Here is a 142,549-nt window from a genome sequence, read left to right on the forward strand (position 1 = left end):
TTATTTGGTGTTGATTTTAAAATGTATGTCATGTATAGTGGTTATTTACACTTACACTTAAAATGTATGTCGAATGTAGTTTTTATTTACCTTGATCTTCATAATTAAAAGTTTGTTCGTGAATTTTTTGTTGAATTGAAAATGTATAGTGGTCATCTATTTATGAACATGATGGTGATGTTGATTTTGTATTGTGTTGTTGTAGAAATGGATTCATTTCGTGTGACTGTTTTATGCTTTTGGAATGGTTCAATTCGATCAACTAGTAACAATGTTAAGTATGTTGGGGGAAGACGTAAACTGTTTGAATGCAATTCATACATGGATTTGAATGAATTCAAACATTTTATATGCTCTAAGATTGGCATTGACACTACAAGAAGTACTGTTAATTTAAGTTTTAAGTACAATTTTAGTGGAGATTTGTTAGCTTTTCCGGTTGAGGATGAGGAGGCTATAGATGCAATGTGGGTATATTCAAGGTCTACCCCTAATCCTTCTTTAGAGTTATATGTAGAAGAGGTACTCCTAGAGAATGAAGATATCAATATTGTGAAAACAAATGCATTCATGAATATAACTTCTTCTGCTCCTTCTCATACGCCCTTCCCTACCCAAGAAACCCAAAATCCCTTTATGCCATCATCCTCTTATCCTTCTAATGAACTCAATCAACTTCAATTTCAAGTCTCAAATGATGATACTCTTAACTTAGAAGATACAAATGAGCCTTGGGTTGATGTTAATAGTGAGAGTAATGAATTCGTACAAGCTCCTTCTGAGGATGATGTGGGTGTTGACGAGGAGGCTCTAGCTAATGACATGAGCTTAGGCAACTTTCCAACAATCATTGCTCCTACACCTTATGCACTAGTTCCCCCTCTAGATGAACACGTTGAGGACAGCTCTTGGAGGTCTTGGGATTGTGATACAACCTACACCGACGAAGGAGAGTTTCAAAAGGATATGATGTTTGATAACAAGAATGCCTTGTTGGACGCTGTTAGATTGTATCATATTCGTAGGAATGTTGAGTACCGAATTGAGACTTCAAATCAAACCGTGCTCACCTTGAAGTGTAAGAGAGGGTGTGGTTGGAGGCTTAGGGCTAGGAAGAGCTCCTATTCACCATCATGGGAGATTGTTACATATAAGGGCAAGCATAGGGGTTGTGTATTAAGTACTGAAAATGTATCAACTGGACAAATTCATTTGACTTCTTCCGTGATTAACAATCTTATTAGAATTTGTGTTGCTCAAGACCCATCAATTAAGGTCTCTGTCGTGCGTCAAATGGTCAAAGACCAATTTGGTGTCGAAGTGACCTATAAGCGAGCATGGTGTGCTAAACAGCAAGCCCTTCTCTCCATCTATGGTACATGGGAAGATTCTTATCCTCTTCTTCCACGCTTCTTGAAGGCATTGCAAGTTTCAAACCCCGGGACTGTAGTTGAGTGGTTCTTTAAGGAAGATAATGATGTCGGTGTGTATGTCCGTCCTAGTATTAGAACTTTCCAATGCGTGTTCTGGGCTTTCCAACCTAGTATTGAGGGATTCAAGTATTGCAAACCCGTTATTGCCATTGGTGGAACACATTTGTATGGTAAGTATCGCCATACGTTGTTGACTGCGATTGCCCAAGATGGGAACAAGGGAATCTTCCCGCTTGCCTTTGCTTTGGTCGAAAAAGAATGCATAGCCACTTGGTCTTGGTTTATGGCGTGTGTTCATAAGCATGTGATGCATAGTCTAGGGTTATGCGTTATTTCCGATAGGCATGCGGGCATTCTAGCAACCATGGAGGAGCCGGAATGGCAACCTCCGAACGCCTATCATAGGTTTTGCTTGCGGCATTTGTTAAGTAACTTCAACCGTCAAATGGGTAATGTGAAGTTGAAGAAAATGTATGGAAGGACTGCATAGCAAAGACAACCAAATAAGGTCATCGAGGGATTGAAGGCCATTGGTGTTGCTAATCGAGAGGCTCTTTTTTGGATTGATCAAGTTGGTGATATGTGCAAATGGTCAATATGTCACGATGGAGGGTATAGGTATGGTGTTACTAATACCAACTTGGCCGAATTATTCAATAACGTGATGAAGGGTGTGCGTTTCTTGCCTATAACCACTCTTGTGGAGTTCACCTTCTATCGTGTTAATAATTATTTTGTTAAAAGACGCGAGAACGCAAACGCATGGCTAATTGGGGGAAATAAGTACACTTCACACGCCACTAGAATTATCACCCGTAACACCGAGAAGGCAAACTACCATGAGATCGTCGCATTTGACTACAGACGAGGCCTTTTCTAAGTTAAGACTAGACGTGGTAATAGAGGCTCCGCCAATGGTGGTAAAATACAAAGTGTGGATATGAGAGAGATGAAATGCACTTGTAACAAACCCTCCATATATCACTTACATTGTTCTCATGTTCTTGCCGTATGTATTAAACGACACTTATCCTACGAGCGTTTTGTGGACTCCTGCTACACGACCAGAGCTATGTCAACACATATGAATCCATATTCTTGCCGTTGATTAATAAGAGGTCATGGCCTCAATACACCGGTGTTGAGGTGCTACACGATCCAGATCACATGCGTGGATTAGGAAGACCTAAGTCCAGGAGGATCACGAACGAAATGGACGAAGGATCGCGTAGACGTAAAGCTTGTCGACGGTGTGGTAGCGACGGTCACAACACTAGAACTTGCACGTCAAGGTAAAAAGTACCTTTATTTGAGTATATAAACGTAAAGATTATCAAAAAAAATAAATAACATAAGTAAACAATTTGAGTACTTCTTAATTATTTTTACAATACATAACGCTTAGTTATTGTTGAATTGCAGCAGAGATGGATCCAGCAGCTCCAGCCCTTCTCGACCCTAGTGTCCTTACGATGCAGGCGAATCATAGGAGCAGTGTGCTATGGGATGTACAGGTTATTGAACTTACCCCTTTTGAATTTAGTACTTCATAATATTAACTTGAAGCTAACATAATATTTGGATTTAGGTGTCCGACACGGATACCATATACACCAGACATCCCGATTTAGCTCCGTGGGCGATTGACGCACGGATTGTCCCGTACCTTTAGCTTGCGAGGTTGCATGACTTCCACCTGATCGCTTACGGGAGAGTCGATCGGGCGCTAGTCACGGCTTTAGTCGAGCGGTGGCGCCAGGAGACTCATACCTTCCATCTACCTATAGGTAGGGGTATTCAAAACCGGATACCGGGTCGACCCGGTTCCGAAAAACCGGGTACCCGGTTTTCCGGATAGTTAAATTTGTATTCCGGATCCGACCCGGTTTAAACCGGGTACCCGGAATTCGGGTACCCGGTTTAAACCGGGTCGGATACCGGATACCCGGTTTTGTTTTGTTTTTTTTTTTCATTATTTCTTTTAAAATTTATGCTAACCTTCCTGACTTCCTCCATCTCTTCTAGTGCAATCAGTTCATAATAAATTTCAATCAGTTCATTCATCAGTTCATCTCCAAATGTAAAGAAAAAAACAAAAATACAGAATATCAGAATATCACAATCGGTTCATCATTAGTTGTACACAATCAATTCACAGACAGCAGTTTATCAAATTAAATGGCAAACAAAAATCAGAATATCACAACAAAAATACAGAATATCAGAACAAATATCAGAATTTTGAACAAATGATAAAGAACTACCGAAAATCTAGATGGTGGAACCGGTGGGTAAGAATCCATGTAGATCTTCAACTCATTACCGAAAAAGGCAGATTAAATCTGGTACACAATCGAAAATGGCAAAAAAAAAATTAAATAAGTACCGAAGAGTGAAGAGTGAAGATGTTCTGTGACAAAATCGTTTAATGCGAAAATGGTGATGAACTAAGATAAGTAGATAACGAAATCGAAAATGGCAAAAAAAAAATTAAAAAGGTACTGAAGAAGATGAAGCTGCACTGAAGAAGAAGAAGATGGCAAAAAAATTGAAACAAACTTACCCAATTAAAGACGACGTCGTGAATGGTGAAGGAGGAAGAAGGCAAGCAGCAGCCAGCAGCCCAGCAAACAAGAAGAACGAAGGAGGAAGAAGAAGCAATATCGAATGGCGAATACTGGAAGAGTGGAATAGAAAACGGCCCAAGGTAGAAGGAATCTGATAGATTTAGTCATTTAGGGTTTTACTTTTCAATTTCATTTTTGTCATTTAAAAAAAAAAATACTCAAACCGGATACCGGGTACCCGGTTTTCCAAAATTCGCGATCCGTATCCGACCCGAATACCCGGTTTTGAAACCGGGTACCCGACCCGAATTATCCGAATTTGGAAAACCGGGTAAATTACTCGGTTTTAAAAATCGGATAGCGGGTTTTTCGAATCGGGTTTTCGGATCCGGATATTTTTGAACACCCCTACCTATAGGTGAGGCTACCGTCACATTACTTGACGTAGCTGTGCTTACACGGCTTCCCATCGAGGGACATGCCGTGTGCATCGATGGACGCCAATTCGAAAGCTGGCAAGACAAAGTCCATAAACTATTAGGAGTCCGACCTCCGGCAGAGGTAACCAAAGGGAGTAGCCTGCGCGTAACATGACTTGCACAAAACTTCTCGCACCTCCCTGAAGGTGTTGATGACGCCACTGTTGAGAGTTACGCTAGGGCGTATCTCTTTTATCTGATTGGTGTTGTCTTGTTCTCCGACAAGACTGGCAACCGGGTACAACTATTGTACTTGACGTTGCTTGATGCGCCATAGGAGGTCATCTCCGGGTACAGCTGGGGTTCGGCAGCCCTAACGTATCTGTACAGGAGACTTTGTGAAGCTTCACGGAAGAACGTGAAGGAGATCGCTGGGCCCCTGATTATTCTGCAGGTAATACTAAGTTTACATGTTACCGTTTTGTTTCATTTATTATATATTTTTGTGTTTCTTTTACTTACTTACAATCGTAATTCATAGCTTTGGGCGTAGGAGCATGTTCTCATTGGTCAACCGATGAGGAGTGTGGGACGTGGTGCATTTGCGCCACCACTGCTTCCTCCCCCGCATGTGCCATATGGATCGCGGTGGTCCTTTGAAAGACGAACAAGGACCCACACTGGATCGGGCGTGGGGTTCTACCGCGATCAACTCGATCTACTACGAGCTGACCAGGTAACAACTTCACTACAACTTGTTTTGTAAGTATCACATTGCGTAATTTATTAATCGAATTTTCACGTTTAGTTTCGATGGGACCCTTACCCCGCTGAGGCATACGCTGCATTGCCTCAGCACTCGGGCATATTGTCAGGGGCGTGGAGAGCATCTGTACCTCTGATCTGCTTCGACATAGTCGAAGTGCATCTCCCTGAGCGCGTACTGCGCCAATTTGGGATGGTACAGGGCATCCCGCCGCCATGTGACACAGAGGCGGAGCTCCACCACTCTCGTAGGGGTCGGGATCCCAAGAACTGGTTGGAGGTCAACTGGCGCCATGTCGCTCGTTGGGAGCACAGGCTAGAGCTGCTGGCCCAAGGTGCGCCGATCGACGCTGCAGGCGCACTTACTACGGCGGATTACATGCCGTGGTTCCTCTCCATCACTCGTCGATGGATGACACCACGAGGTATCATGGCGACAGCCCAGTACGCTCCCGCAGCACCGACGATGACACACTTTGTAAGTATTCTTCAACATTGATTATTATCCATAGAACTTACACGTTATACATTTCATTAATACTTAAGTCTTACTGCAGGCACAAGGCATTGCATCAGTCATCAGCTCCTCCCAAGAGGAGCCCGTACGGGAGATTGCCCAAGGCATACTCCTAGGCACGCAGTTTCAACACTTCATTCCGGAAGTGACTGCGCCCCACACCATTGCGTACGAGTACAAGTCATCTCCTCATCACCCCGACGTTCATCTTGAGGAGGTTGACTTACCGTGCCCGGACTACGGTGCCGGGTCCTCACAGGGTGCTGGATCATCCCAGTATCAATCACCTCTCTTACCCGAGCGTCATGCGACGGCCTCTTACTATCGTAGGAGGCGTCGTAAACCGTCACAGTTAGACAGGGTACAGGAGGAGGATTAGCATTAGAATACTGTTTGTTTATATTGAACATTTGTACATATTGAATATATGTAACATTTGGACTTTTGTGTGTAATTTGTAATATATATGTAGATGTATATATTTTTATCGTATTATCACACGTTTATTATGAATGAAATGATGTTAAGTACTCAGACTTTTCGGCGATGAATCATTCCGCCAAGAATGCAGTATGAATTTAATCAAAAACAAACAGACAATCATATTCAAATAAGGATGTTGCTATCGAACATTCAACACAATTTCAATCATGTTCAACAAATCCATATCAAATTACATACTTCATTCGTTAAGTTAAACTACCGTCGCTAACTAAGAAGGCTTCTTAAACTTTCTCATAATCCTTTCAGTCTCTTCTTTTAAACTTAAAGAAGTTGAGCAGTCAACTCCTTAAGTCGCTGTTAGCAACAACGACTTAAGCCCTTTATTTTATTTTTTTTTCCTCTTTCGCTGTTAGTAACAGCGATTATACCCGAGGCTAGGCTTGGATGTACGGACGCTTGTTTTGGGAAATAAGTTTTCACGAAGCTTATTTTTGGAATTAAGTTGTTAAATAATCTTATTTTATTCAAATTTTTGATTTCAAGACTTGGCTATTATCGGTACACACATTGTTGTAGAAAATTTGAAAAAAATAAGATTATTTAACAACTTTATTCCAAAAACAAGCTTCGTGAAAACTTTATTCCCAAAATAAGCGTTCGTACATCCAAACCTAGGCTTGGTGTAATGTCGATATTACTAACAGCGAATTAAAAAATAAAAAAAATTAAAAAAATTAAAAAAAAATTAAAAAAATAATAAAAAAATTAGTAAAGCCTCAAGTCGCTGTTACTAACAGCGACTTAATGCGTTTTAAGTTTCCAGTTCTCCTTCTTCTTCGTCATTTCAATTACTTCCTCATTCCAACCTACGAGATTAAGGGGTTGACCAGTCAACCTTAAAGTCACTGTTACTAACAGCGACTTGAGGCTTTACTAATTTTTTTTTTTAGTTCGCTGTTAGTAACAGGGACATTACACCAAGCCTAGGTTTGGATGTACGGACGCTTATGTAACACCCCGAGATTTTAATAATGAAATTATTATTATTTTAATAGCTTTTAAAGATTTTTCAGTTATGTTAAATTATTCCTTAATTAGTTTTAATAAATTTCTTTCATATACGGATTTAAATGTTAACTTATATATATATTAAAAATATAGTTACGATATCTTAAATAAAGAGGTTCGAATCAAAATGATTATTTCACTAAAATGTGTGAGCCCACAAAGGCTCTTAGTTGGGTCTCGCAAGAAAAATAAACCGAGATAAAAAAATAATAACAATAATAATAAATAAACAAATAAACCTAATAATAATAATAATAATTTAAAAAAAAAAAAAGGAACGGTATATAAAAACCCACGAAACCCTAAACGCTCACAAGACCTAGCCGTCACTTCTCCTCCTTCTTTTTCTTTCTCTTCCTTCCTCCCTCACTCCCGCACCCTTCCCTTCCTGCACAGCAGCCCAGCCGCCCACGAAAACACCACCAAGCAGCACCGGAGCCTCGCCTCACTCCCACGGCAGCCCAGCAGCAGGCGGCTGCAAGCACGCCCAGTAGCAGGCGGCTGAAACACGCCCCAGCAGGCGGCTGCTCCTCTATGGATCCGTGCAGCCTTCCCCCTCCACCACCGTGTCTTGAGCCACGCCACCACAACAAGAACCACCAACCTCTTGACCCATTTCCTAGTCTCACCCATTGTAAGCCTCTCAAGCTCACTCTAAGTAATTTTCCTAGTATATAATTAGAATTTTACTAAGTTTATGAGTTGGGTGTTAATTTGTATGATTGTCATTGAATCTTGTTGTGGGTGAGAATTTGATTGATGATTTGAATGTACTTATGAATTGGGTTTTTGAAATGTGGATGAAAAGTGTTGAATTTTGTGTTATTTTTCATTGAATTCTTTTGTGGTTAAGAGTTTAATTGATGAATTGAACATATTCATAATTTAAGGTTTGAAGTGTGATTAGAAATTATGGGATTTGTGTTGATTGAATATTAGTTTGGTTTAATCCTATCATAGGTAATAGAAATAGTGTTATCTTTGAACATGAAATAATTAGAGTTTGATTTAGAAATGAGATTTCTAGTAGTGTGTGTGGTGTATGCTACTTTGGTGGTGTGGTGATTAATCGAATAGCCTTATAAATTATTTTAAGACTTGGTTGATTATCGTTGTGGTAATTAGTAATGATTTTGATTATAGTTGACTATAAAAATGGTCTTGGTTGTTAATTGAGAGTAGTAGTTGCTAATTATTAGTGACTTAATTGTTAGAGTTACTAATACCTCATTGGGTTGTTTTTGGAATCATAAACACATAATTGTAATGAGCCATGAACATAGCGTCAACTGTTAAGAATTATTGAAGTTACTTGTATGATGTCTTGATTTTAGCTCAACCTTGGAGAATATAATAAATGATATTGCTATGCGATAACCTTAAAAAGATTCGTTCTTGTCGTCATATTAGCACTACACTAACATTGTGAGACTTAATTCTGAATCGTCGTTTTATTTCAAGATAATGTGAATCGTTATAACTCAAAGTTAGCTGGTGTAATGAAACACTTGACATAATCCTTTTATTCTTTGTCGATGGAAAAACTTGTTATTGTCGAATTGACGATTATGCTTGGTGTTGAATGAGATGCGTATGTGTTAGAAGTAATTGAGATCTTGTCATGAATGGATGATTGTGGTTACTTTGGCTTTTAGCTGGTATGACAAAGTAGTTAAGGGAACTTATTAGTTCTACTCATAACTTATATAGGTGCCCATTTCGTAAGAGGAAAGTAGAGCCTTAGTTGGGTGATTTTGTGACTTTTGATCGTGCAGTAACGCTATAGGTACGTACACGCAGTAACGAACTCTTACATGCAATTCTTATTTAAGACATTATTGTTCATTGTAATAATATGCACTGCATCAAAACTGAGATACTAGCGAGTACGCTTTATACGAAACACAATCGACTATGCAATTCTTGCGCTTAGAATTGTTATAGAGAATGAAAGTGTTAGTAGGAGGCGGGGACCACTCCCCCTTATTTATTTAAGAATTAGATTATGCCTAATCGGAGTTAGAGTGACTCCTTTATAGGTGAATTTCATATTCTATTGAGTGGCTCAGTGGGTTTTGGCGCGCTGCTATCCCAGGGCGCTCATTAATAGTTAAGAGTGGAAGTTATTCCCATCTGATAAGGTACTATATTATGATTAGCTGGCGTGACTTAACTGGATTATGTCCGGTTGTTTTATTAGTCCCCTAGGTGAGGTTCGACGGGACCACCGTAAGGGGGGTATGAGCATGCTTGGGTCACTGGGCGCCGGATGGCCGATACCGCCCCTTGACCGAGGTGATACCATGCGGGCCTTGCAAACCCCAATATGGTGGCCTCTTCACTGGTTTAGTACCCCAGTGTGTTAGGTTTTTTCCCGAAGGTAGGACCCGAGAGGGTCAGCTGGAGGGGGCATGAGCTCATACTTTGCCAATGGGCGCCGGATGGCCGATAACGCCCTTGGCCGTGTCACTATGCCAAGAAGTAGAGAAAAATCCACTGATAGAAAACTATTCAGTGATAGAAAGTTTATTCACTGATCGAAAGTTATTTAATGATAGAAGGTTCATTCTTTGGTAGAAAGCTTACGCATTGATAGAACGTTTACTTTTTGATAGAATATTTACTCTTTGATAGGATATCTACTTATCGATGGAATAGTTATGCTATTGAGAAATGTGCCTAAGTTAAGTCACCTCAAGGGTATTACGGTCTATGATCACACTTACCTTAAGATAGACAAGCTCTATAAGGTTATGTGTTAGGTATTCTGTTAATGCCTTGATCGAGTTGAACTATGCGTGTTTTGCAAGAGTTTATGTTTGAAACGAGGAGCGTGAAGACCTACATTCTACCCAAGAGCACATGGTTCGGGTTGGAAAGCACGTAATGAAATTAAGAAGTATAAGTGGCCGATAAACGGTTACTATCCGTGCTTGCGTTTTATGAAATCATCTTATTTTGTTTTATGATATAATGCTATCTAGTAGTTGGCCTTATTCTATTTGATGTTAGTTACTGACGTGTACGTGTTTGTGTTTATGTTTGATTGTTGATGACTTTCTACGATTGTCCTGCTATGACACATTGGCCTTTGGTCTAATGTCGAGCAGTAGGAGGATCATAGACAGGCGTAGCAGGTACTGGAGCTTCTTATGCATTGCATTGCATTTGGGGAAAGTGATGAGGGCGAAGCATAACTTGTGTCATTACCCCTATCTTTCGATTTTGTATCTCTTGTTATCTTTTGTAAATTTTGGTTGTATATGTTTTGTTATGAGGCCTTGTGTCCTCCCACGTGTATTTGTATTTCCGCTGCGTAGTCTATAACTCTGTATGGTTTTAAGGAGTTAAGTCTTTTGAAAACGCAAACGTCGACACTGGAACCACGATTCATGCTTGGCATGTTGATTTGAGAAGCCGGCGACGAATCATTCCGCCGTGACATAGTTTTGATAGGCCGTTGGTGCCTTTACTTTATTAGCTTCTAAATAACTTTTGTTTTTCTATAAAGACACACAGTTTTAAGGCAGATGCTGCCGAAATTTTCACTCACCTTTTTAAAATTAATATTTAACGTTTATATAAATTCTTTTCCTTTTTCTTTTATGTAACACCCGAATTTCCAGTCGTCCCTTACGGTTTTGGTTTCGTTAAGGGGTCGGAAATTCAGGGGTGTTACAGGTATTTTGGGAATAAAGTTTTCACGAAGCTTGTTTTTGGAATAAAGTTGTTAAATAATCTTATTTTTTTCAAATTTTCCATTGTTGTATAAGACGATCTAATCTTGAGACATGTCTCATACTTGGATTAATAGTCCAATAATAGAAACTTTTAGCTTATGTATTTCTGATTTTGAGTTCGTCTCATCGTGAGACTTCATACAAGACGGGTTGCTATCAGTAAGGATTGACTAATTTTTCTCTATTAAAGCCGTCATATTCATATGTGTTTAATTTAGTTGAATTAATAGTCATTTTTCCCGTTTGATATTAAAGAGAAGTGTGAAGTTCATTATAAAAAAGAAAATGATACAAAGTACATGGAACAATCCTAAATAAATATTGTATTGTAACTTTTTATACATGTGTAAATAATAGTAACAAGTAAGGAAAAGAAATGAATTGAATGAAAATAAAAGTGATAATAAATTTGTGGTTGATATTAAAGAGAGTTGTGAAAAATGAAGATGACTGCCAAAGAGAAAATTATTCAAAATAACCGAGACAATTCAAAATAAAAAATATGTATAAATTAAATGGAACATAGATTATGAATAAAATACAAATTAATAATTGATAAATAGAGTAAAAATAAAAAAAAAGTCAATATTAATATAATTTATATTAAGATGGGTCAAATAAATTTCATTCAACCCTGTTTTTAATTTATAAATTAAAAATAAAATACAAATAAATAACTAATGAATAATATCAAATTTCAAACAAGACAATTAGTAGAAATAAGAGGGAATATTACAATACAACATCATCCATAAAGGCATATTTAATTGTATTAGTATAATGCAAATACAATACAAAATACAAAGAACAAATTTGTATTTTCCTTGTGTAGATGCCATTAAAACTCTTTGCTTTGTAAATCATTAAAATGGACAAAATTTGAAGATTAGATTGCAACGATGAACATCACTCGAAAACTTGATATATATAATAGGCGTGTAATTAGTTTTCTTTTGTGAAATTAAGGAGCTTAGGAATATTGTTGAAATTTACAAAGAGGCAAACTACAACACCACACTCTTAGCACCGGAAATGGAAAGAAATAGCAAGTGTTTATGTAGATTAAGAAGAAGAGATTATAACTCTTTTTATACACTTTATGCAACAAAGAGAAGAACATGAATGAAGAATTATTGTCGTCTTGCTAAGAGACAGTCTCTCACAAAAATATTTATTTTACAATTTATATTTTATTTTTAACAAATTTGAAAGTTCAATTAGCATTTGAATGAGTCTTGAGGTCGTATATAAGTCTCAATTGAGTCCTAAAGTTGCTTTTGTAATTGTCTCTTAATGAGTCAGACCTTCAAACATATTTTTATAATTTGTTTTGATTTGGCTATAAAACCTCCAAACATTTCTTTAATTCTAAAACTTCCACTTCATTTTCATTCATGATTGACCAATAGTAAAGGACATGAACCCCAAACCTCAGTCTCTTAGAATTTACTTCATTTAAATAGATGAATAAATGGGGCAAATTTAAAGAGATGCAATAGTAGTTTTCAGTTGAAAATTCCATGCACTTTCCACGAAATGTAAAAGGAAATTTTTTTCTTGAAAAAAGGAAAGTTGGTATGAACATCTAAAGAAGACTTGACTTATTCAAAACAAAGTAAACGCAATATATTACTCCTATTATTGTTATACTTACATGCTTCTATAGTTCTATGTAGTCCACTTAACAATTTTCAGTTTTCCCTCCTCCATAATCCACATCAATGGTCGAGAAGATTCAGATTATTTACAATGTTTGAATATCGTAAGTATCTTTTTTCATTTGTCTAGTTTTGCAATTTAAACATACTAGTACACTGAGAAAATAAGTGAGTTAGATGATAATGAAAGTCATAATATTTTCTGAAAATAAAAAAGTGATACTTGCTCTCCAATTGCGTCCAGATTCGATCCTCATTTTTTTTGAAAATTACATAATAAGCTGAAGGAAGAAGGGGAAGTGTAGGAGTGAATCGAGCAATGTTACATAATTCATTTCCTATCGAAACAAGCGAATTATGGCCCGAATTATGTAACACTCCGTCTGGAATCGAGCCTAGGGTCTTTCTTAGGATAAGTAGTACTTTCTCCAAAGTGTTCTTGATGACTTGCTTTAGTCATTTGGCTTCTTTTTGCTATTCATGATTTCTACATACTGCAAATGTTCAATATTGTAACACTTACTAGGTTAGTAAGTTAGGAGAATTCATTTGACCTTAGCCGTGATCACAAATAAGTTGTTTCCCGTTGGCCTTAGAATAAAACATCATATGCAACTTCACACGATAAACTGGACATACATATGATTATCATGATTTGTTGAATTCATAGTAGTAGATCTAAAAACTGATAATACTGCATTTTAACAGTGAGCTTCTTTTGTAGTTGATGCAATAGTGTCTGCACTGCCACTGCTGCTGTGTATTGCAGCGGTGAGTTTGTTTAGATCAGAATACTTGAACTACTTGAACTTGGAAAACTTCACAGATGGGATTAATTCCTTAAAGGATTTCTTGGGTTTCATCGAAGATTTTCCACGGTGGATTCACTTCTACAACAATCTGAACGCCAACCTGCAAAAACTCCGAGACAAAAACCATATGTTGCAGCAAAGACAACATGATCTGCGCGAGCAGGTTGAAGATGAGGAGTTTCAGACGGGTATGAGACGAAGGAGAGAAGTCGATAATTGGTTAACTTGTGCTGGAACTAAAGGCACAGAGGTGCAGAGGTTTCTAGAAGCAGTGACACCAATTGATCACTTTTGGAAGTTTTTGTATGTAGCATGGTTGGGAAACCTTGCTGAAAGAAAGATTGAAGAGGTGGATGAACTCTACAGTTCAGGAGTTTTCCCGGAGGTTCTGTTGCGGATTAGAGAAAGATATGATCTACCGGAAACGCCAATGGTGGGTGCTGCAGCAATGGAGAATATCAACAGAATTTTGGGGTGGTTGAGGAGCGGAGTCACTAGAATTGGGGTGCACGGAATCAGAGGGATCGGGAAAACTGCTGTTGTGACGCACATTTTTAATCTACTGTCCGAAAATGATGATGTTCGTGTTTATATGATCGTGGTAGGTGATGATTATGGGGAATATCGTTTGCAGGATGAAATTGCAAAAGAAGTTGGGATTAAATTGAGGGAAGAAGATGAACCGAAAAGGGCGGCTTTCTTGTACAGGGCGTTAAAGCAGAGAAACTTTGTGTTAATTTTAGATGGTCTGAAAAAACATGTATCAGAGTATAATATAGGCATACCTCTTGATGCTGCAAAAGGGAAGATGATTATCACTTCGAGATCTCGAGATGTGTGCCGAAAGACCGGTTGCCAGAACAACATGATTGCAATAGATCCACTTCCGGATGATGAAGCATTGAAACTCTTTAAACGAACAGGTGAGTTCATGTTCCAGCCCGAGTCTCCGATGGAGAGTGTAATGAGGAAAATCGTGGAGCTGTGCAGGGGTGTACCTGAGAAAATAATCGAGATGGGTGTACATCTGAGGGGAGTTGAGGACGATAGTGTCTGGCTCGAAACACTCATGGAAATGTCGGGATAATTCCAAACTCTAATCTGTAAACTAAGTGCCGGAGCTATTCTTAAGATCCTCTAATTCATCACTGTTCGACATTTAATGATGAATCAGACTATGTTTCCATAATAAGAGTTTTCGTATTGAATGTTTGCATCTGATACATCATCTAGCAGAAATAGTGTTGGTTTAGAATAGTTAACTACGAGAATGACCGTTAAACACACCATAATTTATTAAGACAATATTGCAAACTTTCTTAAATAATTTAAAAAAAAACGATTTAATATATATATTGTCGACTAATTGAATTAGCCTTTAGATATATAATTTTTTTTCTTTTATTTAAGTAGTCAATGATTATTATTATTGTAATTTTGATTATTAATATTATTATTAAAATAAATCAAAGTTAGTATGGGTTAGGGTTATTTTTGGGTCTTATAGTTAACATACACAAGTAGAATGAGTGGGGTTTTTAAAGTTAGTATGTATTACTTTTATGTATTTTAGTGATTTTGTGATATTGGGAAACATTTATAGAAGCTTTTGAGAAGTATTTTTTTTGATGAATAATGGTGGTCTTGATGATTAAAAATAGTTAGAATTGTTAGTCACTTTTAATAGTTGAAAATATAAATTAATCATGCCAATGGTGGTGAACGTGATTATTGTTGGTTTGGTAGTGATAAAATTACTATTAAAGAATTAGTGATAAAATTACTAATAAAGAGTTAGTAATAAAATTACTTATAAAGAATTATTGTATAAAATTAATAATAAGGAATTATTATATTATGTGTCGCTAGCAGTGATTAAGTGTCGTCATTGTAATTGTGAAAACATGGTTGAGCTTTAATTTATGTGGTTAGTATGCAATTGTCGCCAAACTAATTTCTTGTTATGGTTATGAGAAGCCTAAGCTACTAATTGCTTTGTTCTCTTGCTTTATCACTTCCAACCTTGAAGAATGTAACAAGTATATTTGAAAATCACTATCACCTTGAGTTGAATTATTGAAGTCATGATAATACACTATATTATACAATTTAAGCTCACATAGTCTTGTTTTATTGCAAAAGTGTGTGAATTAAATCTTTTCCCCTTGAACATGCCTTGTTTTAGAATTTTTAATGGAAACTAATGTTATAGTGAGATTGATTGATGGCAATGTTAAGAGTAAACATGTTGTGTGTATGATTAGATTGCATATTCATGAGTTGTGGCTTGTAAAAATAGAAGTAGGTATTTAGTAGAGCAAGTAGCTCCTAAAGGAAGTCAAGTAGACTTACTAGTCTTACTATAAACATGTACAGGTGCCCGGTTCATAAGAGGGGCGTAAGAACCTTTTTCGACGTGATTGTTGCGACTTGTTATCTTGCAGTTGCAGGTAAGTACACGCAGTAGCTAACTCTTACATGCATCTTGAATATGTTTTCTTTGCGTAACAATATTATATGGGTTATGTTGACTATGAATTTCTATTAAGCATTATTAAGTTAGTTTTTCAAGTGTGGATCAGTTTGAAGAGATGGTAGAGAATGGGTTTTGATATCGCGAGAGTGGAATGTTGGATTATATGAGATGGAATGGGAAGGATTCCTTATTAATAAGCTTTGAATTATGTTTTATGAAAATGGGAATGAGTCCCTTATTGACGAGATATTAAGTTGGTTGTTTACTGTGACTCCACTGGATTGGTACCCCAGTAGGTTTAGCTCTCAAAGGCATGGATCATCTGTATATGGTCGTTGTAGGGGGTATGATCATACTTTGCCATTGGGCGCCAGCATGGCCGTCACCGTCCTTGGCTGAGGTGTTACCATGTGGGTCTTACAAACCCCAATATGGTGGCCTCTTATCACATAAGAGAATATATGAAACCAAAGAAGAGATAGAAAATTGTGAAGGCATTCAGAAGTACATAGAAATGAGAAGTAGTTGGAGTTGATACTTACACATTGGAATGTCTCCCTCACCTTGATTGGTTGAAGTTGATTTATATATAACATGTTGTTAGTCACTGACGTGTACTGTTTGTTTCTTTGTTATGGCTCGTCTTTGATGGCCCTGCTATAACACGTTGGTCTATGACCTTACGTTGAGCAGCAGGGGTATCATAGATAGATCTTGCAGGTTTTGGAGATTCCTTGCATTGCATACGAGGGGTGAGTGAAAACCTTGAAGCGTGCAATGTTAAATCTGTTTTTGACGCTACACGTGGTTTCTTTGCATTTAAATTGTTTATGTTTTTGGGTTGAGGCACATGCCCTCTTTTTGATGTAATTCGTTCCGATGCAAAGGTTTATTTCGTACGACCTTTCATATTTCGTTATTTTAGCTTGAATAGCTTGTAAAGTTTGTCTGTGTTTTTGAAAACCCAAGTGTTTACATGGGAATCACAATTCATGTTTAGCATGTCGACAGAGGATTTGGCGATAATCATTCCGCCTTGATTTTTGTTACAAGGCAGTTGATGCCTCTTCTTTAGTATGTTTTATTGCTCGTTTAATTCTTTGGTGTGTCCAATTTTAGAGTACATGCTGCCGAAAATTTCCGTACGATTTTGTTTGGAAGTTTATCTATAATCCCTTTAATTAAAATAATCAAACTTTACCCTTTTTTTTTCTTCTTTTCCTTTCCTTTGTTTTATTCTCTATATTTTATTTTTAATGTAACACTCGAATTTCCTCCGTTCCCTTGCGGTTTTGGTTCCGTTTAGAGGGTAGGATATTCAGAGGTGTTACGGACCGATCCATGTATCAGTAGAGGGTTGTATTCTACAGGCCAAACTTAACGAGTGTATCAGGATGTCGAGAAGACAAATCTGCGCACTAGCTCAGAATTAGATTCTCGTATAGGATAAGAACCAGAAATTAAAAAACACCATAACTGCTGGGACAATCTTTCCTAGTTAGGTAGCTTTTTTCTTCTTAGGCATCCTCCCCGACTTCACTGGCTAGCACTGACCTATGTTACTTAGACTCAGGTCCTGATGTTGGTTTTGGTACATGTCCAAGTGTCGGATACGTCTTAATATTCAATTTTACGTCAAATGAAGTGTCCAAGTGCCATACCAATATCCGAGGATCAAGGATCAAACACGGATATGTGAAGCAAAATGAAGAGTCCGTGTAACATAGGCACTGGCTGACATCAATATCAATTATAGAGTGTCAGAACATCTAGAGACAAAAACGTGCAAAACTTAAGGACACATTCCTATTGCTACTTTCCCCCCTTCCGGTCAACGAAAGTTGTCACTCATCCATAAAAGGGCAAGTGAACCGATGTGTGGTTGTTATGCAAGAACAAAAGATGACACATAAAACTCGAGGAGCAAAACCTTCAGAATCCGACTATGTAACCACAACAACACCATGCACTTACCCAAATGTCAAGTGGCTCCTGCCTAGGCGGGGTTTAGGGGGTTGAATGTTAGCAACCTTACCCTTCAAATGACAAAGAGGTTGTTTCTAATCGACCCTTGATATGACACTAACATACTTGAAAATTAATTGTTAATCTTCTACCTTTTCCTCTTTTCTTACAAGAATCCGTATCGGTAAGGCTCAAGCCCACCCAATGCTGCAATGTCCACAAAACATCGTGTTTAACATTTTTACTCATAATCAACCATTGCTAAAATTTCGAAACAATAGGGAAAAATCGCTTGTTCATGCTAAAAGACGATTACAATCAGCTAAAAGCAAAGAGGTTGAATTTAATGTCATAATACCTTCTCAAAGGAAGCAATACTTCCAAGGGCCTTAGAGGAGAGAGCATTCCCAACTAACATCAACAGCTCCTATGATTTTCTCATGTAATACAGCTCCAGAACAAGCAATTATTCCACGATCGAGACCTTCCAAATATATTCCCCTTGAAAAGTCCAGTGGGCGTCCTCCTGCATCAGTCACTACACCACCTGCCTCTTGTACAATAAGCACACCCGCAGCATGATCCCATATCTTCTCTTTATAGCCAGCTCTTGCAAACCTCATATAAATTTCAGCATCCCCCCGAGCTATGGCAGCATACTTCACCATACTATATACCCGCAAAGGCTTCTTCCTGCCGAAAATAAAATTGATTAGTCATCATAAGTAACCCAGTCAGAGGCAAAGACAGGATTTTGAATTGGGGATAAATAGTCGATATACTAGTAAATTATTTACTATATCAAAACTAGTTAAATCATAAAAATTTTTAAATTATATAGACTGAAATGAACTTGAAACAATAAATATTATATTCAGCAAATAAAGTTGAAATTTCTCTATGATTATCCCTTTTGAAAAAATCAAGTATTTCTAACTCTATTTTTCGCCAAGTCTTCAAAAAAAATACTACTAAAATTAAATATAAACACACACAATTAAAAGGATGAATGTAAAATTACGAAAGATAAAGAGTAATTAAATTTATTAGTATTTTAAAAAATACTTGTTGAAATTAGGATTTGATCCCTTAACCTCAAGTAACAAATGTGTAACTCCAACTGTTTGAGTTATAATAATTTTTGTTATATTTTTATACTCTTTAAATTATATATTATATATTGGTAAGGGGACCAAGGTTAAAAATACAAAGAATCGCATTTTCGGCAAGGGGAACCGGGCCTCCCCCAACCATAATGTAGCTTTGCCCTTTGCTCCTGAACCCAATGAATAAAATGAAGACCATGAACTTCAAAAAAACCATGCACTTTTCAATGACCATACAAATTAGCTTAACCTCATAGGATTGGAAATATTACTAAATCTCTATAGTAGTCAAGTAAGGAAGTCAAACACAAACCTTAGTCCAACAGTGTGAGCAACACCCTCCGTGAAAGAGTGACTAGTGTTGGCTTTTTCCACTGGCTCACAGAATGTTGAAAGAGAAGGATCCTCAATGGTGGAAACTTGAATTGATCTCGCATGTTTGAACGAGTCAACCTTCAAATCACCATAAACCAATGGCTGCATCCATGCTTTCCCGGTGCCTCTCATTGCATACATCACACAGCCTTTCTCCCACATGTCAGGAGAGGCTGAAGAATTTTCTGATGTAACTTGGTGGTGATGGTTTACAAGACCCTTCTTCACAGGGTAGTTGGGGCACCCCAAAACTCCAAGAACTACTCTTCCCTCGTCAATCAATGCTAGTGCAACCGCATACTGATTGCCACGCACAAAGCCCAGGGTCCCATCAACAGGATCTAAAACCCAATGCCTTCCTTTAGGGCCACCGGAGGAGTTACATCGACCGATGGCTTCAATCACTTGGTTGAGCCCAAGAGGAATACCCAAAAGTTTAAGACCAAACCTTGGTGCTTCTAATAAGCTAGCATTAACTGTTTCCACCACGGGCTGCAATAATTCGGACTTTGCGAGCATTTGGGCATCTTCTTCTGCGACAATGGATACACTTTCGCTTCCGAAAGATTCTGACAATATCCAGCTAACAACAGCTTGAACACTATAATCTGTTCATGCAGTAATGCCGATCTGTCATCAAATTCAAGTGCACAAAGGATAGCAAAAATCCATAGTCAAATTGGAATGAATACAAAAGTCAAAAATGCAAATCATCAACTATCATCATTCACAAAACCAAAATAAGCTATAACTGCTGTGAATAGAAAAACAAGAAAATAAAACTTCTTCAACAAGGCCTCAATAGAGAGGTACTTTTAAGTGAGTGGGTGATCCTTACATACAAGGCATCCTTGGGCAGATAGCACTCCATATCTATTTTGATAAACTTAACTATTACACTAAATCATGCAAAACTAGTTGAAAAATCATAGCATTTGAACTTACAAAATACCCTTTGCTTTTCTCAACTTAGAACTAAAAATTCTAGAGGAAGTTGGAAAGTAACAAATTGAAATCCCCAACCTTCATAAAGGCATTCCTTAGTCATCAAAAATTTATGTCATACCAAATGAAAGTTCTTAATTTGCTTGCAAGCCAACTGCTGCCATTATTCCTTCTACAACTAGGTAGCCCCTTTTGAACAACAATATCATATGCATAATTTCACATATTTTTGAAGTAAACAGAAGTGTCCCTAATTTCGATGGGCCAAAGATCTATACTTGTTTGTTTTCGGATTATAACGGACTATAATAACATGGTTCATTAAATGATGTGGACTTTTTATTTATGTGAAGTCGCACATGATATTTGTGAATCGAAAACAACTTCTTTATCATCACTAACAAGGGTAAGGTGGCATATATCCGATCCTCAAACACCACCCTAGGTGAAAGTTTGGCGTAATGGCATTGGGTAATGAATAACCCGAACATAAACCTACCATTAAGGGTACCAAAAATTAGGATGAAAAGACCAATTGCATATATGATTTCAGAATCCACCTGCATTGTCATAAAATTCATGGAACAATCTCAACCACTGGCGGAGGCACGGAGCTATTAGTGGGCAAAAACCAACCACGGTTCACCCTCAAAAATCAATGAAAATGCATTATATACTACATAAATCATTGTATTTCTACTGTCTGTGTCATAGAATCCATGGTCCTGATTTGTAATTTTTCAGCATCCTTAAAGCCCCACAAAAACAAAGGCAACCCAGAAAAAAGTTTCATACTCTTCATGCATATTGAACACCCATTCGAGAGAAAAACACCCATATTCGTAGCAAGATTCAGAAAATGAAAATCGCACAAAATGAGAAATAATGGAGGAATGAATGAATTACCTGCAACAGTGACAAGAGAATCGTCATCTTTGGACTTGACCTGATCAGCATTAGTAGGTTTCAAGCTTCTTTGAACTCTTTGACATAGAGCACAAGCCAAGTGAACAATCCTAACAGCCACATCCAATTCCTTGGAGAAATCTCTTTCTACTTCCTCCATTTTCGTCCAGGTTCATTCGGGAAAAACCCAGATACGATTATAGGATTTTTAGACGGTGAGAGACAAACGAGTGTAGTGGTTTACATGATTTGGAGCATTTGGGATGGTGGGTGTTCCTGGTCCGTTAATCTTCCCCTAAAGTAAGGAATATGCAACTGTTTTGTGTTGGTTTTCTTTTGCAATGCAAACAACTATCAAATCAAAAAAATAATTTTTTTTTTGTGAGTTAAAACTTAAGCCAAAAATAAACACCTTCCAAGACTTTTAATTTGGAAAATTATTAATGGCTTTAAGTTTTCGCACTTTATAAATAATACTTTAAGATGCATAATAACAGAGGTTATTATAAATAATCAAAAAAGCTTAAAAGTAACATTAATAAAAATGCAAAAACTTTGAGATATCATTGATAATATCCTTTTAATTTTTATACATGTATAATTAGGAATATTATAACTTATAAATGTAGAGGAAATTACTTGATGGACATTAAAAATATTCAAAGTATGCATTTAAGAAATTGTAGGTACTACATGGTTACTCGATAGACATTAAGGTTATTGTAAATAGATATTTAAGATAATGTAAGCAGACATTACGAATACAGTAAATACACATTTAAAAATATTATTAGTAGACATTAAGGAAATCATAAGTAAACATTAAGGATATCATAAGTATTCCTAAACATTAAGGATATAGTAAGTAGACATTAATGGTGCTGTAAATAGGCATTAAGGATACAGTAAGTACTGAGTAGACATTAAGTTTTTATAGGCTCGCCTGAGAGACGATCTCTCATGAGACCGACTGTATTACGTAGATCTTGCTAAATTTATTTTAATACTCCAGCTTCAATAAAAATCTATAACTTTTACAAATATGAATAGAAAAGTTAAGATTTTGTGATTTGGATTCTAAGATGAGGGAGATATTACCTTTGAAAGTTCTGCCCAAAATTGTACTTTGCGTAAATATTCGTTTTAATTAATTGATTAATGAAAACCAATGAAGACTCACATAAATGTCGATTGATTTTTTTTTTTAATTACCTAAATAAAAAATATATTAATTTCATTTTAATGAATAAGTTAAGTACAACGTAGAAACAAATCTAAAATGTTGATCGAATTAATTTCGATTCAACTGTAAAAATATTTTAAAGGAAAAATTGTAGAACTTAAATCAACCTTTGCTCCATAGGCAAAAATAAACTAAATTATTGTTTATTTTTAAATAAACCTATCTATTCGGTATAATTGTTGAAAATAAACTAAACTATTATTTAGTTATAATTCTTGACCTCCAAAGAAGCTTTGTAGATTTTTATAAACAATAAGTCGATTTATTTTTGCAAATATAGCTAATAGGTGGGTTCATTTTAAAATAAATAATAGATGAGTTTATTTTCAGCGGATCAAGCAAAGATTAGTTTATTATCAACAATTTACCATATTTTAAAAATATAAATTTCGGTTAAATCAATGTAAGCACATTGTCGACAAAGCTAAAATCAATCGATTATTTTTGATTTGTTTTGAAAAGTAAATTTTGTTTTAATTAACATAATTACAATATAGGCACGACTCAAAAAAAATATCATCAATTCAATTTGAATTAATGTTGAAAATTTTCTAAAAAAAGTAAAATAGATATTCTAAAAAAAATTCAAAATTAGTTCAAAATTATATCGACTAACATTTTTAGAGTTGTGTATTACGTTAATTAAAATGAAATTAATTGTGTCGATTAATTTGATATTTGCTCATAGTTAACCAAAACTATTCAAAAATCGATCATAATTCACTTTTTGTGATTCGCGATTAGCGAAAAGATCATCAAATCACGTGATACAATGGCGACAAATGTTAAAAGGATTAAAAATAAAAATAAAAAAAAAAACTAAGAATAGATGCTAGTTGCTATGCATTTTGTTCATAGATGATGATGATTCTAAATCTCATTTCTTACACACTATGCTTTGTCCAATCCTTGTGCTGCCTGTGCAGTCTAAAATACCTAAATCCTTCATAAAATTGAGATCTCGTTGCGGCACTTGAACCGGAGAAAACAAGCAGGATTTACAATCTGCAGCCAAAAGTGTGGACGTTCTATATCTATCTTCTCCGCCAACTACAGGCATCGCAACACCTAGCTTTGCTGGGCTTTCAAAATCAGGTCGGTATGTCCTTCCGAGGACACCTTCAACATCCGATGAAAGCCCAAAGAATCGGAACTGCACATCCAGGTGCGCAAAACAGTCATCCGAAGGTATTTGATAGTTGTGTACCCTGTCTTCTTCCTTTGTGATTGGCACCACATTGACCGATATCTCAGCAATATCGCGTACAATCACAACGACACTGTTTTTTCTATCGGTTCGCTCAATTTTTAGGGTTTCGTTCGATGAACTCCAGCTTGAAGAGTATCCTTCGGGTAGATCTAACACCTGTCCGTCATATGAAAACTTCAAATGATCAATTTCTTCGTCCCATGTAGCAGCTCGTGTGGCTTCGAGCGAGAGCGTGTGAGAGGTGAACAAGATGCCGAGGGCTTGTATCCATGTGTAATCTCGTGATCTGCCTGATGGTCGGAGCCCAATGAAATGGGCGTTGATTTGTAGCTTGTGGTCTGATACTAAACTAAAGTGCTTATTGCTCTTGCCATGGAAATAAAAAACTACTCCGTCTCCACCTATGAACCGCGGGTCTAAGCATGCCGCTCCTCGCCCGCTGCAATTTGGTTTTCTACCTACGTTATCACCAAATTGTAATGTTAGTAATACCCAAGAGGCCAAGACATAAGACTAGAGATGACAATGGATCCTGGATCAGACTCGAATCTATGGATATGGATCCATTTGGCGAATTCGGGTTGAATTCGGACCATATAAATTGATAAATTCAGATTCGGGTTTCAGAAAAATACCCAGATTCAGATGCATGGATCTAAGAGATGCGTTTTTTTTTATTTATATAATACATAATATAGATAGTTTTTAAAAATATTAATGGTCTACTAATTTACTTTGTTAATTAAGTATCATTATTTTAAATGTTACATTAAGCTATAAAGAAACTTTTATTTATGAATGAAATTTTAATAGTTTGTATAATATATTGGATGTATTTTATTTTTTAATTAATAATTTTATGTATAATTATTATTAATTGAAGTTTAAAACTCAATTATTATCGCAATACGAAGCAAAAATCAATTAAAATGTGCAAAAATAAGCTTGGACTCGTTTTGTACCCAGACCCAATACTGGATGCATGAGATCCTAATCTGGGTCTTAAAAAATTAAACCCTGCGAATTCGAATCTGGATTCTCTTGAACGGATTTGGATCTGAATCCACTTGGATCCTGTCTAAATTCGACCCGATGCAATTTCTAGTGATAAGACAATATAAAATAAGTGAATAAACTTACTTCTGCATTCAGCCTTGCATATTGGTGAATAGCAATCGATGTGACAAACTTTAGCTTTAGGGCTTTTCGGGTGTGATGATGGACACTGGCTCGGACAGGTAATCCGTTTGAGGAAGCAAGGGCTTTTGCGACTAAAGCATGTCTTAGTCTCGGAGTGTATTGGTTTCACTTTTGTGGATGATTTGGAACGCCCTTGTGTTGAACTGGCCGGGTTGAAAACCAAAAAACATAACAATAAGCAGTTAAGAATGTTTGAGCCCTTCATGACTTTTTCCCGGATTGGCAGATCATGCACTACTTATTAGTTATTATCCTTCCTAAATCTGTTGGGTGTTCTGACTGTTCTCATAGAAACAAGCAAATGCGTCTGTTAATATAGACTAAAAGCTTCCTCTTTAATGATTTTGCACCAAAACTTTGTATTTTTGTTGGGGTTAAAGCCATTCAACAATAAAGTGGAGTTGTAACTGAAATAACAACATTCTTCTTTGGTATAGTCCCACTTAGAAACATAAGTTTTACAAACAAAAAACTTAGGTTTACAAGTTAATACTACAAGATATGCTAAATTCGGTTTAAAATAAAAAAAATTTAAAAATTTATTAAGGGTTATTAATTTCGGATAAGAACAATAAAAAAACAGCCTTTTAATATCACTAATAAGAATAAAGTTGCTTATATATGACCCTCAAATTCAGCCTAAATAGGAGTTATTAGAGTAACGAAATGCTTTTGTTAGTTCTTTAGGTAGTGTAAAAACAATGCGTTATTACCAATTGGCAACATGTTTTAAAATTCCTTTCTTCCTACCATTTTTTGTTCAACTTTCTAAATTCATATTATAGAATAAGACCCTTTTATGTACTAAATTGACATTCATGTATTTCGGTTGACTAATTTGAGTGAACATGTACCTAATAACCTTTGACATGGAAAAAGATGTATTGGATAGAGGTGATCAAACATCGGGCCGGGCCGGGCCGAGAGGCAAAATCTGCCCATTAATGCGGGCCGGGCCGAAGTGCGGGTCAAAAAGTTCTTGCCCAAACCCGTACTTTGCGGGCCTATGTTATATATTATTTATATATAATTAAAAACACAAATTACAAATAATTAAAATAAACAAATACAATTGTTGTATATTATACATAATTTAAAACACAAATTACAAATAATTGAAATAAACAAATAATTGTTACATATTACATATTATACAAATTACAATTAATTGGTTGTGCTTATGATATAATTCATATGATATGGCCATATGGGAAAATAAGCTTAATATTAGATGCTCAATGCTCAGAAGAGTAGTGCAGCTAAGAATTATGTGCCGAGAATTATGTAGGTGCAATATTAGATGTTGAGCTTAATATTCCTGGTGGGGTATTTGTTTATTGTTGACTTGCAAAGAAGAGAACAAATCATGAACACACACTTTTTTCGGGCCGGGCCGCGGGCCAAACACCAAATCCCAAACCCGTTCCAAAAATCGGGCCACTTATTTTCTACCCAAACCCGCCCATCGGGCCATATTTTGGTACCCAAACCCTCACTTTTTCGGGCCGGCGGGGCAGGCCACCCATGATCACCTCTAGTATTGGACTATTGGATGAAACCTTTCTTGTATACCCTTTGTTCTAACAATTTGCAAGTTAGTATCCTACATAAATGATGCCCTTACACAAAGTCATTCGTGGACTATTCTAAATATAAATGGCTTCATGACAATTGATACGATAGGCTACGAAAATGCTCATGTTTTTCGTGCAATCGCAAACATATTTTCCAATGAATTTATAGATAACCCAAAAAATGTACAAAGCTGAGTAATATAAATATTAGTGTGATTTGAGTTGAAAAAGAAACAATCTATAAGTCAAATTCCGCAATAAATGTACAAGAAAATGGTTAAATTTTAAATTCTAATGAGTAAACAAGAGAAGTTGAGGGAAAAGAAAAGAAAATGACATCAAATTGAAAGAGTGATAAGGCTCCTCCTAATCTAAACCGTATGTTTTTAATTTAATTTTTGTAATTTTTTTCTATATATTAAGCCGGCCCAAGATAAGTGGATTCTTTAACAGACCGTCTCAAAAATAAACTAGCGAAGAACTATAAGTCTTTAATTTCATCAAATATATATTATTAGAGAAAATTATAATAAACTACCTATTCTATACCCCTCTTTGCAAAAAACTACCTTATCTAAATTTTTTTGTAAAAAACTACCTTATATAATACATTTCTTTACAAAAGACTACCTTATAATGGTTTTTAGCATTTGACCGTTAAAATTAACCGTTGACTATCATGTGATAGTCACGTGACCTTAAAAAATTAAAAAAAAAAATAATGATAAAAATAAAAATAAAAATAATAAAAATAATAATAATAAAAATAATAATAATAATAATAAATATAATAATAATAATAATAATAATAATAATAATAATAATAATAATAATAAGTAAAAATAAAAAAAATAGAAATAAAAATAATAATAATAATAATAATAATAATAATAATAATAATAATAATAATAATAATTAAAAAAATTTGAAAAAATAAAAAAAATAATAATAATAAAAATTAAAAAAAAAAATAATAATAATAATAAAAATAATAAAAATAATAATAAAAATAATAAAAATAAAAATAAATATAAAAATAAAAACAAAAATAAAAATAATAATAATAATTTATAAAAAAAATTTTGAAAAAAAATTTATTTTTTCAATTTTTATATTTTTATTATCATTATTTATTTTTTTTATTTTTACTTTTTGTTTTTATTATTATTATTATTATTATTATTATTATTATTTTATTTTTATTATTATTATTATTATTTTATTTTTTTATTTTTTTATTTTTTAAGGTCACGTGACTATCACGTGATAGTCAACGGTTAATTTTAACGGTCAAATGCTAAAAACCGTTATAAGGTAGTCTTTTGCAAAGAAATGTATTATATAAGGTAGTTTTTTGCAAAAAATTTTAGATAAGGAAGTTTTTTGCAAAGAAAGGTATAGAATAGATAGTTTATTATAACTTTCTCATATTATTATCCATCTAATACATATCAAATTAATGCCTACAATCCAATTAAAAAACTATACGACACTGCTTATTTTCAAGTCGTCTCGACATACGTATATCGCTCAAATTTTAGACGTCTACCTAAGACAACAATCTTACCATATCCCTGAGATTAAAATCCGGAAGATGATGTTGGCATTGTCCGGAGCACCGTTAAATCCCATACAAAATTTGAAATCTATCAAACCCATTACTTCTAAATCTTCCAACTTATCTATTTCTTCTCATAATCTTCACAGTCCCTTTGTTCCTGAGGTATATTTTCCAACTTTTTTTTTCATTTGTTTGAATACTTGTGTTTTCATTTATATTCATGTTCTTGTTAGTTGTTCTTTAATCTTCTGAATTTTGGGTTTTGAAGGATTAAAGGGTTTGTCGGAAATGACCATTTTGTTATGTTGGTATGAGGGCGAATTGGTGTGTGTTCGACCCCTCAAATCTTGCTTAAGTGAGAGCTACTTAACGGTATTGGGTAATGGGATGTTGTTGTTTGAGGAATTGAAATGAATTTTATCAATGCATTGGAGCTTACTTGATGTATGATTGTTGAAGTATATAGGAAAAAACTTGGTATACCCATTTCATTTTTTATTTTTTTGGCTATGAAGTATTTGATTCCTTTCAGTTTGGCTAAAATGCTGGCTTTGTTTTTGTGTTGTAATGGTATTCAGTAGTAAGAATGTTTACTGTGTCTAGAAGATGCAAGTAATGTGGCTATGCACCCTAAAAATAGATAATTATTGTAGAATAAGCAGACAAATTTTCAGGGGCTTGTATATGTGGTCTTACAGGGGCGTTTAGCTACGGGTATTAAATGATAGAAGTGAGAATGGGTTTCAGTTTGAATTTTTCACAAAATGTGTTACGTCATCCCCATGGAAGTGAAGCTTTGACTCTCAAGCATGTGTTTTAGTATTGCCTTTTCAAGTGGTAATTAATGAGAGTGAATTTTGTGAAGACAAAGAATGATTGGAGTGGGATAAGCTTGATTGAAAACCTTGTCAAGTAGTTTTTATAGCCTAAGTTACATTTTGTATTACCATTACTACCATTTAATATGAATAACCAAACGAACCGTTTGTAGTTAATTGCAATGTTTCTCGATTCATTATTAAGGTAATATTATATATATCCAAAACTCAGACTACATCTAGGCTAGAATTGTGAGGTATTGGCATAATAGTAGGTTGTTATTTCTTGATTAATGTTTGAATTGAACAAAACCAACATGTCATTTTATCTTTGTTGGACTTTTCATGTTAATGCAATGAACACCAGTATGGCATTGAGATTCCTGTATATGGGTTCTGATTAGTTTGATCATTGGATCGAAATTTAGAATTTCGTTTGGTCCTAAGTTGGAGTAATTTGTATTTTTGTTTTGCACCAAAAAAAGGACTATGGTTTCTGTTACTAGATTCATCATCGTTTCGATAGTTTAAGCTTATGATATCATTAATTTGTCACATCTTTGCGATATTTTCCAACGGAAGTCTTTGCTTGGGACTTATTTATTTTTTTCCCAAAGGCTTTGGCAATTGATATTGGATTTGGAATGATAAGGCCTGTTAGTTAAGTTTTCTTCTTTTTTTTTCAATTCAAAAAATTGTTATGGACTTAATGGGCTACCTGTGTTCTTTTCCAACCGTTTATCTAAACATGGGAACTTTGTTCACTTCCCTTTCTCTTCATTTTCTCTTATCCAAGAAAGTGTTATGGACTTAATGGGCTACCCGTGTTCTCTTATTCTGCTTTTCCGTATTTTCCTAAAGAACAATGACTAGACAAAGTAATTACGTCCATTGATACCTCTTGCTAAGCAGCTTAGTCGTCTTAATTCAATCTTTGTGATATTTCCCTTCGCTTGTGTAAATTACATATGAAATTTTTTTGAGTCCGGCTGTATAAAGGCTCATGAAACCATTTTATTTCCTAGTAATAATGATTCTGAATATTCTTCTGACCACGATGCAGGTTGAGAATGCAGTGATATCACTGCAATCGGAATTCAGGAATATTGATAATTTGGTAGCACACAATACTTCTCGAGTTCTAAAAGCTTATCAAAATGCCCGTGTTGGATCTCATGTAAGTGGAACTGGAAACCCAATTTTATTTTATACTTCTATTGTGATAGGGATTAAGGATACTTTTTGTTATATTTAGCCAGTCGAGCTCATCTTGAAAATGTAGATTGCTCCTGAGCTCCTACTAGATGAAGTATTGGCAATGTAAGTCTAAAATACACAATGAGCTCTTGGAATTTTAGATTTTAACATCCACCTATTAGCTATTGGAAATATAATGCAAATACAAATAAACAAAACGATTTGTATTTCCCTTGTGTGGATGGCAATGGAACTTCTTGCTTTGTAAATCACCAAATGGACACCATGAAGATAAGGTTGCGACAATCAGAGAAGTCGCTCGGAAACTTGATATGAGTAGAAGGCGTTCATGCACTTTCCTATTGTGATATTTCTCCCACAAAGGTGCTTGGGATGATAAATGAAATTCACAATGAGATACAATCTACACAACAAAATCCTAGCACAAGGAAATTGCAATAGTAAATACAAGTGTTGTAGTGAATTATGAACTTTGATGATATTAAGAGTTAATTACTCTCTCAATATTATCTCATGAAAGGAAGAACAAGAATGGGAGTATTCTTAAGAGAGAAATCATAAATCATATGAAATTGGGATGGAATATCCCTTGGCATGCAACCTCTTTTTATAGAGCTATGCATCAAACAATACCTCATTTTGAAACAAAAGTGTTTCACCAAACAAAGCTTATGAAACAAAGTAATGTTTCACCAAGCAAAGCTTATGAAACAAAGTAATTTTTCACCAAGCAAAACTTATGAAACAAAGTAATGTTTCACCAAGCAAAGTGTATGAAACAAAGTAATGTTTCATCAAATTCTTTGAGGCATTTAATTTGGACTTATAATATATTTATTTAGTCCCACTACTATACTAGGTATGTAGTATATACAAATTTAGGTCTATATACTCTAAATGTTCAACATTAGCACTGTGATCGATATTGATATAATAAAATTGCAAGATTTCATTTAGCAGCTGAGAAGACTAAGGTGAAGGATGAAGTCTACTGAGTTTACGTTGGCAATTAATCGATAGAAGTCTAAGTTATTTTAATATCGATCTTGATCGGAAAGACTCAAAACTATTGTAATTTTGAAGCAGGCTGGTAGAAAGTTTATTTATTTATTTATTTATTTTGCTCAGCCAAATGAGAAGGAGACTGCTAATTGAAGTGATATCTTATGTTGTCTAGAAAAAACACATTTTATTATTATGAAGCTATTCATTTGAGATTTTGTGCTAATTATGTTATTACACTTACCATTTGTCTCTTTTGTTTTCTTGCCATTATGATATCGCATTGATAATTATGTACTTCTGTTGTTCTAACAAAAAGGTAAATGTCGATGCCTTGTCTAGTTTTTTGCTGGATGCACTGGCTATGGACATGATGAAGCTGGGGGGCGTGAAGGATTGGACCAAGCATTTGCTGAAATTTTCGGTGCTGAGTCCGCTATTGTTCGTTCGCATGTAATTTTATCTATTTCTCTCTTGCCTCTCTACAGATTTTGACGTTTGTTCCCGCTGGTTTTTCTCATTGTTTATTTAATCAGTTTTTTTCAGGCACTCATGCTATCACTTGTGCCTTGTTTGCTATGCTGAGGCCTGGTGATGAGGTTAGTTTTTTCTATAGTTTGCTTCGACTTTGAAGTTAGTGCCTTTTTTGATGTACTCTGTATTTGCAATAGGAAATTTATTGTATACGGTTTAAGCTAGTTCTCCTCTTAAAAAGAGTTCGTCCGCTCATCTTATCTACATTTTAGCTTTTGGCAGTTGCTGGTGCTCCATACGACACATTGGAGGAAGTCATTGGAAAGAGAGATTGTAATGGGCTTGGATCCCTAATAGATTTTGGAGTTAAATACCGAGAACTCGAAGTAATCAACCCCTGAAGTTCTTTTCTGGTCCTACTTCATTATATATTTTCTTTCATACTTACCTTGGGGATGAGGGTTAGAAATGTTCGTCTGACAAGTGACAGCACACTTAATGCTCTTTCAGCTTGCTAAGGATGGTGGACTTGACTGGGATGGATTGGCAAGTGCTGTGACTTCTAAAACAAGGTGTGCCCTCATACAAAGATCATGTGGTTACTCGTGGCGTTGTAGTCTAAGTGTGAATGAGATCGGGAGAACAATTGAAATGATAAAGGTATGTCTGAAGCACTAAGTATTCTAATTATCCCTTCTCCCTGCCTAAATTTCTTGGAAAAACCCTTATTCAAAAGGGAAAAGGGTCATATTGATCAGTGTTACATAATTCGCTTTTTAAATTCGCGATTCACTCAAAATGTCCCAAAAATAGCCTAAAACCGACCATAATTCGCCTTTTGCGATTTGTAATTCGCGAGAAGATTAACGAATCATGCGACAGATACTGATAATATTCAACGCAATCTTGACTGAGATTACAAAACTTTCACCTTGATGCTCTTGTTTTGGCTAAATCTGAATATTCAATATGAAAGAGATGGGGTCTCCAGTCCTGTTACCACAGTATTTACTGGATCATTATCCTGTTTCCTTAGTTTCTTATGCTCACAATTGGTGTATCTTGAGTTTGGCATAGCTGATACGACCTCTCTTCAAATTTCTTGATCTAGAAGACTTACCTACATTGGCTATGTAACATGCAGATGCAGAATCCAAACTGTCTGGTCATGGTGGATAACTGCTATGGTGAATTTGTGGACACCATTGACCCTCCAATGGTGGTATGTTGCAAACTCTGGCTCTTAATAGTAGTGGAATGGTGGTTATTGGGTTAAAATTCTGAGCTTTCTAGTTATTGACAGGGTGCAGATTTGATTGCTGGAAGTTTAATAAAGAATCCAGGAGGGACAATTGCACCATGTGGTGGTTATGTTGCTGGGAAGGAAAAGTGGGTGAAAGCTGCAGCGGCTCGTTTGTCAGCCCCTGGACTTGGAGTTGATTGTGGCTCAACTCCCAGTGATGTCATGCGAGCCTTCTTTCAAGGATTGTTTCTTTCACCTCAGATGGTTGGGGAAGCCATCAAGGTATCGTAAACTACATGCAAAACCCTTTTCTTATTGTTTCTTACATCTCTCTATTGATTCTCTATGTTTCCTTCTTAACAGGGTTCGCTTCTGATTGCCGAGGTTATGTCGATGAAAGGTTTCAAAGTTCAGCCCCTTCCCCGAGTTCCGAGGAATGACACAGTACAGGTCAAATATCAATCTGAGAAATAGTTATGCTCCATAAAAGTTTTGATTTGATGAGTAAGATGCAATTTTTGTCGCCTTATTGGCATCATATTCATATTTAGTCAAGTGTCTCTTTTTGTAAAGATATAATGTGGTAATTCTCTATTTCTCATCCTAAAAAAATTGGGTCTAAATGGAATTTTCCTCTGATTACATGTCTTAATTATGGTGGCTTAGAAGCTGGCAAAAAAAAAATGGTATCTTAGAGGTTAGAGCATCAACCAAGTTTTCATCTTAATATTCATGAATTCATTATTGCCTCAAATTACTAACAGTTGATAATTGATATAAACTATTCATGAGTCTCTAAACTAATGAGAAAGAACTGATCATTAATTGTATAAATGCAGGCGGTAGAGCTTGGAAATCGAGAACGTCTTATTGCCTTTTGTGAGGCTGTGCAGAGAAGCTCCCCCGTCAGTTCCTTCACTAGGCCTGTGCCTGGAGCAACCGCTGGATATGCATCAGAGGTGTGATTGATTATACGATTTTATTTCTCTTTAGTCGCAATTCTGGAGGGGGGTATTTTCTTGTTATTTATTCGACGCACAAGTGCTAAACTTTTGTTTTCAGTTTTTTCGTTATTGAAAAGTTGAACTTTCTAGTTACTAGTGAATGCAGTCTTAATTTATGATCGTTGCTCTCACTCTTCCCCAATCTACCTCTCATCTCTCCGCAGTTGAAGTAGGTCTATGTATACTTGGTATTTCAGATAACTACTTGGGGACATTTATTGTATGTGAACAGGGGCCGGTTCTTAGGCTATCCGGGGTAGCCGACCCCTTAGAAATAAGGGGTCTCAAATATTAAATGGTGTTATTCAGCCCGGTTCTTAGCAACACTTTTTAAGTGATTTGTTTGTGAACCTTTTGTATATTTGAAGTAATATCATCAATTCTCAATTGTTATTTCAAACGACAAATCATTTATCTGAAAAATACTACCTCCTATCCTTGCTAAACATCCCATTTGGGATTTGACACTATAGTCGAGTGGAATTTTGTTTGTTTTGTTTTAATCTAAATTTTATTAATATCAACTTTATAATTTTTTTATTATGCACTATTATGAATTCAAAAAATGTACAATTAGAGATACTACAGATTGAATTAGTGCATTAACATACATACAATCCCGATTCCCAAATGGGACATTTGACAAGGATAGGAAGGAGTATTTTCCCCTTTAGTTGGCAATGTAGAGACCTCACCAATATTTTTAAAAATAAGTAGGAAATTAGCTTGCTTTATGAATGAACTAATTCTAGTCCATGGTAGTTTAGGTGATTTTTGCTGATGGAACCTTCATTGATGGAAGTACCAGCGAGCTGTCGTGCGATGGACCGCTAAGGGAGCCATTTGCTGTGTTCTGTCAGGTCTTGGATTATTATTCATCTCTATATTTGTCTTACATTTCGCGTGTTTTTTGACCCCATTCAACAGAATGAGAGTTCTTTTTTTCGTTTTTCTGATAATTGTGTTTAGATGCAAGCTGAATGCCTTTGTACATCTGAATTTGATTCAGGGCGGTACACACTGGACGCAGTGGGGAATGGTCTTGGGAGAGGTTTTAAAATCCATATAGCAGGAGCGAAGATCGCCCAATATTACTAGTTTTTTTAGCCAAGGTGAGAAAATCTTGTTGCACTATGGATTTTTTAGCATTCTCTAAAGACGTTTCATTGAATTTTATTGGTATATAAGTGTATTATGGACAGTCATGAGTAGAGGTGTTCATTCAGGTTATCGGGTTGATTTCGAGTTATGTTTTACGGGTCGGTTTGAAATCGGTTTTTATGTCCTTGTTTTTTTTACATAATTGTAAATTGTTTTTGGAGTCAGGTCAAATTGGATTCAGTTACAAGGTCGTCGGGTAAATTTCAAATCATCGGGTCTGTTTTGGACACCTCTAACTGTTAAAATACTCAGATATTTGTACAATTGCAAATGAGCGAGGAAGAAGTACTCATGTAGTGAGAATGTGAATGAGTGATGGCCTGACTTTTTTCTATCCGAAGCCAGTTAAGCATGAAAACTGCATAGTCAAGAAATTGCTGAAGGTTAGTAGTTTATTGTATCATTTACGTAATTACGTTTCATTCATTCGTTTGGAAAGAGTTCTTTCTCTATCACACATGAATTATACGCTAAAGATGGGAAACGTGATGTCTCGAGTTCCAAAGACGCGACGATCCTTAATAAAGGATCATCCATCGTCCAGATCTTTGAATAAAATGTGAATGAGTGATTATCAAAGAATCGTCTGTTGGTTTCTGCTTCATTTATATATACGTGGTCGAACACGTTTATCAAACACACAAATCAATATCAGGTTCTTTTTTTCCGCAGGTGAACTTATATCATGTTTTCGTGTTGTTCATAGACGAAATGCCAGGATCATGTCGGATAAATTGTCGTTCTCAAACGAGGATCTTCATTCAAGGAAGAACTACAAGCTTCTCTCGGCATTGTTTATTAATACTCTTGTAATCAATAGTATTTTTATCCTATACATGTTTCTCATCAGAATTAGGATCCTGTACTTTTTGGCTTGTCAATACATATGGAAATTTTGATGGAGATTCTAGCTATTCATTTGTGGTTTATTAGGTTAAAAGGTTTCAAATACAGTATATTTTTGACAATCTTTTTCATAATAATTGTACTAGCTGCTAATTAGTGATCCAAATAAGTTGTTTTAAGAAGAGGGTAGATATTTGGTTATGAAGAGAAAATTTGAATTGTGTAGATGAAATTGAAAGAAAGTGATAATATATGGAGGAGATTAGCAAAAAAAGGGCAGGGTCTATTTTCAAATATGAAAAGCAAAATGAGTGTGAGAACTCGAAGTGACAAACGATGCAAATTGAATGAGATAAAATGATTACTTTGTTGTTCCTATTTTGGTGTTATAAAGTTTGATTGTGTTCTTCTCTTATATCAATATCTCGAGTATCTAAATAATAGGTCAAGGGTGAATGAACATATTTTAAAAATTAGAGTTAAACATGTTATTCTTTAAACAAGCTATTTTTATTTTAACTTGGGGTCTAAATTTCGATAGTTGCTATTGAATGAACTTGTAAGTTATATAACTATAGGAGAATCTAATCAATCTTATCTAAATTGAAAAGTAAATATTACTTTTTGGAGAAGATTTTGAATTTTGTATTTTCTTTTCTTAAATTAAAAAATTATATAGTTATACAAGTACTTAATCAAGAAAATAGTGATTATCATGGTTGACTGTGATAAAATTATTTTTAACAATATGACTTGTGAATAAGATAGGAGATCTATTGTTTACAATTTTTCAACGAGCTTGTTTGCATATCTCCATTAATTTTCTTTCAATGTATTAATTTAAGTTGAATTTCAATCGTATTCAAAATGAATTTAAATTTATGTAAAGAACATACAATCTAATTTTAAACCGATCGAAACATCTAATGTGATATCGACCGAACCAAATGAAAGCATTATTAACACCAGATAACGTACTTTATATATTGACTTAAATGACAAATCATATGTTTTCTTCCTTAATTACATTATCATCCACTTATCCCTTTTAAACCTATCACAATTCACAATTCCCCTTGGAAGAACTCCCTTTCTAGTCTCCGATTGTACTCTACAAAGGAGGGGACCATAATAGCGACTGGTGTATCCTAGAGAAACATATATGCTTTAACAAAAATCTTTACTTCCCCATATTTAATTTGTTTTTCCCAATTAATTACTACCTTCAAAATCCACAATCAAAACTAGTACTTTTGTTAATGATTTTTCAATGACAATATTTTCCCCTTTATCCATTGCCACCTCTACTTGTACTTGCAATAAAAACCCAATTCACATACCAAAATGTAATTTCCTTCCAAAATCACTTCTACCCATCAAAATTTACTACTTAAGATGCACAAAGATTGGTGCTTTTAGTCAAAATATGTTGAAAAAGAAGCTATATGCTTATAGAAATGGGTTTTTACATGGTGTAAGAACAAACAAAGATGGGATTTTAGGGGGAGAGAAGAAGAGATTTAGGGTTCAAAAGAGGGTAGTATTGGTTAAATTTAATCAAGGTTTTAATTTTAATGGTGGAGGTGGAGGTGATAGGAGAGGTGATGGTACAACTGCAAGGGTTTTGGGTAATCTTGCTTTAGCTGTGGGATTGACTTATCTTACTATGACTGGCCAACTTGGTTGGGTTCTTGACACTATTGTTTCCCTTTGGGTAATTTTCTTTCTTTCTCTAAATTTTGTAGTAGTAGTGGATATGCTATTCTTTAACTTTCTTGTTTTAATCTTGTATTTGTGTTTTGAGTATTCATGAAATGGGGTTTGAAAATACTCATCACATATTGATTAATTGGCTGGTAATATCAATTATCAAGTCCCATTTAGTTGAATCTTCAGTCTGTTGATTCTTTGTCTTTTGAATAACTTTTGAATGTTTCATAAGTTGCAAGTACTCTTAGCAAGCAATCTTTATATTTTGCCTTCATTGTGTTGCTGCCTTTCTTCCCTCTCCAGACCTGCTCATAGTTTAAACTATGAGTGGATGTAGCTGCAATGTATAGAGTTCTAGTGACGTGCCAAGTGTCTGAAAGTTGTTGATTCTATAGTTTATTGACATCTTGAATTCGAGACATGCTTGGACGGGCATAAGATTCATGAGGCAAGCAGTGTCTTGCAAGGTTTTCGTGCTCGGACGAGCACAAGAATGGCTTTGATGAACATATCCAGTGAAGGCTGGCAGAAAGTTGCTAGGTATCTTGCTCGGATGAGCAGATTAGAAGCTCGTACAAGCTTTATGGATGGGCGTTGACAGAATGTTGGAGAATGAATCAAGTTGCTAGGTTGTTTGAACTGTGTGAAGTGTGGCCAAGCATGATGCGTAGAGGTGCGCGGAGACTTTTCAATCTTGCTTGCACGAGTGGAGTGGGAGCTCAGATGAATGTTTATTATGACATGCATCTTTTATCAGAATATCGAGCTTTGCGTCTAGCATGCGCTTTTAATTTAAGGGGATGGTTCTTCTGAGCTTAGGGTTTTTAATAATTGTTGTAGCTGCAATGCATAGAGTTCTAGTGATGTGCCAAGTGTCTGAAAGTTGTTGATTCTATAGTGTATTGACATCTTGAATTCGAGACATACTTGGACGGGCATAAGATTGATGAGGCAAGCAGTGTTTTGCAAGGTTTTCGTGCTCGGACAAGCACAAGAATGGCTTTGATGAACATATCCAGTGAAGGCTGGCAGAAATTTGCTAGGTACCTTGCTCGGATGAGCAGATTAGAAGCTCGTACAAGCTTTATGGATGGGCGTTGACAGAATGTTGGAGTATGAATCAAGTTGCTAGGTTGTTTGAACAGTGTGCAGTGTGGCCAAGCACGGTGCGTAGAGGTGCGTGGAGACTTTTCAATCTTGCTCGCACGAGTGGAGTAGGTGCTCAGATGAATGTTTATTATGACATGCATCTTTTATCAGAATATCGAGCTTTGCGTCTAGCATACACTTTTACTTTAAGGGGATGGTTCTTCTGAGCTTAGGGTTTTTAATAATTGTTCTTGAAGTATGGTGAATTTTTTGAGCTTTTTTAATCTCTTCTCCAAGAGAAGCTCTTAGAGTGAAAAGAGAGCACCACCAAAGGGAAGGAGGAATGTTGTTGGGTTAGGGTAGCTCAAGATAGGAGTATGTTGGAGCTATGTTGCGTGTCCAAACAAGTTTGAGGGGATTACAAACACTAACACTATGTTTGGATATCAAATTATGAGAGAAAAGAAAGGAAGGGAAGGGAAAGGGAAAGAAAGGGGGAGGGGTAAGGAGGGAGAGTGCACCTTGTTTGTTTAGAAGGGAAGGGAAGGTAAAAGGAAGAAAAAAGAGTGTTTTTCCTTTAAATCTTTCCACTTTTAAAGAGATTGTATTCTTATCAAAGTTGTCCATATTTTCCCTCGAAATTTCCCAACTCTTTTTGTTATACATACAGGGGATCCTCCATCCTTCCAAATCCCTTCCCTCCCTTTCTTTCTATTTCTTTCTATACAAACACAACGTAAGAGAACTAGAGAATGTTTGAGAGATTTGTATTTAGTTGTAATTGTGTAGCTACAAATATTTGTGTTTGAAGGGGTATTGTAAGATAACCTATTGAATACTTGTCTTTCCCCTTCCATTTCCTATGTTTTTTCCTTTGTATTTTGCTCAAGGCACATTGTCACCTTGCTTACTTGCCTTTCAATGGCATGTCCAATTCTACAACACTATAAGCAAGACATTGTGCACACATTAAGCATTTTTTCATTATTGTCATTATACTTGGTATCTAATTTTGTTAAATATTATATAAACCCTGAATCTCTGATGCATATAGAAGCATGTATATATTGTTGACCCTCAAGCTTATTGTCTGCTACTGCTGTTAGATCTGACTTTGATTATGGTGCTGTTGTAGCTTCTGGCGATTATTTTACCTATTGTTGGCATAGGAGTATTCCTCTGGTGGGCGGGGAGAGACATAGTTCAAAGCACAGTGAGAGTCTATGAATATATCCTTACCACTAGCTAGACTATGTTCGCAATTCTTTTTTCTGTATAGTGTCTTGTATAAACATGTAGACTATGTTACTCGGACTCTTCATTTTGCTTCACATATCCGTATCTGATCCTTGATCCTCGGATATTGGTATGAAACTTGGACACTTCTTTTTAGACATAAAATTGAATATTTTAGACGTATCCGAACTTGGACACATACCAATATCCAACATCAGTACCCGAGTCCAAGTAACATAGCATGTAGATATAAGATATGAATTCCCGATGTTGAAATTTTGAGTATTCTTATATGCATTTTGTTGCTTCCTTTGACTAAAGTTCTTTTCTGTCTGATGTATATGCAGTGCCCAAACTGTGGTAATCCATTTCAGGTTTTCAAGTAAGCAAATGTTTTCTTTAATTTTATAGCGCGGAAAATATAAGTTTGACGAAAATTAAATATACCCGTCTTTTCTGGTTCTAACTTCTCTTATTGACATGTTTCAGGTCAACTCTACAGGATGAAGTTCAATTGTGCCCCTACTGCAGTCAACCCTTTTCAGGTGAACAAACTTAAGCTTTGATATTGGGCCGTTGTCACTTTATTCAGATCTATGTTATTCGACATTTATGAAAGTTTCCATGATATCGGCTAAAAATAAAGTGTTTAAGTTCGATACCCATATTTCATTGTCGGGGTTCTGGACACTGCTACTTGAGGGTAAATGAATAGGCCGGGTAAATGAAGAGGCCGTACAACGAATCTTCAAAAAAATGTAATTGTTGCCAATTAGATTATAATGGTTTCAATGAAGTTTTTTTTTTCCTTACCATCTTCATATTCTGTATTGTATTTTTTCACATTTGTATGGCATTATGCATCAATACAATCTTTATCGACTTAAGTCTTACCCACTAGACCAAAGAATGGGCCATATTATTCCTGAACTATGTTACTTGGACTCAGATAGTGATGTTGGATACTGGTATGTGTCCAAGTGTTGGATATGTCTAAATATATAATTTTACACCTAAAATGAAGTGTCTAAGTGCCATACAAATGTCCGAGCATCAAGGATCGAACACGGGTACGTAAAACAAATTGAAGAGTCCGAGTAACATAGCATGAAAGAATACATTTATTCGTGAATCAGTACATATAGCATTATGGATAGTGTAGCTGCTAGACGTGCAATCATTTGCGCGGGGTTGGGGTGGTGGTGGTGGTTGCCAACACTGCATAAGAGATCACTATCGTGAATGATTTAGTGACCACGAGCCTTTGAGTTTGGTTTTCATGATTTACCCGAGCATAATATTTGTTGATACGGTATAGAGGACGGCCCTCAAAATGTCGCACATAAGCTGTGAGCAAGCTCTGAACCGAAAGTTCCACAGGTTACTTTCTTTACAAGTGCATCACCAGGTTCCAATCGAATTCTGGCTTTGTTCGTCCTACCCTTCTTTCAATTCCAATCCAAGGGATCTTCTCTGACTTTAATAGACCAGAATCATCAAACGTTAATTGTGAACTGTATTTATGATTGATTGCTCTTGGAATCTTATGAATAAATCTATCCATTTGTCACATTTTTTCAGTGGAAGGAAATGAGTTTGTGAAAGAACCTATCCAATTCTCCAAGCGCTCTTCTCCGTTTGGGCAACCGTTTGACGACCTTTTGACTCAGTCTAAAACAGGTACGATCTTCGGCTTGATTTTCTAGCATCTTTTACTTCGAGGTCATATGATACGATCAAATTTTGCCGCAAATTTGTGTAATACAACTATTTGGGCTCTATTATTGACATTCACGGCTTGGCATCTAATAATCGCATTGCTGATTTTTGCGGGAACTTTTCCTAAAAATTTTAAGTACTTAATGTTTTAAAATCTTTCTTCCCTCGAAGATGACCGTAATTTTGTTTTATCACAGGAAAGAACGCTTCCAAATTTGTAGTAGATGTTGAAGCCGAAGTGAAAGATGCGGAATGAAAGACTTGGTTTGTCGCTGTGTCAAATTAATATTATGTTCTAGCATCTTATCCTTAACATCCATCTAGAGGTGTTCATTCGGGTCATCAAGTTGATTTCGGGCTGGGTGTTTTGGATCGGTTTAAAATCGAGTTGAGCTTACATAGATTGCGCTGCTGTGCAATCCAGGTTGGTGTTGTGAATCCCATTTTTAGAGTATAAACGTTTTAAGGATGTATATAATGTATACTGCATCGTCTGGTTACAGAAACTGAATTTGCTCGTCAAAAAGAAAACAGTTTACATGATTTGAACATGTATGATTACTTCATCATAAAATTGTAATTTGCATACTTGTAGAATGTATATGTAGTAAATTTTGTTATCTTGAATCTTCAATCCTTTTCGGTTGTTTTATGAAGTTGTGTTAAAGTTCAAATAAGCAAGAGAGGTGAACTTGAACTCTTTTCCGTTCTTTTGAATATTGGCATCTTCCTTGTGGGTGTAGGTTGCCATATTTCTTTCCTCTCTAGGCCTTGCCCATAATTTCTATGAGCGAAATAGATTGTTTATGATGATAATGACGACACATTGATTTATATTGGGAAAGAAATATGATTATATATCATTGGTTAAATATATATTCGATAACATATGCATTTTAAACTTTTCGACAGAATAGAGTAAAATGTCTTTAGACAATGATCGACTCTATATTATTAAGATCATTACGACAAAAATCAAGCGGTGTGATCTAACAAGTATCAATTCATTGCAAATGGTGAACTAACATATTTCCCATAGTATGACCCTTAAAAGGTCCTTAATCCTTTTATAATTATATACCATATCCAAGCTTCTCAAGATCACATACAAAATAAATAATATGGTGCATTAGAATTTCAAAGCCTTCAAATATAGAACAGGCCTTTTAGAATCGATACCACAACAGATACACATATATCATAGACGAGACCTAATCATAATCTTTTTTCGACTTGGCACCAGATCTTTTCGTTCCTTGAACTGCTTAGGCGGAAACTTGTCCGATGGGATTGGCTCCATGTTTAATTTAGATATCCTGTTTTTAAGCATCACATCATTCATCTCTTCAGACAACTTCTCCATCTTGCTCATCTCCTGATCGGATCTTGGCTCGCTGTCGAGTCTTTGTTTCTCCTGGTCATTACACATGTCAAAAGGTGGTCCACCCTTCAATTCTTCTTGAACTGTCTTGTGCAACTGCAGGTCTGGACAAGACAACAGAGAAATGAGTGAAGCATGCTTTAGAGAAAAGATATTAACAGCTGACCATTACAGCGACTAGAACATAGGAAACGTAGGGATAGGCTGAAGGTAAAGCAAGATGCTAAAGAAGATGAAGAAATTCCTTCATTTCCTACTTCCTCCGTTCCACTATACTTGCAACATTTGACTTTTACGCAATCTAATGTGTTATTTTGATCATTTATATATTGAATTACACGTATCTAAAAATTATAAAAACTTAATATTATGAAAGTATGCGATTAGACGATTCAATCAAAATCTCTTGACTATATTTTTTTCTTACAAATTATCCGTAATATATAAAATAAGCTTGAACGATGAATAATGTCAAAAACTCTTATGTAGCGAGTATTTCATAACGGAGAAAGTATATAGCAGTTAGAATTACTGAAATAAAAGTTTGACAATCATTAGTAGTTAATTTTCTTATTACCTGGTCTCCCGAATGCATGTTTAGATTTTTCCATCAGGAGTCGGGCTTAATAGGATAAAGTTGCGTATATCAAAACCCTTCAAATCCTATGTTGGGACTAAGTGGCAAATAATCTTAGGGTTTAGGTTACCCACAAGGCCAAAACATGTTTGCACATAAACAATCAAAGCTTGAACAATGGAGGATCATACATGAAACAAGAAACTATGAAATGGAAGGAGATAAGACTAGAGAAGAATACACCAATTTGAGAGGTGGGAAAAATACTTTCAAATAACTTGAAGACTATTAAACCAACCTAATAAGGGAAAACCAATTGTATTTAACAAGAGATTATAAGCAAGAGAGTCCCACTAATCTCAGTCACAAAATCCTAAGAATTTCAAGTCTTTGATTCTCTCAAATCCTTCCTAATGTGGCTCTCAATCCTCTCATACAATCGCTCTCAAAAGCCCTTTACTTCTTCTACGTCTAGGAAAGAACTTCGAAGTTTACTTCGAGATACAATGAATGCTGATAGGAGATTTGACATTATGCTCCTATTCAATGATCAGTTAACAATGGATGAATAAGATGATAGCTTATTGAGAAAATTTAGCTAATCTCTCCACAAAACAAGTGTTTTTCTTATAGGGTAGGTTAAGTGTTTTCACTTACAAATTCTTCATTAAAGCCTAAACCTAACTTCCCACTAACACAACATCATTAGGTCAGACAACCTATGGTTTACCGTTTCCAAAAGTGCTAATTTTGCAGGAATTGTGAATTCATATACAAATTGAGTAGTGAAAATGGGTGAATTAGGTTTAATCAATGCAGATTGTAAAGCAAATATTCAACCTAAGCTGGTGTAATCTGACTTATCCTATGTCGTACGGATTTTCCAAAGCAATTACTTCGAAAGAAGGCAACAATCAAATCTTTTAGAAGCAACAAAACATAGCAAATTTCAACAATTCAATCAATCATAGATTAAAAAAGAAGAGGAAAAATTACCCTTTTTGGAATTGGATTTTGATTTGGGTGAGAAATTGAGGGAAATATCGACTCCATATTTGCCTATACTTTCCAATAACCATCCTATCAACCTACGACCACCCAATTGTTCCTGCTTAAGTCCCACCCTGTTCGAAACGATATTATCCACTCTCGAATCGGTAGCCATAAGAAACGTTTTGAATTGATCTACAAATTCAAGTTTTTCGGTAGAGGGAGCCAACCCAAGAAGTCTACTTTAAAGTGAAACCTCTTTACACTGTGAGGGACAATAGAAAGGACAAGAAGACTAGCAACTGCTGATTGATTAAGATTTAACGATTTAAAAAAAGTTATCTTAGCAGAAAGCATCACATATTAGTTTAAAAAACATCACAATTTTAAGTGACACATATTTATACAAAAAGTATCACATATTAATTAAGAAAACATCACAATTTATTTTCTGTTTTTAACCGCGTGCAAGATGGACCATTGATCTAACATCTAACGGATGAAATTCCTTCCTATACTTCTTATTTTCAAACCCCTTTCTATTAGATCCTAAATCTATATATATATATATATATATATATATATATATATATATATATATGAGAGGGATTCAGTGAAAAGAGGTTGAAAATGAGAAGGGTAAGAAAGATTCTACATCCTTGATTTCTCTAAAATAAAAAAAAATTCATGGTCACGATTGAACCAAAAACACATAATTGTAAAAGTAACTATGAAATAATTTTTATATTGTTCTTAATCTATAACAAAGTATCGTTTTATATATATATATATAGTAACAAAACAAAATCAAATAAAATTCTTCTCATCCTTCTTATTTTAAAATCTTTCGTATTTGATCATATATATATATATATATATAGCCTAATTAATACAAAAAGAACACAAAATATATGGTCTTCTCATTTTGAGAAGACGGTTTCTCACAAAAGTAGCTGAAAATAAAAATAGATTATTTACACTATTTAAGGCTACTTAGAACGCTTCCTTTCAAAAGAAGCATACCTCGATGACAAAACTATCATGAGTCTCCTCTCCGATAAAAGTAGTTGTAATGATCGTAATTGGAAATTTGAACATAATTTGCTGTGAAAATGTAAGAACTAAAAAAATACTTTGATTTTAAAAAGCTACGAATCATAATGGTTACTTACACTTGGTTAGCATGTTACGTCGAACACAACATGCATTGATTAAAGTACAATACTTTTAGATAATATAATTGCTCCGTTTCATTATACTTTTTACGTAATTCAATATATTATTTTGATTATTTATATGTTGAAATATACACGTTTAAAAATTATAAAAAGTTAATATTATTAGAGTATACGATTAGATGATTTAAACAAGATCGTAATTGACTATAATTTTTCTTACACATTAAACGCAATATGTAAAATAAGCATGAACGATGAATAATATCAATAACCTCAATGTAGTGACTATTTCTGAACGAAGGAAGTATATTACTTGAATCAATATGAAACAAAATTAACTAACAAAAAGCCATTTTTCATCAAAGAAAAGCAATTTTATACGCCTAGTTCTTGAGAGACCGACTCTTTGAGAGACATATCTGAAGTCCAGTCCATTAAAGATTAATACCTACTTACCGTATCCATAATGTCTACTTATATAATCTCTAATGCTTACTTACCGTATCCTTAATGTCTATTTTCAATATCATATATGTTTATTTATATTATTCTTAATGTTTATGTACAACATTTTAAAAAATATATATAATGGGTCGGCCGTATTAAAAATGGTATTTCAAAGAGAAATTTGTGAATTTTATATTGATTAAATATGATTTTATTATTTTACAATTTACAGTAATAAGAATAAAATAAATTATAATAATAAATCTATATGAGGTTAAAACTTACTAATAAAGAGCAATGTACGGCTTCGTCGTATTATATTGTGTGGAACGACATCGTGCTGTATAGAGTTCAGAATCCAGAAATATTTTCTTCTTTCATCTTCATCTTAGCAAACAAGTACTCTCGAAAAGAAAAGATTTTGAATTCTTCGAATCTTCAGACAATATTCTGGTAATTCTGTTCATAATTTGGAGGAAATTGGATTTAACTTAATTCAGAGGTGTTTGCAATTTGTGTTGTTGGGGTGAAGCAAATTAAGGCCAATCACCCAAAACTTAAGGTATGTCTGATCATGAAAACTGGGTAAATTCTTGTTCTTTATAACTTGATTCCTAAGTTTTCTTTAATGGTAGAATTGATTATCATTTTCCAGATTTCTGGTATCAATATTCAGATTTCTGGTAGAATTGATCTCTCATTCCACTTTTCATCTGATGAACAAAATATTAAAAATGGCTCCCAATAATGCGCTACCTGATCTTGTAATGAAGATTCAGGCTTGATGATATCCTCTTTTAATTTGTATGTGATTATGGATGTTGAAAAGGCTCAATCTACAGAACTTATACATTGTTTTCCCCAAATTTTATGTAAGGAATTGCACGACTGGACTATTGACGACCCACACCACCCACCCCTCGCCGGCATCTCTCGCTAGTGGCCACCCCTCATTGCTGTCCACTGAGCGAACCCTAAAATTCAGTTCGTTGTTCGCCTATTCGCACTTCGCAAGGCCACTGCCGACTGCTACTGCTGCTGCCGTGAACCGGTGAACGTGAAATCAAGGCCACCAGGCCCATCAACGCCGACGGCCCACCACCAAACCAACCCACCACCTTCAATTCAATTTGGTATTATTTTGATTTTTGAAATCCCCAAAAGTTAGGGTTTTGATTTTATTTCAAGTTTCAAATCTCTTTCTCTGTTCCTTGTCTCATCGTCATAGCCTCAACCGAGCAGCCGCCGCCAGCACTGGCCAACCAATTTAACCGAACAGTCGCAGTAGCCTTAGCGGCTCCTGAAGCCAGCCACGCCCTCCTGAGCAACTACACGAAGCATCCATCCTTCACCATTATCTTCTTCCTCCTCCACATTAAGGTATACTCCCACCAATAATAAATTTCTGTTGTACTTATTCTAGATTTTAAATTCAAATGAGTTTTTAAATTTTTAACTTTTTTTTGTGATGATTTTCACAATTAGGTATGAAAATTTCAGTTTCTAATTTTGATGTTTTTGTTAATTTATATACAAGAAAATGATATTACTAATAAAAATAATAATAATGGAAGAGATCATAAAACCATTAAAATATTAATATATACTAAATTTGAACAATATAATAATAAAAGATTGCTCCTTTTCACCCAAATTTTTTTTCCAATTAGATGAAAATGAATAGTTTTTATGGGTTTTTTCATTTATGCTCATTATTTTACTATTTTGTTTGCTTCAAAATTTGTAAAAAATTTATTTCTTTATGGGTTTTCTCTTCTAAAAGCAATTATACACTTATTATCTAAAAATATGATGAAAATGCCATGATGAACATGAGTTAAAAATCAAAACTTTCCTGATTTACCCCATTTCTTTCTCCTTTCATTTTCTTTTTTTTTTTTTTTTGATTTTGATATTATATTAAATTTATTAATACAAAGTTAATTAAATGAGAAAATAAAAAATAAAAATTCAAACAGAAATTAATAAAATAAAGATCCAATTTTCATAAAATTTCTTCCATATATTGGTCCTCCTGGAGCGTTTGAAATCTGGATCCGCCCCTGTGTAGAGCAATGTTTCATATGGCTTGTTTTTGTATTCAATTGATTGGTTGTTTTTCTAATCATTTTTGTGTTGATGCAGTGAATAGTATTAGTATGGGGATCAGTAAAACTGAGATCAATTTGAGAAGGTTACTTGCCGCTGCACCTCAACAACAAAATCATACTAAGTTAATTCATGTATGCAAATCCTTTCAGTTTCTTGGGTTTTGAATTGCTTGAATTACCTCTTTTGTTTCATCTTCAAAATTTGAATGTGTTTAGGTTTTAGGAAAATTTTTGTAATCGGTAGAATGACTAGAATTAATTGGGAGATCAATAAGTTTTGTTCTTTCTTAAGAGTTGAACTTCTAAGGGGTTAAATTTGCCGCAGAATAAGTTATTGCAAGTCTGCATTACCTTAGACTTTCTGATTATAATCATGTGATTTTCCATGTTGATGAAAAGTAATAGATTTTAGTTTAATGTTGTGTTTTGATTTTGCGAATTTTGCTTCTTTTTTTTTTTTTTTTTTTTTTTTTAGGGAGTTTTTGGGGATTCGTGGTTTTACTATTGCCAAATTTTGGATTTCATTCTTCCATGATACGCTTTTGTTTTGGCATCTCATTGAAAGAACATTCAATTATGCAGTATGTGGCTACACTTCGCGAATTGTTGGAACAACTAACTGAAGAGATCACTCCAGAAGGCTTACCCAGGTCCGATTCCTTTTTTGTAATCGTTTTTAAATCTTTCCCAATTCTTTTAAATGACCAATGTTCTTGTTTATTGAATTTTCATGTCTGTCGAAAGCAAAAATGAAAACTGTTGATTTGATATGGTGAAAGTTTGCTGAACATCCCCCCTCCCCTCCCCCCACCTCACCCCCCTCCACCACACACACAAACCGCTCTTTTTTGTGTTAACTGTTGGAGATGTGCTACTTCCCATTATACATGATATTAGAGGAAAGGATTGGGTGAAGATCGAATGGAGAGGGAATAATTTGCTTTGGAAATGCCATTTGCTTCTGCTACTACCAATTATAGAATATCTGCAGCAATAGTACTATTCAAGAAACATGTACTCGGATTATAGAAATTTGATTTAGATTGCTGCTTATGATCTCCTTTACCTACATGAGAACAAATGCATTGGATCTTTACATTATGTGGAGACCGAGTTGATTTCTTGAATGACAAAATTCGTAACTAGCAAATCATCATATACTTACGCTTTAGGACATTGGTGTTATTATCTGTTGAGTTGCTTGCCGCAGGATGCAGGCCATCAAATTTCTCTATGAATTTTATGCATGGTTTTTTTCTTTTTTCCACTTTGTCTTTGATACCTTACTGTGCCTTTAGCCCGTCAGCATACTTGATACCGCCCTTTTCTTTTCTCAAGCTCCTAACTTCATATGATATTTACCAGTGATCAATCTTAATTGCACTTCACTCTTGGGTTGTGTTTGTAGGGTCTCAAAAGCCAAAGTGAATGATTACTCTGAGAAGATTGAATCTATTGCATCTAAATTAGTGTCATCTGAGGTGAGTTATGAAGACTTGATTGATCTGTACTGTTTTGATTCACTTAATTTTTGAAAGACCGTAGTGATAGAAAAAAATATGCTGTTATATTAACCTTTAGCGTGTAATACTTGTACTAGTTTCTTATTTCTGTAATGTTGTGATTTTGGTTGACAAGGTTGCTTGCTAGTTACATAGCATATACGGAAGCTGAGTTTTTTGGAACACTATAGGATTTTGGTTCATGCTATGCTTAAATCAAAGATGTTGAATAGTTGAAAACCAAAAATCTTCAAACTTCACATTTATGTGCAACTAATCCTTTTTGGAATGGCAGAGAAGAAATATAGGAAGGGGTTTGACCTTTTCTATAGATAGAAGTTCAGCTGTCAGTAGGTTATGCATATTGCATAACCTTTACTATTTTAGAACTCTCGTTCTATACTTCTATGTAGTATTCAGTCATCAGAGGCTCAGTGTAACATAGCTCGCCAACTAATTCACTTTTTGAGTTTGCAATTTGCAAATACAGCCCAAAAATTAAAACCGACCATGATTCGCGTTTTTCAATTCGCGATTTGTAAGAAGATTAACAAATCACGTGAGAGAAGTGCTTAATGTTAGTAATGTGCTTTCAGAGTTTTAATAACAAAAACATTTTCTGTTTGACCAACTTTGTCGAAGAAGGAGGTACATTGCTATGAGCATGACTATTTGGAAAATTTAAATGCAGGAAATTTTTGTAGAGACTTCCCCGGAGGAAATCCCTCTGAGAGTTGAAGAAGTAAAAGTTAATCCACTACCAGGACTTAGAAAGAGATCAGTGTATGTAAAACCTTCATTAATTTAAGTGCATTCTGTGTGCATAAATATTAACTTCCTTTATGGAAATTCCTAACTGAGTTGGAAAGGTTTCTACAAGTATAGGCCATCCTCTTATGTTGAAGAAAGATCACATGATAACAATCCTACTGATCCCTCATCACTTGTCAAATTAGACGCTGATAGTCATTCACATATCGATAAGCACAGGTATCTACATCCTGAACTTGGTTTACACTTTACAGTTTTGATTACTATGTTATCATTAATATTTTGTTCAAGGTCTGCCTGATAAGTGTTTCGCGACATTTGGGAATGGGTTTGAAGTGTTTGGCTCACAGATTACGGATCACAAAACCACGAGGGTTGATATCCACTTAACATCACCCGAAAAGAGAAGATTTGAAGGAAAGAAAAAGAAAAAGAAAAATATGCTGAAGTGATGGGTTTTGATAACTAGTCTAGGCTTTCCCTGATTTTGATGTATGTATGTATCGGTTTTTCTTTGGCAAATCATGCAGAAGACTATAGCATCATTCATCGAAAATGAACTGAATTCACCGTTTTGTGAGTTTATAGTTGTGTTATTGAACTTGTCATCCATCTTGCAGAAAGCTTCAAGAAGACTTGACTGATGAGATGGTAGGAATGGCACGACAACTAAAAGAGAGCAGTCTCTTGATTAGCCAATCTATTCAAAATGCTGAGAAGGTATGGAACATTTCTTTTCTACTCTATTTTAGCCCACACTAAAGCTGGGCCATACACATTCAGATATGAAGTTATGCTGATTGTGGATGGTCGAGATAAATTATTGTTTCTGGTTGTATGATCTAATGACTGATTGTTTCTTTCACATACTATGCCTATCTGGAAAGAAACTATAAGAAAATGAGAAATTAGAAAAAGCATTTATTTGAATTCTGTACCTTGTATATTCAGAAGGCCTAGTCATTAGGTGACGTTTTTCGACTTCGCTATTTATTGTTTGGGGATGTTTCCTGTTTTGCTTCTTGCTTGCCCATGAAAGGCAGAAGCCCTAGATACAAACAACATTCCATTACCCCGATGTTTTTAAGTTGCTCCTACCTAGACGGGTGTGGGGGTCAGATATATGGAACCTTATCTTTGTTAGAGATTAACAAAAAGGTTATTTTCGATTGACATTTGATTGCAAACATCGTCTGCAACTTCACATAAATATAACATGCACATGATTTAATATGTGATTTAATGTGGTCCATTATAATCCGAAACCAAAGAATTATAAACTATGGCCCCATTGAATAAGCCCTAGATAGATGGAAGAAATGGTTTTGTTTGGACTTCTTAAACCGGGGCTATGTATTTGAGATAAACAGTTCTATTTGGGAAAGGCATATAGAATATTTTATATATCATGACTTCTTTCAAGAGCTATTGTTCGAAAATTGTTGCAGAGGAAATTTTTTAGAACTATATTTGTTATATATTGTTGCTCGTGTTCAAGAGTTTCTTCTGCAGGAATATTAGTTTTTTAGTTTGTTTTGTTCTTCTGCTGAAAACAAGACATACTTCTAGCTTTTCCCCTCGCTATCAGCAACATCGTAACTCGTCTATATATACTTGTTCCTTCCGGTCTTTCTATCTATCATCTTAAAACCCGCTTGTTTATGACTTGGTCGTAAAGCTCATGGATTTAACTTTTTGCGGATTAAAAAGTGCCATTTATAATGGTTTTGTGATGCAACAGATACTTGATTCAACCGAGAAGGCGGTGGAGCATAGCTTGGCAAGCACTAACCACGCAAATGTTAGGGCGACGAATGTGTTTTCACGGAGTTCAAAAACGTCGTGCTTTACATGGCTTCTTATGTTTGTTATGCTAATGGTCTTTATGATGGTGATCTTCATCATTCGTATTACTTGAATTTCACTGAACCCGTCATAAGTAAGTTGGTCTGATACTCTGTAAACTGTAAAGATGTTAGCTACAACGTGATCGTGGAATTGCTTACCGTAGTCTGTACTCTAGTATGTCCTTCAATTATAGATATCGTAATTGTATCGACATTAGAACATCTTCTCACATACTTCAAATTTTGTTATACTAAAACGACTTCTTGAGCTTGTACATCAATCTTTTACCTAGTACATTTATATCGTGGAGCTATAACGAAACTCCAATTTTATAAGCAAGAGTTTTCGGTGATTCATTTGAATCCCTTACCTTTTATGAAGCGAGTTTGTTTGGTGCATGACTGCTTTCTGCAGTCTAACATGTTTCGAATCTTATTTAGACATTTTACGGTGCAAACATTTTAAATCAGACTATCAGAGTTGAAGTTTTAAACCCAAAAATTACCTACATTTTGTAAGTAACATTTTGTTACCTCAATGCAATATATTTTACATGTTACAAGTCTATAATTTCTTGGCTTCTCCAGCTAAATCGAACATCATCTGCTTTTGCCACTATATTACATTTACATATGTAAGAAGTAAACGAAATTCTCGAATGCTAAAAACTTTCGAACCCTATTTGACACCTCTGCTACAGCCTACAACCATTACGAATTACGATCCAAATCGCTTTCATCTGCAATCCTTAACTGTGCTTCTTTGCTCCGGCTGTTTTGACATGCTGAGGGATGCATTTCATTCAGGCTGCAGAAAATCATTCATGTTCTCTTAAGTAGACAACTGCAAGAACTTACATTAATTTCAGGGAAAAATTAGTATCTTTCAAAATTGAATTCATCTTTAGCTGATAATCATTTTAACTAAGCAGTTAAACCATTTCTTTTTTTTTTCCTTTTGCACTCAGTGTAAATAGATATATGAAGCTGCTAATAATTTTTACTATCAAGGATCAATCGAAAACAATCTTTTATTTTCACTAACAAGGGTAAAATTACGTATATGTGATCATCCTAAACCCCGCTTAGATGGGAGCTGCTTATGGACATTGAAGTATGAGCATTTGAGTAATTGAAATGTGAAAATCACTATGAAAACATACAAAATTTTGAATTTGAGCTGGCTTAATGGAAAAGACTAATGAATGAAACATACAGAGAAAACATACAAAATATTAAGGTTGCCAATTAAAAAATATACTTTCTCCGGTCCTTATTAAATGCAATGATTTCTATTTATAGGTGTTTTCAATTGCAACACATTCCAAAAATGGCAATGCCACAGAACAAGAACTGATTGTCTGTACACATTTTTCAGAGAAGAGGATTAATTCACTACAAATCACTAAAACTGAAAGGGAACAATGAATCTTGATTCCCTTTAGCCAAAAAAATCCTGTTCAATTCATCACAAAATGTCCCAAAACTTTTGAGTACAAATATTCTCATTTCTTACCTATGTTAAGCAGAGCATGTTAGAGTATATAACATATCTTGGAGCCTGTTCGGTTCAGTTCCTGTTCAGTCCCAAAAAAATCCTGTTCAGTTCGTTCTTTGACATGTTATATACTCTAACAATGTTAATAGACCTTAAAAATTGGCATCAAATATTACCAAAAATTATGGGGTACTACAAACTTTGGAGGTTCTCTATTCACACTGGCGTTTGAGGAATGAGCATACCGCCTATGTCGATTCAACTTCAGGTTTACTGCCGGTAGTTTGTTAGCTACACTCTTCCATATCATTTGTACTGCATCGTTATCCCCAGATGGATACCTATACTCGAAGTACTTCTCGACCTCTTGCAGTCTTAACCACATTCGAGTCCATTTTTCTTTGCTTATACCCCTGATGAGATTTATAAGAAACTTATCTTTGACAGCATCAGAAGTGCGCACGAAAATGCAGAATTCAGAGTAATCTAACATGTCTTCGTAAGGAAGCTCGATTTCATCGCTGACGATAACAGGGACACAATGGCTGGCAATTGTATCGAATAAGCGGTTTGAAGATGGTGTGTCGCCTGCTATGTTGAGGCAGAATTTTGAGGCCTGCATTCCTAGAGTAGCATTTGCGACACCACCTCGATTGATACTACCGAATGTGAAATGCACATCTTTTTCGTCTTTTAAAAGATAAAACAACTCTTGCCTTATGATTCCGCCCTGTAAAATAGCATGTCAACGATGCAACCCAAATGGAGTAATGGTAGACAGTAGCTACTAACTAAAGGAAATAAAAAGGGCTGCAAGATGCAGTATAAAGTATTGGGACAACCGAATTTCCAACTGATTAATGTAATACCTAATGCCGAACATATAAAGGAATAACAACGACAATGCCAAAGTGTTAAAGGGGTCGATAATCAACTATTTCTTCCAATGCTCCAAGAGATCTACAGAAAACTATCTATGAAGATTCAAATTGAGTGCTTGAGCAAGAATGGTGCCTATTGGTTTTAGTGGTTTAGTCTTTTTATTAGTTAAAAGGCAGTCCAGTGCACAAAACGTCCCCACATAGGGAGGGTCTACGAAATGATCTCGCCACAGGGGTGTAACGGAATAGGGTACTGAATGGGTACATCAGATCACAAAGATGAAAACTAAAGTAGCGGCCAGCAGGAAGCCCTTCATCCTCAAATCACACCAAATAGCATTTACCTGTTTTGCTAGAGAGATAATATTAACACTCAAAAAACGTAGTCCTATCGAAACAAGAAGGTAAAATAGTAAACTTAAGAACAATAGTTATGTGAGGATAAGCATGTACATAGAGGCGTTCATTCAGTTCATCGGGTCAATTTCGGGTTAGGTGTTTCAGGTCGGTTTAAAATCAGGTATTGTGTCGATATTGATTTTTACATTATTTTAAATTCATTTTGAAGTCAGGTTCAGTTTCAATGTCGGGTAAATATCAAGTTATCAGGTATGTATTGAACACCTTATGACATACACCACGTAGCAGAAAGTAGAACAGCACATAGTGCATGATAGCAACCAAGTAACCCACAAAAGTCAGCATAATATACCTCTTCAAGAAAGGACTAGGCAAGAAATAAACTTACATCTTTTCTGTAAATGGCACCTTGAAAATACAGTAGGATACGACGACTATCATACGTTGATGTATCATTCACGAACGACTTTACAATATGCCGGTAAGGAGCAATGATATCTTTCTGAACATTTGCTACATTTGGAGAATACCTCCCAAAATCTGAAAGTATGAACATTGCAGGCCAAAGTTGGTTCCTTGCAAATAATAGACTATTCGGATGATGAGCCATAACAATGTGATCAATACCACCCGATCTTTTCCACTCCTTTTGAGCTACTACATATTCAACCAACTTGTCCTGTGTATTCTTGTCATAAATGCTCTTTTCCTGCTTTTTTGATCTTGAAATACGATTGTACGATAAGGATGAGAAGAAAGGGACAAATATAACATCTGCCTCGCTAGAATTTCGAACTCTCAGTGCAATACGAGAGCTCGAAGACCCTGAATATTCCGAAAAGAGAAGATCAAGCGTAAGCCAATATTCTATACTGTGTTGTAAATTCAATCCACCAGGATAAGAAGGGACTTTCGTTCGAATATCTGGCCAAACATTTGATCCTTCGGGTTTCCATTCTAAAAGTCCAAAATGAAATTCAGCCGGTAAATCATACATAAAAACCTTCAGAACTGATTTGCTCACACTTTGTCCTGTTACAACCCTTTCACAAGATGATGGTGATCTTCTACCAGCATTTAGATTATCATATATGATGTTGGCATTTGAATTTCGAAAAATATGATGCGGCCATCTTGATGTCCGCAACATAAAGACAGAAGATAACAGAAAGAGGATACTCGTGACAGTAAGCCAATAAAACAAGGAATTCCGACAACAAAACCCCAATAAGAAGGAGCTCCTGTCTGCCATGGAAACAATTTTCGACAAAGATCACCAATAATTCTTATGTGGATATCATTCCTCGTCCAAACCCAAAAAACCTACGCAACTATATTGACTCGATCAAACTAGAATAAAAAGTAAATAAGAGAGTCGTTAAAAACAGTCGGTAAATCATACATAAATGATGAAATATCAGTATAATCTTTGAATTATACTTGATGAAAAATTGATTTTATACTAAATGGAGATGTTTAGTCACAAGAATAAGTAATCTCAAACTACAATGGACTTGAGTACAAAGATGAAGAGAGTAATCCATCCTCCCCTATGTGTTTAGCCGTTGGGAGGAAAAAGCTAACGCAAATTGCATCCCACAATGTGGGTGAGCAGACTCATAGAGTAGATGAGTATATATCAATAACGATCAACATCATCCGAGAACATCAAAGACCAAGTAATGTAATTCCTTATTTCTATACATTCTATCATAAGAGTGTGATGCAGAATTGACATACTACATACTAGAATGAATCATGGAAGAAAGCTCATGAGCACAGTACTTAAACCATCTAAAGCAGCACTTATCACTCATCAGCAGGGGTGGACTTAGAATTTTAGGAATGGGCTTGCACAATTTTTTAAATATGGATTTTGAAGGACAATTAAACAATTTTTTTTGCATTACATTGATAAATCATGACAATTGACATAAAAGAATGCATAAAAAACGCAATTAAGTAAGCTTTACTAATCCATAAGATGTTACAATGTATGAATTAAAGCAAGCATCTCGACTCTAACAAAATTTTACACTTGAGTGTGTTATTAATTAACCCGCAAAAGTTCAATTTTCATGTATTTTTTTACTTCATTCTAATTTTTTCTACCCTGCCTTTGAACGAGATATTGGGCATGATGATGATAAAATTATAACAATTAATTACAAAATGTCAATTAAAAACACAACATGTCAATACACATCATTATACAAATTACACAATTGAAACTACTATGTGCCGAATTCCGATTACTTTACACAAAATATGACACACAATTGAAACTACAATTGAAGAATATGGGTTGAATATATGATTTCCCATTTGAAATTACAGTGACTCAAAATGCTAGAAGATTGAACTATCACATTTTATGCAAACATTTGAATAGATTATACACAGCGACTGAAATTATGGGTAGAATATATGATATCACAATTGACATTACACAATTGAAACTAATATATAATAATGGGTTGAATTGGGATTGGAATGTGGGATTTGGATGTGCCGAAATATACAAATGAAAGAATTCTATACAATAATTTAGACCAGATGGGTGGTGCAAAAATCTGATACTAATCATAGTCAATGAAAAGATTTATTCAAGAATTAGAGATGCAATACCCAAAAGAAATTGATTAATGTTTCTCTTTTGTCATTAAAATGGAGATAGCGTGTGAAGAACACAAACATAATATTTTAAATCAAGGAAAAAATCATCATAATACTGAATAAAATACAACTAAAACACTGCATTGAATTACAAATCAATAGCAAAAACAAAGATCAACCCACATTTGACATTATATCCATTGAATTCAAAACTAAAAACCTCAAAAGGAAAATAAAATTACAAACAAATCCCAGTTCAAGAATGATAAAAGAAGATTAGAAGAAGAAGAAGAAGAAGAAGAAGAAGAAGAAGAAAGAGTACCTGAGTAGAATCCGGTAAACGGTATGGAAATAGGGAATTGGCAGCAATCACATTGATTAGGGATTGTTGATTGAAGAAGAAGATGATAACAGAGAGGAAAGAAAATGGGAAACTGAGAATTCTGTAAACTTGTTGAAGGTTGGCAGTTGATTATTACAAACTTACATGTCATTTGATGAGGAGATACCAATTTTATAATCTAATAATAGAAAGTCATGCTCTCTAAAGTTTCATCTTGTACCCGAATATTGCCCATTAAGCTATATTGCCACACACGATATATTTTATTATACTATTTTGTAATGAGTTTATTCGTTAATGACAAAATGAGTTTGTGGGTAAGATTAATAGAAACATTGTAGAATCACTATCAAAAATAAAATAAATTAAAATAAAAATTTGTTTTATTTTGCAAACTTAGTTATTTTGGAAAAAAATTTGAAAAGTTATATAAGAAGACAAATACTCCTATGGAGTAATATTTTGCAAAAAGTAAATACTAATAACATTAGTATATTGTCAAAAATTGTAAAAATATATATAAATATTTTTAGAATCTTTATTGTCATTTTTTCATTTGTAATATTTTTTTCCATTTGCATCTTTAAAAACAATTGGAAGAATCATTTTGTCTAAATTTACAGTAAATTATATTACTCCTATTAAAATAGCCAATTTGGTTGTTCCAACGTGCTCACTAGAAGGAATCTTGTCTATGATCCACCATTATTATTCAAATCATGTTACTGATGTTTTGTTGAATGTAATTGTCTTATCTCAAAATAATCCCCCCATTTTAATGACTTTGTCCTATTTAATTTGAGAACGTTTGCCAAAGTAATTATTAAAGTATTAGTATCTTTAATTGTGCATAATTAAAAAACACAAAAAGTTGATATTAATAATATTTTCATTGAGACAAATCAATCAAGATTCCACTTGATTATATTTTAACTTATAAATTAAGAATAAAATACAATTTAAGAATGAAATATGAATAGTGTCAAAAAATTAAATAGGAAAAAGTCACTAAAATGGAGGGAGTAATATATTAATCCCAAGAATTTTGAGAGATTTTATGCACATGTCTTTATATGTTTTCTTTAGTTATTAGTGATGCAAGTTCGTGATCTACTACATAATTTATTATTGGTTATGATACTTAAAAAATGCACTCTCCCACATTATTATACTTATAAAAATTCAAATAAGTATTATTGAAATGTAAATTTATTGCAAAAGATATAATCAATAATGAAAATATATTGAGATTGTTTGACTTTTAATTGAGCAAATAAAAGTGATAATTATAAGTTGATCTAGTGATTAAAGGTTTTTTTTCCACCCTTATAATGGAGATTTAACTATCACTCTTATTGACGGACCTTTTTTATGGCCTGTTAGCGTCGAGACCCTTAGTATATTTTTATGATTTAAAATTCTTATTTAGTCCCTTTAAATTTTAAATTATTCAGCTTTTTGTATTATTTATTTGCTCACACCAAAGAAATTGCTCAATATACGGCACTAATTAATGTTTACAGAAAAATTAAATTTACTCTCCAGTTGATTGTAAGGAGTTATTCTTACTTTGAAATTTAAAATAAATAAATTACGTAACGTGCATATTTTTTCGATCATAAAGATAAAATTAATTTATAATAATATATTTTCTCTTCGTATTTTCTGAATGGGCAACGTAAAAATATTGAAGTAACTAGTACTACTAAAGAATATACCTTAATTAAGGAAGAGTACGTATCGTTACTTATATTACAATTAAAGCATATATGCGTATTGGTCTCCTTATATATGTCAACAAATAGCCATCCAAACCAGGGGCCTTATCATCATCAATACTCCACGTAGCTTTCTTGATATCCTCAGCACTAAAAGCTAAATCAAGACTATCCCCCCTATTTACAGAATGGATTGGTCCAACATTAATAATATTCATATTTACTCTATGTCTGTTCGCCAGAGTAGTACATAAAAGATCAGAGTGATAAGAAACAAAAGTTTGTTTGATTAAAGTAGGATTACTCACAGTGTGCCCATTGATCTCCAGAGTATTGATTTTATTGTGGGAGGCCCTGTGTTTAATGCTATGATGAAAGAAAGCGGTGTTATCATCCCCATATTTCAATCACTTCACCTTAGCATTCTGTTGCATGAGAGAAGCATACTCCAGCCGGATTGTTTTCAGGGCATAGGCACAATCACTTCACCTTACCTAGTCGCTCATCAAGGTTAGTTAAGCAATTGAAGTCCCCTAACACAATCCAAGGGCCACTGCATGAGATGGGCGCAAGATGTTGGAATAAGTGCACTCTTTCATGCTTATCATTGAAGCCATAAACAAAGGAGCAGGAGAAAGGCTTCCTATTGTTAGGGGTACACGCCAGATGAATAAGTTGACTGGAACACAAAAGGATATCAACCTTCAACAAAGCAGGATCCCAACCCACAACAATTCTACCACCTTTATGATGGGAGAGATTATTAGTTAGACAACAATACGGACACAAGTTGTGATAGAGTTGACCAAGCCCAAAGCGCTTGACCTTCGTTTCAAGGAGACCAAACAGGCTAATGTTATTCTTAGAGATGAAGCGAGCCAACTCCTATTGTTTATTAGCCACATTTAGTCCCCTTACATTCCAGGATAGTATGTTACGCATAGGGTATATGGGTTGAAGCACCCGGCGCTGTGTAACACCCGAATTTCCTCCCTTCCTTCACGATTCTAGTTTCGTTTAATGAATTTTCCAACCCCTTAAACGTAACCAGAGTCATGAAGGAAGGGAGGAAATTCGGGTGTTACACGTTGTTCGATTATTTTGTACACATATAGCAGTTAAAGAATCTGTCTTCTCAACCTCGGTAGAGCATGCTTTCTCATGGGTGACTGAGCCTTCTTTCTCATGGGTAATTAAGCATTCCACTTCACATATCGATTCAGCCAAACTCTCAAAGCCATTACTCGTGTTAAGTATAGGAGCTGGAACAATAGGCTCCGAGATAGTTGCAACTTTCCTTGAGGCTACTAGCTGAAAGCCATCCTCTGTCGACATTAGGGCCAGGATTAGGAGCTTTAGGGACCCACTGCCTCACGGCACCTGCACGACAAGACTCCACAAGGTGGCCTATCTGGTTACATTTGCTACATAGTTGAGGCCTCCAATCATATTGGACATGGACAGTAACTAGGTCATCATCCTCATTAGTAAAGGAGAGCATCTCATGAAGTCCATTCTTCACATTTATCTCAACTAACACTAGCGAATTGCATCCGATCCTTGTTTTGCGTAGCATTATCGATACCAAAGGAGATGTTCTAAATATTACTCTTGAATATATGCATCAACAACATGATTGATTTTCAAACATCAATTTGACATTAAAAATCAGTATATATTATTTGTTATCTAAATAAATCATAATTTATAATCTCTAAAGCCATTTGTTTAGCAAAAAAAAATCATTAATTGATGTTGTAATTACTTAGTAGTTTATTGCTATAATTATCATAGTCAAGAGTTGACATGATTATTTTTCTTCTAAAGATTTCATGATAAAGAAATAAAAAAGGGAATTATTCATTGAATAAAATTATAATCTTAAAATCATTATTTGATAAACTTAAGAATGTCAAATACTGCTATTAATCATATCATGAATTATTACTCAATTAAAAACTTGAAATAATCTTCAAAGAAGTGAAGCCAAGGATACTATGATTAATAAAAGTGATAATGTTGAGAAAGAGGATGATGGGGAATTAGGTCAAATGATGCCTAACAATATATCCCTTCATTTGTCACTTAGGCTTTAATTATTTATTATTTATTTACTAAATTTCATTTTGAAATTAAAGTTATGTATTTTTAATAAGCTTATCGTTTAATATTGCATTAGTAGCTTTTTGATGTTCATTGTATTGTTTGATAAGATCTATAATTAGTTGATTATATGTTTTGAATAATAAATACTTTTGTTAGACCTAAATTTGAATACTTCTAATTTTAATTTTTGTTTTTATTGAATTTATCTTGAATAAAAACCTAACAATTCCTAAAATAGTTTAACGAGGAGAAATATATTGAGGAGTATTAATTCTCATATATGGATTCACAACGGTAAATTCATGTAAATGATTAAATTTAATTCTAATTTTTTAGTTGTCGCCTCAAAGCAGGATTTTTAATCCATACCTCTAAATTCTAAAATGTCAATGTCATCTCTATATATATGATTATCATACCAAGTAAAGGTGTTGAATGGGGCGGGTTGACCAAGGGTCAGATCACTATTAATTGGGGCATTAACAAGTTGAAGTATTATTAGGCTTTGATGTAAAGGGTTCAGTCAAATTGTTATTGGGCTTGATTGCCATAAAAATATCCTTATATTTTTTTTATTTTTTATATGACATTATTATATATATAGACTCGTCAATCCAACTAACTACAAAATTAGACTAAAAAAATTATTGGATGAAATTTTTTAATCGAGTCAATCCGACCCAATGAACAGCTATTATACGGAGTATAACAGGTTGGTGTCAGACCAAAATTATTACTCAATAGTCAATATTCATACAAGTTTTTATCGTCCTAGTTTTTTTTAGGAAAGGTGACACGATTTCTAATTTTCTATTAACCCGACCAAATATATATTTATTTACTTAAAGTAATTATTTATAATTATATAATAATCACTTATATTTTTAAAGTGATTAATTTTTATAATCTTATAGTGATCATTTATAACTTTAAAGTGATTACTTACAATTTCAAAATCATTAAAACGATCTCATATAAGACAGACTTTTGATGTTGCTTACAAAATTTATGTAATACAGTCTTCTAGAACAAGTTGTCTATAAACGAAGCCTTGCATTTATATTTGGGCCCGTTTGAAAATTCACAAATTTTAGTATGAGAGAGTTTAATTTTGAATCACGGCTCATAAATATATTAAATAGATTATTAATATAATTTATTAGTACATAAATTTTTTATTTTGAGATTATTTCACTTAAAGATGGTCTCTTACAAAAGTAGCATCAGAAAGCAGTGCTTTTTTTGAATAATATCTGATTTACTAATAAAAAGTCATATGACATCCACATCAGAGATAAAAATTAGAAAGTACATAACAACTTTAATTAAAGATAAATCAAAATTAACAAAACAACGATCGTTGTATATGAGATCTGACAATTCTGAATATCCTCTTCCATATCGCTGTTTGACACAGCCTTCTACGAGGGGCTTCAATCTGTTGTAGTCTTGAGATAGAATTGAATTTTATATAGTTGATGGCAATTGCAATTTTGGTGTTTGCTGTATTTTCGCATTAATCTCTACCAACAAATCAATTACAATTCAAACTTCATAACTTCAAACCCTCATGAGGAGAGAGATCAAAATCCAATATATGGGCAGAATCAACCCAATAAATGGATAAAACAACTCTCTTGAAGGGAGAGAATGAATATTTATTCAAATTAATCATATTTAAAAAGCTTAAAACGACAAAATTAAGGGTTGACCATCAACTAAAAGGTTAATAATAACCCCAAACCAACTATAGAAATTAAGGGTTTTTTTAAAGAGAGAAGAAATAAAAGAATTGGGTAGCGGTTGGTTTTTAGAAATAACAGAAAACACTACTTCTATTTTTAAAGCGGTTGGTTTTTAGAAATAACAGAAAACACTACTTCTACTTTTAATTAAAAGTATAAAAATGGGCTGAAAACTTTATCCTTGCATGCCAAAGACTAAGTTCAAATTATTAAGTTTCATTGCTCTCAAAAGTTTGGCAAGTCTTGTATTAGACTTCTCATCATGAGATGAGTCTATATTAGCAGCCTATTAATAAAGTACATAAATAAACAACGAAATTTGAATTATACAGGGTAACAATTATGTTTTTAAGAATTTGGGCTAACTCAATTAAAGCGATCTTATAGTGAGACGTTCTAAATAAAGAATTATTGTCAAAAGTTTGCTCTTTTCTTTTTTCCCACCTAGTAATTTTCTCATTTTACTCATTTTCTAATGGGTTCTTTAGCTTTCCCACTAAAATTAGAACTATCAGAATTTTAATTTATGACTTTGAAAATGCTTTCTTTCTTGATGAATGTTTTGGAAATAAAATTCATAAAAAGTGTTCCTGATTGAGATTATGAGAAATTAGGTAAAATTAAGCATGAGAATTTACTATATTTGATGCTTATTCTTGTGATTTATACTCTTTTATAATATATTTGTTATGTTATTAGTCATTTGGTACTTATTTTTAAAGACTAGTTGTGAGACCGTGTGTTACGTACGCAGTCCCCCAAGTTATACTATCGAATATTTTAATATTATTTTATACACTTTTATTAACAAAAGCAAATCCAATTAGCCAATAATTTCACCATTACTCTAATCCTCATTTCCAAATAATCAAATCAAAACATTTAACATTAACTCAACAAAGCATTTAGTTATAAAAAAATCATTTAAGAATTTAGAAAGATAGTAATAGACTTACCTAGTAAATAGATCAACTATAATCAAACTCAATTCAAATAACTCTACAAAAACCCCAAAAGTTTTTTCCCCCAAAAAATCGCAGTCATCAATAGAAATGAATTGAAAAGAACAAAATTCATAGTGAAAACAATTATCCATACCTCAAAAGGGAGTTGAATTGGTTAGAACATCAAATTGCACTTTATCTGAAAAGGAATTAAAAATCTAGGAAAAAAAAGATTAAGGAACGGACTTTATTAATTCGAAACCCTAAATTCATCCAATTCATTAAAAATGAATTTTTTTTTCATTCGAACCCTAATTCCAACCAAAGGAAAAATAATAGAAAATGGATGAATTTGAGAAAAAAAATTAATAGCAGAATTCATAGCGCAAATCGTCGTCCATACGTGAAAACGAGTTGAAATTAGAATGAATTTAGGAAAAAATGCATTTTCATTATTCGAACCCTAATTCCTACCAAAGGAAAAACACAAAAAAAAGCAAGAATATGAGAAAAAAATAACAGCATAATTCATAGGAAAAACCATTATCCATACCTGAAAATGAGTTGAAATTTTTTGAAACATCAAATTGCGGTTCAGCTAAAAAGGAATTAAAATCCAAGAAAAAAAAAATTAATGAACTGGACTTTATTAATTTGAAGCCCTGAATTCCTCCAATTCATCAAAAATGAATTTTTTTTCATTTGAACCCTAATTCCAACCAAAGGAAAAAAAACATAAAAAGAAAGAAAATGAGAAAAAAGAAATTAACAACAAAATTCATAAAGAAAACTATTTTATATACCTGAAAAAGAGTTGAAATTGGTTGAACATTAGACCTGATCATGGGCGGCCCGGCCCGAAAAAGTGAGGGTTTGGGTACCAAAATATGACCCGATGGGCGGGTTTGGGCAGAAAATAAGTGGCCCGATTTTTTTGGAACGGGTTTGGGATTGGTGTTTGGCCCGCGTGCCGGCCCGGCCCGGTCCGAAAGGAGCTAAGTTGATCCAATTAGTTACATATTTTGATTATTTCATATGCTAACACTTTTTTTCCATATTGCATCAAGGTCGGTCTACCATTTTTAATGTTGAAGAGGAGGAAGAAGAGGTAGATCGTGAAGATGACGATTGTCAAATCACTAATTAGTTACATAATTTGATTATTTTGTATTTGTTTATTTGAATTATTTGTAATTTGTGTTTTAAATTATGTATAATATGTAACAATTGTATTTGTTTATTTCAATTATTTGTAATTTTTATTTTTAATTATGTATAAATAATATATAACATAGGCCCGCAAGCCCGCATATTACGGGTTTGGGCAAGAACTTTTAGGCCCGCACTTTGGCCCGGCCCGCATCAATGGGCCTTTTCCACCCGGCCTGGTGTTTGATCACGTCTATTGAACATCAAACTGCGCTTCACCTAAAAAGGAATTAAAATCCAGGAAAAATGATTAAGGAACTGTATTTTATTAATTCGAAGCCCTAAATTTATCCATTTCATTAAAAATCGATTTTCTTCATTGAACCTTATTTCCATCTATAGGGAAAAAAAAGAAAAAGGAAGAAAATGAGAAAAAAAAATTAACAAGAATCAAAAGTAAGTAAAAAATTAGAAAATCCAAGGATTGGAGAAAATCGGGGGTACATGGAAAAAATCAGGCAAATAGCAAATATGAGATGAAAGGAAAGCAAAAAAAAACAACGAAAAGAAGGTAAATGAACAGGAAAAGGAAAAAAAAACACAGTATAAAACCCTTAAATGGTGATGTGGCCAATAAGAAGATGAAGTCGCCTCTGACATGGCAACAAACTGTCAAAAACACTATTTATTTACAAATGATTAATAGTGTTTACCTCTTTGAGGCTTTTTATAGTTTATGGATTTATACTACATTACTTATTTAGAGTGATTTTAATCAATTCTAGCATAATTCTAATTATTTTGGTGATATGGATCTTGGTAGAGTGATTTTCATTGGATTGAAAAAGTTTGACAAGTTTGTAAACAACTTAATAAAAAATTTAAGCTGAAGGTAGAAATCTTTTGATATATATACTCTATTACATCCTTTCACAAGAGCTTTTTGGATGGAGCTGTGGATGCGACTTATGATTTTCTCATACATAATGCTAAATATTTTACTAGAAATTAAATTAAGGTTGAATGAGATTCAAACGCGTGACCTAAGTGTCATGTTGACTTTTGATACCTTATTAAAGAATCGACTCAACAAAAACTTTAAATTGATGTTCAAGGTCAGGAATCAAGATATATTATATACTATATCATGACAAATGAAAGAGACAAAAGAGCTCAAAAGCGTTTATAACGCAAACATTTTGAGATTAAATTTGACACGTGTTTATGTTTTAATCATAACTTTTAATAAACAGATGGCATTAATTTAAAACCAAATAGGTTGGAAACTAGGCTTCATGAGCTTTTCAATGACAATAAATGGCGATCATTTGCGCACATAAGAGGCAAAATAACAAGCCAACTTGGCTTTCATTCCGTCTTCACAAAACTCGAGTCGAGTCGATATTTCCTATTTCAAAGGCACTGCAACTTCATTTTATTTGAATTGTAAATTAGCCAAATTAGTTCACTATTCTATCTTATGCTTTTTTTTATTTGGGATCTAAAGAATCTCTATTGGCGGGAAGAGAGAATTAAACCTTTATGTAATTGGTGAGAGTCAAACATCTATTATAATAGATGAAACGAAAAATCTTAAATCACAAAGCAAATCCATAATTCTCCTATTTTATAATTTTTATGGATTTGATTTTTTTTTTGGCAGCTAAAAAGGGAATATATTAACTCTAAAAAAATCTTTTACAACCTAGGTTATAAAAGAAAAAACGCTACCCACACACGAAAAGGTTCAAATATATATTTTACTCTCTAGATTTAAAGACTATATTTTTTCTGAAGTGGTTTTCTTTTTTATTTATTCTCTATTTCCATATAATTGATCAAGTAAGTTTTTCTATTTCATTTGTTGTTAGTTTTATTAATTTTAATTATTGCTTTCTTGTAGTAATTTCTACATTGATATCTTTTAATGTAAATTCATTTATGATTTAAACATGAATAAGTCAAATTTAGAAAGAAATACATTTTTGTTTTACATCTTTGACTTCCTCTGTTTCAAATTAGTTGCTACATATTCTTTTTTATTAGTCTCAAATAGTTGTTATGCTAATTCTTTATTAGAAAAATCAAGAGAGATTTTAGGCCCATTTAAGATATCCGACTTCCTAGGCCCTATAAAATAGGGTCATTATATATTAATAAACTCCTAATAATTTATTAGTTAATCGTAGCTCAGTTGATAATGTGTTGGCAATATGATGTGCCTTCCTGTGATATTACTGATTAGGAGTTCTAAGACTATCAATGTTATATTTTTGCGAAAATTTTAGTCCTTTTTAACATCTAAAAGTAAATAAGATCATACAAATTTTGTTTCGCCCCTGAGAAAATTATATAAACTCAATTTTAAAAAATTAATTTGTTACTAGTATCAATTTAATATTTCATACTAATATCCAACTAAAATCTAAAAAATAATAAATTTTATAGGAAAATTACTTAGAATAATTCAAATTTTTTATAATTTTCCTACAATAATCTCACCTATTGATTAACCATAAATAATCCAAATTTTAGAAAGTATTTGCCTAGAGTAAGCCCGTTAACTGGATAATTTACTATAGCAAGTTTGATTTTTAAAAAAAGATAATTTAAGAGAAAATACTGAAAAACATGCTTAAAAAATGTTAAAATTTTTTTTTGACTTTTTCATTATTCAGAATATTTTATGTAAACTTTTAAAATTTTTCTTCAATTTTCAGTTTAATTTTTCAATTGATAAATCATAAAAATGTGAGATTATTATTGAAAGATCATAAAAAAAATGAGATTATTTTGTGTAATTTTTTTGATTATTATTTAGAGCAATTAAATGAAATAGATAGAGTAGTAACAAATCCGCCAGCAGGCAGCACCACACTTCCAGTTACCCTTTTGTCACGTGCATATTGTTTTTTTTTTAAAAAAAATTGGCAACAAAAAAAAGTAAAAAACGAAAAAGCCCAAAAATAAAATGAAAAATCCTTATATAAACCAAACCCCTCACATAAATATCAAACTTTAGAATAATATTTCAGATCTCTCCAAAAAAAATGTCTTCTCAAAACCTCCCTGATATGAGGGACCTCCAACAACCGTTGATTCCTTCGTCTGATCGAAAATCCGACGGTCAAGAAAAACTCACCATTGATGAAATGCTTCAAAAATACTGCGGTGAATTTGGTAAATGGCAATTAAAACATTTTATTTTAACAAGTTTAGCATGGGCTTTGGAAGCTTTTCATACAATGGTTATGATTTTCGCTGATCGAGACCCTAAATGGTGGTGTACTGGGCCAGACTGTTGGGCTCAAGCCCAAATTTGTGGGCTTCCTCCTGGGTCCTGGGATTGGGTTGATGGTCCCGGATCTTCTACCATTTCTGAATGGGGTTTGATGTGTGATGATAAGTATAAGGTTGGATTGGTGCAAGCTCTCTTCTTTTTTGGCTGCATGATAGGTACACTTATTTTTTTATTTAATTCATTTATTTGTTTTTAGAATTTTGAATTTCCATATCATTAATTAGTTCATCATAACAAAGAAATTATTATTCAAAAATTCTTAAATTTTAAATAAAAATGTCTAATAGTTAAACAATATCTATTAAGCTGACCTATTTATATTTAGTGTTTGATCACTTACAATAAGAAAAATGAAATTGACTCATAATAAGATAGTCTCCTACAATGCAAGTTAATTATTGTGTTTGTTGAAGAAAGTACGGAACTTTGAGAAATTTCACTTAAATTGCAATTTAATAAAGTTTAATTCATTATTTTATAAGTAAAATAAATAACAGAATTGTTAGTTAAAGACAATTTTATAGTAAGATGTGACTGTAAAATTTGATTAAATAAAATAATTAATTTAATATTATGTTTGAAAATGATGATTACATTTGGAAATTTAAATCTGACTCAAATTTATTGTTTGATAAATAAAAATTTTTATATTTACATTGAAATTAATTTTAACATTGTTTTTGATGTAGTTAAATCTTGAGAATAACTTTTCAAATCTTATCATTCTCAAATTTTTCTTTTATAATTTTATAATTAAAATCTGTGATTAAAATGATATATTTATTCCAAACACAATATAATTTAATCTGAAAACATAAATTCGGTATATTCTGTTCATGAAAGTGGACAATTGGCTAATCACGATTGGTCATTTGTGTCGATTTGTTTGATGAATCTTCACGTGAGGTCTAGCGTGGAGTATTATTTTATGGTTAGTAGGTTGAGGTTTTAGCGATATGTATTAGCTAGGATTTATTCACAAACGGCTACTAATTAATCTACATTTAGTTAAAAATTAAGGTTGTATGTGATGTTATTTCAAATTAAAAATTTTTATTTGTTTATTCTTTAATTCATCTATTATATATAGATAATTAGAAAGAGGGATATTATGGGAAGTTTTTCTAACCTATGGGTTTTCTATACAAGTTTTGATTACAAAATAGAAAAATTTGTTAAAATTAAAATTACATATCTCTAAAAGTTTATTAGAGTTGTTAATTTAGAGAATATTAAAAACTATATTTTAATGTATTTACGTATTTCATAAATTAAATTTATACGCCTGGTGTTTAGGTTAAATGCATATATCATTAGAACAACTGATTTATTGGTGGCTAGTGACTAATCTAGAAATACACTTAATTGGTCGTAGTTAATAAATTAAAGAGAAAATAAAGGAATCAGAAATTAAAATAAAAGTAATTAGGGATAGGTGTAGTTATTAATGAGAATAAAATGTGGATATTCCTTTCAATCCATTCCAGACTATTGTAGAAACCTGGTGGAGTCATGATCGTATTTCACATGGTCAGTTTCTATCTCGATACCAAGTTGCATTTGTGTGTATGAATAAATATGATCTATCAAAATTCAAAACAAATCAGTTTGCGGCACCAACAAAGTATTCTTCCTGTTTTCATTTAATATTCGCACAATAAATATTTTTATTTTTAAAAAATTGTGTATAATTTTTCATGAAAATCTATCTATCTAATTAAAATATACGATGAAATCTATTTAAATTCGAATTCGTTTCGACATAAAATTTTACTATTTAGATTCTAGAGTTGTACAATGTACCCTAGGAAAGCTGGAATATTACTCTTTCTGTCAATGAATGCTACAATAATTACATATTTTTTCCGTTCTAAATTATTTGCAACATTAGAAAAATAACATTATTTATTCATCATTTTTAATTTGAGATTAGGTTTTAATCTATAAGTTAAGACATCGTCAAGTAAGATCTTGTTTAATTCGTCTTATTGTAAAGATTATTAATGTTAAAGTTTTATAATTTTATATTATACATAATTAGAAATATTAAAGATTAAATTAGTGTATTGAACTACGTGGAAAAAAAAATATGTTCCAAATAAATTAAAACAGAAAAAGTGTACAAAAAGACACGTTAATATTAGAAGGGATTACTTAGTGACGGGTGTAACAATTTGAAGCGGCCAGTGTATACCTACTTGCACGGTTTAATAAGAGATAGATATTTGTCAAGAGTCTGATATTTATCACGTCTTTATTTTGAATAGAGCATTAAGTTTGATTGTTATATGATACAATTTCATCATAACATATGTTTTGTAAATGGATTAAATAATTGAATAATACAAATTATTAATACATGAACTTCTTGTTTTGATATTGTTTCGTCGAAATACGATTTGTATCTCGTTATCCGAAAAAAATAGATATTGGTCAAAAATAAAAAATGATCAAATAAGTCAAATTTGATTTTTTCACGGGTAGGGAAGACAGATGGGAAAATCAAACATATAACATTTCCTAAAAAAAGTAATGTTTAATCTTCAATTGAAATAAGATTTAATTTTCAACTTACTTAGTTGAGTTTAATTTATTGAATTAATAGTAGTTTATTATATTTTAGGTTTTTTGTTGTTTTGAATTTTAATGTACATGTAATTTTTAGTTAAATTCTAAAAATAATTTTTTTAATAATATACTCCTAGATAAAAAGGCATTTTTAACATCTTAATTGCTAAATATCGACTAAAATTCTAAAGTTTTAAGAATAAATAATAGGAAAAATTACCTATAAGAATCCAATCTTTTTCATGATTTTCCTACGATAATCCCACCTATTAATTAACTATGAATAATCTCAACTTTATGTGGTATTTGCCTAGAACAAATTCGGGTAACCGGATGACCTGTTATGGTAAGTTTTATTTAAAAAAAAAGATAAATTAAATTAAAATGTCGAAAACATATGTTTTAAAAATAATAAAAAATTTAATAATTTTTTATGTAAATTTTTAAATTTTTGCTTTTACTTTAAATTAATTTTCAGTTTACTTTTTTGATAAATTACATACTATAGCAGGTCATCCGATAACCCGAGTTTACTCTAGGCAAATACACCATAAAGTTAGGATGATTTATGTTTAATCTATAGGTGAAATTATTGTAAGAAAATCAAAATGTTGGATTATTCTAAGTAATTTTTTCCTAAATAATAAATCTTAATTTAAAATATTGATATAAATAATTTTTTTAAAAGAATGATATTGTTGATTTGAGTTTTCGAGTTGGGTAAGAAAAGTTAACACGTTAAAAATCAAAATGCACTAGACAATGACAATTCTGGATGCCTTTATTTTGTTGTTCGTGGTCCTAATAAAAATAATTGTACCGTATGTTCAAGACTTTTAGGCAAGAATTTTGGATTGATAAATTTACATTTCCGTTGTTGTATCCTTAAATGTAACTAAGAAATTGATAACATTACATTGAGGACTTGCAGGAGCAGGAATATTTGGACATCTCTCAGATTCATCACTAGGAAGAAAAGGGTCATTAACCACAATATGCCTACTGAATGGGATCCTTGGCTGTCTTACTGCCTTGTCTCCGAACTATCTCGTGTACACATTTCTCCGATTTTTGAGTGGTTTAGGCACCGGTGGTGTAGGTATGTGTGCCTTTGTGCTCGCTACTGAGCCTATTGGACCCTCCAAACGCGGTGTTGCTGGTATGTCTACCTTCTACTTCTTCTCAACCGGTATAGCCCTCCTTTCGGGAATTGCCTACTTGTTCCCATCTTGGCGATCTCTTTATGTTGCATCCTCGATCCCTTCAATTCTTTTCGTAACTTTCATCATTCCTTTTCTTTCCGAATCACCTAGATGGTTCCTCGTACGAGGAAAAGCCAAGGACGCTATGAAAGTCATGCGTCTCATGGCACAATCTAACGGTAGGATTCTCCCACAAGACGTGCACCTTGTCCTTGACGATGATGCTAACAATACCAATTACGTAGAAAACCCTAAAGACGATGGCTCACCAATCGAAGAACGAGAAGCCATCAAGGGTTCTTTAAGAGATGTTCTAAGGTCACCTGTCACAAGATTACGACTTTACTTAGCTGTTGTTATTAACTTTTGTTGTGCAATCGTATACTATGGGCTTAGTCTAAATGTTGTTAATCTCGACACTAATCTCTACCTTAATGTACTTCTCAATGCGGTTGCTGAAATGCCGGCCTACACATTAACCGCGATAATGTTGAATAAGTTTGGTAGGAAGCCGCTCACTATAGGAACAATGTGGTTTAGTGGTGTGTTTTGTTTGTTAGCGACTATGATGAAGAGTTACGGTACATGGAAGATTTTACGTATGATTTGTGGAGTTTTAGGGATTTTTGGTATGTCCGGAACTTATAATCTATTGTTCATTTATACAGTGGAGTTGTTCCCTACGGTGGTGAGGAACGCGGCTTTAGGTTGCGCTACACAAGCGTCTCAAATGGGAGCCATATTGGCTCCGCTTGTGGTGGTACTCGGTACTAGATTGCCCTTCGCTCTATTTTCAATATGTGGAATTTTTGGGGGTTTGCTCGGATTTTATTTGCCGGAGACGCTTAATCGACCTTTATATGATACAATGACTGGTATGGAGGAAGGGGAAGCTATTTGGATTTCGTAGATCTGTTAGAAATTAGAATAGATTTTGTCTATCAACATTTGTAGTTTATTATTTTGTAAGTGGTAGTAAAAATTAGCATGTAATTATCATTTTACAACAGTTAGCTAACGGGCTCAAATTTGGGCCAAACTCATTGGGCGAGCCCATTAACGTTTCTGGAGGTGAATTTAATGGGGCAACTTATTTGCGTTGGGCTAGGTCCGAATAGTTTTCATCACATTGTTGAAATAACGAATTTTTGTATGAAAAAGTTTCACCGTGAGACATGGCTCATACTTGGGTTAAATAGTTTAAAAATAGAAACTTTAGCTTATGGGCTTCTTGTTTTGAGGTCGTTTCACCGTGAGACGGTCTCATACAAAATGGGATGTTTTGAAATTGCTGCTTATTAAAATATGAAGAAGATTGACTGTAATTTTGTGATTCAATTCGATTTTTTATTTATTTGATCTGATTTTAAAAAATAAATATTTGAGTATTCAAGTTAATTTAATTCGATATTTTGAGAATTAAAGTTTTAAATAGTTAAATTTTTGGATTGAATAGGTTAAAGTAATAATTACATGAAAAGTTGAATTTAAACATTTATGTTTTGTATACTTTATCTTTTCAAAATGACACAAGAGTTAAGACTTGGTCAATTTCTTGATAACAAAATTAATAGAAGTAACAAAAATAATTGGATTGATAATTTTTCAACATCAAGCGATTACAAATAAATATATAAATGAATCGGAGATATTTTGTACGTGTTTATAAATTTTATAATGTCTTAATATAAAAAAGTGTCTTGATTAGATCTGTTATTTTTTTTTTCGAATTTAAGCTTTGAAAACAATACATTTAAAACATACGTTAAGAAGAGATTTACATTTCATACGTTTCAATTTTGATTCCAATAGTTTTTTCCTCGAGGAATTTTTTATGCCGGAGGTTTCTTTGGACTCTCTCTTAATTTTAATATATTATAAATATCTCTATTTATCTAAAAAATATTGACAAACCTACCAAAGAGGGGCATTTCACAATAAGATTTGCCATTTATCCATGGAATTCATTTTTAATTGCAACTTTCACAACGATAATAACTTTACAAAAGTTAATCAATCAAAACATAAATGGAGCTACTGTAAATGCTGCCAACGCCACTGGAAGAGGATCTCTCCTGCAAATATTTAAATGTAAAAAATATTATAAATAAATTTTCGATTTTAATCAAAAGATTAAATCGATTATTATAGCTTTTTAGTTAATAATATACATACTTTATCACGTATCTCACTCGAGAGTCATAATCAGAAGTGAAGTAAATAATCAATTTGTAATATCGGGTAAAAGATGAGATGTACGAAACGGCCTCAATCACAATTAAACTGATATAATTACAACGTTATAATATGTTACATAATTTATTAATACTGAATTAATGGGTTATTTATAGAATTATATATATTTGATTAGAGGAATGATGTACTCAATAATTTGATCCGGATTGAAACGAATTATAAAATTAAAGTGTTATTAATATTTGTTTAGTTTATTAACAGAAAAAGACTTAACTTGTCCTTAAATTGCTCGTTCTTCTAGAAATTGAAGGCTGCTAATTATGTAATGGACCAATAATTAGTTTAGGTATCGATTGACCAATTAGGAAAATACCAACGAATGTTCTAAAGGTGTTTATTAATAAGAACAATAATATAATTAAAAGGTAAATTAAAAAACAAAAACAAAAAACAAAAATAATACTACTATAATAAATTTTAATTATATATATATATATATATATATATATATATATATATATATATATTGTTGTTAATGGTGATTCAAACTAGCAAACACCATTGAAGAAGATAAATCAAGAAGATGGGTCAAAAAGAAGGTGCACGGGGCTGCAAAGAAACCCGCGGGGCGCGGAGCCCCTGCTGTCCTGGTGCGCGGGGCACGGAGTACATTTTGTTTTCAAGTCGCGGCTCACGAGTGACGGTTATTTCTCACGTGGAGCAGTTTCCTTTTTTCTTGGTCGGTTATTTGTGGATACTTGGAGCCCACATTTTCTTTTATTTTGGTTTTATTATATATATATCACCTCTTATTAGTACTAGGGTTCATCATTCACAAATTGAATGAGATCACAATAGAGTCATTTTTATCTGTGAGTATTATTGAGATTCATTTTGTAAATTCTTTGCGATCATAGTGAAATTATCTAATCTTGGTGCTGGTGGACGTAGTTATCACATTGATAGTAAACCACGTTAAATCTCTTGTGTCATTTTCTTATTATTTGCATTGAATTTCTTTATTGTTCATCGATCTTGCTTTCGCTGTCGCAATATATATATATATATATATATATATATATATATATATATATATATATGAAAACAGCACCAAAATCTAATAATAATAATAATAATAATGATAAATTATTCTCAAATTGATGGTTTCTTAAAAAATACTCCTATTATCACATACAAAGTTATATCAATCTACAATATAATTATACTTTATTGTTTATGAATAGTGATTGGTGAAGGTTGTGACATGTTATCAACAATGAACTGGCAATCATAGAAAAAGTCTACATTAGTGAGTACATATAAATATAATTAAAATATTAAATTAAATCAATCAAAGATCGGTTCATTTATATTAGTGACATGGAAAATTGACATGTATAATAGTCCAAACAATTACTTCCTCTGTGGTGCTATATTTTTTTGTTTTACTTTGTTTTAACGAATTGTTATATTTTATTTTTGGCTTTGCCCTAAATTTTTTCTTTAACTTTTATTTAAATATTTTTATTTATTTTCATCTCATTCACATATTTATCCTATTTTTCCTTATAATATTATATTTTTCATTTTCCTTAATATTCTCACAATATATAAATATAGCAAATTTCAGAGAATAAATTTGATGACAATGTCAACATCAATTTATAATCATCAAAATTAAAGTTTGGTCATGGGAGAAGTAAATTGTGAAGAAAAAATAAGTCAACAAATCATAGAGATATTATACTTGTGGTATTTTCTTCTTTGAATGGAAATACCATGTCTAACTAAAAATATGCCGGCAAAAAATAGGTGGATCTCTATATTACATTTAGAAAAAATTAATCAATAAAATATAAATATTATTGTTTTTAGTTAAAAAGTTACATATAGACTTACTCAATGAACTTTGACTAGTGTTTATGATAAGGTTTAGCTTGATGGTGATTCTGTATGAATTATAAATATATGTAGCTATTTTTAATTCGTTTTAATTAATATATATAATAGTCTATTTTTAATCTCAAAAAATAAATAAAATGAAAAAAATTATTGACAACTTAACACAATAAATACTTTAAGAATCAATTTAAGTAGTTTAGTGAAACAATTTTTGCAACAACTATGATAATTTAAATAATATTCATGAGAAACTAATGTTAATAATATGACCAAATGAAATATGATGATTGAAATGATCATTCCAAACATTATCAAAAGCCACCATTATAAAAAATTGGTAATAAAAATCATGAAGTATGGTAATTTAAATTCTTAAGACTATAATATATAATTATATAGTATTTAATTGCATAGAAAGTCCAATTATTTCAAAGATAACTATGTTCACTTAAGCCTTTTTGGCTTTTCAATATTAAAATCAATCATAATGTATTAATATTGCATATTTGCTTTGACCATTATGTAACCTTTTCCACTCCCTTCCAAAACATGTCCACCAAAAAGTTGAAGGAAGAAAAGAGTGCACTAAGTTCAAAAGTTGCTTGAAATCTATGTTGCTTCTCACTTTAATTCTTTTAGTTTTTCTTTGATCCTTGCTTGTTTTACTTGTCCTACTATAAACCTTAATACCCCTCCAATTCAGCACTAACGTCTTATTTACTTTATTCACTCTATCCAATACACTTATTTAATCCTTAATATCTTTAATTATGCATTATTAAAAATTATAGAAAGTTAATATGAATAATCCTCGCATTGAGACGAATCAAACAAAATTTCCTTGATGATAATATAAGTCATATATTATTAATAACTACAACAAAATTTAAGCGTATAGGAACAATTGACTATTTAGTATTTATTACCATTATAAAAGGCTATAATATGATTTAGCTAGGTTTAATTTAAACTCATACATAGATAAATTAAAAATTGAATCAACCCAAGTTTATATTATATTACTCACTGAGTTTTGTATTAATTATTATTGAAATAATTACCACAAACGTCACATTTTCATGATTTATTTGAAAAGAAAAGTAAACATGTGCCACCTAAAAGTATAACTACTTCACGTAAAGTGATTATTATTATTATTATTATTATTTTATTATTTCATTAACACTTATTTACTTATGTTAAAAATCAATTCTCTTCTTATGATCCTTGTAATTGTTGGTATCATTATATAATGAAAATTAATCTAGTGTTAGTTAGGATAACAAAAAAATTTAAAGATAAAACAATTTCATAGGTGTTCCACACATAATTTAATATTTAGTGTTTTAGCCTAATTAAAATACAACAAAATATTTAACAAAACTGCTTTTAAGTAGAGTTTAATGATTGAATATACTTTTTCAAAATTTATTATTTCAACATTAATTATGTAATTTTTTATTTTTTTTTATCATAATTATAGTAATTTCTCTCTATAATAAAAATATCAAATAAAAAAATATTATACTCTTGGGACAATATTGCCACTCATATCATCCTTTTGCAAGGCTCTTACTTTTTGGGTAAAATCTTTTGCTTTTTTCTAGTCCTTCCTGTGAAGCCAATACGAATATGAATTGTCCGTCACCTTTCACCCAAACCCTACTTTCGAGCGGAATATTCGATAAGATAATAATTATGATGATACTATTATATGCCCCTAACTATCAAATATTTAACGTTCTTTTTATATGGGCCCTACTTCTATATTACCTCTACATTTATCCATTATATCAAAATAAAAAAAATAAATAATTATGAGTTAGCTTAATAATCGAGTTTATTTCTTTTCATTTATGTAATAAATGTTCAATTCTTACATCTTTAAAAAAAATAATATTTACGTCTCTTATTAGCGTGGATTCTTCAACCTAACTTTGAATTAAAAATAAAATTAAAAAATGAACAAGTATTCATACCCATAATCATGAGACCGAGAACCGGCATTGACCTGAACCGTAGAAGAACCACTGCGCTTAACATTTCTAGGAGTAATCACCGGCGTTAATTTTTTACGGTTAACCGGCGGCGGCTTTTGCGGCGTAGCCAAAATCGGATTATCCTCTGAGATTGCAAAAAGTGACGGTTTCCAATCCGCCGACGATGACGAAGAATTTCTCGTCACCGGTCGTTTCCGACGCCTACGAATCGACAACGTAGGCGTCGAAGTGACAAGTGATTGCGACGAAAACTCCTCTTCTTCGGATGATGCAAATGTATTTGTGAAGGTAGTGCAACAAGTAACATATTCAAAAAGAAACTTCATGGATATATAGATGATCCCTTTTTTCTTTCTCTCTTTTTAAGTTTTTTTTTTTGGGTGAAAAAAGAGAGAAAGAAAAGAAGGTGGAAGATGAAGAGGAGGAGGAAGAAATTTATAGTGAATTTTGTTTAGAAATTAGGGATTTTAATTAATTTGATTTATTGTGGGTGATAAGATATCATGGAGAAATTTGATGATGATATATGCTTATTAACATTGAATTTATTTAACTACTTATATGATTTTGATGATGATATGTTGGATTGTGAATTTATGAGATTTTATTTGGATTTATAGTGTAGATTTTTTTAGGTGGATGCTATTACTTTTTTTTTTTTTTTTTTAATAAATGTAATATTTTTATGTGTTGTAGGATTGGTGGTATTTATAATCAAGACAAGGATGTGTTCAACTTTATTGATTTATGTTTTTTTTAATAAAATTGTTGATATATGGAGTGAGAAGAGAGTGTATCACGCTTTTAAAGTTTGAGTAACTTTTTTTATTATCAATAGGTCTTAGTAGTAAAATCTCCATTAGATTTGTGAAGTTGGTTTTTCCTTTTCTTATTTAAATTACTAAGGCAAATTTCATTAATTATAATATGGTATTAGAGCTTAATTAATGATGAATCATTATGTAATTGATAATTATAAAAATACTAAAGATTAAATTTTATAAAATTAGATGAATATTTAAAATTAAATAATTAATTTTAAAGATTAATTACTTAATTTTAAAAATTCACTATCATACCGAGTAAATTCTACATACTTGATTTTAAAAATTAACTATTATAAAATTCAGCTTTGGCTATGAGGTTAAAGCTTGGTCTAATGAATTGTGATTGGCCAACTTGGAACGAGGTAAAAATTAAATCAATTAATTAGGTTAGTAATTTTTCGGAAAAAACAAGACTTACAAACTACTCTAAAATAATTAAAATTTAATCCACAATCTTTATTCATAGCAACTGATATTCCCTTGTTAGGTGATATAAAATGGACATACTATTTCTATGATCTCATACTACTCATGACCTAAATCTTGGAGACCAAAAGGTGTGATATTAATATTTCATTTTAATTAGTTGTTAAGAGGGCAATCGAAACAAGTAGTATAATGAATCAGGTTTTGTCTTAATTGAAGTTGTTATTATTTTTTCCAAATACGGTCCACTTAGGCTCGAACATTAATTTATATCATCATAATATTCACAACTTATCTAATTTGAGATTTTTTAAAATGTGAGACATTTAAATATTCTTATCATTTTAGAAAAATCAACTATTATACCGCGTCAAGATATTCATTTTTTATGGCTATAATATTAATGGAAGCTGTAGATTAGCTCCACAAATCAACATAATTTTGCTGCACTTCGTTCTTGCTTGTGACCACATAAGAACTTTTCAAGATGATAGTGTCGCTAACCTGGACGAAGTTATTGAACGTTATATAGTATGATTTTCAACTAAAAAAACATTAAATCTGAAGATACACAGATAATTATGGGTTGCCCTATTGATAAAGGGTTTTCCCTTTTACTCTCATGATGAAAGTTTGATTCTCACCACGTATATAAAAGCTTAATTCATTTTTCTCCTTACATGTATGTACCGATTTTCTTACCCAATTTTAAATAAAAAAATCAAGACTAACGTTGATTTTAGGAAAAGAATGACGATATATTAAAGAATTCACAAGATGACAATTAAGCTCCGAACCCATCACAATTCACTAAAGGACCCCATACGTGGAATAGTGTTGAATCTCACAAGAAATACTCATAGTTTTGCTCCATTTAAGGTTTTAATTGTGGACAATAAGAATAGCATACTCTCCAGGGTACAAATTGGACAACAACTAGAGAAGAACAACATTACCTACACTACACGGTAAACAAACTGTTTATACTTTATCTTTCTGTCCCCTGAAATATTATCACACTTTATACTTTAGTTCATCTCTATAAATTTATACTATTTTTATTTTAAATAATATTTCTATTATTTTTTTAAATTATATTCACATATTTTCTCTTATTTTCTCACACTTTTATTAATCATACTCACTTTTATTTTTTATTTATCTAGTTTTTTTATTTTTATTAATGCTAATGATCCAGCTTGTGTTGTAAGATGTTGGCTTGCAGATTCAGTTTACTCGATCTTCCTCGTTGCAGGATTCCCTCTATCTAGAGGTGTTCCTCAAGTTGAGGAACTCTTTGCCTTTGACTACATCTTTTTTATGGGTTTGAGTTGTCGCCTTATATTCCTCCTCAAATCCAGATCATACATTATATAAGCGAAATATATTACGTAAGACGACGATGATGTATTGTTATTATTCTTTTGATGGCGACTTAACATTTTTACGTTTGCACGTATTCTACTCTTGTTGGTTTACTACTATAAGTGAAGTCAGGTGTCGTGTAGTGACTCGTGTTTATCTAGTGTTTTTGTTTTTTAAGTTTTAAGTCGAAAAATTGATTCATACAAGTGTAACGTGAACAAGAAAGATTCTGATTATCTACGAAATCTTCAATCACATAAGTAATTATTCATCCCAAAAATCTGATTTTTAAATGCTTTAAATTTTGCTTAGCTAGCTAGTTAGCTCCCTCAAATTTAATTTTAAAAAAGTTAAATTTAGTCTTCTTGTACCTTACACTGAATAATGAATGAAACATGGATTCTGAAATCACGTTAAATGACCAACTATCTAAGCCCTACTAGTATTTTTAGAGTAGAGGGTACGCTGGGGGCAATAAGAGTTAAACTCAGAACATCAGCTAGAAAAAATGATACTTATTTTAACTGTAACAAGATCGTCCTATTATCTAAGCGCTACTAGTAATTAATAAGGAAGGTTTGAGAAACTGCTGGGATGATTTATTCCACATCGACAAATTGAACATAATGTACACTCTTTATAAGTTATAGCACTCATTCTTCTCATTACCATATGGTTTTGGAATGTTATATATCCCCTAGGCTTATAAAATGTGTGCACCTTGTGCCTCCCCGCTAATATGCTGGCATTCATAATAAGTCCAGCTTAATTTAACATAGTAATCGAGCCGATGGTTCGATCAAAAATAAAAAATGGTAGGTCCGAAAAGAATGGCGTTCCTACCTTAATCGATTACTCCCACATGCAAACTTGACAGGGGTTCGCATGTGAGGGGATGTTGGGATGATTTATCCCACATCGACAAATTAAACATGGTGTGTACACTTTATGAGCTATAGAACTCATTCTTCCCATTGCCACATGATTTTGGGATGTTATATATCTCCTTGGCTTATAAAGTGTGTGCACCTAGTGTCTCCTTGTTAATATGTTGACATTCACAATAAATCCAACCGTAAAAATAACATATCAATTAATATGGATAGCAATAAAGGTATAAGACAACGAAAGGACAACATGATACCGAACAATCCAAGCTCTACTAGTGTGAGTCTAGCACTAATGATAAAGCCAATCTCATTTTCTGATAATTTAGTGATATTATTATTGCCTTCTAGACAAGGTATGAACATGCAACAAACAAAACAATAATCGTTGAAGTATCTATTATTTTTTATATGTACATTATCCCACCTCAAAGAAAGAGAAGAATATTTACCATCTTTATAAACTTAAAGAATTACTCGTATTACTTCCAATTAGTTTTATTAGTAGACCTCTATTTGGCTTGTAAACGATTACCTCATCTCTTCCATGTTTGGATTGTTCAGAATCATTTTCTAGATTTGTAAATAATTACTTTAAGGTGAAAAGTAATTACTTAAAAATTGTAAAAATACATTAAACTAGTTCAATAAAGATAATTTCACCTAAAATCGTCTCACATAAGAATTTAAGAAGAAATAATAATGGTGTTTGACATTTTGTCCAATGAATTTGGACTTGTAAAGAACCCAACAAAAAATATAGGATATTCTGCACCCAGAATCGTGACAATTTACGGAAATATTCAATATATACGATACTCTTTGTTCTGCAGCTAATATGTCCAACAACATTTATGTGCTTTATAATTGTCAAAAACAGTTGACCCGATCAAAAGGTTCAATGGATAGATATGGAAACAAAAAAAGTTAAGTATATATCATGTGTGTTACAAAGGTTATATTATTAATAGATTCGGAAACAAAAAATGTTAAGTGTATATCATGCGTGTTAGAGACTTATAGTCGTAACCTTTAAGTTTGAAATGTGGATATAAAAGAGGCATTCTCATATTTCACGATGCTACATCACTTAAAAAGACGAGTTGTGACAATGTACAAAAAATTGCAAAAAAGTGTTGTGAAGGTTAATATATATAGCTCGAAAGTCATCCATATTCTTTTCTATTCTTGGTCGAGTACGAAAGTCAGGGTGAACAGCAAAAAGAAAAGAGACAAAGAATCCAGTCAAAAGTCGGGTGTCCAATTCAAGCAATATTAGATTGGCTATAGTAAGGGAGAATAAAACGTGATTTCGTTTACAATTAAAAAAAATTAGTAAAACAAGTAAATACTTTAACACTAAATTAGAAGGAAGTAAAGGGGTTACATTTACTCATTAGGATAGCAATTGGGGAAGGGAGGGAAAAAGAATGAGAAGGAAAATGAAAGGGATTGAATTTCCTTATTATAATATCAATAGGAGACGGGAGGGAGATGATGGGAACTACGGAAACACTTCAAAGGAGAAACTTCATAATTAAAACAAAAAAAATTATTCCAACAATAGAAAGATTTGTAAGAAAAACACACCAATCTTTCTTCTCCCATTCCCTTCTAAAATGTTATTCTAAAATGTTAAGAGCAAAAAAAAATTTACCAAATTTTCACAAGGAATACAAATTCTTGTGAATCTTGTGACTCAATAAAGCACAAGGATTTTTCGAGTTCCATTACCGCACATAAGTACATAACTCATTTGCCTGTTGAATGTGGTACAGGGCAACTCATAAAACATTACTGGAAAAGACTGGTCGTTAACAAACCCATATTAGTTTATTTCAAGTAATTTTGAAGAATGTTTTTTTATGATCCGAAAAACGTTCTTAGCCTCTCAGGGAAGACTAGTCACACCTGCAGCAAGCCTGTGATGAGTGGACTTACTACTAGACGTTTTCAACAAGACGAGTAAAAACAAGGGCAGGACGAGGTGGCTTGGACTTCAGAGTACTAGTAGCTGACGATGACGTATTAAACACACAAATATATCGAGCAATAGTGGTGGCAGATAAGTATAAAAGAAATGGAAGCACCTTTGATTCATACATATATCACTTATCAGCACAGCAGACTAGTACACAGCATCAATTGAATTTCACAAACGAATTCTGTCTGTAGACAAGCATTTATCTGTAGATATCAATCAACAGTTGGACTATAACAATAAATAACTCAATAATTCATGATAAAAAAGAGTCTACAAAATCCAGTCACTCAGGAGACGTAAGATAAAAAATATCACCGGTAACCATTTCTGTTGAACGATGGGTTTCCAAATTGTTGTTGAGTATTAGGTGCCGGTTGTGGTTTCGCATACTCGGCAAATATGACCCAACCATCCAAAAACTGCAAGAGTCAAAAAAAGTGTTAACGAAATTCAAGATTTTCTTGCTACAAAAAATAAATATAAAAAGAAATACCCTGGAAACTTGAATCTAGAAGAACATAGTTCCTGTTATCCACAAGTGTCCCATTGGGATTTTGCACTTTTCATCAACCATTTTTAGTTTGTATTTTATTGTTAATCCAGAAGTTAAAATATAGTTAAGTCGGAATTTTTTATTCATCGCAATGTAAATTTTATTAATATCAACTTTATATAATTTTTATTATGCACAATTAGAGATACTAAAAAATAAAGTAATGCAATGACATGCAAAAACAAATAGGACACTTAAAGTGGATAAGAGGAAGTTATTGAATATGGATAAACTAGAAAAAGTTCTTTACTAAGAGCAGCAATTTCATTCCACAAAACTTATGATATTTCTTTTAGGTTTAAAAAGATAGAGAGAAACTAAAAGAAATGAACAAAAAAACTCCGGCAGTATCCTACTCTCCTTCTGACCACTTTTTTTTACTTTTTAGATTTGCCGTTTTTCTGTCCACCCTATTATCCATAACTATCCCCATACGGGGAGGAAACAGTTGAGCAAGTTGGGAAATGCTCTCAAGGCATACAACAGTTGACATATGCTCCAACAGAAGGTTGAAATAGATTTGCATAAACTCATAGAAGGAAAAAGAAGTATCAAAATTTCACACACCTGACCATCCATGCCTTTTATTCCTGCAGCAGCCTCTTCTGTGGAAGCATACCTTACAAAACCAAACCCTTTTGAATACCCTGAATAGCGATCAGTCACCACTTTAGCTGCAACAATGTACACCCATCAAAAATGCCGATAGCCCTAAGAAAAATTCAAAATATAGACTTGCCCAGAAATATACCATGAACCACTTCACCAAACTTCGCAAAGGCTTCTTTTAGACCTTCTGTAGTAGTACGTTTGCTAAGACCTACACAGTTTAAGAATGCCACCATCTAAGTACCAGCACTGAGAAAGGTATATTAATTTTTTACAATGACCTGCTGCAGCTAAGATAAGTCAAGAAGAAAATGAAACCTCAGTTGATTGAAAACCCTTAACAATATGCATAAACTAGTAGCAGTAAGCTAACAAAGAGATACGTAATGCATTTTTGTTCAGATAATACAGATAATGAGCAGCAAGTACACAACTTTACTGTGTGGATGAAAAGGAAAACATTACCTTATAACTGGCAAATTCCCTGGTCAAATTAATGTATTAAATGTCCTTTGCACAAACTAAACAACGATCCGTGGAATTGTATGTTCCCACTACCCCACCCCCAAAAAAACCACATCCATAAAGCTACAAGAAAAATCTGCCCCCTCCACCCCACCCTTACCCAAAAGGCATGCACATACATGCATTGAGAAGAACGGAAAAACTTTTTCTCCCTCTAGACTTCTATCTTGGTGCACGTTAGCAAGGGTTTTCTAACTTGGTCTAGAAATGGCAAGAAAGGAGAAATCAAAACAAGTGAGGGGAAAGGTAACTTCTAAACAACAGGAGGAAGGGCAATCGAGTGATTCTATGATGCAAGGAAAAGAGAATGAAATATTTATTCCAGCGTTAGAAACCCAACCAAAATGCACATGGTTTCAATGTAACAGTAATTGGGTGAGTATCATGTATCCCTATTAGGCGACAACTAAATCAGTGGCTCAATGATATGGTTGGATCAAAAGACACTTATCCATCTCAACCTATTAATGCCCCGATTAATAGCACAATGATTAATTCTTTAACTGGATTGATAGGGTCTGACATTTTCTAAGAGTGTCACAGTTAAAAAGGTGAAAACCAAAGTGGACAGTATTGCTAAGGTTACAGATTTCTAGAATCCTTAACTTTGTTGTGTACTGGGGGCGAATCCTTTAGTGGTCATGATAGAAGGCTTTGTTAGGAAAATCTAGAAGAATGTTGGGTGTTGGTCAGAGCATGTACTTGGTTCAATTTTCCTCAATGCTGAATAGAGATAAGCCGCAAAAATGGTGGGCTTCATATTTGATATGAAACCTTTTTACTAAGTCATGGTATCCTGACTTAGAAATGGACAAAAATAAATTCAAATCAATCCCCATAAGGATTCATAAGCTTGATGTGAAGTACTGCATCACCGTTGCATTTTCACACTATGGGCATTAGTGGATATGGATGTTTATTGTGAGTTTTCTGATAAAATTTCATTTATTAAAAAGCAAGAGCATGGTTTTTCTTGACTTGAACTTGGAAAAAACATACAACAAAGTATCAAGAGAAGTACTTAAAAAGGGAGATAATATTCTTTCTTTCTTTCCAAAAAAAAAAAAAAAAAAGAGAGAGATAATAGAATTCGATGAGTGGGCACGTGTAGAAGGATATAATTTAAAACGAAGATATAAGAAAGCGTTTAGGAGTAGCAAATATTGAGAAAAAGATGAAAGATAATAGTTTAAGATAATTTAGGCATGTGCAAAAACGAAATATATCCAAATCAATAATTACGGTCCCAAAAGAGAGAGAGGAAAAAGGAAAATGGCTTGGAAAACATCAGTAGGGGATGCACACGGTTCAGTTTAATTTGACACTAATTCAGACCAAATCAATAATTTCAGTCCCAAATCGGACCATTTGAACCTCCAGACTAGACAGGAGCACGTTTGGTCTACGGTTTTTTGTTTTTAAATGTTTTTCTAAATTAATATATTTTTTATGTTACCTATGCATGTTTCACTCTTATGGCTCTTATTATTAATGGTTCACTGTTATTTGTGATTAGGGCTAATAGAGTTTCGAGATAGGGTGATCATATGTCTCCTCTCTTATTTGTTATTATAACATAATTTTTAGTCTCCTCTCTTATTTGTTATTATAACATAATTTTTAGTCTCCTACTCATATTAAGAAAAGATTGATAATTTTAGGTTTCACCCTATATGTCTCCCATATGATCTTATCGTTCTCACTAAAGAAGACTTCACTCTATGAAGCTGCTTGCTCAAAAGTCTGGAGGTAGAAGGATTTTTGTGCTCCATATGGTTTTCCAGGGATCAGTTCCCTTTAACTATATATAGGTTCCTATGTCCACTGAGAGGTTAAACATTAAATATTGTGAATAATTAGTTCAAAGAATACTAGGAAAATCAGGACTTAGCGTACTAGAAATACTTCTAAATCCTACGCTGCCAAGCTACACCTGATTCCACTCTTTTGCCAGTGACTACTTATTGGGCTCAGTTCTTGATAATTTCTAAAGGGCACAGTTAACACGGTTCTTATGTTACAAAAACCTAACTATAATTATATCACTACATTTCTTCAGAAAACAAGCAGGTATTAGGTAAAACAATATCTGAAAATCAAATTTTCCAATCTCATAACAATAACTTGACTTCACAAAACACGAATTGAATCTCTAAGCAATTGTATCTTAAGATTACAATAACAAATTATACATGATTCTTATGTTACAAAACCCTGACTGTAATTATTTCAATAAATTTCATCGGAAATAATCACTTTGATAGAACAATCTTTAATTAAAAAAGGAATTCTAAAACGAAGTAACATATGGAAATGAATGGCAATACCAGAGACGAATAGATTAGGAGAGGGGTCAACAGGTGGAGCAGGAGAGGGCTGTTTGGAGGAGGCAGGAGGCGTGAAGTTGAATGCTGATGTTGCGAATAAACGATTTAGCCCTCGAGGTGCAACCGCCGCCATAACTGCTGCTCTCATCGCCATTGCCGACCTCCTAGGGTTTACTTTTCTCTCTACACTGTTTTGGGGTTTTTCTGTGGAGGTTTACAGAGAGAGAATTGGCAATTGACGAGTTAGAGACGTAACAATGTTACGTGACTGTAGTTTTTATAAAGTCTTACTACAACTCTGTTTTTAATTTGTAAAGTTAATAAATTATTTGTGTGTGTAGATTTGATAGGATAAAAATTTTGTAATTATTATTTAGTTTTTTTAGTTAAGTTCGTAATTATGCGAAGAATTTTTAGAGTCATTATTTTGGGTTGAAAATTTTTAATAACATCTTTAATCTATATTAAATTTGCAATTGATTATAGTGGTTTGAAAAGTTCTTATGTTTATAAGTTTGATCAAATGTTTTGAAATTTTTTTTTTTTAAGTTTGATCAAATTTGTGATGAATAAAAGTACATCATTTAATTACAACTATAATGGTATTTATATTTAAATTATACTAGCAATGACATCATTGTATCATAATCATAATTGTTTAACACAAAATCTTGTGAGAAACGTCTCTAACTGGATTGACTTATTGTATTTAAAAAAAAAAAAAGCAAAATGTAAAGTAAGTATTACACACTTACTCGGTGAGCATTAAGGATACGATAAGTAGGCATTAAGGATGATGTAAGTAGGCATTAAGGATACTGTATGTAGGCATTAAAGATATTGTAAGTAGGCATTAACAATGATGTAAGTAGGCATTAACGGTGATGTAAGTAGGCATTAAGGATGGTGTAAGTAGACGTTACGGATATGATAAGTAGACATTAATATTTAACAGGTTGGCCCTGAGATACGTCTTTCAGCCTCTTAGGAGACCAGCTAATTGTTTAAAAGTGGCAACTTGACACACGAAATATACGACTTGAATTTGAGGGGTGATTGAGATTCAAACTCGTAAACTCTTGTCATGTTGGCTCTTATACCATGTTAAAGAATCAACTCAACAAAAAATTTAAGCATGTGATTAAGATCACATGATAATTGATATGTTGTATACTCTAAGTTTGTAACAATTTGTTTACTAATTATTTATAAACACGTCTAATAACATTTGCTTACAAATTTCACTCCTCCAAATAATACCCTTACGTTCCGTTTGGTTAGTGGTACTAAATGATAATAATGGAAATAATATATAATGTAAAATTTCATCAAAAGTTTTATGTTATTCTCATGGCGATGAAACTTTAATCAAAAAAGTATTTTTGTTTACCAATGTTCATTATCATTTAATATCACATCTCCCAATGGTGATGCATTGGAATGAATTTTATGGAAAAAATGAGATGATTGAAGTTGGTCAAACATTACCATTAAGATAGTCAATAGTTTTTTCAACCAAAACAAGACTAATTTTCATTTTTATTACTACTTTCCAAAAAAATTATAAGTTTAATTCTCTAAGTATTTTTTTCTCCCTGCTTATCCTATATTAAATAATAATAAAATGCAAGTGACCTAAATATTTTTAAATAACGTGTACTTATGGGACACTCCCATAGGGCATACATACGTATATATAAAAGTAAAAACAAGCTCACTCAATTTAGGATTAGTCATTACCTTAACCTCTAAACCCCGCAACCTCCTCCCACAATCTCTCATCTATTTTTCATTTTAAGGTACCCATTACCCATTATTCAAATACAAATCGTCCTTTAAAGCTAAGACTTTTTACTTTTTTTTGGGTTGAATTAATCACACAAATTTGTACATATACATACCAATTTTCATGAAATACTAGCCAAATTTTTTAATTCAAGTATTATTATTAATATATTATAATAATGTTTTCTTTAAACAGAAACAGAGTTTCTCTGTTTTTTGTAGTAAATTTCTGGGTTTTCTGGGTATTTTCAATGAATTTAAATGCTGATTTTATTAGTAGAAATGATTTTCCTGACGGGTTTATGTTTGGAACAGCTTCTTCTGCTTACCAGGTATTTTTTTTCTTTTTTGAAAATTATTTTTTAGTTTTATATTGTATTTTTTGAGTATTTATTTTATTTGCAGTTTGAAGGAGCTGTAAATGAAGGAAACAGAGGAGAGAGTATTTGGGATACTTTCTCAAGACTTCCGGGTATGTTTTAATAATTGAGTAATTGTTTAGTTAGTTATACTATTAATTATGTATTATGCTCTTTAATTGTTTATTTTATGTAATTTATGACCAATTTTGCAGGGAGGATATTGGATTTTAGCCATGCGGATGTAGCTGTTGATCAATATCATAGATTTAAGGTATTTTTTTATAATAATTTTTTAATTATGTGTTTTGAATTTGCAATTCGTTAAAAATGACTTAAAATTAGTTTAAAATAGATTATAATTTGTTTTTTTTATTTGTAATTTCTGGGTTGAACCGCGAATCATATGACATTGGTCCTGATTAATAATTAGAGTATATAATTTATTTCGGTTCTTCAACTAATACTTTACTAATTTGAGAATCGAAAATCAACCTACTTTTTTATCGCAATCAGATTATGAAAAACAAATAAAGTTATTTAATATTTGTGTTTTTATGTTAAATATAATAATCTTATTAAGTAGGAGTAGTAATCACAAATAAAAATCAAAAAGTATATGGAACTATGTGATAGAATAAATACATTTATTATATGAGATATTATAGAAGTAAATACAAATATAGAATATTTACTCTATTATTATGAATTATAAAGATAAAAAAGTTTGTTTGGATAAGGAAGCTTTATCATTAGTGACAATATAAAATACAATAATTATTATGATAGTGATTGATCTAAAAGTTATCATATGCAACTCTTTGAAGGTTGCCCTCTAGCCTCTAAGCTATAAAAAAGGAAATTTTATACTCCATAACGGCAAATTGTGACAATGTCAACCGAGTGAGAAAAAAAATAATGTTTTATGTAAAAGTGAAAAAAATGTATAATAAATTGAAAACGTGGATGTGGATTGAGGAAAAAGCATATGTCATAGTTAAAAATATTTATATAGCAAATTATATAAGATTTACTAAAATAAAAAATAGAACAACAATCTAGAAAGAAAGGAGTACTAGTTTTTTGATTTTTTGCTATTTTTCTTATAATTATCAAGGCAATAAATAATGATATTGCAAAGAGTACATTTGCAAACAAAAATTGAGTGAATTTATTAAAAAAAAAAATGAAAATTGAGTGAATTATAAGTTGCATAAAGTTTTTATACAACTAAAGTAAAATAACTCATTAAATTATATTCATTTCTTATATGCTCGGAAAGGTTACTAGAAAAAGAGACAACGAAAATTAAATCAAGTAGAAAAGTAATATTGTTTGACCACTTTATTTTTATTTATATTTCAAAGAAAATTTTGAGTTATTATATCTCTATATGCGCATCATAAAAAATTATAAAAATTATATATTAAAAAATTTTATATCAAGACGAATCTAATAAAATTACATATGAATATATTTTATTTTTAATGTATACACAAAAAATCGAAATCTCTCAAATCAAAAGTAAAAAACATAAAGTAGACAAATAAAAAGAAATTAAGGAAGTATTTATTTTAAATGAGAAAAAATACGATATAATGCTCGTCTACATTTGGGATTTTAGAATTATGATAATTATTTCTCAAAATGAAGATAGTTGATAAAAGTCGTTATTGTAATTTAGTATTTGCAAGTCGGCTACCTAATTTGAATGAATGACATTTGGTATGAAATAAAGGAATATAGGTTATAGGGCATGGAGTTAGTTAATGCTTTATTATATTCGTTGGTAAGGCAACTACTTCCATTATACTTGCTATATTTGACCATTTACACAATTTAATATGTTATTTTGTTTATTTATATGTTAAATTATACACTTCTAAAAATTATAAAAAGTTAATATTATAAAAGTATGCGATTAGACAATTCAAACAAGATTTCACTTGACTATATATTTACTTACACATTAGGTGTAATATATAAAATAAGCTTGAACGATGAATAGTGCCCATATATATCAAGTATTTCAGTACAAATGAAGTATTATATATCTAAAGAATTAATTTTAGAAAAAGTCTAATAAATTGGTCCATAAATTTTAATAAAAGATAAAAATATATGGAGTCTCCTTCAATAATTAATACTACATGTATATTTAAAAATATCATGATATTTGTAATCCTTACATCTAAATACTAAGATTTAGAAGTAGGCATTTTGTAAAATAAAACTTTTGTTAAAGTACAGGATAGACCAAGGAGAGGGCTAGGAGAGCGGAAGCTAGAATGAATTCATGACTTGACGTCTTGACCGAAAAAATAATACATACTTTAATTGAGACAAGACTAAATTCTCAAAATAACACTTGTTAAATCACTTAAATTACAGATATATGAAATTATATGTTCATCGCTAATTAATATCATTTTCCTTAAATCAGGTTTTTCCTTGAAGAGAAGAAAAATATAATGCACGACTTTATTTCTTTTCTTATAAATATTAAAAGATTGATAATATGTTATATACTCTATTATCACGATCAAATGTTATTCTTTTTAAATCTCTTTTTAATGAGCTAATAAAAAACGTACAGAGTGATGTAAAGTTAATGAAGGATCTAGGAATGGATGCTTACAGATTCTCTATCTCTTGGCCTAGAATTTTCCCAAGTAAGATGTCATTTCAAAAAAATTAAATTATTTTTCTTCAATTTATCATTTTTAACACTTTTAAAAAATGTAATTAAATGCTCAGAAAAAAAATAACTAAGTGTTTTATGCTATTTTCATCACAGATGGTACAGGAGAACCAAACCCTGAAGGAATAAAATACTACAATAATCTTATTGATGCTTTGCTTGAGAAAGGTGACTCTGCTGTTACACTTAAATTATATTTTCACATAAATATTTTAATTAATGAGAAAAGACACGATAAATATTTGTATTAATTTTTTACGATCCTACGAAGAGAGAATTTAATCATTGATCTTTTGATATTTAATCAGGAATCCAACCTTATGTAACCTTATACCATTGGGATCTTCCACAAGCCCTGGAAGACCGTTACGATGGATGGTTGAACAATCAAATTATGTGAGTAACATTTATATAATACGTGTTCACTTCAACTTGAATGAATCGTATTCAATAAAATCGATTTCAAATTGGTTTAAGAGTTACCAATAAGGTTTTTTTAGATTATGTAACATATCATCATGCTTTAACCATTAACTTAAATTTTTTGAACCTTTAACTTTAGTTTTTTTGTTGAGTTGACATGGTATCAGAAGCCAGTGTGACAAATTATCACATGTTTGAATTTTATTTACCTCTTTTTCAAGCGGAATATTTAGCATAAAGCCTTATGAGAAATGTACGTGTTGCATCTACACTTCTTGCCCATAGGACTGTGTTAGGCCATCCTCATACCTGGCAGCTGACGCTGAATATTTTACTTTAAATAAGGGGTAGTTAAGATTCAAACCCGTGATCTCTTGTAACGGCGGCTTTAACACCATGGTTAAGGCCCCAAAATATGCTATATACTGTAATAGACTCTTGTGTAAAGGGGCGTGTTAGAGAATATAACATAGCCTATAGTTTCAACTATCAGCTTAAGCTTTTGAAAAGCATAAGCTGGTTTCTTAACATTTTTCAATATACATAGTTTAGTAAGATTCAGTCGAAGAAAACATGACCTTATTCACATAAAGCACAATAGAATCCAAGCTATTTCAATATTTTGATGAGTACAACTTGGCTTTGCAGTAAAGATTTTGAGCTTTATGCATCGACATGCTTTGAAGCTTTTGGGGATAGAGTAAAATATTGGGTTACCTTCAACGAGCCTCGAGGGTTTTCCATCCAAGGCTATGATTCCGGAGTCCAAGCTCCCGGAAGATGTTCGTTTTTCATTCATTTGTTATGTAAGGAAGGAAAATCATCAGATGAGCCTTATGTAGTAGCTCACAATATATTGCTTTCTCATGCTGCTGTTTACCATACTTACCAAAAGAAATATAAGGTACTTTCTCACCCCAAAAAACAATACAAAATGGTAGTGTATTTGATCAGTTTAATCTTAAAGGGTAATCTTCAATATGTTAGGAAATACAAGGAGGATCAATTGGGATTGCATTGGATGCCAAATGGTTCGAGCCAATAACTAGTAAAAAGGAAGATCGAGATGCTGCACAAAGGGCATTGGATTTCTCCCTTGGATGGTACTCCTAATATCTTTGAATTTCTGAGTATTTGTTTCGTTCACAAGATATCATTATCTCAATATCATTATATAGCATATCATGGAAGTTCAATCATCAGCGTAAGGCTTTGATTGAGATGTTCACTTAATATGATGTCAAAAGCCAACGTAACAAAAAGGTTTTGTCATAAGTTCGAATCTCTTCAACCATTCATTTCAAACAAAATATCTATTACTAAAAAGAATGAGTGCTATATCCACATTTCAAGGAACCCACTAAACCAAAAGCTTTAAGTTGATGATCGACGCCTCAAAATATGTTATATACTTTAACACGCTTCCTCACACGAGAGTCCTTTGGGCAAAAAGCGTGGATACAACACAAATGCTCCTCATAACTGGCGCTAAAATATTTCACTTTAAATGAGGGGTGGTTGAGATTCGAATCTGACCTCTTATCACGATGGCCTCCGATACCATATGAAGGAACCAATTCAACCAAAAACTTAATTAAGCTAATGGTTGAGGCCCCATAATATGTAATATACTCTAACACCACACTTTTAGCCCAAAGGGCTCTCGTGTAAGAGTGTGTGATACAGCGTATCACATATTCAAGACTTTACAAGATGTAAGCAAGTCACAACATTGCCCTTGATAGTATTTTCTGTTGGAAGAAGAAGCCTCGGAGATTTTTCAGTTCTGAACTGTATTATAACACAAAGTTTTGATCAGGTTCCTTGATCCACTATTCTTCGGATATTATCCAAGTTCGATGAAGAAACGTGTTGGAAACAGGCTTCCTGAAATTTCACTCGAGATATCAACACAACTGAAAAATACTTTAGATTTCGTTGGCATTAACCATTACACAACATTGTATGCTCGAAATGACAGAATCGGGTTCAGGAAATTCATACTGCAGGACGCCTCAAGTGATTCGTCTGTCATTACTTCTCGTAAGAGATCAATCACCCTAAGAATTTCTTATGAAGCTTTTCATAATCTTGATATATTCTTAATGTAGGCTCTTTTTAAATGCAGCTAATAGGTATGGTGTACCAATTGGAGAAAGGGTAAATTTCTAACAAATCCCTCACTATACCGCGTTTTTTAGAGATAATATGTACCTTCACTTGTTTACAATGTAATGTCTCTTTCCTCAGGCTGCTTCGAGGTGGCTTGTGATCGTCCCTTGGGGCATTCGTTCAGTAGCAAGATATGTTCGGGACAATTATAACAACCCTCCGATGTTCATTACCGAAAATGGTAAGTTTCTATTCTAAGAAATCTATTCATTTTTCCAAGTGAAATGGATCAACACTAGAGACTTGCTTTAACCCCCATGAGTCATGAAAACATGTAATAAGGGCGAACTCTAAATACATGTATAGGGTGAGTCGTCGATAGGGGCGGACTCAGGATTTTAGGAATGGGATTGCACAATATTTTTAAATTTATATTTTAAAGCATGTTTAAATCAAAAATAAATTTTTGTATTTCATCGATAGAATGGTGCATATAAATGCATAAAATGTTAAATGTCACTAACTCGTTAGTCGTTATCGTATATAAATATAAAAATATACATCTTGACTCTAACAAAATGTGCGCTTGATTTTTTCATCGACTAACCTGCAAAGGCCTAATATTTAGGCTTTCATCTGCAACAAGATAACTTACAATAATTATCATTAATTATTAAGGAATCAATAAATAAACAAATACACCTCCATGCATACACGCTAAAAGAGGGAAGAATTTACTGAATAACAATTAATAAAAATAATGGGCAGAATTTTGTCAATGAAAATTTAGCAAACTAAGTAGGACATATAAAAATAAAAATTATTGCAAACTCAGTGGTACGAATGTGTAATAATAATATATGTATTGACGGTCCTTTTACACCAAAAAATCATATTTGAATATCCTATAGGTAAAGACCATTTCCTATCATTAAAGTTTTTTAAAATATGATCATTATTTAAAATAAAACAAGCATGTTAAAAAAATATAATACATACTTCATAATTAACTTTATAGAATGAAAAAAAAAATATATAAACTATAATGTATTCTTATTTTTTCTTAATAAAGTATAATGTTGCATTCCTATGTTCTTATAATACTTATAATACATAAGTTACAAAATATAAATATAATACATATGTAAGAAAATAAATATAATGCAGTAAACTTTATAGAGTCAATTACTGTTATCTGCATTTGGCCGCGATTAATAACATGTTAACCTTGTTTGTCATAGTGGTCGTCAGGATTTAGCATGTGCGTTTGTTCTCATTGAGGGTTCAAACGCAAGAGCAAAAAAATTTTTAATTTTTTGATTGTTTTGCCTGGGGTAGCCCACCTAGGTCCGCCCCTGGTCGTCGAACATGCATTGCTATATGTGTACAAAATTAAGTCGTCTGTCATTTTTCTGGGTTATATGTTAATCAAGTCATGACCTAAGTAGGTCCAGATTTAAATTCCCTCAAAAAATGTGAGCGCAAAAATAATGTATCATTTTTTTGTTAGGCATGGATGAAGAGCACAAGCCACATGTAGCATTGAATGATGCCTTACAAGATAATAAAAGAATAAGTTTCCATAGAGACTACCTTTCCAACCTCTCGGCTGCTATAAGGTACACACGAAAGTCGTTATTCATCTGTATCACTTATTTTGCTATATTTTCACTCGAGAAAATGATTACGATATAAATTAATTGTTCAGGCAAGACGAGTGTGATGTTCGAGGATACTTCGTATGGTCCTTGCTAGATAATTGGGAATGGAATCTCGGTTATACACATCGTTTTGGACTGTATTATGTGGACTACAAGAACAATCTTACAAGAATCCCCAAGAATTCTGTTAATTGGTTCAAAACTTTTCTTAGAGTTGGTGATAATAGTCTTTACAAAGCATCATAATTTAATTTTTATAATTTTGTTCTTGGATTTGCAAACACGTCATCTTTATGTACATGACAAAAAAAATTTAAAATATAACATTTTATTACAAATTATAGAGGTTATTTTCCATTAACTCTTGTAGCAAACATATGTGCCACATTAGAAAAGCAAGAGCTTCTAGTTGGTAATGAAATTCCGTGAAAAGAAAATACGTGTTTAATTAGAGTTTCATTCCCATAAGGATGACATGTTATTATATTAATGAAAATTTATACAATTTTTTTTATTATTACCACTATTTATGACTTGTTATTAAATAGGTCGTAAAGTTTTCAAAATCATATAACATGCATGATATTAGAGTATTTTATGTCATAAAATTAGAGCAGAAATGAAATACTTGTTTTGTTCGGGGTTTAATTGATTGTGCGCATTTTTCTTTGTTCTCTCGCTATGATATATCTGTTATCTACTCTCCAAACTCTCACTTTGTACGTGAATAATGAGTTGATAAATACGATTATACTATAGCTAAATAGGAACATGTTGAATTTGAAACAAGCGATAGTTGATTTGAATTAAATTAAATCTAAACCAACTCAATTGATCATTTGCCATGTTATGATGTGTTACTATAATAAATCTTTGAATTTATAAATTCAAAATATAATTGTTGTGTATAACAACACATTTGACACAAGTAGTCTCTTTTTTCTTATACAATAATTAACAACTAGGCTCTAAGTTGTCTCTACACAAGGCATCTATTCCCAATCAAAGAGAATCGGGTTTTATTTTAGTTTGACTAAATATTGTCTATTTAAGGCAAGGTTATAAGATCGAATCTATCTAGCCCTTCCCTTAATTCTTTCAAACTACCTTGCAATTCAAAAAAAATTCATATTTAATTTGACATTAAGGCAAAATATAGAGAGTGAGATTAATCAATCTATAATTATTTTTTAACTTTTTACAGCTGGTCTTGGACGAGATGGCCTCATAATGAGACCGTAAATTTGAGCCGGCCCAATTCGCACATGCAACAACTTGGGCATTTTTTTTCATTTTCGGGACATTTTTCAATTTTAATCTTAAAGGTTAAGGTTAAAATTGATAAATGCCCAAAAAATTAAAATGTTGTTACACACGCATATTGGGCCGGCCCAAATTGACGGTCTCATAATTAAACTGTCTCGTCCAAGTTTTTGTAAACGTTTTATTTAAAAAAACAATTAAAACTATGTTTTGGATTAAGATTTATGTACAAAGAGTCGACGGGGAAACCAAAGGTGTACAAAGAGTCGTGGTGGTGGAACGAAGAAGTGCAAAAGAAGATAAAGAACAAAAACAGGAGATTCAAGGAGCTCATGGCTTTCACGGAGGAAGAGAATAGGACATATAAGAAGGAGAGATATAAAGAAGCAAAACGGGCGCAAAGAAAACAGTAGTGGAGGCAAAAGATCGCGCATTTGAAGCCTTTTATCAAAAGCTTGATACCAAAGAGGGGGAGAAGTATATTTTTAAGTTGGTAAAAACAAGATCTAGGCAGAAGTATAATTAGACGAGAGACGGTAATTAGAGAGAACCAATTCGAATTCATGTCGGGAAGATCAACGACCGTGGCAATACATCTTTTGAGGAGATTGATGGAAAAGTATACAAAGCGGAAGAAGGATTTGCATCTGGTGTTCATTGACCTGGTGAAAGAGTACAATAGCATACCACGAAGCATCGTTTGGGATAGCCTCAAGAATAGAGGCATTTCATGAAGGTACATTGAGGTAATACAGGACATGTATGATAGAATGTCGACTAATATACATATACCGGTGGGTATGACAGAGTCTTTTCCAATTAAAATGGGACTACATTAGGGATCAGCACTAAGTCCTTTCATTTTTACGGTCATTATGGAGGGAATATCTAAATCCATCTGGGAAAACGTACTATGGTGCATGCTTTTCGTCGACGATATAGTTTTGGTCGTAGAAACCAAGGACGAGGCTAATAGTAAATTGGACGAGTGGGAGAAGCCTTGGAAGGTAAGGGGTTGCGCATAAGCCGAACGAAGACAGAATACTTGCGATGCAATTTCAGTGGGGATAGAATTGATAAGGGAGCCAGAGGTGACCATAGGGGGAAAAGTTATTGCATGTACGTCCAAGTTCAAATATTTGGGATCGGTGATTCAGAGTAATAGGAAGTTTGATAGAGACGTTACTAATCGTATACAAGCGGGTTGGCTTAAGTGGCGAGCAGCAACCAGGGTGCTTTGTGATAAAAAGTTACTGATGAGATTAAAATGTAAATTTTACCGCGTTGTAATTAGGCCAACGTTTTTATATGGGACAGAATGTTGGCCCGTAAAGAAGGTTTTTGAACTAAGGATGAAAGTAACAGAAATGCGTATGTTGAGGTGGATGTATGGTAATACTATGATGGATTGGATAAGAAACCAGGAGTTCAGAGAGAAGTTAAGGATTGCACCTCTCTCCGCAAAGATGTAGGAGAACAGGTTGAGATGGTTTGGGCATGTGCAGAAAAAGATACATGACGCCCCAGTAAGAAGGATCGAATGTATCATATTGGAGGGCAAAAGAAGTCGAGGAGGACTTAGGAGAACGTGGGAGGAACAGATTAAAAGTGACATGCATGAACTTCACCTCTCAAAGGACCTGACCAGGAACAGGGGCAGTTGGCGGCGCCTTATCCACATCTTAGATTACTAAACCCTTCCCTTTTTACCCATCGTTTGTTATTGTTCATTGCTTTTAATTATTGCTCTTTACCTCCTATATTACTTTTATCTTTATTTTTAGTTATTTGTACGTATTCTATTTATTCTATTTGTAACTTGCAGTTTTCTCTCTCTTTTAAGACCTTTTTTGAGCCAAGAGACTCTTTAACCGCACTCTCCTCTATGGTTATGAGTTGTCGTCATTCTTTCCTCTCTAAACCCTGATCATTGTTTTTTATGAGCGGGATACACTAGATATGATAGATGATGATTAAGATTTATATCTGTAAAATAACATAAGAGTGGCTAACTAAATACAATTGAATACTTTTTAACAGAAAGTATATTTAAGTGAGACCATACAGATTGTTTGAAAGATATAAAATTATAAAGTTTGAACAAAGAATATTGTAGAGTATTCAATTATTCCAAAATTTAGTTTGGATATAAAAAGTGGAAAATAATTTTAAAACTATGGAGAGATATAAAATTATAATGTTTGAACAAAGAATATTGTATAGTATTCAATTATTCCAAAATTTAGTTTGGATATAAAAAGTGGAAAATAAATTTAAAACTATGGAGATGCGGGGGATCGAACCCCGTGCCTCTCGCATGCAAAGCGAGCGCTCTACCATTTGAGCTACATCCCCAATTTATATATTTTGAGACGCAGTAAACTTATAATTATTTTTATGCTTGTATTATTGTATAACCAAATGCCCTCATAGGTTTAGTAGTTAGGGAATAGTTTTAGTACATATCTCACAAATCAGATGCTCTCACACGATATTTACTTTTATTTTAATTTTTTAAAATAGTCAAAAATGGAAACTTTAGGAGGGTAAAGCTCCCACCCGCCCCTATAAATTTTCACTATTGATATCAACACCTTTTAAAATCCAAAAGTGCACCTGTTGTAAATACAAAATCTTTCAATTTTAGTCAAACGAGTTCAAGCTAAAAATGAACCGATAAAATGAATAAACTTTTTTAATAAAATAACTTTAAAAAAGCTTCCTTGAAATTGTGTAATCAAAATAAATGTCTCTTCTTATTTGAACCTCTAGTTATATCTTGTTCGTTGTTACTGTAAAGAAAAGATAAATATTTAAAAAATCAAATTTTATTTGTTGTTACTAGCAATAAACAAGTTTACATCATAATTTTTGTCATACAAGTCATGACTTTTAAAAGCGATATATATATTTATTCATATGTTGGATGTTAATATTAACAAAATAAGTAAATTCATATATCTTTTTTTCCATGTTTTCTCTTAAGAATAGACTTTAATTCTTATACGCATAAGTGAATCTAACAATAAATTATATATTCGACAACTTAGACCTATAAAATGAAATTAGTTAGTTACTTTTTATTTTAATTTTATTAATTTTCATTACAAAGGTCAAAAAGTGAATAAAAATAAAAAACCGAATTATTTGAAATGCGTATAAAAGACAATTAATTAGGAGTAGTTAGTTTTTCACTTTATTTTATTTTATTATTATTTTGTTTATTAAGAAAGGTTAATAAAAAAATATTTATCCAACAAGAGTTAAATAAATTATCCAATTATAATTTATTAGAATATAAACTTTTAAAATGATCAATTAAGAGACGGTCTTTCACACAAGTAGCTCGTTGAACAAGGATCATACAATCTATTAATTTTGATTGTGTAATAATACGCGACAAACTTAAGATGATTGTGCCATTTGTCTTTTTTAAATTGGATTAAAAATATTTACATTGCAATTTTGTAATCAAGGAAATAATTAATGAGATCAATCAAATAATATCCATTTATAATATTGAACCTCAAAGTAAAAATGAAAATAATAAATTGATATTTATAACCAGTTAATCACAATGTGTCAACTACTATAAGTATGACAATTCCTTCTACATATACAATTATTAAATCTCTTTTTCAATTATAATTTTGAATTTAAGGAAAAAAAAATTAATAATTATATAATTAATATGCATCTAAGAAAAAATATGTATTAGTACAATTAATTATTTAAATAAGAATCTTATAGAGTTTAATTGTTTCAAAATAACATTTTATATTTAATTAAGAAATTATTTACAAAAATATTAATTTATCTTATTAAAAGATTATTGAATTAGGTTAAAATTAAAACCAAATAAATTAATCTGAATCGTCTAAAAATAAGCTCAATGCATTAATGAATAGTTTATTTTTTTTAATAGAAGAGACCATCAAAAATATATTTTAGTACTTCATAATTTTAGGATTAAATTAGATTAAATATTTTAGTAAGTTGTATTGTTATCAAATAGTAATTATTTTACTTGCGTCATTTTTTAAAAATTTTAGGGAAATTCCACGTGGTAACCCTGAGGTTTTGGGTTTTCCACGTGGTAACCAAAACTTTTAAAAAAATCCACGTGGTAATCTCGAGGTTTACAAATTGTTTCACCATAGCCTTTTTGCACATAAAACGTTAGCAAACGTTAATGCTTATTTATGCGATATTTTGAATGCCATCAGTTTCAACCTTTTTCTCTAAAACAAAAACCCTAATTATACCATTTTTGAATTTGGGGGAAAAATATAATTTGAATGAAAGATGGTAGAGTTAGGGTTTATGTTTTGTGGAAAAAGGTCGAAATTCATTACATTTGAAATGGTGAGTCGTATAAGGCGAGCAACAGCCTTAAAGATTCGAAATTTACGTAAGCTAACATTTTATGTGCAAAAAAGTCACGGTGGAACAATTTCGCAAACCTCAGATTTATTGCACAGATTTTTTTAAAAAATTTTAGTTATCACATAAAAAGCCTAAAATTTCAACTTTACCACGTAAAATATCCTAAACTTTTATTTATATATCTTCATATTAATCTCTTATTATCCTTTTAAAGGGAGTAGTAAAAGTACTTTTAGGAAATATTTGGCATGAGAAAATGGGGTTGAGACTTAAATTAAACTCATGATTCACGTATAAGTCTCAACTATCACGTATAAGTCTCACGATTCCCGTTCACAATTTGCAAACCTTACATTCCCTCCAATCTTCATTCATCTTTCTCTACTTTCCACCTCCATTAAAAATCTTCGGCTTGTAAAAGAAAGCCTAATTTACCTATTTCGATTTTTTCCAATAAATTGTTGAAGAGCTTTTACATTTTAGGGTTATGAAACGTGGGTACCAAGGTTCACCATCGGATCATCCTCAATCTCGATTCAAACCTAATCCTGAAGGTAAATTACTTTTCAACTTGTGAATTAAACTCTCTTTTTCTTTGTTTTGCAACATCATGATTTTGCTATTACGAATTAGGGCTATGCATCCTGTTTCATTGATTGTAATTTTTAAGTTTCTGATTGATTTTGTTTGTCTTTCGTGTTTTACCCAATTTGTCTGATTATAGAGTTGGAAAATGTATAAAAAGCTATGGGAATTAGAATTTACTATTTTTCAATAGAAGAATTTTCCTTTATTGGGGATTTTGGTTGTTTGAGCTACGTAATTTTGACGGGTATTGCTTTTGGAATATGTATCATGTGTCATTGATTGAAATTTGCTGTTTTTTTGTTATTGGGATATATTTTTTCTTCCTGTTTTTAAGATTGGTTCAGTGTAAGACCTTCCAATCAACCAAATTGATAAAGGAACATTGGCATGAAGAAAAATTGTCAAAGAAATATAAATGACAAATAAGTAAAAAAGATGACACTAATCGACAAAGAGGTTAAGAAAAGTAAGACAGGCCACAGATAGGTTATAGTGACATCATAGGAAAATTAGGCGAAGACATTGTAGGAGACACTTAAGCTACAAAATTAGCCGAATTGTGCTTTTTGCTGAAGATCACATATTTTTTAGGAAAGTGAACACTGTTGAGGGGACACAAATTTTGATAAGTCGGTTGAAATGAGTACTAATACACCAATGACCAACTTACTTGACGTAAGCCTCATGATGATTTATAGCAAATACACAAACGTCTTTGAGGGCTTCAAATTTCGTGAAGCCAATCGAAATTTGCTTTCCTTACGGATAGTTAGCGGTCTGTTTCCTGAAATTTGTGGTTGTCATATTCATTAATATGTTATAGGTCGCCTCAAGGTGTATGTTCAGGACCTAAGCGTTGGTACTTCTTTTTATCATCCCCGCAAAGTACGCACACTTAATGGGCATCCAACCCACTTGTATTCTAAAAAGTGTCTTTTTAAAAATCTAACATCGCTCAAGGTCGTCTCTGCACCAAGTTTGCGTCCTCCGGATTCACAAACTTGCACAAAATCAGCCCCTTCACTTGGAGACAGATTGCTCGACTCTTTCTAACACTTACGATCACCAAAATACACCCAAGAAACCAATTCTTGGTTCTCAGGCCAACCTGTGGGTTCCCTTTTTTCGGCTTCACTCACCTTCAGGATGTTCCCACGCCCTCACCTTGGAGTTTCACTCCCGAAGATTGAAGGTTACACAATAGTTGTTCCACAACCTATTGCTCAGGGGCGTTCCACGCTCGCTTTGTTCCGGTTGATTGAATAATGAACACACAAACACACAAGGATGAAAAGAAGAGAATCTCAGTTATGCACTTTTTAATTGAATGAAATCTGATTAATCGCTAATGAGTTATTGAATTCTAATCTATCATTGTCCATTACACGAGGCCTATGCATCTATATATAGATTTCTAAGGCTAACGGCTAGTTTACATACGTGACTAGCACAAGCTTTATAAAAACAGAAAACAGAAACTAGGCTAAGTACTGGAAGGCTTGTTCGAGTTGTTCTTCTGACAGGGGCACCTTGGACAACACGTTATGAGTTCTGTGATGATCACTAGGAGGGTCCTAGGTCCATGATGGCTAGGCCCAGGTGCAAAGATGTCAATTCCAGGTTGACTTGTCTCGGAGCACGTGTGTTCAGATCTCAGGCACAGGTGCAAAGTGGCCTTGTCGCAAACAGGCTGTTGGTCAGTACTTTGGCTGCTTGAGTATGTTTCGTGATCTCTGGGCTTCTCGTGTATCCCTTGGGCTTGGACATCTTGATCATGATGTGTCTTGTTGTTCTTATCATGCTCAAGACTTGGGTGCTTAGTAATATGCTTCTGAACAGGAACAGTAGGAACAGCTTGTCCGCTGGGAACAGCTTGTAGTTCCTCTGGGCTTGGACCATGTTCTGAGGGGTACGAATATGGTTCAGTCTCCAGGTGTGTTTAGTAAGTGAGCATATTGTTATTTGTTACTTATCTAATCTAGCTTTTTAAACTTTGTGTACCTCAAGAATATTTGATGTTTTCCACCTTCTGAAAATACTTGTTCTTCATTTATAAGAAATTTTGGTTAGTTTTAATTTTTAGTATCACCTCAGGAAATTGTTACACCTATTTGTCATTGACATCATTTTTTTTACGCATTTATCTTGTGTGTATTTTTTGTTACCTATTTGTCGCTTGTCTTGTCACTTACCAAGAGTAAGATTGCGTACAACCGAAGTTCACGAACGCCACCCTTGGTGGGAGCCATCTAATTGCATTGGGGTTATGAAATGTTATTGTTGTTGTATCTGTCACTTGGTCACAGTTTTTTTTCCATTTGCCCCCATGTCTGTTGTTTACCAATGTTGTTGTTTTATGATATATTTTTACCAATTTAGTGCACTGTGCATTGGATATGAATAACATATATTGATCTCTAATTTGATTGCAAGACACATGAATGTCGATCTGCTTGATGCTACAAGCTTTAGTGTTTTCATTACTTATACTCCATTCAGTCGTTAACTTGGGTTTTTCTCAATGTAAATGTTAAGAAGGATGCCTTAACTTATAGAAGAATTTCCCCTTTTTTTGAGGAAGTGGTGGTGTGATTGGTGGTTTAATTCATTGAAATGCATTTTGATAATGGTGATTTAGGAGATGGACATTTTTTGGAGGATGAGAGTACAAAAATTTTTGCTCGAAAAGTAGCTGATCATTACAGCGCAAGAACTAACCAGACACTGGAAGAACGAGAAGCTAGCCCAATTATTCATTTGAAGAAACTTAATAACTGGGTATTTTATTAGACCTGAAAATTAGACTATCTGTAGTTTATTCTTTTGAATACAATTTTGAACATTTGTTATTATTTTGCAGATAAAAAGTGTTTTAATTCAGTTGTATGCACACCGTGGGGATGTTGTTCTTGATCTTGCATGTGGAAAGGTGAATTTGAATATATTTGGTTAGTGCTTATTGTTTAATGAAGTGATTATTCAAAAATTTTCTAAATTTTTTACCACCATACCACGTGTTAGGGTGGGGATCTCATTAAATGGGACAAGGCAAAGATTGGATATTATGTTGGCATTGACATCGCTGAAGGCTCGGTATGGCTCAAATTTTGGTTTTTAACTTGTTTAGTGGTGGAGGCTGTTGGTATTGTAGTATAACTAAATGAACACCTTTTGCAGATAGAAGACTGTCGTACACGGTATAATGGTGATGCAGATCAGCATCAGCGACGTAAGAAGTTTACATTCCCAGCACGCCTCCTGTGCGGAGATTGTTATGAGGTAGATACAGCACCAATTTTCTGACTGTGAAGATTATATTTATTGAAGTATCAGATAGTATAGATATGTTAGCACATAACTTTCATTCAGCTGCTTAGCATCTGGTGACAACTGGATTTCTGATGGACTGAAAACTTTAATTTAACACAATTTTTTTTTTTTGCTTTGTGCTGATAATTCCAGGTTCGTTTGGACAGAGAATTGGCGCAGGATGGTCCCTTTGACCTTTGTAGTTGCCAGGTAAGTCTTTCGCTACTTGGATCAAGCTCAGTTTGATTAGGGGTGAACATTCTAATAGTTAATTGTATATTTCTATGTTTGAGAAAGAGTATGGTGTTAAGCTTTCACGTGTCGTGGATCATGAACTTTCTCATGGATCATGAGTATTGTTGAAGTTTTTTTAGAAAATAGTTTTTGCATGGATAAATGATCACTTTTTGATTGCAACTCTTTGACTTATGCAGTTTGCCTTGCATTATTCATGGTCTACTGAGGCCCGTGCACGGAGAGCTTTGGCGAATATTTCAGCTTTACTTCGACCAGGAGGCATCTTAATTGGAACAATGCCTGATGCTAATGTTATTGTTAAGAAGTTCAGAGAAGGTTTCTTTTACTTCATGAATTCTTCTTTGTGTTTGTGTAATTGATCAATGGCTAGAACCTTAGCTGTTCTTTTTTCTTCCAAATTTCGCATTTAGTTCACACACTTAACTTGGTCCTCAAACTTTCAAATATCGAACAGTGGAGTGCTTCATATTTAATGGTACCCTGGACCTTGTATCTTGAATCATTCTGAATTTCTTTATGCTCTGTAACCTCTTTTCACTGCCGAAAAGCTCAAAAGCTAGAGTTATTCATGCTTCGATTGATCATTATGCTTTACAAGGACTAGGTGATAAAACTACTGTGTGACTAATTTGTGAAAGTAGTTACATGCTGATGGATGGTGTATTCTTTTTTGTTTTCCCTTGCCTTTTGGGTTACATTAAGACAGAAATGCGATCAAATATTATAGGAAACTCAAATATAGAGCATTAACTTTTCCTTGCAGAGAAGGAGCCTTCTTCACAAGCCTAGAAAATATCTTTGTGAAGTAACAAACAATATCATGTGAAATGATCGGAAATTTAAAGGATAGTACTGCACAATACACTGATGCTGTTTGGATAATGAGACGGATAGGGCATAGAAGATTGAGGGGGAAAGGGAGGGGCAAGGTGGAGCTCCATTTCCATCCAAATCTCTTCAATTTTGAAGGCATGATGTTTTTCTAAAGAGGGAGTATTGTTCCTTCTCCCACTGCTTTATCCAAATAAGGGAACTTGTTCTCCCCTTTTTAGTTCTTCCCTCTCTCCCTAGTTCCTCTAATCCAAATACAGTGTAAAGGTTTAAGGAACTAGGGCCCTCGGACTCGTATTACATTAGCTGGATTAGTCTATGTCGAAAAGCGTTTCATATGATAAGTTAAATCTTCCCAAATTATCATCTTCAGTACGGACCCTAATTTTTATTGAATTTCTTGCAGCGGAAGGTTTAGAATTTGGAAACAGTGTGTACTGGATTCGTTTTGATGAGGATCATGCAGATAAGGTACCTTTTCTTCTTCTCCAAAATCTCTTCTATTATATCTTCATTCATTCATGATTTTCGTTCCTTTTTGGTTGCTTGAAATTGCCTCTCTCAATGACTATTTACTGTTGTTTTCAGAAATTCAAAACTTCGTGTCCTTTTGGCATCCGATATACTTTTCACTTAGAGGTATTGATTTAGTAGAGTTTTTTCTATTGATTTACTTTGTCTGTAAACTTTTACAATCTGTGAAAAATGACTCTTATGATTGCATTAGCATCATTGTCTTTTCTTTATTACTAGAAAGACGCTTAAAAATTGGCATCATTACAGCTTAATTCAATAAAATGAGAGACTGTACATCAGTATCAGAGTTCAAGATAACATCTGTTAACCCAATATTTTTGATGGGTTGACTAAGCCTTTTCTTTAGATGCTTAACGTGCAGTTAAGTGATTATAGCTACTGGGTATAGAAACATGAAAGATGCTAAAATGGTTCAGCTGATGTGATGGAGTCCTGTGAGACGTGAAAAACTCTAGTCTCTAGCATTGGACTGAATTCAAATGCTTTTCATAGCTGCAGCAAAGAGCATCAAATGTATATTGTACCTGAGTTCTGACCTTGTACTAACTGTAAGAGCATGAGTCATCTCAGAATGAAATGGCTTAACACTATTTCTTCCATCTTACAATAGAAAATAATTGAATTAAAGGGGTACAAAATTTAAAAATGTGACACTTTTCTTAGACGATGGTCTGACGACTGGCATTAAGACCCTCCATGTTAAGAGATAACTATTCTTTTCGAGTCTCGATGGCCAATATTCGATTGCTGCTGTAATGCCTGTTTTTCTAGTATTGGATATTGGATTCCTGTATTTGATAATGAGGGTGGTCATTGGTCATTTTTTTTCTTCTCAAATCATACTATTATAGTCTTGTTATCATTATTGCTTTGTAAGTGTGAAGTTTAAAAATCTTTCTATTGGTTCACGTCTTGTTGATCCATCTTGGTCATGTATACTAATCTTGCTGAAATAACTGCATTCTTTGTAGGACGCTGTTGATTGTCCGGAATGGATTGTCCCTTTCCATGTTTTCAAATCCCTGGCAGAAGAGGTATGATTTGCATTATTCCGTTCTTCGATCAGCATAGGAATTGTGTTTTCTTATAGGCATTTGCTGAGATTTCCATCTGTATGTTGTTAGTTAATGCTTGTCCAATAGGCTAACCTCATCAATGATAAAAACAAAGGTGTAAGGAATGCGATGGTAATTGTGAAAAAAAGATGCATACGCGTATGTAAGGTAATAAACATGGGAACGGAAGGCAGATGATATGGTTTTTCTCTCATTTTGATGATGGTGATTAACTTGTCAAAACCTTTGTTATTGCTTAACTGTCAACGTGTAACCTTGATGAAGACCATTTGTTGAAATATAAATTATCCTAATTTGTGCTTCAGTATTCATTTGAGTTTCATACGTTAATGGGTTACTGTTTTATTTTGTGCTTGATTTCTGAAATGCCAATTATAATTTGAAACACTTCATCTCGTGAACCTGCATTCAAAGAAGGTTGATTTTTTATGTTTTAATCTTTCTTTTGTACTCTTCTTTTTCATTCTTTTTAGTCTTGGCAAATTTCGTATTAATTTCTCTACTCCCACATGTAAGTACTATGTAGTATTATCTGTAGCCAACCGAGATCCTTTTTTTTCTCCCTTTTTTTTCTTTTTAGATCATTATTTTTTTTACTCATACAGGACTGTAAATTTCTTTTGCCAAAGTTAGTTATTTTATTGTTGGGACAAAGTGTAACGTGTGATTTGAGTGGCATGGAGGTTTGTTGCCGAAGTTTTATAAAAAGGGATATGTTTTAAATAAAGTATATTTTGAAGTTTTAATAGAAAAGTGTGACTGGAGTGTGGATTCTGCAATCAGAAATCGAAATTGCTTAAAACTGATATAATTTCAACCACTTTGAGAATTGTGTGGCTAAATATCTTTCGTATCTCCCTAGAAACAAATTTTGAAGTGCATTTAGGCAATAGTTTTTGTTCTGAAGCTTGGCCAAAAAACTCTTGGTCGAAAAAAACTTCTGTTTGTAACGAGTAATGGGCTTGTTCTGTTTCATTTAAACTTGGCCACAGTAGAAGATTGTCGAGAGGCTGTAGTTAATAGACCCATGGCCTGCTCTTTCACTATCTATGGTGATTGATGGGGGGAAAGTACCGAGATACCTAGATCTATACTGCAGATCTTTTAATGTTTTGATACTTTCTTTTCACTAGACTTTTTAAAATGTGGCAATATCGTTACACTGAACATGAAACAAAGAAGAATTGATTTTGTTTATGGTAATGATCTATTTTTTGCAGTATGACTTTGAACTTGTGTTTGCAAAAAACAACCATCAATTTGTTGAAGAGTACTTGAAAAAGCCAGAATTTGTTGAGCTCATGAAGAGGCTGGGTGCCTTGGGTGATAACCAAGATAAGAGTGAGTTCTCTTTTCTTTGCTCAACTTTTATTACCCTTTAATGCACTACCCTCGATTCGAACAATTTTTAAGGTTGTATATGAATATTTCCATCAAGAAAATTAAGGGATTTTTATTGTATGTGGAACTTCTTTCCCGTGTCCCTCTCCATTATGCATTATTATGGTACTTCTGCAGTTACGATTCTTGGTTTTCTGTTCACTTCATATAATTTATTGCACTTGCTGTCTGATTTCAGGTACATTGACACCCGATGAATGGGAAGTAGCTTACTTATATTTGGCCTTTGTGCTGAGAAAGGTAAGCATATTGTATCATTTAGCCTTCCTATCTAACAAATCTTTGCTCAACTTTAGACAAAATACGGTTTCGGTCATGGTTGTGGTAACAATTGCAAAATGGCTTTTGCTGTCAACGCGGATGGTTTCATGTTTATCCCGGTCACGTTAAGCTTCATAACATGTACAATAGTCAATACAGTCGAGATACTGTAGTATAGCTGTGTTTGTGATACTTTGCACTATGCTATGGCCTACTGTATGTGTCTTAATTCTTTAAGTCCAATACTTTTTCATGGAAGTCGAGATACAATATCCATGCTTCAATACATGAATTCGACGCTAAAACAACGAAGTCTCCAGGATTCCCCAAATATTTACTATATCGGTCTCCCTTTTTGCTTCTTCTGCAAACCCATTAATAAAATCAATTAATTAAAGAAAGATGAAGTATCGATTCATTTTTGGCTTTTCTCCCGATGTGTAACATTGTATAATGTCTGTATATGAATCAATCTGAGATTATTTTTCTGCTTAATTTTAGCGAGGCCAACCTGACCAAACGCAAAAACGAAGTGCGAGAAGGGATGTGAAGACAATACAAAAGGAGGACATCATGTACATTACTAGTTGATTTCAGCTGCAAAACAACAATCTAGCTTGCTCGCTTTGTAGTGTTAGGTTACACATCGGCCCTCTCCATTTTTGTTGTATAACTGAAAGCTTCTCCGTTAGGTATCGGAGACGAAGTGTTAAATATTTTGTAACAATTTCATATATCACTAGCAAAAATAGTGAGTTTTTACTTGAATTTATAAGGAGATAATAAATTAATTCCCTAAGTGGCTTGCAAATAGGTGGTAGGCTAGAGATAATGCAACTCCTTTGTTGTATGTTCATTTGCCAGAAGAACAACTGCGTTTTAGTGTTATATTTTTCATTGACAAAGCTGATAAATACAATTGCCTTATACCAGTATTTTGACTGTTAAATGGATTTTGAGCAATGAAAGTGTTAATTTTAATATTACAAAATGACACTATTAAACCATTAACATTGTGATTGTGTATTTTGAGTATGAAAATGAATGTTTTCATCAGTTTTGTTGGCTATTTAGCTCATTTAAAATTATCTCGAATGTTTTTAAATGTGAAATTGTGATGCCTTCCAAAATAGGCAATAGGGTACAAACTCAAACTTGCCCCCTCGTGGTTCACAATTTTTAACTACTCGACGCGTCCACTTTTTTTTTACGAAATAGTCTATCCATTCTTTTTTGTTTTTTTCGTTTACTTTTTTACGCAGTTTTTAAAGTAAATTTTGAATTTTATATCTCTAAATACGCATTATAAAAAATTATAAAAATTTATAGTAAAAAAGTATTTGTTAAGACGAATCTGATAAGATCTCACGTGAATATATTTTATCGTCTACATATCTCTTAAAAATCTTAATAAAAATAGCATATTCTAAATAAAAGAAAACGTTAAAACAGAATATCAATTTTACCCACTTTTATTTGTTTGTTCGCTAATTATCTATCAAACAAATTTAATGGGACAAAAATGGTAGACTTCAGAAAAATAATTAAAAAAATTAGTGTTCCTAATTAATTAATGTTGGAATTTGGAAAGGAAAGTGATATTTAATTAACCAGACTTATCCTCTTCCCTCAAAAATTCCCAGAATCTCAATCCCCTTCAATATCCATTTAACTTCACTGCATTAAAATTCAAAACCCCAATTTATGAACTATAAATAGCCCCATACCCGAATACCTAATTACCCATTGAAATTTACCATGGGAGGCGGTACAGCGATGAGAGCAGCCACCAAATACGGCGGAATAGGAGTTTTATCAAGCGGTTTTCGTACTGAAACTCCGGTCAATTTGTCGGCTCGAAAGGTTGTTAAACCGGTTTCATCCGGTTTAGTTTCTTTATCTTCGATCGGCCGTGGTTCAACCACGGGTAATGTCAGCGTTGATCAAGCGGTTCGAAAGCCTTCATGGGAATCTGCAGGAAATGAGGATGGATTTGTTATCGATAAACCGAGATTGGTTTTTGGAACGTTTCCAACTATTGAGGAAACTAAGGAGGCTACTTCTGAAGTTACAGATGCTCTTGATCAGTAATTCTCTTTTCCCCTTTTTTCCTTGTTTTTAAATATCAATCAATTGTAATAGAAAAATTTTACATCTAGGATCCAACTTTCTTGAAATGTCAGTTCTGGTAGCACTTTTGTAAAATATTTTTTACATGTTTTTACATGGTAACATCCGGTGCCTTATCTAACTATCGTAATATTTTCCGTTAAATTCTTGTCAATTTCTGTTTAATTTACCATTTTGGTGTTTCTACCTTTTGATTTATTATTTAAGGAAATATTTCTAAACTATAAGTTCATGTGGGAGCTCAAATATATCCCCTCTATTTCAATTTTACCAATTTTACCGCAAAGGTAATTGGTAACAAAAATTAGGAAAAAACGGGTAAATTAGTGAAAAATACGAAAAATGTAAGTTAATGTTTAGATGATAATTATAAAATATTATATCTCTCAGCTAAAAGTAGAAATAAATCAAATTGGATAAGACTAATTAAAAAGGAAAATAAGAAATATTTAAATTATATAGTTCAAATTCAAAAATATAAAAATAGTATTAGAATACATTAAATAAAAGGTGACAATGCAAGTGAATATAGAAAGAGTGGAATCTGATACGAGACGAGATAGAGTATAAAAGTATAACATATAATATATATTGAAATTTTAAATATTTTTATAAGGTTAAGTTAATATTTAAAGTACCAAAAAAATGTTGCATATACTATTAAATAAAAGGCAATGATTTAAGCTTGTTTATGTTTTGTAATTTTGTGGAAGTGTCATACAAAGATCTAATAGAAAAGGGTTCATACTTGATCACTAGAAAATCTGATCAAAAGATTTATTTTGTATTTTTTTGGGATGTGGCCATATAAATAGAAGTAGCTATTGAAAGGATTGATGATTAGAAAATCTTTGAAAGTTTTTTATTGTAATCTTTGGAATATGGGCATGCTATGCTAATTAATACTCCTTTTGTTCCGTATTATTTGCTACAACGATAAAATTTGAGCAAACCAAGTAAATGAATAAAAGCGGGTTTAAAAATGTAATTTATGGAAAAGTAGGAGAAATATATGAATGAGAATTAAAAAAGAATGTGGGTCATGACCATAAACATAAATATAGCAAATCCAATGAGTTGAATCAAAATGAAACATTTATCAAAACTAGTGAAAGCTAGAGAGTAATAGCTGATATAAAAAATTAATGATGATTAGAAAACCTTATGAAATTAAAGGATTGTTTTTGTGGTATTTCTATGAAATGTGGGCATATGAATGTGTATTGATAGTGCCAAGTTTCAAATGGTTGGAACGAAAATGTGGGCATATGAATGCATATAGCTCCCTATTTCCCAACCATTGTTTGATTAAGGCTTATGAAATAAAGGGAGAGGGGATAAGAGAATACTCGCTTTGCCCCTTTAAAATTTCTACACTTTTCATTTAAGTTCGTTCCTTTTACTTTGCCATAATTGACCCAAAGAGTAACTCTTTTCAACCTTCATGTAGATTTAACATTGCCAATGCCTTAATCCCAGCGACATGCATTTAGTCCTTGCTGATTTGGAACCATATATTTTATGTTATGCATAATGTCGTCTTAGCTAGGTCGTTCATTTGAGAGATACACATTTGCAGGGTTTATCTATCTTCTCCAAAATCCTTTGGAATCGTGCATGAAACGAAGTATTCCGTCCCTCAGGAGTCGTCTGTGCCTAAAACTGCAATGCAAGCATTTCGGCTGCTCAAAGAAAGCCCTGCTGCTCAGGTGATTTTTACATCTCCATCTTTTCGTACAATCAGTAGAGATTGCAAAACACCCAATCCTGATATTCTCCATGTTGGATGAATCTCGATGTGCTGTGTTGGTTTTCGATTCATGTATATGTTCGATTGTCTAGAAGCGTTATTTTTTCTTTGTTTTCTGATCTTGGCAGAATGTAGTTGCTTCAATTGCTTGTGACCCTAATGTGTGGGATGCTGTGATGCTAAATCCCGATTTGGTGGATTTTCTTAAATCGGGGAAACAATGTAAGTTCCCGATATATGATTTATGTACTTTGTTGTCAATTTTACTCTCGGTTTTCCTAATCTTAAGTCCATATCCTACAGTTTCAATGTCCGAAAGTCCTAAGTGTCATGGTCTCGACTCTTGGAAAACTTCGATAGGCTCCGCTGCTGACAATGGTTCTGAAGAGCCTGATGCTCTAACAGTTTTGTTTGAAAATGTGAAAGTTGGATTAACCGACATGGTTCATTACTTGACTAATTTGGTCCAACGCTGGTTTTTGATCCCAAATGAGGATCAAAGAACCAAATACGGTGATGAAAAGTCGACCCAGAACTATATTGCCGGTGGCTCATTCATGGCCTTGGCCGTGATGGTTATTATGGTGGTGGTATTGAAGCGTTTGAAGCGTTGAAGACGTACTAACATATCTCCATAAACTCTAACTTGTCGATGCTTTGGTTTTTTTGGTTTCGAGCAATCGTACTTTTAGGTGTTGTTTTCTGAGTCTAAAGGCATCCTTGTACGGTAAAGTTGATGATGAAAAATCTGATTCTTTTTCATTAGAAAATGAATTCATCTAAAGGTCAAATCTAACTGTAATCTGAAATCGATAATTTTGATTTTTTTTTTTTTAATATTTTGTGTAAATATTTCGTTGTTGAAGCCTTAAAAGCAATATACTAATCTATTTTACTATAATTCTTTTTAATGAAACAAGTAAAATTATGTTTACGTTTTTTTTCTATAAAAAAATATTGATAAGAAAATAAGTTATCTAAAACCCTTGATTTATTGGGTTGATCTACACTGACTAAGATCGCAAATGATCTAACTTGAAAATAATCTGACCCAAAGTCGACTCAACTCAAAAATAACAAGAGCAAAAACAAAAAATAATTCGACTCGATATCCACCGTTTTGATAGGTCTTTATATAAGAAGTTTGAGAACCTATATTATGGACATATAAAAATCCCCAATAATTTATTTTGGTTTTGTTTGCATTTTTTTTAATCTAAAGACTTAAAAAAAAAAAAGTAATTGAATTAAAAAAATTACTATAATTTCTTTATTTTTGGGTATATTCTGAACTTTATGTTTGAGGTGGATATATAGGACATAATTCAAATACCTACCTGGCTAGTGGCTACCTCACAAAGTAGATAAAGCTTGGTCCATCTTCCTTGGATATTAAAGTGGTCCATTTTATGCTTTGCTATCTCTATTTAGGAAGGATTTTGGTCATGTTGTATAAAAGGGACTTGCTCATCATCTCTAAACTACAAAAACTCACCCCACATCACCTACTTACTAACCAAATCCATCTACTCTCATTACTTTGTCATAATTCCAATTTTTCTTCTACAAGAGTTACTCATAAATGCCCTTGGTATCAAATTAGTAGAAATATCCATGGTTTTTCTGTGTTACCTATGTAAACACTAAAGATTTTTAGAGCTACTCATAAATCGAATACATTGCCATTATCTCTCGAAATCCATGTTGAAGGCCCTTTTCAAGAACTTTTTTTGTTGTTACAACTTTTTTGAGCGAGTGTCACTATATCGATGATGATAAAAAAAAATTCCAAAAAAAAAGTTGATTTTTATGATTTTTTTTCTTAGTATTGAAATTGCTTAGAATAATCAAAAGTATTACAACATAAATTTTATGTTATCTAATCTAAAAGCAAACTCGGGTTTTTTCAACAAGTTTTTATATAGAAAGTAGTATATTTTTAGTATGTAAAACCGATACGGATAGTAACGTTTTTATGTAAGAACCGTGAATGATGATAAAGTAAAACTCAATCCGACATTATTGCGAAAAACAATTTTTATGTTTGCATTATTTTTGAGAATGTTGAACAATCTTAACGTTATTTTGAGAAAAATAACAAATTTTAATTAATTGAAAAGAGTAGAATTGGTATTTGGTAAGAAATGAATTGGGAAAGAATAAAAAGAAGAAAAAAACGAGGGAAACCTGCATGGGGAGTGTCTTAATAGTTGAAGACAAAGATGTCCTTAATTGCCAGCTCTTTTTGTTGTCCAGCTAATTTACATGTACAATAACGACACTAGGCCATATCCCATCAATATTAATTTTATTCATTCTTTTCCTTTTAAATATTTTATTTGATTTTATTATAATAATTTATTCTAAAATGACTTATTAAATTATGTACACTTTTTAATTATATGAAGTTGTATACTCTTTCCGTTCTCTAATGTTTTTCCCATTTAGAATATTCCATCTTAAGGAGAGAGAAATTTAAATAATATTTTTGCATATATTTAGAAAATAAAATATATTCAGGTGAGATTTCATTAGATTTGTCTTAATGTATACTTTTTCATTATGTATTTTTTATAATTTTTTAATATGTGTATTTAGAAATATTAAAGTTTAAAATTTACATTGAAAATTGTGCAAAAAGTAAATATAAAGAATAAAAAGAAATAAAAAGAGTATAATATTTGCTATTAAGTTCACTAATAAGAATATAGTAATAAAGGTCAATCATAGTATTGAGTAAATTTGACACTCGAGTTCTATCTTAGGTGGGAGCCATTTAACTAATTGAATTAGGGTTATAAAATATTGTTGTTGTTTATTTTATTATTTTTGTACATAATCATATTCATGACAATCCTAGTTGTTCCTTTAAAGAGTCATTATTTCTTAGGGTAATGTCTCAATTAACAATCTTCCGTAAACTTGATTGTCTTTGCCTTTTTTATTAGTACAAGTTGCTATTTTATACTTATGGTAGTGACTTAGTTTATTTATGGAACAATAATAAAAAAGATTTAATGTAAAATTTTTAATAGAAATCTATAATCTTAATCGTCTTATAAGTTGTTTCATACAATTAACTTAATAGCTAATAAAAAAATCAATGATATTAACTGATTAAAATAATAGGTAAAGTCAGTACGTAATAATTAGTTGTCAAACACCTTCATATATAATTAATTATAATTAATTCGAAGATACCCATAATGGTATACATATCTTTCAATTATAGATTCTAGAAGCATAGATTGGCCACATTTTTTATTATGATGAAAGACAAAAATATAATGAAAGAGTTTAGAGGGTCAAGAGCCAGAGTTTCACATGCGTCTTTTATAGCCAGTCAGCCACATTGTCTGAAAGAATCTTAGTAAGTTGTATTTTTCAAAAAACGAATTTAAATAAATAAATAAATAAATATGAATGGCATTTTTATTTTAGTTCATTCTATAAAAATTCTAATACTAATTATTTAGGACATAACTTAATAGTGTTTCTTGCTATAATTTTTTTTAGTTTTCAGCTACACATTTAAGTTATTTTAATTTCATTCGTGTATTGCTCTCACTTTTCAATAAAGCATATTCTCTCTGTACATTTCAATTAGCCTCATTTTGTATTTCAGTCTAACTCACTGATTATGTTTTATTTCTATTTTGAGATATGATTCTACTGGTTTTTATTCTCTATATATTCTCTCTTTTGTTTCTAAATGACCTGAACACTTTTTAGTCTTCTTGTAATTATTAAATGAGGCAAAATAACAGATAAAAGAGTATCTTTTATCTTTCTTCTTAAAAAAAAACATATTGTATTTGTTGCAAATCTTAGGGAACACAGGATTACTCTGCCCCTAAGATATGATCATACTTTCTTTTTAATCCGTTTCTTTTACAATTCTCTTTTATGAAAGTGTCGCATTAATTTTCTTTTATTCTTATATGTACATTTCAACTCTCATTTAATATCATACACATAGTTTAAAAATTTTTATTATTTTTAATTTTTGTGCAATAATAATTTCTTACCCATGGTGACCCCACAGAAGAAATTATGGTAAACTCCAAAAAGTGGGCCTGGAAAGAGTTATGAAGACACAAAACTCAGTCATCCTAATTCCTACTAATTAGTAATCCTAACCCCATCAACGAATTAACATGAGTACATGAGTGACCACCTTGCTGTCTTCCATTTGCCAGTCAAATTCAGCAATTTGCTTTGTGGGCTTTATTCTTTATAATCAAAGTTGTCATGTAGGCCCCACTTTTCAACTTATTTCTCCTTAATATTTGTATTTTGAGTTGCCTTCATTCTTCATCTTGCATGCTTTGTTTGTTGCTAAATATCTAATTATGGTGTTTTAAGAGGGATCCAAAGATCATCATCATTTATCCCTCTAATTTTGACTTTTAATTTACTAATTAGTCAAATAGATAAAGAAAATATAGTATTATATATCAAATAACTTTTAAGCTAAGTTAAAGACTATTTGAAATACACTAATTCTAAAAAAAGACGGTCTCACGATGAGCCATTTTTATTGGACTGGTCCAATATACACTTTTTGTCTTAAAGTGATCACTTATAACGTTAAAGTCATTACTTATAATTTAAAAATAATCGTTTTTTTATAGTTTTAGAGTGATTATTTATAACCTTAAAACGATCACTTACGATTTTAAAGTAATCAATTAAAAAAATGGGCTACTTATATGGGCTCGTCTCATGGTGAAACGGACTCGACAAATTATTTGAGATAATATTTTTTTCATTGACTTATGATCAGTTAGCATATTTTTTTTAATAATAAAATAAAATATCAACAATTATCTGACTAATTTATTTGTTCAGTTGGCTTATACAACTAAGAAAAAGTAAATACAACTAATTTTCTAACCATCAATAAACATTTGCCAAATAACTAACAGCTTTAAATGAAATTTTGTACAAGTAAAAAGATTTAAATGATGATATAATTGCAATGAAATATTGTTTAAAATGTAGAAAAAGTTTTAATGGATGTGGCGATTTTGGATCCAATTTAGCTTTTTGTGACATTTCACTTGTTAAGTTTGATTGGTATTTATTTCGTATAGAATCTATATGAAGTATTGCACTTCCAATTGACCATTATATTCCGTTGTTTATTAGAAAACTTATAAACGTATAAGCTAAATGCCAATAAAAAAAATTAACAACGCTATTTTTTTTTTATTTTGAATTAAAAGTTATTTAGTAATAAATTTTTGTAAAGTAACATTTATTAGTTAAGCTTGGTTAATCGAAGAGATTAAAGATACTAAATATGGAATACCAAAATATAGCATCAAACACTTAGTAATTAAGCTACAATTATTACTTCCATTAATAAGTCAATAAATTCCGCATATTGAATGGTTGGTTCTCATAATCAAACTAAATGGATTATTAATTTTGTTATTATATACTAAACAATGTTTGATTAACATACCACCAATGGTTTCTATTTTGTTTACCTTATAATAAACAAAATATATAAAAATTCAACCAAAAAATTGTAGCAAACCCCAAAAAAACCAAGTATATATATATATAACTAAAATAAGGTAGTATTTGCTTTTATTATATTAATATAAATTAAGAGTATTATCTATTAAGAATATAAAGTTGTAAAAAAGGGTGAAAATAAAAACAAAACAATAGTTAGAAGAAGGAGGAATCTCAAACATTCAAAATTTGATATCAAAATTTGGATCTATACAATTTTATCCAACAAACCCTATCAACACACTGATTAACACTCAATTAAGATCATAATAATCACAATTATTATCATCAAATTAAACACACAGTGGAAGAAAAGGGAAGAAATCACATGCTTGATTTGATCATCAATCAAATCTTCATCTCTCAGCTCCAAATCCTTTGTCTTTCCTTCCACTATACTTTAATTCTGCAAATTATGAATATAAAATTATATTAGAAAGCCATTGATGGGATAATTACTTGTTCCATCATCATAATCATAATTTTGTATGATCAAAATACACAAAATTCGATGATCAACATTATAATTTTTTAATTTGATTACACGTAAATCGAAAAAAATAACTATATGAGAATTAAAATCAAAATCTTGCTCGAGAAAGCGATACTTGATCCAAGTTTGCAACTTGACACAAAGACCCGATTCTCATCAACATTCATAACTTGATTAAACTAAGGTAAGTGGAAACCAACCAAAATTAAAGCACACTCAAAACAATTATTAAAAACCCAACAAAATTTTGACCTAATTTGCGTAATCAGAGCCTAGGAATCTTTAAATTCATAAAAAAATCTACACTCAAATCATATCATGGTTTATACACCCAATGTGAAATAAAAAATAGAGATTTGATTGATTAATTTAAGAACCCAGATGAAATTACAGCAAAAATCGACTAAATTACGTAATTAGAGTCTAAAATCTTCATTGTTCAAATCTCAAAATAAAACCCAAAACAATTCGTAATTTACACACCTAATTTGACATTTAGAATTGAAATTTTAACTACTTAATTTAAAAACCCAGATGAATTTCCTAAAATTGGCTAAATTGCGTAATTAAATACTCAATCAAAAAAACTTAAACCCAGATCAATCCATGTTTTAAACACCTAAATTGACATAAGAAATGGAAATTCTACTGATTAATTAAAGAACCCAGATGAAATTATCCCAAAAATCCGCTAAAAAACCATCAAAACAGACAATTCAGCAAGAAATTAAACTGAATCACAAAAAATTAGGTATAGAATTTTACCATCTTTGGGTTTACAACTAGGAGGATCCTCAAAAAGTGAGAGAGAAAGCTGTTTATGAGCCATTCCAATATCAAACAAGATGATTCCAGAATAAGGGTCAGAAACAGCAATTTCTTTAACAGGTAACCATATAAAAAGCTCTTCCTGAGTTAAACCTTCAACACCCATAAGTTCACCATAAGTAAGATTAGCTCTCACAACACTCTCAAAAAGAACCCTATTCTCGAATTTCGTCAAACATGGACCGTCAAGAAAAACTTCTAGAAACCCATTTTGTTCATTGAATTCATATGATTTTACTTCTTTCGGAAGAAGACCTGCAGGGAGACCCTTCTTTTTGAGGAGTTCATGGACAGTTATGGAGGATGAAGAGGGAGGAACAAGTGTAGAACATAGAAGGAAGATTGTAAGTATGGAGAATTGGAATGTTTTGATTTGAATTTTACCCATTTTTTAGAAAATTGTTGATGTTTTTGGGATAGATTTTGATGAAGATGAAAAGGCTTTTTGGGGTTTTGATTTGTTTTTGGTGGGGAGGATTGATGGAAAAGAGGTTGGGAAGGGAGAAAGTTTAAAGGAAATATGAGAATGAGGTGTAATTAGGGAAATTGCCAAATTGGAATTGATGGAGGTGCCTTGAGGTTGAGCTTTGTGGTACAATTATTTTGGTTATGGCATAATTTAAGGAATCTACATTATTGTAATAAACTTGTGCTATAATATTGTCTTATAATAATTATTTCTTTGTTTTCTAATGAAGTTTTCATAAAAAATATTTAGTGTAATTAAATCTTTTAAATAGTAGAAATATTATTTTACTAAATAGTAAATTTGATAGAGAAAAATAGGGACCATAAATATTAAAAAAATATTAAAAGAAATTTTCTAAAAGTATGAGGACCATAACTAATAAAAAATTATTTTTATAAAGTTAATAGGAAAAATATATAGTGGACCATAAGAAATATATAAATGTTAAAATAAAGTTAGGGACTATAAGCATTATTAAAATATTAAAATAAGGATGAACAAGGTTATTTTTTGTCCAAAATTTATAATATAAATAGAAAGATTCTTTATCAAAACAACAAATAGAACACCCAAAATGAAAAGTGGGAACTAAGACGGTAGTAGTTTTATACTCCTTTTTATCGAATTGCTCATTTTTTTTAACAGTATTTTTCAATCTTTTAATTTATGTTTTATTTTTATCAACTATTTATCAATTAGTTAAAACATAGTTAAGTGTGGTCTTATTTGATTGCTCACAATATATATTCAGATTCAAAATAATACATCACAATTGTGCAAAGTCAAATGAGAAGTATTACATTAGATAAGGAGTAGTAACTTTTTATTCACAATATGCTAGAAAATGGGTTTGCTTGGCAAATCTATTAGGTTGTTCACTGTAGTTGTTGACTAACCTGGGTAACTAGTGACTGAAAAGTTAGCTTTTATAGAAATGTTATTTAAAAAAAATTGTTGGCAATTGATTATTTATTAGAAAAAAAGTAGACCAAAAAATTTAAAGCTAATTAAAAATAGCTTTTTAAATTTAATTTAAAAGTCAACTTTTCAAGTAAATTAAAAGCTATTTATTAATTACTTTTTGATTTAATATATATATATATATATATATATATATATATATATATATATATATATATATATATATTGAGAATCCAACAATTGTTACGAAGAATGCCACTAGGCTAATTCTATAGTTGTATACCCTCGTTAAGGACAAATGACGTACAATACTAGTGCATGATACATACACCAACGAGCAACGGCCCATTGTTTGTTAGTTGGAATGGTCATAGCCTCCAAGGGTCCATATATCCTATTAGATACTAGTATGCTTTAGATTCGGTCTAATATAGAAGTTGTACAAATTTTTAAATGAGGCGGCCTTTTGGTAGATTATTTTTAATGGGCTTGACCCATATACCTATTGAGCGTTAAAATAATTACTTATAATTTTAAAGTGATTAATTATAAAAATAAACTAATAATATGGATATATTCTCATACAAAATGAGCCAAGTTGGAGTACACATAAAATAAATAGTTGTGGGTTTGTGTTTGTCTGTTTGGGTAGATTTGGCCCATGATGATTCAGTTGTCAAGTAAACCATTTAACAAGGTTTATAATCATAAATGTTTTATTTAGCCCACTAAATAGGGGTGAGTAAAAATTGACAAATTCTTTTAAAGCAATGTGTAAATTTAAAAATTATTACATTTTTCAACAATTTTGTATCTTTTAACACTTAACATATACCACGTACTCTTAAATTGAGGCTCCAAATTATTCGGAGCCCTATAGGGTCAAACATGTTGAACATACTCATAAAAAAGAGAAAACATGAATGTATAGCATAAAACTTGCTGAAAGTATTGCCACAACATGTACTTGCAGTATATCATGAGGAGGAGGAGCGATGAGTTTGTTTGATAAATGACTATTGCTATTAATTGATTTAATTTGCTGAAAGTATTGGTTTATTAGTTGAAATGTATAGACATAATTGAAAAAGTTGGATGAAACTTAGTTAAGAATAAGTTCACGATAATAAAGACCTTTCTAAATTTCTTTTCAGAAATCAAAATCCAAACGAGTAGACCTTATGAGATTAAACTTTTATTGGGTTTGAGATGGTTTCGTTACCTTTTGGGCTGGGCTTGTTGGGTTTGAGATGGTTTCATTACCTATTGGCTGGGCAGCTATAAATTAAAATTTTGGTTCATGAACACGCCTTGGGCTTTTGGCCCATTAATATTTGTGCACTTTAAGTTTTATATGAGATCGTTTTATAGTGAGATGGACCCATACAAACAACTCAAATCATTTCCATTCGTCGATCACTCCCGAGAACACATGTTCTACATAGGTTCAATCTTTCCTAGATTATGACCAGATTATTGATTTTAAAATCTATAATTAATAATGAATTGTGTCATATCATCATCATCATTATGATCATCATACCCAATGTATTCTATTCATAGAAAACTGTGGTCAGGATTTGGGGAGGGAAGAAAGACGGCAGCTCATACCCACAGAGGAGAGTGCGATCAAAGAGTCCCTCGGCTTGAGAAAGGTCTTCAAAGAGAGAGAAACCTGCAACTTACAGATAGAATAAATAGAACGTACAAATAACTAAAAATAAAGATAAAAGTAAAGAAGGAGGTAAAGAGCGATAATTAAAGGTAAGGAACAATAACAAACGATGGGTAAAAGGACGGGTTTAGTAATCTAGGACGTGGATAAAGTGCCGCCAACTGCCCCTATCCCTGGTCAGGTCATTGGAGAGGTAAAGTTCATGCATGTCACTTTTAATCTGTTCCTCCCACGTTCTCCTAGATTTTCCCCGACTTCTCTTGCCCTCCACTATGATGCATTCGATCCTTCGTCATGTGTCTTTCTCTGCACATGCCCAAACCATCTCAACCTGTTCTCCCGCATCTTTGCGAAGAAAGGTGCAACCCCTAACTTCTCCCTAAACTCTTGGCTTTTTATCCTATCCATCATAGTATTATCACACATCCATCTCAGCATACACATTTCTGTTACTTCCATCCTCTATACGAAAACCTTCTTAACGGGCCAACATTCAATCCCATACAACAATGCCGGCCTAATTGCAACGGGTAAAATATTAATCGAGTTGATTTAGGAGACATACATAAATAAATACTCGAGTCGTTCTAGACTGATATCCTAGATTCGTTATTGTATCAATCTAACATATTCCATCCTTTGCTTACATTGTATGGCCGATGTAATATCACAATAAAACCACCACTCTCATCATTTAGCAAATTTTGTATAAGGCTGATTCATCATGAGACGAACTCATAAAATCAACCTATTTCTCTGATTGATCATTTTAAGATTATATGTAATTACTTTTAAGTTTATAAGTGATCACTTCAACTTTAAACTTTAATTAGTTATTTTAAGATTGTAAGTTTCTAAATAATCATTTAGGATAAGTAATTACTTCGAAACTATAAATATACATTAGATTAGCCCAATAGAGATACTCTGACCTACTTTTTTAATAATTTGTCATCATTAAAGGTATAGAATTAGTCATCTTCATAATAAATGTTTGGAAATGGTCAATTTAATGAAGATATTTGTTTCATCGTTTTAGATATTCTTCAGGTTTTTTATCAACAAGGCATGAAAGTTTTTTAGATTTAATTTTTGGTCCGTCTTATTTTGTAAAATTAAATGTTCAATCATTATTTGGTTAGGGTAACCTAAACCCAAGACAATAGAACATTAGTGGTGCCATTGTTAACTAATTATTTGATTTTTGGTTTTGAATTGAATATGTACACATAAATTTTCATTATAAAAAATAATGTACTGATGGTTAAGTGGATGTACTGATGAAGGTTAGTCATATTCAACCCTCAAAAATAGTAATTATATAGTAGTATTTGAAAATATTGTATTTGAACAACAAACTATTTTAACTATACATTCACAATTAAGTATTGCTCGCTTTAATTGAGTAAACATAAGAGGATTACTTAAATACCCTAAAATTTTTGAGAAATTTTGATCTCCATCACCTTATTTTTTTTTGCGTAATATAAATATATATGAAAAGTTTTAGCCCACCTCATTTTAAGTTTTGACTTGACTTTTAACTAAGCTGACTTATGTTGTCCAAACATTTTTTATTATTAGTCTTTTGTTATAAAGTGTAGACATATATAACTAGCAATGTTCAAATGTTGTGTCTTACCATGTGTTTATGCACCTATGAACATGAGACAATAAGGTGGACACATTTAAATACTAGAGGCTAAATTGAGATGATTAACATGTTTGAATCCTTGATAACATTCAATAACTCACCCAAAACATGTTGACCAACTTAGCTTTAGATTTCATGTAGGATTCTTGTTTATTCTCAACAACTTAATTAGGAGAAATGCTAGATGTTTTCTTAATTAATAGTTTCACTCTCTTCATTTAATATTGTTCAAGAGAGGTCCCTATACAATGAGAAGGAAGCCGGAAGGATTATAAGCTAAAACCTAGTATACCCAAAATCTAAATGACTAGATGTTAGATTTTTCATGGAAATCGACAAGTTTAAATATATTCATGTGATGTCTCAACGTATAGAAATGTATTATGTATTTTATATATTATTATATCTATGCGTTGATAGATATTAAATCTCAAACACATACTTTGAAAACTGTGAAAAAATAAATGAGAACATCAAATAAAAACTTTGGAATCTAACATATTTTTTCATTTGTTAATAAATGTGAATGAATTTTGTGACTAAAGAAAAAGAAATGTTCCTTTACCATCTAAGGTTTTCCTAGCGACACTTACATGCGTGGCGTGTGATTGGTCGACCAAGTAGTCAGATCTAAATTCCATAGTATTACTATTTTGTTGCATTAACGATCTCAAACACATCAATTTGATGAGTTTGAGATTTGTGAAGATCATGATTCAGTACTTTTGATAAAAATTCAATTAATATAATTTGCGTAACAAATAACATCAATCAATAATCAATAATCAATAAAATATACTAAAGAAGAAACGACTTGAAACACGTGTAATGTTCTCACTAAAAATTTTTCCGCCTTTTTTCTGTTGTTGACGTGAAAATTTTTGTTAATTGACTTGATATTTAATGAAATAATTAACTCATTAAAAAATATAATATTTTTTGATTGACTATAAACAAACCATTAATTTTTTTTATCTCAAATCTTAAATAAAATCAAAGCTTAATTCATTAGGAGTCCCAACCATAAAAAGACAAAAATAAATTAATTTAATTTTCTATTTTAATACACACAATAGTGAGTCTTAAGCGCAAAATTTATATTATATTTTATATTCAATTAATATATTTAATTATTCTTTTAAAAATATTTTTTAATTATACATGATAATAATCTACAAATTAGATTAAAATATAATTATTGATAGAAAATCTAAAATATTTCGATGATGGGATCATAGAAAAAGAATAATTTTTTTTATAATAAACAAAGTATTCTATTGCATTTTAAAATTGTAATAATTAAAATATAATTTAATAAAAACTATTGATGGATATTTCTTGACTTACTTGAGTGATTTCGTTGATATAATATAGCTTAACAATAATCAATTTGATAAAATTTTATTGATTGATAGTAATTTTTGTCTATTTTTCTGCATATATGTTTTAATATAATAATAAATTGTTTCTTCGCTTTGTCAATTAGATAATTATAAAAAATACAAAGATTTAATGATTAAATTTATGTTGTAAATGAATTAATTTTATAAATTAATATTAATATATTCATATAAGTAAATATTTATTACATCCGTGTTTTACACGGAAATCTATCTAATTAAAAACTAAAAATTAAGTTGATTCAGCCCACATACAAAGATTAATGTTTGATTTTCCATATTTGGATCTACTTTAACTTATTCTACCATAATAAACATAAAAATTTTCATATATATCTCACCTTAATTAAGGAGTGTTTTTGAACTTCTTGCACTACTTTTATTCTTAGATTTCTCATGGTGCACTTATTATGTCTTATTGGTTCTACTTTTAGAATCTGTCTGTATTGGCAGTATTAGAGAGTACGTACTAAAAATTTCATAGTATTTTATGTGCCTGAATTGGATTTATATTTTTCTTGGGCTAAATTATTACTCTTTAAAAGGGGACAAATATTTGCCTCAGGAGCCCCAAAGGTAAACAATTCTTTCTATAAAATTATGAATACTATTCATTTAATCAAATGCATGTGTGTCTCTTTTCCTTTCAATAACTCAATTTATTATAATTTTCTCTCTCCTCCACCACTATTAGAGGATGTAACTTTGAAAATTAGAGGTGGCCATGTAAATATATACCAAACCACCTGTTGTAACTTATAAGTTTTCTGGGATATTTTCATCTCTGAATTGAATATCAACGAACTATCTAGTTGGTTTTGGAAGTAACGATTATTTGGTCTTTATGACCCTTAGCAACACACGTACACCCTCGATAAAGCTCCATAGTGTCATAGTAGATATAAAATGGGTCGTTCACCCTACAAATTATGTTATTCACACTCTTAATAATAAAAATATGATTATGTCATTTCAACACTTTGTTTTAAACCAATTATATTATACATTTTTACATAATTTAGACGAGTTGTAAATAACTTTTTGATGTTTTTAAATATTTATAAAATTTTTTTAATCATTTTTTTTTTATGTTGAGTTGATAATCCGATAAGTATGATACATAGAAAGTAGAAGCTAAGAATGGGCTACAAAATTATTTATATTTTCTTAGGAATATTTGGTGTTTCCTTGTTTAAAAGTGCATTTCTAACCAATGACATGTTTCTAATATATTTGTATATATGTCAACAATAACCAAATGGACATGTTAAATTGTTGACATTAACAGATGTTTGATCACTTCTATATTTAATGTTACCTTGTTTTTGCTTGTTTTTTCTATATCAAACATCAAATTAAATTAGTATTCTCGACATACTTGACTTTTTTTTTATAAATTTAAAAATTAGGATATAAATTTCTTAGTTTTGTTGTGATGGCTATGTCCATCTCCCTTCAATGTTTAGGAAAAAAACACAAGGAGGATATGGGAAAGGGGGAGGCATGGTAGCAAAAACTTTGGACATTTTTTTAGGCACAATGATTTAAATTTAATAAATTTCAAATAATACACTAACAAGATCTAAAAAAAGAAAGGAAAATCCTTTACAACGCGGAACTTGTTGCTAGTCTTCAAGATGTTACTCATATAATTATTATAATTAGGTTTTATAAATTGAATATGAATATAATTGTCGTCAAATTTTGATATTTATTGAATTTTTTTTTGAATAAAAGTGTAAAGCAAATAATGAAAAGGAAATGATGAAAAAAATGAAATTGACAATTGAGAATACAATATTATATAAATCAAATTGAACTGATATGAAAGTGATTGAATTGATATGCAAATGAATAAATTGTAAACTATGAAAGCAAAAAATATTAATTAAAATCAACTGAATTGAAACAACTAAATTGATTAGTATACTTAAAAAACAAATCCAATATGTTCTGAATTGGTCTAAATTTATATCCTTTACCATTAGCACTTTCAAATACAATCATACTAAAAAGTTTTCTGATATGATTATTAATATTCATCATCATACTAATTCTGTTTATCACGATCACATAAGTTATGATTAAGGTTTGAGGAGTAATAGAAGCCAACATGCTAATCTTTATTATATAAGGTTGTGACTAAATCAGACCATCAACTTGATAACGACATGCAAATAAAAATAGAGACGATAACAAAAAATTAAGAGAAGTGTAAAGGCTAAAAACAAACTACATAAATATACTACTCCGTCCCACTTATTTTGGATCAAAGAGAAATAGAGTGTTATTTAAACAAAAAGTGAATATTGGTAATAAATAAAGAGAGAGAATGCATTGTGTGGATGAAATTAAAAGAGAAATAAATTATAAAAGAAAGTAGTGGGTCATTGTCCAGAGATAAAAATGATGCAAAATGAGTTGAACGGATCAAAATGACAATTAATACAAAATGAGTGGGACGAAAAGAATAGATAACAGTCACACATTCACGAATAAGAATAAAGATGACAAAGAAAACTATAGATAGTCTAGGAAACGAATTAGAGCCTCTCCAAACATACTCATTTGTCCTCTTTGAATTACATCAAAAGGGAGTGGGAAAATTTTATAAAAGTGGCAATAAATAAAGAGAGAAAATAAATTATGTGGATGAAATTAAAAGAAAATGACAGTCATTGTCAAAAAAAAAAATAAAACGGAACAAAATGAAAAATAATGTAAATTTAATAGGACGGAGAAAGTAATTAACTAGATTGATTATACTAACTATGCCAAAATCATCAACCTAGTTTGCGTACAACTATTGTCTATCTATTGAACCAATAATAACCCGTAAATCCAGAATTATTGTTAGACGTTAGGAAGACATTGATTTAAGTTCCAACTACCCATATAAACATGATAATAAAAAATAATCTATCAACACTTTCATTAACGTTTATTAACAATTCTTTCACATCCAACTAGCCCATTTACACTTGTATTATTAATAATTAAAAGTATTTAAAATGAATTCAATATAATATTTATCAATCGATTAGACTTTAATATAAATTTAAAAATAAATTTATGATGATAAATAAATTAACATGAATACAAAAATTAATTTTAATCCAATTTAAAAGTGACCCAATAACCTAAATAAAAATCTCTAAATTTAAAAGTAAATTTGAATACTTACATCATTTCCACATAGATATGACCCATTATTGTTTATAAATCTTTACTGTACTTTATTGATTTGGTGTTTATCGATAAATCCAAATTAGTGGAAATTAATTATAATAATTACATTGAGTCTTGTCTTCTTTCTTGCGTACAATGTTGTCATTGTTGGTTAAGTAGTGACTCTTTCTACTTGTTGACTAATTGTTTTAAGAGTCCTATTTCCCAAATGCATTGTCATGCCCTTATTATAGTTTTTAATTAACTACTACATTTTTAAATTTTATAACGAGAAGCCAAAACTATAACTAACTAATTAAATTCATATATATATATATATATATATATATATATATATATATATATATATATATATATATATATATATATGGTCAAGTTCCAGTGAGAATCAAGTTTATATGAGAACCGTGAGAACCAATCTCTCCGATGAAAATATGTTATTTTTACGCAGAAAAGTTGTTACTTTTAGACAAAAAAAATGTTACTTTTATTTTTAAAAAAATTTGATATTTTTTAGCAAAAAACTATTACTTTCAGAAAATAAACATAAATACAAAGTAACACATTTTTTTCGAAAAGTTATACCTTTTATGTTAAAACTAACACCTTATTGAGAGTGTTTTTTTCATAATTTTTCTCTAAAAGTAACTAGAGGTGTTCATTTGGGTGATTAGGTCAGTTTCGGGCAGGTGTCATTCGATTCGGTTGTATTTCGAATCGGTTATATTTCGGATGCGTGTTGCGACGGGTCATACTCGGGTCGGGTCGGTTAGTCACGGTTCGGTTGAAGGTCAGCTATTCGAACTATCGGGTTAGCATCAGGTCGGTGTTGGTTAAAGTTCGTGTCGAGTTTCAATCGGTCTTGGGTTGTCATCGGTTAATAATTGGTTCGGTTTTACCAGGTACAGATAGGGTTCGGGTATTTTCAAGTAGAATTCAGCTACAAATTGCGAATTACTAATTACTATTGATCGAGTCAGTATCAGATTAAGTTGTTAGTCATTTTTTAATTGATATTAAGGTTCCTTTACTTAAAGCAAAATAGTGAAATGCAAATCAATTAGTAACTATTATTACATTGTTATTTTTACTTGTTTGACCGGAAATTAAAATTATAAAGTTCTATCAATTTTCATCTAATTCGATTAAAAGTAGTTAAATAAACATTGACCATTGATTATTAACTCTAAATATATGAAACCATGTATTTATAAAATTTATTTTATTAAAATACTTATGACTTTATTAGAATAACTAATAAGATGATTGAATATTAGTCAATTATACTTCTATGTAAAAATTGGTTCAGGTTTACAGCAGTTCGATCTAAACTTCGTTCGGGTTAAGTTGATTTTAGCCGGATTGAGTTCGATTTTGAGCATGATTCGGGTCGGTCATTATTAGGTTCGGGTAATCTCGTATAACGGTTACATGTCGGTTAGAAAAATTGGTTATAACTCGGGTTCAGTTTTCCTATTTTCGGTTGTCAATCAGTTCGGGTATAGCTTCGAGTCGGGTAATGTCAGTTTGATAAACCTAAAAAAGGAACACATTTTCGGGTCGGTTCACTTTCGATTTTGGATCGAATTTTCGGGTCGGGTCACTTTTGAACAGCTCTAAAAGTAACACATATTTGTCTAAAAATATCATCTTTCTTTTCAAAAAAAAGTAATATTTTTTTTTCTAAAAGTAACACATTTTAAGTAAAAAAGTAACAGTTTTTTGCTAGGCAAATTGGTTCTCACGGTTCTCATATAAGGATAATTCTCACTTAAACTTCTTCATATATATATATATATATATATATATGTATATCACTCGTGTTGCCGTAAAAAGTCGTCCATAGAAGGGTATATGTAACCTGTTGTAGTTACATTTCTAATTTAAAGAATCCCGTATGACAGTTACGATTAGTATATGACATATTTTAAAGCCTAAATTTACCTGCGTAAATATTTGATTGAGTTAGTCGGTTGTAATAAAATTTAAATTAGACTCGTACTAATTGAATCCAGGAATAACAGAGGAACGGGAGTTAGAAGAGGAAGAAGAAAGTGGTGATCGATAATAAAAGAATTGAGGCTTGGATCTATAACGGTAAGAGAAGAAGAGAAAATAGAGAGAGGAGGAAGCAAAGTACTTGTCCATTTAATTTGCACTTAAATTATATTTTAGATTGTATTACTTATATTGCACCATGTTTTATTTTGATTATGATGTTTGTTTACGAACTTTTTCAAATCTCATATATATGTATTTTATTATCTCATTCACTTATTTGTTCATTTTACAAATTCTATTCGATTTTACAGTGTCCACAAAATTTTAACTCCAACTATGTATACTAAAGTTGAAATATAAAATTCAGTATAAATTATCTCTTATTTAAACTCAATATCTTTCACTTACAAAAAATATTCAACGAAACTCAAAATGCACGAAACAGATAAATTTCATTCTTCATTTACATCCGCTAAAACATAAACATGTAACTTACAAAAATTGTTCTTATACCAATTATGATTTCGATTTCCCACCTCCAAAATCTCATCTCAAACAAACAATCTTTTATAGCTCAAAAATGGTGAATTGGGGACATAAAACACACAGGTCACAAACCTTCATCTATAAACATTTGTAATTTTCCCATTTATCATATTATACTTAATGATATATCCCTCTCAAATACACTATTATTTGTGGTCTTGTGGCTCTAACCTAACCTCATTTAAAAATCCCAAAACCAAAAAATAATAATAATGAGAGTGACTAAACAATGCATGGTATTGGCAAGTCATTTTAGATGTTAGCTCAAACACTAAGACAAGACATAACACTAACACGTGTGGTTTTGATTGACTTTGACGACCGTTACCATCTTCATTCAATTTTATCTACTCACCCGCACGTGAGGAACATTTGCTTTGTTCCCTGTCTGCCTTTTTTATTAGGCCTTATTTGGCCCAATTTGGGCCCATATCCACTTATCAACAGTCAACTTTTATGGTTTTCAACTGGTCTACTCTAGTGTCTTTTTGTGCGCAGTATCTCTTTCCTTTATTTCTTTTGCTTTTTTTATAGCTTATTGGACAATTTAGCTTATTTTATATATAAGGAGAGGATTGAATGGTTAAATTAGCCAACATTAGTATTTGGTAAATTAATTAGTTGATACAGTTTATTATTAGGCTATTTTTAAACAAGTTGCTCATAGCAGCGAGTTCATAATAAGCTGGTCAAACCAGATAATAAAATCTGCTGGTCAAATCAGCTACTGTAATCAACTATCAGCCATTTGTCCAAACACCCCCTATATTCTTTTTGAGAAGGTTGGAAGAGGAGAGCACCAAGAATCGAATTTTTAAAACCATGTCTGAGAAAAATAGTAAGTTTCAACTAAAATAAGAATTTCTTTCGTACTCATTTAAAAGTCATAAAAAATTTTTTAGCTTATAAATACTCTTTTGTGTTAGATATGTCAAACTCAACCTTATAAATTTTCAAAATTTTAGCTCCACTCAATTTTAGCTCTTGAAGTATCGTTTTCGACGCCCTTAACCTTGCATAATATGATCTTTTTATCACAAATTATGGTCAAAGGAGTGAACATGTATTAAATTTTGAACAACCAAAATAAGAATTTTGAGTTGTCGATTATGAAAACTTTTCAACTCTTGCTCATCTTCTTTGTCAAACTCATTCAACCGAGCTAAAATCTCTTAGTGAACTCTGTCACCAATAAAACCATAAGAATCATGCTTAAAACAATCAAAATCACTAAAAATCAACATAAATAGTCAAAATGAGTAAAGTAACATAAATCTTTTAAACTAATCACAAAATCACTGATAACGACTATCTTAAAGGAGTATAAAAAAATATGAAATAAGTGTAAATAATCACACTTTGTGATCAACGACATAAGAATGGACGTGAACAATTAATATTAGCTAATGTTGGAGTTACAATCATGTTAAATATCACATCCATCTTGTGTTACAGTATTCTTTTCGGTGCTAATTAATTAATGATCCATCCTACGTCAATTTATGGCTACTGAGAAATTTTAATTATATTTTATGGCTGAAGAGAAACTATATTATTACTCGATATAAATACCTAAATTATATAAAAAGAAATTGAAGCGTAGAATATATATCTTTCCAACTGTTGCAAAATCTGGGTGATGAAAAGGTGCACCAAATGACCAACAACTAAGGTTACAACTAGGAAAAAATTATTCTAAAATAAATAAATAAAAAAACAAACATAATAGTCCTAGGAAAAAAAATAAATAAATAAATAAAATTGATGACGACAAAATTGCATGGACAGTTCCTAATAGCACTTACATAAGAACACCATATCAAGATCAGGGGGATGATTGATGATGATCTTTTACTTTTTTTTTTTTAAATTATTTTTAGAATATAGACCTACTAGACTTCATTTTTTTTAATTCCCTTCAACTTTTATTAACTCATATTAAAAAAAAAGCCAAAGTAATGAAATCATAGAGAATAAGGTTCATATAAATTTTTTATTAGTATGTTGAGAAAGAAGGGTGGTTAAATAATGTGTAATCATTAATTAAACAAATGTATATGTAACTGTATGATGAATAACCAAACATAAACAAAGATTTAAGGCGCTTTATCATATTTAAGCTACATACACCCTCCTAGCTAGAGTTGTATTTTAATAAGTGTTTAAAAGACAAAATTATAATCTTTATAGGAATTACAACAAATAAATAATTTGATAGGAAAGAGGCTTTCTATGGATGGGGAGAATAAATAAGCACTAGTGGAAAAAAACCTTATTTGCTGCGGTTTTTTAGCAATAATATGCTGCGATTTTGGCCCGCAGCAATAGTAATAGCAGCAAATTGCCTATTTTAAATGCTGCGATTTAAAACCGCAGCAGAAAAAAGCTTATTTGCTGCGGGCATCTTAAAAAACCACAACAAATAGTGTATGACTATTTGCTGCGGTTTTTAAGAAGCCCGCAACATTTTTTTTTTTTTTCTTTTTTCGTTTAATACTATTAAATAATCCAATAATGTACAATGTAATAAACAATGATTAATCCAATGATAATCACCAATTAACACCAATAATCACCAATAATCTTTTTGTAAACTCTCGATCGTATATATAATATAATGAAAACGATGATGTATTAGAGTTCGAACAATGTGTTTCAAACTCCAATATTGCCAAGATCGAGTGTATGAAGTTTAGTGACAAATAAATTACGCTATCAATGATATCGATGTTTGTAGGAGAAAGTAAAGCAATAAAACGACACAAAGATTTAACGAGGTTCACCCAACTTAGGCTACGTCCTCCGGTGTGTAGTATCTCTTATATTATCAAAGGAGTTCAAAGAACTCTCAAATATGGAGAATTATAATAGAGAAGAGATATAGGCTAGTGTTTGGCTTGGGGTGTATTTTGTGGATGATTACAATGTGAATGAGAGCTCTCTATTTATAGGAGAGATCACATTAAGTAATATTAAGTATATTAAAGCTATGAATAAATGATAATGAAACATTCCCAAGTATTTGAAGAGTCAAAACCAGCATCCTAGGAGTATCAGAGACTTCGCTCGACCAAAGCAGAGGCTCGCTCGGTCGAGCAGCCTGGTCAAGCGGACTACAGGAAGTTTTTGGTTGCATTCTGTCTGCTTGCTCGACCCATTCTGAAGCTCGCTCGGTCGAGCGAGCTGGTCGAGCGGCACTTTAGAGGGCTTCTGACAGTATTGCTCGACTTGCATAGTAGAGCATCTTAAACCTTTGAACTTCTTCATTTAGGTCCCAAAACTCCCATGATTAACTCATACTTCATTACCTCATTAATCCATACTTTAATCATCATCATAAACCACAATCATCTAGACTTATCTTAATACACCCATTCATGACATACTAATGGGATTCCATCCCAAGAGTCACCACATGAATGCACCCATCATATGTGCACTCAAGTCACACCATTCATATCATATAATAATATGTACATATACAAATTAAAGTCCTAAATCTAAACTAATTACATTATTTACCAAGAACAAAATGAGTGTATATCAAGCCTAATCCAAGACAGCAGCAGGGTTAGTTGTGTAGCTGTTAATCAAATGAGTGTATATCAGTACAGCAGAAACTTATGCAATATGAACAAGCACATTGATCAGCCAAGTGTGTACGTTCAGCAGCAGCTTGGGGGCATTAAAAGATCAGTACAACAGGCAGGCTTAGAATAGCATCATTCAGATTGTGATGATGGACATCATACAAGAAATCATGGATGCCACACAAAAACAAGCACTGAAGGCCCAAATACAACTCAAGAAACAGGTCAGAATACAACAGTAAACAAATCTTAGAACAGCAGAACAACCACTGATAGCCTAACTTGCAGCATGACCCAAGCCTTGACCATGAAGAACTAGACCGAGCCAATCATGGGGACGTCATCTCTATACACGGACCTAGCCATAAAGGTCCAAGAGCCATGCTAATAGTGCACAAAACTCTCTGAAATCCGTGCACGAGGTACCCCAGTCAGCAGAAAGTGTACTGAGGAGCAGTTTAGCATTCTGACTTAGTTTTATGCTTCTGTTTTGTGTTTTTAAAACTAATAATACACCACTACATACAACTACATACATAAATAATCGTGGGTTTTTGAAGCTATTCTTTAATCAAATACACATAAATCAAAATAATAAGAAACTAATAATATACAATTACATACATAAGTAATTATTCACATTCAAATATATAACTACATATATACATAAGTAAATTATTCATATTCAATCTACCCTAAAAATCCTAATTAATTAAAATTATTCACATTCAAATATTGAAGCACATACATAAGTAAATTATTCACATTCAAATATAAAATACATACCTTGGTAATGAGATATGATAATTTTGTTTCTACAATAAGATTATGTAACCTACAATGAAAAACAAAATCAAAATTAGTATAAAAAAAGACTAAATCCTTATTAAAACAATAGAGTTGTGGGGTTTGGAAGATGATGAACGAAATGAAGAGAAAACACAGTAGAGTCGTATGACTTGAAGAACTTGAAGAGATTTTTTGTGTGTTTTTGAAGAAATTTTCTGAAATTGAAGAGCTTGAAGAAGAAGACAGTCGTCGTCGTGGTTTTTGAAGAAAGTTATTTGAGGGTTTTAAGCAATTGAACGTCAAAACGCGGGTTTTAAATTTTTTGAACTGACTATTTGCTGCGGGCTAGAAAAAACCGCAGCATATAAGCACTTATATAGTTATATGCTGCGGTTTTATTAAGCCCACAACATATAAGCACTTATATGCTGCGGGCATCAGTTGGCCCGCAACATTTGTACTATATATATATATATATATATATATATATATATATATATATATATATTTGCTATTTAATGCTGCGTCTAAGGAAAACCGCAGCAAATGACACACAACAAATAAGGTTTTTTCCACTAGTGAAGCAAAATAGAAGGCCTTTCATATGTGACTTTGTTATGCTTGCATTAACACTAGGTTGTTGATATATATATGGGGAAGAATATAGGGTAAAGCATTAATCTGCCATAAGCAACATAATGCTACCAGCCTAACATGCTCGTTCGAGCAATTGGTAGGCTTGTTCGAGCAGTCAATGGTACAACTCATGTCCTTAATGTTACATCACCCAATAATTATGTGCACTATGATTATTCTCTCATAACTAATCCTATGTGTACATTTTTCTTCTCTACCATACTACCATACTTAACTAATTTTCTTAATTAAAATCTAATACTGAGCTTAATATTCTTGTTTAAATAAGACCTAATACTTGATGAACTTAAGTTGATCATCTTACCAACCTAACAAAAGGAATTATTGAAATTTGAAACGCATCTATGCTTAATTATAATCAACCTAAGATTACTACATTTTTCTTATAAGCTCTCATATATATATGCGTAACATAACAATCTCATTGAGATGAACGAGTAACTCAAAACAAATTGTTGGGATCGGACTTCGAGATATCTAATAAGATTATAAATTTTTGATTGTTAGAACTTAAGTCACCTTATTAACCTAACAAAAGGAATTAATGAAATTTAAAACATTATCTAAACTTAATTATAATTAACCTTTTTCATTAAAGTTGTCACATATATATACTTAATATAACAATCTCCATAAGATGAACAAGTGACTCAAAGTTAATCATCGAGATTTCAAGATATCTTATAAGATTATAAATTTGTGGTTCAAAGGTTCAAATGCTTAGAAAGTGGGTATTAGTGTGTAGTAGAACATAAAATCAAAGAAAATTTGTTGGTTAGTGCTTAGTAGAGACAACAATGGAGAGTATTGGGAGACATTTTGTTGAATCTCAACTGTCTTGCACTTATTAACGAACATCTTTATCCATTGTCCTGTCTTTTCACTCTCGGCCTCTTCAGTCTTTTTCACTTCTTTCCCGGCCCGGACCTCCGGTTACCCTACTCTTTATTGCCTGTTTTTTTATTAGTTGGTTAATATTGTACGTCTCCTCTTTGTCAACAATAATTTGTTTAATTATTCATTATTTTAAATTAGAAGTGTATACTTTCCTCCCCAATTTCGACCTTTATGAAATACTAAATTGATGACTATAACTATAACTAATCTGAGTAACTATTTCTATTTAGTTTGACCACAAAATAGAACTAAGATCCTTGTTACTTGATTTGCACTTTTTAATAGAAGTGTAAATATTATTAATTTATATTAATGAAACAAGTGAGATAGGGGAATTAGCGGATGTGATAAATTAAACAATTGATTTTTATGTGAGATTAAAACTAAGATAATTGTGGAAACCATTACAAAAAGAGGAAGATGCACAGTAAGTGATCAGACAAGTCTAAATAAAAATTTGGTGCAAATTAAAAAAGATAGATGGAGTGTATGATGAGGTGTTTAAAACATATTCGACGATCCGATATTTGCTCGACTTTGTAATCAAACTCAACTTTAAATTTGAATGTAAATAAATGTAAAAAAAACAATGAGGATATAAGACCCGATTTTATATCGATACGAAATTGATTCAATTACCCGAATGAACTGTATATCATCTAATGAATGCAAATGATAAATGATTTTATTTTAGTTAGTTTAATTAAGAAATATATAAAAAAAGTTAATTTTATTTATTTTTTATTTTAGGATATGTTTTACTCCGTCTATTTAACCAATATTATAAACAGGAGGGGTTATTATTCACTACCACTCGCTAAACATTTACGCTTTTTCCTATCATAATCACTCTAAAGTTAATAATATTAATTTCGTCGGTCACTACATTTGTTGAGAGCACATGTGAAAAGAATATAGATTTTATATCAATGTCAAATAATATTAATTTGTATTTATACTTTGTAATAAATGAAATGTTTTTTAACACGTCAAAATTGATGGTGATTATACAAAAAACAAAAAATAAAAATTGCAATCAAATCAATATGAAATAGTCGTAAAAAATATAAATTGAACATGAGTAAGAGTATAAATGTTAGTTAGACGTCTTATTTAACTTTATTTTATTTTATAATAATTTGTATTTTTATCGAGCTAAAAATATTTTTTAAAATTATACATGCAATTATTAAATATTTTTGTTTTAATGCGAAAAAATTATAAATTTATAATTGTATTTTTTATCAAATTAAGTGAACTTGAGTAAGATTGTAAGAGTTGAGAAATGAGGTTTGTCTTAATTGTTGGAGAGTACTAATGTTTTAAAAAAACACATAATCCTCCTATCTCCTCGGCCTATCCGACCACTAATAATAGGAAAAACATTTAGGTTTTATTTTTTTTCTATCCTTTTGTGAGTGGTTTAGAATGATTCAATAATTTGAGCTGAAAATTACTATTACCTACTTTCTATTCCTATCTATAATGCCCTATAGCAATCAAATTATAAAAATCGATTAAACAATTCCTTTTTGATATTTTTCCTTTATAGAAGTCTAACCTATGACAAGCTTAAGGTTCAATAAATCTACTTTTTTCCATCAAAAAAAAAAAAAAAAAAAAAAACAATCCACTTTTACCATTGAAGTCTTCAAACATGTAAAGTCAAGGTTTATTAAAATAATATTTATCTAAAAAAAATATATTAAGGGTGTTTGACAAATGGCTAATAGCTGATTATAGTGGCTGATTTGACTAACTGATTTTATTCATTGGTATGACCGGCTGATTTTGAACCCGCTGCTATAAGCAACTTGTTCAAAAACTTATTCGTATCAATAAGCTGTTTCAACCAGTTAATTCACAAAACAATAGCATTAGCTGGTTTGACCACCCAACCCTCTATTTATATCTAAATAAGCTAAAATTGCTCAAGCTAATTTGCCAAACACCCTCATTATAGGGTTTCAACCAATAGATTACCAATATATAATATTTTGTGCGATTTTCAAATTTAATTGGTTTATTAACAAAAGGCAAGAAATTTAACTAAAACTAAACTCTAAAAGTATGATTAATCTGAATCGCGAATCGTACTTGGAAATTAGGTTAATTACTTGAAACTAGACAATCAAAAGTTTTAGAATAGAATTATTTTCAAGTCAGGTTATTTGAATTGTGTTGACGTAATAAATCAACAACTTAAATTGACTAAAAATATACTATATTTTGACTAAAAATAGAGATATGGAACTAAAAAACGAATCAAAACAGTATTCTCTGATTTTATTCCAATTGAGTCGTTTTTGGATGAAGGATTGAAACTTATTGGCTATAACCCACTAATTTCTTATGAAATTCCAAATTAATTTTGAGTTGGGTTGAATTTGAGGAGATGTAATTACACCTAAAATTTTTAGGGACATTGACCAAAATAGCATGCATGACGAGAAATTCTAGGGACATTGACCACAGTTATTGATCTTGATAAAAGCTGTTTATTCATTTACCAATTGTTATTAAATTGCACCCATTATCGTATATTCTATCTCTTATTTGAATGTCCTCCATTTTCATTTTAACAATAAGACCTCCGGGTTGATTCTCATACATGTGTATGTTAAGGGAAGAAAATAAAGAACCAAAATTAAATTTAAGATCTTATTAAAAAAAAAATAATATTTACTTTTAATTAAGATAAGATTTAATTTTCAATTAAAAGAATAATAGATTAATAGAATTT

General features: G+C 32.1%; 15 protein-coding genes and 1 non-coding gene across 25 annotated transcripts; 8 read left to right on the forward strand and 8 right to left on the reverse strand.

Annotated features, from left to right (window-relative positions):
• Window positions 1-12,533: 12,533 nt before the first annotated feature.
• Window positions 12,534-14,628, forward strand: LOC130817777 (probable disease resistance protein At5g47260). The gene is made up of 2 exons (XM_057683658.1): window positions 12,534-12,715; window positions 13,336-14,628. Exons 1-2 carry the CDS (start codon window positions 12,703-12,705, stop codon window positions 14,508-14,510), a joined length of 1,188 nt encoding a protein of 395 aa, XP_057539641.1. The 5' UTR covers window positions 12,534-12,702; the 3' UTR covers window positions 14,511-14,628.
• A 2,277-nt stretch (window positions 14,629-16,905) lies between these two features.
• On the reverse strand, window positions 16,906-21,525 carry LOC130817778 (PAP-specific phosphatase HAL2-like). 2 transcript variants are annotated; one of them, XM_057683661.1, is made up of 4 exons: window positions 21,197-21,525; window positions 19,284-19,953; window positions 18,223-18,557; window positions 16,906-18,071 (listed from the first exon to the last, which is right to left on the reverse strand). In XM_057683661.1, the coding sequence occupies exons 1-3, from the start codon at window positions 21,354-21,356 to the stop codon at window positions 18,254-18,256; spliced, it is 1,134 nt and encodes a 377-aa protein (XP_057539644.1). In that variant the 5' UTR covers window positions 21,357-21,525; the 3' UTR covers window positions 16,906-18,071; window positions 18,223-18,253. The 2 variants fall into 2 exon arrangements, with proteins under 2 accessions (XP_057539644.1, XP_057539642.1); XM_057683659.1 differs by lacking the exon at window positions 16,906-18,071 and having other exon boundaries at window positions 18,080-18,557.
• Window positions 21,526-23,152: 1,627 nt separating this feature from the next.
• On the reverse strand, window positions 23,153-25,129 carry LOC130817657 (uncharacterized). Its single transcript, XM_057683489.1, has 2 exons — window positions 24,790-25,129; window positions 23,153-24,107 (listed from the first exon to the last, which is right to left on the reverse strand). The coding sequence occupies exons 1-2, from the start codon at window positions 25,052-25,054 to the stop codon at window positions 23,317-23,319; spliced, it is 1,056 nt and encodes a 351-aa protein (XP_057539472.1). The 5' UTR covers window positions 25,055-25,129; the 3' UTR covers window positions 23,153-23,316.
• A 2,802-nt stretch (window positions 25,130-27,931) lies between these two features.
• On the forward strand, window positions 27,932-35,844 carry LOC130818079 (uncharacterized). The gene is given in 14 exon segments (XM_057684113.1): window positions 27,932-28,146; window positions 29,866-29,979; window positions 31,365-31,485; window positions 31,488-31,621; window positions 31,769-31,882; window positions 32,007-32,156; window positions 32,641-32,718; window positions 32,800-33,021; window positions 33,103-33,189; window positions 33,579-33,698; window positions 34,511-34,603; window positions 34,753-34,855; window positions 35,070-35,287; window positions 35,577-35,844. Coding segments are annotated over 12 exon segments (1,422 nt in total). The 5' UTR covers window positions 27,932-28,017; the 3' UTR covers window positions 34,813-34,855; window positions 35,070-35,287; window positions 35,577-35,844.
• Window positions 35,845-36,847: 1,003 nt separating this feature from the next.
• LOC130817604 (uncharacterized) lies at window positions 36,848-42,131 on the forward strand. 2 transcript variants are annotated; one of them, XM_057683407.1, is made up of 6 exons: window positions 36,856-37,464; window positions 39,685-39,762; window positions 40,133-40,167; window positions 40,275-40,330; window positions 41,367-41,465; window positions 41,702-42,131. In XM_057683407.1, the coding sequence occupies exons 1-6, from the start codon at window positions 37,021-37,023 to the stop codon at window positions 41,758-41,760; spliced, it is 771 nt and encodes a 256-aa protein (XP_057539390.1). In that variant the 5' UTR covers window positions 36,856-37,020; the 3' UTR covers window positions 41,761-42,131. The 2 variants fall into 2 exon arrangements, with proteins under 2 accessions (XP_057539391.1, XP_057539390.1); XM_057683408.1 differs by lacking the exon at window positions 39,685-39,762 and having other exon boundaries at window positions 36,848-37,464.
• Window positions 42,132-42,545: 414 nt separating this feature from the next.
• LOC130817605 (uncharacterized) lies at window positions 42,546-44,710 on the reverse strand. Its single transcript, XM_057683409.1, has 2 exons — window positions 44,459-44,710; window positions 42,546-42,989 (listed from the first exon to the last, which is right to left on the reverse strand). Exons 1-2 carry the CDS (start codon window positions 44,625-44,627, stop codon window positions 42,703-42,705), a joined length of 456 nt encoding a protein of 151 aa, XP_057539392.1. The 5' UTR covers window positions 44,628-44,710; the 3' UTR covers window positions 42,546-42,702.
• Window positions 44,711-46,387: 1,677 nt separating this feature from the next.
• LOC130817630 (uncharacterized) lies at window positions 46,388-52,603 on the forward strand. 3 transcript variants are annotated; one of them, XM_057683455.1, is made up of 10 exons: window positions 46,388-46,639; window positions 46,733-47,210; window positions 47,306-47,457; window positions 48,223-48,320; window positions 48,771-48,838; window positions 49,597-49,669; window positions 50,382-50,473; window positions 50,576-50,680; window positions 51,082-51,181; window positions 52,203-52,603. In XM_057683455.1, the coding sequence occupies exons 4-10, from the start codon at window positions 48,237-48,239 to the stop codon at window positions 52,377-52,379; spliced, it is 699 nt and encodes a 232-aa protein (XP_057539438.1). In that variant the 5' UTR covers window positions 46,388-46,639; window positions 46,733-47,210; window positions 47,306-47,457; window positions 48,223-48,236; the 3' UTR covers window positions 52,380-52,603. The 3 variants fall into 3 exon arrangements, with proteins under 3 accessions (XP_057539438.1, XP_057539437.1, XP_057539439.1); XM_057683454.1 differs by having other exon boundaries at window positions 46,955-47,210; XM_057683456.1 differs by having other exon boundaries at window positions 46,955-47,210; window positions 47,320-47,457.
• Window positions 52,604-52,753: 150 nt separating this feature from the next.
• Window positions 52,754-58,217, reverse strand: LOC130817629 (probable arabinosyltransferase ARAD1). 5 transcript variants are annotated; one of them, XR_009043839.1, is made up of 4 exons: window positions 57,986-58,211; window positions 55,436-56,292; window positions 53,825-54,536; window positions 52,754-53,152 (listed from the first exon to the last, which is right to left on the reverse strand). XR_009043839.1 is itself a non-coding variant. In XM_057683450.1 (3 exons), the coding sequence occupies exons 1-3, from the start codon at window positions 58,155-58,157 to the stop codon at window positions 53,979-53,981; spliced, it is 1,587 nt and encodes a 528-aa protein (XP_057539433.1). In that variant the 5' UTR covers window positions 58,158-58,217; the 3' UTR covers window positions 53,204-53,978. The 5 variants fall into 5 exon arrangements, 4 of the variants coding, with proteins under 4 accessions (XP_057539433.1, XP_057539436.1, XP_057539435.1 ...); XM_057683450.1 differs by lacking the exon at window positions 52,754-53,152 and having other exon boundaries at window positions 53,204-54,536; window positions 57,986-58,217; XM_057683453.1 differs by lacking the exon at window positions 52,754-53,152 and having other exon boundaries at window positions 53,206-54,536; window positions 55,436-56,378; window positions 57,986-58,120.
• Window positions 58,218-68,658: 10,441 nt separating this feature from the next.
• On the forward strand, window positions 68,659-74,813 carry LOC130817740 (organic cation/carnitine transporter 4). 2 transcript variants are annotated; one of them, XM_057683600.1, is made up of 2 exons: window positions 68,659-69,124; window positions 72,475-74,813. In XM_057683600.1, exons 1-2 carry the CDS (start codon window positions 68,719-68,721, stop codon window positions 73,647-73,649), a joined length of 1,581 nt encoding a protein of 526 aa, XP_057539583.1. In that variant the 5' UTR covers window positions 68,659-68,718; the 3' UTR covers window positions 73,650-74,813. The 2 variants fall into 2 exon arrangements, with proteins under 2 accessions (XP_057539583.1, XP_057539582.1); XM_057683599.1 differs by having other exon boundaries at window positions 68,661-69,124; window positions 72,469-74,813.
• LOC130817741 (uncharacterized) lies at window positions 74,670-79,491 on the reverse strand. The gene is made up of 2 exons (XM_057683601.1): window positions 78,817-79,491; window positions 74,670-74,814 (listed from the first exon to the last, which is right to left on the reverse strand). The coding sequence occupies exons 1-2, from the start codon at window positions 79,161-79,163 to the stop codon at window positions 74,757-74,759; spliced, it is 405 nt and encodes a 134-aa protein (XP_057539584.1). The 5' UTR covers window positions 79,164-79,491; the 3' UTR covers window positions 74,670-74,756.
• A 4,894-nt stretch (window positions 79,492-84,385) lies between these two features.
• On the reverse strand, window positions 84,386-88,599 carry LOC130818063 (organelle RRM domain-containing protein 2, mitochondrial). The gene is made up of 4 exons (XM_057684092.1): window positions 88,341-88,599; window positions 85,631-85,699; window positions 85,447-85,553; window positions 84,386-84,745 (listed from the first exon to the last, which is right to left on the reverse strand). Exons 1-4 carry the CDS (start codon window positions 88,492-88,494, stop codon window positions 84,638-84,640), a joined length of 438 nt encoding a protein of 145 aa, XP_057540075.1. The 5' UTR covers window positions 88,495-88,599; the 3' UTR covers window positions 84,386-84,637.
• Window positions 88,600-90,010: 1,411 nt separating this feature from the next.
• LOC130818071 (putative beta-glucosidase 41) lies at window positions 90,011-97,893 on the forward strand. The gene is made up of 13 exons (XM_057684099.1): window positions 90,011-90,457; window positions 90,531-90,597; window positions 90,700-90,758; window positions 93,081-93,156; window positions 93,282-93,353; window positions 93,494-93,581; window positions 94,257-94,512; window positions 94,596-94,711; window positions 95,428-95,651; window positions 95,737-95,768; window positions 95,859-95,961; window positions 97,231-97,339; window positions 97,429-97,893. Exons 1-13 carry the CDS (start codon window positions 90,305-90,307, stop codon window positions 97,625-97,627), a joined length of 1,554 nt encoding a protein of 517 aa, XP_057540082.1. The 5' UTR covers window positions 90,011-90,304; the 3' UTR covers window positions 97,628-97,893.
• Window positions 97,894-100,926: 3,033 nt separating this feature from the next.
• On the reverse strand, window positions 100,927-100,999 carry TRNAA-UGC (transfer RNA alanine (anticodon UGC)). The gene has a single exon. It is a non-coding gene; the product is annotated as a tRNA-Ala (tRNA).
• Window positions 101,000-103,286: 2,287 nt separating this feature from the next.
• Window positions 103,287-112,240, forward strand: LOC130817709 (mRNA cap guanine-N7 methyltransferase 1). The gene is made up of 13 exons (XM_057683561.1): window positions 103,287-103,584; window positions 106,257-106,396; window positions 106,479-106,547; window positions 106,640-106,711; window positions 106,796-106,897; window positions 107,081-107,137; window positions 107,362-107,500; window positions 108,423-108,487; window positions 108,605-108,655; window positions 109,525-109,587; window positions 110,850-110,970; window positions 111,209-111,270; window positions 111,793-112,240. The coding sequence occupies exons 1-13, from the start codon at window positions 103,518-103,520 to the stop codon at window positions 111,880-111,882; spliced, it is 1,098 nt and encodes a 365-aa protein (XP_057539544.1). The 5' UTR covers window positions 103,287-103,517; the 3' UTR covers window positions 111,883-112,240.
• Window positions 112,241-112,753: 513 nt separating this feature from the next.
• LOC130818125 (uncharacterized) lies at window positions 112,754-116,869 on the forward strand. The gene is made up of 4 exons (XM_057684169.1): window positions 112,754-113,378; window positions 115,001-115,130; window positions 115,300-115,393; window positions 115,475-116,869. Exons 1-4 carry the CDS (start codon window positions 113,050-113,052, stop codon window positions 115,783-115,785), a joined length of 864 nt encoding a protein of 287 aa, XP_057540152.1. The 5' UTR covers window positions 112,754-113,049; the 3' UTR covers window positions 115,786-116,869.
• Window positions 116,870-120,741: 3,872 nt separating this feature from the next.
• Window positions 120,742-122,636, reverse strand: LOC130818145 (uncharacterized protein At5g01610). Its single transcript, XM_057684202.1, has 2 exons — window positions 121,956-122,636; window positions 120,742-121,103 (listed from the first exon to the last, which is right to left on the reverse strand). The coding sequence occupies exons 1-2, from the start codon at window positions 122,404-122,406 to the stop codon at window positions 121,054-121,056; spliced, it is 501 nt and encodes a 166-aa protein (XP_057540185.1). The 5' UTR covers window positions 122,407-122,636; the 3' UTR covers window positions 120,742-121,053.
• Window positions 122,637-142,549: the final 19,913 nt, after the last annotated feature.

The sequence above is a fragment of the Amaranthus tricolor genome, chromosome 7 (assembly GCF_026212465.1).
Source record: "Amaranthus tricolor cultivar Red isolate AtriRed21 chromosome 7, ASM2621246v1, whole genome shotgun sequence".
Taxonomy (NCBI): Eukaryota; Viridiplantae; Streptophyta; class Magnoliopsida; order Caryophyllales; family Amaranthaceae; genus Amaranthus; species Amaranthus tricolor.

What these genes read in the sequence shown, in the direction of transcription:
- LOC130817778 (XM_057683661.1), bottom strand. Translation starts at nt 21,356, where the DNA reads ATGGAGGAAGTAGAAAGAGATTTCTCCAAGGAATTGGATGTGGCTGTT. An exon ending in TTCTCTTGTCACTGTTGCAG is followed by an intron (nt 19,954 to 21,196) that starts GTAATTCATTCA and finishes CTGCATGAACAG; the next exon opens with ATTATAGTGTTCAAGCTGTT. An exon ending in GCTCACACTGTTGGACTAAG is followed by an intron (nt 18,558 to 19,283) that starts GTTTGTGTTTGA and finishes TATTTTCGGCAG; the next exon opens with GAAGAAGCCTTTGCGGGTAT.
- LOC130817657 (XM_057683489.1), bottom strand. Translation starts at nt 25,054, where the DNA reads ATGAAGGGCTCAAACATTCTTAACTGCTTATTGTTATGTTTTTTGGTT. An exon ending in ATGCAAGGCTGAATGCAGAA is followed by an intron (nt 24,108 to 24,789) that starts GTAAGTTTATTC and finishes GTGATAACGTAG; the next exon opens with GTAGAAAACCAAATTGCAGC.
- LOC130817604 (XM_057683407.1), top strand. Translation starts at nt 37,021, where the DNA reads ATGACAATATTTTCCCCTTTATCCATTGCCACCTCTACTTGTACTTGC. An exon ending in ACACTATTGTTTCCCTTTGG is followed by an intron (nt 37,465 to 39,684) that starts GTAATTTTCTTT and finishes GTGCTGTTGTAG; the next exon opens with CTTCTGGCGATTATTTTACC. An exon ending in CTGCAGTCAACCCTTTTCAG is followed by an intron (nt 40,331 to 41,366) that starts GTGAACAAACTT and finishes ACATTTTTTCAG; the next exon opens with TGGAAGGAAATGAGTTTGTG.
- LOC130817605 (XM_057683409.1), bottom strand. Translation starts at nt 44,627, where the DNA reads ATGGCTACCGATTCGAGAGTGGATAATATCGTTTCGAACAGGGTGGGA. An exon ending in AAAATCCAATTCCAAAAAGG is followed by an intron (nt 42,990 to 44,458) that starts GTAATTTTTCCT and finishes TGTCTTGTCCAG; the next exon opens with ACCTGCAGTTGCACAAGACA.
- LOC130817630 (XM_057683455.1), top strand. Translation starts at nt 48,237, where the DNA reads ATGGGGATCAGTAAAACTGAGATCAATTTGAGAAGGTTACTTGCCGCT. An exon ending in GGACTTAGAAAGAGATCAGT is followed by an intron (nt 50,474 to 50,575) that starts GTATGTAAAACC and finishes CTACAAGTATAG; the next exon opens with GCCATCCTCTTATGTTGAAG. An exon ending in TCACATATCGATAAGCACAG is followed by an intron (nt 50,681 to 51,081) that starts GTATCTACATCC and finishes TCCATCTTGCAG; the next exon opens with AAAGCTTCAAGAAGACTTGA.
- LOC130817629 (XM_057683450.1), bottom strand. Translation starts at nt 58,157, where the DNA reads ATGACATGTAAGTTTGTAATAATCAACTGCCAACCTTCAACAAGTTTA. An exon ending in GTTTACCGGATTCTACTCAG is followed by an intron (nt 56,293 to 57,985) that starts GTACTCTTTCTT and finishes TTTCCATGGCAG; the next exon opens with ACAGGAGCTCCTTCTTATTG. An exon ending in GTGCCATTTACAGAAAAGAT is followed by an intron (nt 54,537 to 55,435) that starts GTAAGTTTATTT and finishes GCTATTTTACAG; the next exon opens with GGCGGAATCATAAGGCAAGA.
- LOC130817740 (XM_057683599.1), top strand. Translation starts at nt 68,719, where the DNA reads ATGTCTTCTCAAAACCTCCCTGATATGAGGGACCTCCAACAACCGTTG. An exon ending in CTTTTTTGGCTGCATGATAG is followed by an intron (nt 69,125 to 72,468) that starts GTACACTTATTT and finishes GAGGACTTGCAG; the next exon opens with GAGCAGGAATATTTGGACAT.
- LOC130817741 (XM_057683601.1), bottom strand. Translation starts at nt 79,163, where the DNA reads ATGAAGTTTCTTTTTGAATATGTTACTTGTTGCACTACCTTCACAAAT. An exon ending in TCTCGGTCTCATGATTATGG is followed by an intron (nt 74,815 to 78,816) that starts GTATGAATACTT and finishes AAATATTTGCAG; the next exon opens with GAGAGATCCTCTTCCAGTGG.
- LOC130818063 (XM_057684092.1), bottom strand. Translation starts at nt 88,494, where the DNA reads ATGGCGATGAGAGCAGCAGTTATGGCGGCGGTTGCACCTCGAGGGCTA. An exon ending in GTTTGGTGAAGTGGTTCATG is followed by an intron (nt 85,554 to 85,630) that starts GTATATTTCTGG and finishes ACATTGTTGCAG; the next exon opens with CTAAAGTGGTGACTGATCGC. An exon ending in TAAAAGGCATGGATGGTCAG is followed by an intron (nt 84,746 to 85,446) that starts GTGTGTGAAATT and finishes TGACTCTTGCAG; the next exon opens with TTTTTGGATGGTTGGGTCAT.
- LOC130818071 (XM_057684099.1), top strand. Translation starts at nt 90,305, where the DNA reads ATGTTTTCTTTAAACAGAAACAGAGTTTCTCTGTTTTTTGTAGTAAAT. An exon ending in TACTTTCTCAAGACTTCCGG is followed by an intron (nt 90,598 to 90,699) that starts GTATGTTTTAAT and finishes CCAATTTTGCAG; the next exon opens with GGAGGATATTGGATTTTAGC. An exon ending in TTGGATTTCTCCCTTGGATG is followed by an intron (nt 94,712 to 95,427) that starts GTACTCCTAATA and finishes AGTTTTGATCAG; the next exon opens with GTTCCTTGATCCACTATTCT.
- LOC130817709 (XM_057683561.1), top strand. Translation starts at nt 103,518, where the DNA reads ATGAAACGTGGGTACCAAGGTTCACCATCGGATCATCCTCAATCTCGA. An exon ending in TGTTAAGAAGTTCAGAGAAG is followed by an intron (nt 107,501 to 108,422) that starts GTTTCTTTTACT and finishes AATTTCTTGCAG; the next exon opens with CGGAAGGTTTAGAATTTGGA. An exon ending in GATATACTTTTCACTTAGAG is followed by an intron (nt 108,656 to 109,524) that starts GTATTGATTTAG and finishes CATTCTTTGTAG; the next exon opens with GACGCTGTTGATTGTCCGGA.
- LOC130818125 (XM_057684169.1), top strand. Translation starts at nt 113,050, where the DNA reads ATGGGAGGCGGTACAGCGATGAGAGCAGCCACCAAATACGGCGGAATA. An exon ending in AAGAAAGCCCTGCTGCTCAG is followed by an intron (nt 115,131 to 115,299) that starts GTGATTTTTACA and finishes TGATCTTGGCAG; the next exon opens with AATGTAGTTGCTTCAATTGC. An exon ending in TCTTAAATCGGGGAAACAAT is followed by an intron (nt 115,394 to 115,474) that starts GTAAGTTCCCGA and finishes CATATCCTACAG; the next exon opens with TTTCAATGTCCGAAAGTCCT.
- LOC130818145 (XM_057684202.1), bottom strand. Translation starts at nt 122,406, where the DNA reads ATGGGTAAAATTCAAATCAAAACATTCCAATTCTCCATACTTACAATC. An exon ending in TAGTTGTAAACCCAAAGATG is followed by an intron (nt 121,104 to 121,955) that starts GTAAAATTCTAT and finishes CATAATTTGCAG; the next exon opens with AATTAAAGTATAGTGGAAGG.